This window comes from Ursus maritimus, unplaced genomic scaffold, assembly GCF_017311325.1.
Source record: "Ursus maritimus isolate PB19 unplaced genomic scaffold, ASM1731132v1 scaffold_26, whole genome shotgun sequence".
Classification (NCBI taxonomy): Eukaryota; Metazoa; Chordata; class Mammalia; order Carnivora; family Ursidae; genus Ursus; species Ursus maritimus.
In genome coordinates this window covers 20,115,121-20,245,575 of record NW_024425119.1, presented here as the reverse complement: position 1 = coordinate 20,245,575, position 130,455 = coordinate 20,115,121, and the positions used below count along the sequence as shown (strand labels likewise).

At 39.2% G+C, this 130,455-nt stretch overlaps 4 protein-coding genes across 4 annotated transcripts in view; 2 read left to right on the top strand and 2 right to left on the bottom strand.

Moving 5' to 3' along the window:
* Positions 1–15,155: 15,155 nt before the first annotated feature.
* On the top strand, positions 15,156–36,987 carry LDHB (lactate dehydrogenase B). The gene is made up of 8 exons (XM_008693114.2): positions 15,156–15,312; positions 18,205–18,339; positions 25,392–25,509; positions 26,742–26,915; positions 28,528–28,701; positions 32,282–32,399; positions 34,555–34,678; positions 36,619–36,987. Exons 2-8 carry the CDS (start codon positions 18,211–18,213, stop codon positions 36,784–36,786), a joined length of 1,005 nt encoding a protein of 334 aa, XP_008691336.1. The 5' UTR covers positions 15,156–15,312; positions 18,205–18,210; the 3' UTR covers positions 36,787–36,987.
* A 17,596-nt stretch (positions 36,988–54,583) lies between these two features.
* GYS2 (glycogen synthase 2) lies at positions 54,584–101,104 on the top strand. The gene is made up of 16 exons (XM_008693113.1): positions 54,584–54,704; positions 63,720–63,901; positions 67,432–67,623; positions 69,959–70,141; positions 76,039–76,183; positions 78,535–78,652; positions 78,836–78,956; positions 81,524–81,630; positions 82,490–82,549; positions 83,664–83,742; positions 84,523–84,636; positions 93,276–93,402; positions 96,245–96,340; positions 97,155–97,318; positions 98,656–98,736; positions 100,883–101,104. The coding sequence occupies exons 1-16, from the start codon at positions 54,584–54,586 to the stop codon at positions 101,102–101,104; spliced, it is 2,112 nt and encodes a 703-aa protein (XP_008691335.1).
* Positions 101,105–105,840: 4,736 nt separating this feature from the next.
* On the bottom strand, positions 105,841–113,348 carry SPX (spexin hormone). The gene is made up of 6 exons (XM_040641898.1): positions 113,343–113,348; positions 112,854–112,934; positions 112,612–112,669; positions 111,904–111,966; positions 110,833–110,916; positions 105,841–106,443 (listed from the first exon to the last, which is right to left on the bottom strand). Exons 1-6 carry the CDS (start codon positions 113,346–113,348, stop codon positions 106,385–106,387), a joined length of 351 nt encoding a protein of 116 aa, XP_040497832.1. The 3' UTR covers positions 105,841–106,384.
* Positions 113,349–120,972: 7,624 nt separating this feature from the next.
* Positions 120,973–130,455, bottom strand: part of GOLT1B (golgi transport 1B) — an 11,252-nt gene continuing 1,769 nt past the window's right edge. The window contains exons 2-5 of the mRNA XM_008693112.2: positions 126,411–126,502; positions 124,669–124,847; positions 123,435–123,516; positions 120,973–121,569 (exon numbers count right to left, since the gene is read on the bottom strand). Of these exons, the coding sequence (XP_008691334.1) occupies positions 121,531–121,569; positions 123,435–123,516; positions 124,669–124,847; positions 126,411–126,502 (392 nt within the window). The 3' untranslated portion in view covers positions 120,973–121,530. The remainder of the gene's footprint in view (positions 121,570–123,434; positions 123,517–124,668; positions 124,848–126,410; positions 126,503–130,455) is intronic.

Sequence of the window (130,455 nt, the reverse complement as noted above, 5' to 3'; positions counted from 1 at the left end):
TCTGAGATTTTTATATATCCAAGGAGTCATCTGTGGCCGATTCCATTTCTCATATTAAATATCTTCAGAATTTGCATTCCTTTCAGAATTGAGGTCTCCTCCAAAAAGCAAAATTTATAAGGCACTTTGAATCAAAGTGCGTAAGATTCACATCTTCCTTTTTCTTTTGTTGCTGTTTTTTGTGCAAACTTGCGACTGCAATACAGAAAGTGTGCCAGTCACAGCCCAACCGATGATAAAGTCTCACAAAGTAAACATACCTGTGTAGCCAAAACCTACATGTACAGTTTGAACATTATCAGAACCAGGGCTCCATCAAGACTCCTTTCTTTTACAACCCCGATCACCGCTACCCCGACTTCTAGCGCCAGAATCACATCTAATGTAAACATGCGTAAATCACGCAGCATACTTGCCATAGAAGCGTAAACACGAGCACGATAAACTTGACTAACTAGTGACTGCACTTCATCTCCATTTATTTATGTGATTCTCTCAACAACCTTAAGAGTTATGTCCTCTCATTTTCCTAATTTTTAGATAAGGGGAATTGGCTATTGCAGAGGAGATGACATTTTAAGCCCACACAGACAGTTAGTAGCAAAACTGATACTCATAATATGATGTCTCCTATTTCAAAGACCCAGTTCTTAATCACTAGGTTCTACCGAAAGAAACATACATTTCAGAAATCAATATAATCAATGAAATGATTATTCATTTTGGGGGTGTTTCGGAAGGGAAAAGAAAATTAAATTGATAATAAAGGTTGTGTCGTAAGTACAGGAAAGCAAAGAGGAAAGGAAAATTTTACCAAAGAAGGAAAAGTGTTGGTTCATTATACTGGAAGTCCATTACAGTCTTCTTTAATAAGGTATCTTTTACAATTAAACTATCTATTGTACTATTTTCTTTCTTCTGGTTTCATTTCAGGACAAATAGAATCATAGTAAACTTGAAGTGCTCAGACGTGATTCACTGGCTTAGCAAAGGCAGAACGTAAGAATCAATTAATTTAGGAAATGACCGTGCTCTTGACCTCTCTCAGATAATGCATTTGTCCATCTAACATACCTTCTCGTTTCTCTTTCCCTGTACGTGCACCATGTTAAGGGAAAAAAAATCCAATCTCTCATTAGAAATATGTAACTTTTTTCTCAAACTAACAAAAAGCAAACCAACAAAAAGTGCTTTTTAAAACAAAGCATTGAAAGAAACTAAACGTGGTCTAGGCAGGAAAGAAGTAAACTTTTGACCTAATTAATGTAGTACAATTTTCCCCTAGGATTACCTACTTACTCTTAAGTATTTGCTAACAGGCGGTTTATGCAGCCCACACATATCCAGACAAGGAGTAGTGGCCTGGGAAAGTTCCAGGCAGCTGAGAGGGCCTGTGGCTGGGTAAACACGACGGGGGTTCTGTGGAACCACAGAGCTGTACACCCTGAGCGCTTTTAAAGTCAGGCGTTCACCTGTGTTTGTGCAGAGGCTACAAGGTAAAAAAATCATACCATCTGTGTACCCGGGAAGCCCTAACCACCCAAGATGGAGCCACCGGAAATTTACCTCAGACGCTGCCGGCGGTTGCCCAACATTTGGAAACTGCTGGAGTAAGTGTCTGAGAGCTCTTCCAACTCTTCCAGAGTTACCTGCATTTTAAAAGCTTATCACTAAATCAGTATTTACATTTTGAGTAGGGTGTGTGTGTGTGTGTGTGTGTGTGTGAGAGAGAGAGAGAGAGAGAGAGAGAGAAATTTTCAAAGAAAGAAAGAGAACGACCCATTTGTAAACTTCTGATGAGGTACCTGGCCCGCCTTCCTTCCTCAGAAAAATGCACAGGTGCATAGCTACACCATTTTATGCAAAAATTCAGAGATTGCATGGGTCTCCTAAAAGGTTAGGAGGCCCTATATCAATGGGATACCATTTTAGGCAGTGTAAAAAGGAAACCAAAAACTTTTCAGGTAATAGGGAACATTAGGAAAGAGGATACTCCATTCAAATGCAGACACACAGCCTGAGCTCCTGAATTAGGTTAAGGAAAATGCTGTGTCTAAAATCATAATTGAGGGGCGCCTGGGTAGCTCAGTCGTTAAGCGTCTGTCTTCAGCTCAGGGCGTGATCCCGGTGTTCTGGGATCGAGCCCCACATCAGGCTCTTCCGCTATGAGCCTGCTTCATCCCCCCCCCACTCACCCTGCTTGTGTTCCCTCTCTTGCTGGCTATCTCTATCTCTGTCAAATGAATAAATAAAATCTTTAAAAAATAAATAAATAAATAAATAAAAAATAAAATCATAATTGAGCTACCTTGTACTTGGTGCTCAGACGACTCAAAGTCACTTGTTGGTCCCTAGCTTACCCTCTGCCATTTCATGTCTCAGTGTCTTTGCCCCGATTCATTCTTCTCCCTTCTCCTCTCCTAAGGTTGAGCTGAAGTTTTAATCAGCTCAATCTCAGGAGTGAGGACAGAGCTCCATTTTTCAGGAAGCCTTCCCCACACGCCTAAACCCTCTGCTCCCTGACTAGGCCAGAAGCCGCCAGTACCCCTGCTCATTAGCACTTCATTTCCTGACCTCTAGACTTGCAGCAATTTGAGCCCAGGAACTGGGAGTGATTTAACTTTGTGTCCTCGGGTCTCAACACAGTGGCTGGAACTCAGAAATGTTTTTGAATAAATGAGAAAGCATTTAAAGTTTAGACACCCTTGAACTTGTTTTCGGAAGAACTTGAAACAATATCACTGCCTTTGAACAGGCTTGTTTTAAAAGAGCATGCACCCATGAATAAATTATCCTGTCTCTCTCTCTCTCTCTCTCACACAGCAAGCGTACTTTGAAAAGGAATGGTGCAGCTCCTTCTGGGTCAGTGTCAGTTTGTCAGTTTGTGATAAGTGCATTTTTATACTAAACATTTCTCATTCCTTTCATTACGCTTTTCATTATTATTCCCTAAACAGATGTACAAGCGTGTGGTATAAAATTGTAAAAGCTACCAAAAGATACACAGTGAGAAGTAACTTTTCTCACCACCCCACCCTAGTCACTCAGTTCCCTCCCCAAAAGCAACCACCATCAGCAGGATTCATAGTCTAGGCGTATAAAAATAGTTTCCATTACATTTTAAGACATACATTCAAGAGAAAGAATTTGCTCGTGGCTAAAATATTCTCAATCTCTGACAGCTGCTGATAGGAAAGAACAGCACACTCTGGAGGCCCTTCGCAGGCAGGCTGATTCTGAGGTGACTGGAAAGTCTCCAGAATAATCTATCTAGGAGATAGCTGGAACTAGAGATCCAAGTCCCAGAGAGAGGTCTGGGCAGGAGATGAAGATCACAGATAAGGATTGTTGGATGTCACCGGAATGATGCTAATAGCCCGAGCAGCATGGGTAGAGGGCGGTGAGATTCTGACACCAAACTGAACCCTGGCAAGCACCAATATTAAGGACGGATGTGAGGAGAGCTAATAACCAAACTTAAGAAGGACCAGTCAAAGATTATCGTAGTCAGTTTGGGTTGCTATACGAGAACACCATAGACTGGGTATCTGATAAACCACAGAAACTTATTTCTCACAGTTTTGAAGGCTGGGAATCCAAGATCAAGACACCAGCAGATCCAGTTCTAGTGAGAGCCCACGTCCTGGTTCATAGGTGGCTGCCATCTTGTCTCTGTGTCCTCATGTGGCAGAAGGGGCAAGGAGCTCTCTGGGATTTTATTAAGAACACAGATCCCATTCATGAGGGGCTCCAGGCTCATGCTCTCCCAAGGGCCCCACCTCCAAATACCATCACACTGGGGATTAGGTTACAATATATGAATTTTGGAGGAACACAAACATTCAGTCCCTAGCAGTGATGAATTAATAAATGATTGATTTTAAAACCTCAAAGTAAGGGCAACTTTTGCACTGTGGACACTTTAAATTACGCTGATACACACTAGAAAAGCCAGGCCTGAAGGATACTGTAAAGACAGGGATTCAAGAAAGTGTTAATAGCACAGTGAGAGATACAAAAAAAAAAAAATTGTATCTATCAAATATTTATTGAATGGTCGCTGTGTGCCAGGAATGTGGGAATGTAACAATGAACAATACAGGTTCTTGTTCTATCCTTTTACAGACCCACATCTTGGTGCAACTGTAACCCTAAGAGAATGCCCTAAGATGACCTTTCTTCCTCGCGCTGGTGGAACATTCAAAGTGGAGACATCCATCTCAGGTTGCCCTGATATGTAAATCATCCACTTGAGCGTGGGACAATTTTGAGAGCCCTATAAACGTCTACTGCCAGACCTGCTCACAACCTGTGCCTAGAGAGCGAGGTCAGGAGTGCAGTAGGGGAAGCTTGCTAAAACACCTCAAAGATGAAGGCAGAGACACAGTTGAAGACAAAGATGAAGAGGAAGGAGAGAGGCGGATGAGAAAGAAGAGGGGAAAAAAAGCAGGAGCAGCGAGAGGGTCTGAGGCTTCCATGTTTTCATATAATTTTCATTCATTCATCTATTTAAAAGTAAAAATAGGGCACCTGGGTGGCTCATTCCATTAAGCGTCTGCCTTCCACTCAGTCAGGGTCCTTGGATCAAGTCCCACATGAGGCTCCTTGCTCAGTGGGGAGCCTGCTTCTCCCTCTCTGTCTGCTCTGCCTGCCAATCCCCCGGTGTGTGCTCTCTCTATCTCTGACAAATAAATAAATAAAATCTTAAATAAGTAAATAAATAAATTTTCCTTTAAAACAATTGCTAGATATGGGAAGAAGCAGGGAATTGTCACCTCTACGTAGTGGGAAAAATCAGTCAATACAAACAGAAGACAGAAATGACAGATGGTTGAACTTTACACACACACAAACACACCACACGTACATACATGCAGGAACATTCAAGAAGATGTAAAGGAAAATATGAATCCACTGGTTGAACTTGAAAAGCAGATTAGAAACTACAGAAGAAAATTTCGGAGAATTAGAAAACAATATAAAACTCTGCAAACTGAAGCATAGAGAAAATAAAAAAGCTGACTTGTGGGACTATGTCAAGCAGACTAGCACTGATGATTTCAGACCCTCCTGGCTTGATGCTTAGCACACCACTTAGCAGCTCTGTGGCCTTGGCCAGCTGATTTGACTTCTCTGTGCCTCAAATTCTCCAATTTACAAATAGGGAAAATCGTAACACGTGGATTAAAGTATTCTCATGAGAATTACACATGTTAATATATGTTGATATAAGTAAGGTACCAGAAACACACAGTAATGACTCAATGAATTTTAACAATTTTTATTAAATGCCAAACAAGTAAGAGGGAAAAAAATTGATTATGGTGAATTATTCCTCACTGATGATCTAAGATTTTCAATATTTGAAACTGCAAAGTATAATTTGCTAAAAGTAAAACAATTATTACAAATAATAAATAACTTACTTCTGAAAATGAATGGAATTTATTAGAATCATATTGTATACTAAAAAAATTTCACCTATAGATTTTCCTTCAGTTATGATGGGGTTACATCCTGATAAACTCCTTATAAATTTAAAATATCAAAAGTCAAAAATGCATTTGATACACCTAATCTACTGAACATCATAGCTTAGTCTCACCTTAAATGTGCTCAGAATGCTCAGGTTAGCTTATGGCTGCACAAAATCATCTAATACAAACTTATTTTATAAAAAAGTGTTGAATATCACATGTAGTTTATTGAAAGTAAAAACAGAATGGTTTTATGGGTGCAGAATGGTTCTTAAATGCATTGGTTGTTTACCCTTGTGATCGTAAGCCACTGCCCAGCGTCATGAGAGAGATCATGGCACACACCGCGAGCATGGGGAAAGCTCAATATTCAAAATTTGAAGTATGATTTCTACTGAATGCTTATCACGTTTGCATGATTGTAAAGTTGAAAAATTATAAGGCAAAATATGCTGAGTCAGTCTACCTTTTAAGATATGGAGGCAGAAGAGATGCATATTAAATTGTTAAGGGTGATTACCTGTAAGGAGGAGAAAGAGGGATGGGGAAACTGAGGACTTTTGCTTCCTAGTCTGTGTATTTCTATATATTTTCAATTCTTCCTAAAATCATAGACTATTTATAGAATAAAATTAAGGGAATTAAAATGAGATGACTGGACAATATGGTATTGATGGGGAATAGAAGTAGAAAAATGTTTACCTGTAGCCCAGACAGCTGACCGATAGCCTGCATAATTCTGGTAAGGATCAGCTACGTAACGGTTAATGCATTCTTTAAGGGTTTCGTGACTAGCCTGCATGTATCACTGATAGTTAATATCCAACTAAACGATAAGCACCAGATAAATCTTGCAAAAGTAGTTTTATGAATAGAAATAGAAATAGGAAGAAGACATTTATAATCTAATACTCCCTGTATGTGCCCTCCCCCTTGAGCACTAAGCAGATAACCACCAGTTTCCCACAACAAAAAGTGCAGCTCTTTCTGTCCACTGATCCTGTCCCCATGCTACCCAAATAAACTTACTAAGTTGCACCATACAATGTCTAAAGAATTCTTTCTTGACCATTCCGTTCTGACCCTGCAACAATATCATTTCATTAGCCAGAAATTGACTGAAGCTTTCTTCTGCCTCTGGCTTTACAAATGATTCTGTTGCTTCATTAGATTGTCACCTTTCTTCATTAAATACTATTAGGCAGTTGTCTTAAGGTCAATAGCATCAATACACTATTGAATATACTGTCAGGGTTATAATGGGCCATTTAAAACACCAGTATAGCATCTAGCACACAGCAAGTCTCAAGAAGTTATTAGTTCCCTGATGTCCCTCTCCCCAGTTGGTACGCATTTTCATTTAACGAACAACATCAAGGTTCTGGAATTTAGCAGTTGCTTTTGGCTCATCTCTCTGTTTTTCTGTAATTTTTCTTAATTAGTTTTTTTCATCATTGTTCCTTTCTTTAAAATTTATTTTATTATTATTGTTATTTTTTTAGTAACCTCAACCCCCAGCGTGGGGCTTGAACTCACAACCCCAAGATCAAGAGTGGCACGCTCTCCCAACTGAGCCAGCCAGCCGTCCCTCATTGTTATTCCTTTTGTTTTCTTCTTCTCCTATAAGCTAAGATCAGAGAAAACAAAATGAGATATTAAAAGGGGGCTTTTTTTTGTTTTGTTTTCAAATGCAGACAAGAAAGGTATTCCTTGTCATATTTTTGCTTAGGAAATACCAAAGAGCACTTGCAGTGAAGGATAAACACAGCCGCAGGGAAATGGCTTTCAGAAACCCCTTAACTGATTTCCAGCGCTGGTGATGGATGGTGGATAGAAACAAATTCTTTTGTGGCACACAAGAATACTGCAGGAAATTGCATATTAACCTGCCTTAAATAATGAGCAGGACATAATAACTAACAAATACACAAGTCCACAGCCAAAATGCCTGAGGCATATGTTCTTTGCAACATTTTCTACTCTAAAAGTGAAAGAAATTCCTGAGTCCATTGGCACTGCCTAAAAACCGACAGTGTTCAATATATTTTAAAATATTTATAATATTTAGTTTCTAGTTAGAAAAATTCTTTGCATATTGCACAAATTGTTCGATATAGATACATTTAAAAGAAGTGTATGTTTAAAGAAGTATCTATATACACACACATACATATATTTAAGATTTTATTTATTTATTCATGAGAGACAGAGAAAGAGAGGCAGAAGGAGAGGGAGAAGCAGGCTCCACGCAGAGCAGGGAGCCGGATGTGGGACTTGATCCCAGGACCCTGGGATCACAACCTGAGCCGAAGGCAGATACTTAACAGACTGAGACACCCAGGGGCCCAAGAATATACATATTAAAAAACATCAACAACAACAACAACATTCCAATGCATATAAAAACTGGTGAAACCTGAACAAGGTCCATAGTTTATATGTACTAGTACACTAATGTCAATTTCTTGGTTTTAATAGTGTACAGTGGCCAAGGTGTTATGATTGGAGGAAGCTTGAGTGATGGGTATACGTCAACTTTTCAAATAATTTTTGCAACTTTTTGTGAGTCTTAGTTTATTTCAAAATAAAAAGTTTTTTAAAATCCCTATACTTTCAGTATTTTGGTTTTGAAACCAAAAATGACACTGTGATTTAAAAATGGGCAAAAGAACCATATCAGTGAGGACCCCTTCTTTCTGTGGTCAGTGATTTCCTTACCTGAAAAAGTCCAGAAGAGCCTCAAACACCATCACCTGGTTTCTCTCTTACTTTCCTTCCACACAGTTCTTATTTCTCTTGGCTGGCTCTAGTTTCAGACAGGTTCTTCTCTCCAGAAGCTACAATGTATCCAGGGGAAGAAAGAGGGGAGAGAAGAACAGAAAACCCCTGACCGCACAAGTAAGGTGAATAGTTGCTGAGTAAAAAAACAGAACAAATAACTACTAGATGAGCAGATAATGGAAAGTATAAAAATAAAAAAAAAAAGCAAGTGTTCTATAAATATTTAAAAGGTATGAGGTATATATCTTTACCAATAATCAAAGTCATGTAAATTTAGAACAAAGTACCATTTTCATCTAATAAGCTGGCAAAAATAAAACATTAAGTAAGACAGACGTGGCTAGGGGAGCATAAAAGGGTATAGTTCTGGAAATTTGCTTATATGGCTTGGCCCAGTCATTTCCCCTTCAGAGATTCTAAGGAAGTAATAAAAAATACAGATGATGACTTCGTACAAGAAGATTTATGCATGGGGCGCCTGGGTGGCACAGTGGTTAAGCGTCTGCCTTCGGCTCAGGGCATGATCCCGGAGTTATGGGATCGAGCCCCACATCAGGCTCCTCTGCTATGAGCCTGCTTCTTCCTCTCCCACTCCCCCTGCTTGTGTTCCCCTCTCTCGCTGGCTGTCTCTATCTCTGTCGAATAAATAAATAAATCTTAAAAAAAAAAAAGAAGATTTATGCAATGTTATTTGTCCTAGTAAAAAGTATAATGTCTCAGAATATGGGAATGGTTAAATAAATCATATTTCTGAACGACTGAATATTTAGTAACCTTCCTGACTGCTTGTAATATGTTTTAAAAGGAAACAAACATGTATAAACCTGTCTTTTAAGAAAGATCCTCAAATTTTCAAATAGTTTGCTTATTAGCTGGGCAGAGAATTAACCCGCTGTGCCACAGTTTCTTCATCTGGAAAACAAGGATAATAAGGGTGCCTTATAGGCTTGAAATGATGGTTGAGTTAATACAAGTATTACAACAAATAATACAAAGACAAAACACAAAATAATACGATAAAATAAGCATCACATGTTATTACTCTTTCGTAACGGTGCGCGTACATGCTGTTGACGTGTTACGTGCTTGGCACTTAGTACAATAAGTGAAACGGTTTCTCTTTTTTTTTTAAAGATTTTATTTATTTATTTGAGAGGGAGAGAGAGAGCGTGAGCACGAGCAGGGGGAGGGGCGGAGGGAGAGGGAGAAGCAGACTCCCTACTGAGTGGGGAGCCCAGTTCAGGGCTCCACAGGCTCCTGGCATCATGACCTGAGCAGATACTTAACCAACTGAGCCACCCAGGGGCCAAAAACATTTTCTATGATATAAAACAGATTCCTGCGGCCCCTTGCTGCCTCAGTCGGTACAGCATGGGACTCTTGATCTCAGGGTTGTGAGTTCAAGCCCCATGTTGGGTATAGAGCCTACTTACAAATTAAAAAAAAAAAAGTCTCAGGGATAACACTTTCCTGGGCTTTAGGCTATATAACTCAAGAAGTCAGGAACATAAATGGTTGTTGCTCTGAGGATCCAGACTGGGCATGAGAGAAAAGGAGAGACTATTTTATTGTAAGCATTTTCATTCTATTTGATTCTTAATCTTTTATTTGCTAAAGATAAAAAGTAAGAATTTTGAGAGGCGCCTGGCTGGCTCAGGTGGTAGAGCATGCAACTCGGATCTCAGGGTTGTTAAGTTTGAGCTCCACATTGGTGTAGAGATCACTTAACAAAATATTAAAAAAAAAAAAAAAAGTATTTTGAAACGTGCAGGGCCAGAGCACAGAAGAACAGCTCATCTTCTTGAGTGTCTGTAAAATAAGAGAAGTAGTTGAAGCTACTAAAGAAAACCCTTGGCACCAGAAAGAACAAGAGGCCACAGTTCTAGGAATAGGAAATACCAATGGTCCTCAGAGGACCTCACAGATGAAGATCTTTGCAATGTCCTGAGGGTGTGGGGGATGGGCACTTCTGCTGCCAGAAGCAGTGCCCCGCCAACCTCAAAAACACCTCACCAAAAGGGATAGGAGAGTTCTGCTTTCTGATTGGCTCTGCTGGAGCTGGCCTGCCTGAAGTTCACCTTCAGACGAAAATTGTGAACTCTGATCTGCTATATTAGTAGTATGTGAACATTTTCTCCTCAATATCACCCAAAGAGGACTGATCCCTTACCAAGGTAAGGCTCATCCCCTCCAGTAGGAGAGAGCAAAAAGACATTTTTTTCCTCAGTGGGACATGCTAGTCCAAGAGTTATGCACTGCTGCTTTTCAGACACCCAGAGAAAATAGCCTCCGAGGATAAGAGAAACAAAAACCCATGCACAGGGACACCTGGGCTCAGTCAGTTGAACGAAGGACTCTTGGTTTCTGCTAAGGTCATGATCTCAGGGTCATGGGATGGAGCCCCGCTGGGGGATCCACACTCAGCAAGAGTCTGCTTGAGATTCTCTTCCTCTCCCTCTGTCCCCCCGCCCCCACGTGCTCTCTCTTTCTCTCTCTCATAAATAAAAAAATCTTTAAAAAAATCCATGTACATTCTTTGATCTGAGCTCAGGAATTTGTTACCAAGAACATTACTTCTAAACATCTATCTTTCAGGCACACTAGGGTCCCCATACCACTTAGCACAAACTAGTTCATATCCTCCTCACTCTACTGTGGGTCATTTCGAAACTCCTAGTGTAACTCAGGATATCATTAATCCCCTTTAAAAAGGAATAGCTAATATGTACACAGAGACGGTACTCTAAGTTACAATTATCCAGTAAACACCCAGACAATTAAATCTAAGTATTTTGCTTTCCAAGACATTAAATCTTCACTTCTTTCCCCCCAATAATTGGTGTCTCTCCTAGGCCTTGTTGTGTTGTTGTTGTTGTTACTGTTGTTGTAATTAAAGATACCTACCAACATCAGTCCTTCATTTATAAGCAAATACTGCTATTGTGGTTGCAACTTCAGTAACTACTCCTCCACCAGACCTCAGCTTCAAGGAAACTCAGCTGCCTGCAACATACATAAGAATTAGGAAATAAAGAACAATGGCAAAAAAGGGGGGGTGGTGTATGAATCTATGAACCAAAGGATCCCTCAAAAATCCTAACTCATAGAGTTTATTTGCTCATATTGTGCCCCACATTTCATATGTTTCTGGGAGAGACAAGAGTATCTTGTCAGATACTGTATTACCTGGAGATATAAAGATAAATAAGGAAGGAATTTACAGTTATAATAAGATTAGCTAGTCTGGTTTTATAACCACAGAACAACAAAAACAGAAAACGAATTAAAAGAATTCCCACGGGCACACAGCAGCAAGATCAAAACGAGTTCTGGTTCTATTGTTAACTCACAGAGTAATATGAGGTCAGGCACTCAAACTCTGGGTGTTCATTTGGAGTAGATTATGTCAGAGCTCCTATTCCATCCCAAAATTCCATGGATATAGTTTTAAAAGAGCTAATAATCTGATAACAGGAGATAATTTTTTTAAAGGCACAAGATGTAAAAAAAAAAAAAAGAAAGAAAGAATAAAAGAAGAAAAGAAAAAAGACAAGACAAAAAAAGACAAGACCAGACCAGACCAGCATTTTAGGGTAACTTATTCTAGAAGCAAAGCACCTACCCTTTGCGGGAAGTTTTATCACGGCACAGAAGTACTGTTCACAAAAACCTGCAGGTAGGAAAAGTGCAGAGAGAGCAATTGTATACTAATATGTTTACATTCTCTATCCTATCATTTTTATTAACGTGTTTATTATCTACGATATATGCTCTCCATTACAGGGCATCTTGTCCATCTCGATCCCTGAAACAGTGCCTGTCACGTATGTCTCAATAAATGTTTTTTGAAAGAAATAATCTTCTGTTTTGATGGTTTTTTGACTTTTCATTCAGTATTATAACCAAATTTCGGGGAACTATTTAGTTTTATCTCTAAATGAACTAGTTTAGCATTCACTGACTCTGTTATCCACACCACCAGGCAATTCTCCCCTTCTCTACAGTCGCTGACCAGGTGGCCCGCAAACGCTACTCATTCCTGACCTACTACCTAGAAATAGCATCAGATGCCACAGGTTAGGGGCTCCAACTCACAAGACTGCCCTCCCCCGCCTACTTCAGATGACAATCACAAGTCCAGGCTGCCACCTGCGCTTCTCACTGACAGGTTTAAATCAGAAGTTCCGAAGACCCCATTCTTGGGGTGGATTAATTTTGCTAGAGTGGCTCGCAGAACTCAGAGAAACACTTACAAGATTATCAGTTTATTATAAAGGATATTGTGAAAGATACAGATGAACAGCCAGATGAAGAGGTCCATAGGGCGAGACCTGAAAGGACCCAAAGCACAGGAACTTCTGTTCTTACTCAAGAGGTTTTGTAGAGCTTTGGTCTCCGATCTCCATCCCAGAGGTTGGTGGGTGAGCTGGAAGTTGTATCTCTAATCGCCTGGTCTTTTTGGAGACCAGCCCCAACCTGATGCTACTTTGGGACCTCTCACTAAATCACCTTATTAGCATAAACTCAGGAATGCCGGAAAGGGCTCGTTATGAATAGAAGATACTCCCACCATTTAGGAAATTATAAGGGTTTTAGGAATTCTGTGCTGAGAACCAGATGAAGACCTAATCTATCTCTTATTATACCATGCTGCCTATGCTTTATGCCTTAATTTCCCCCTTTCTTGGATTCCTAATTTTGCTTATTTTTCAATGAGTTGAGACATAGCTTCAAAACGATTTCTTAAAGAATGGAACGGTAAGGGGCACAGGGAAAGAAAAAGTTTTCTTCAACCCTGTTAGGGTCCCTGGCTAGGTCTGAAAAGTTAGAGGCAGATTAAGAGGAGAAAAGCACACAAATTTTACTAAACGTTTTACACACACATGGGAAGCTTCACAAGAGAATGAAGACCAGAAGAAGTAACCAGAGCAGGAAGGTTTGATACCTTTTAGACAAAGAAACAGTAAATTTGTGAAGAATTTGACAAGACAAAGAGGTTTGAGCTAAGGGTAGTAAATGGGGAAGAAGTAACTGGGAAGATAAAGGTTAGTTTAACAAAGTTGTTGAACCAGATTTCTTGGTCCAAATTTCCTATCTCCGGTGATAAGAATATCTCCCTCCTGGCACAGGGAAGTTACCTTTTACATGGGAGATTTATGTCTTTTAGGAAGAAGGGCAAGGATGGAGAGAGGTCAGAGTGACCTTCTTGCTTTCGCTGTTAAGTCAAACTTCTTTGGCTTAAGATATTCAATATGTCAAATTGCCATACGTTGGCGTAGCATGTCCTGAACCCTATCAGGGGAGTATATTGTCTGAATCACTGCATGTATAAAATTGGCTTTCACATGTAGCACTTCAAAAATAAGTTGCCAGGGTATACAATTCTCAAAAATATTTGAGACTGGCACTATGTACTGTCCTGGTATTAAGAGTTGCATACTGGAGAACTCACTTGGACCAATCAGATTAGTAACTGAGGAGGGAATGAAAATGAGAGTAGAGGAAAAAAATTGAGACCTCTTCTTATTTTTTTTGGTCCCTCATCCTCTCCTCCCAAAGACACACAGTAATAGGGATGGCAAGAAGGGGAGAAAATAGGGAAATGCTTAGAAGTCTATGGGACACCAGATTTTTTTGGAAAGTAGGTGAGGAAGAGGTCTTGCTAGGGTGATTCTTGCATCTTGCTTCAAACTTGGGTTCAAGGTGAATGTAATGCTTTTGAGATTATCCACCAAACTCTTCCTCTCTCCCTCAGCATTCGAGTTTCAATTTGCAACTGGACTGTATCTTCAGGGTCCCTCCAAGTCCCCAGGAACGGGTCACTATGATCCTGGAAAGTTTGAGGTTTCTCAATTCCTCTAGACACGCCCCTTTCTTAATGGCTTCTGTCTTTAAATTTTTATTGTACTTAACCCAAATCTCTATTACCACCTACCACACTGTATTCTAATTGAAAGTACTTGTTTCTTTTGAACTGGGAGCACCTCAGGGGGCAGAGCGTTATATTCATCTTTGTACCTTCACTGCCTGGCTGGCACAAAAATGAAATGAAAGCAGCAATTAGAGGATGAAGAATCATTGACATAAAAACAGACATAAAAAAACTTCCTTTCACATCCAAGGTGTTTGCTCTTCCTGAAAGTATTTTAATTAAAACAAACAAACACATACACAACCCAAGTGAAGCTGAATGTTCAAGATGCCTCCCACTGCTTAATCATTCATTCACCAACACTGTATTGTACTAGGCACTGGGCTGGGTGTTAAAAGCCCACGGATGAATGATAACTTTCAGCCTTGGAGTTGCTCAGAGACTGACAGAGAGAACGAACGCATCTTACCCCATTATCTCTCCTGGAGGGCAAAGCCTGTCCTTGAGAGCATACAGATTTGTAGACAAACTTCGGAAGGCAGGCACTAGGCCTCACTGATCTTGTGAGACAGCTAGTAGGAAATCAACGGGGGTTTGCTGAATTAAGGGGGCGGGGGACGGAATCACTGTACCAAATGAACTTTATAACCAAGGTGGTAAAAATTGAAAATTCGGTTTTATTTTTCAAAACATTCAGAAGCACCAGTACTATGCCAAGGTAACATGCCACCAACATCTTGGCTAAGAACATTGGTCCTCTAAGGTTGACCTGGAATGCAAAATAAAATTTATTTCTATTTGAACTAAATGTATCCAAACGAGAGAAAGAGAGTCCGAAACAGCCAAAGATGGTTAAGTTTTAGAAATAACGGGGCCTGTGTTGAAGTCTGTAAGCCCTGAGAGGCTGCAGAGCAGAGACCGCCTTTGCCATCAGAAGGTGACCTCCTCCGGTGGGGAGGGAGAGAGCGTGTGCACACTAGAGCTCTTGTCCTTGAAGGGGATTGAGCGAGCCGAGGGGAGGGGTAGGCGGCGATTGGGTTTCCAATCACAATAGAGGAAACTAAGAGGCTGCGGAGCGGGTGGGCCCCGCCTCCTCCTCTCTCCTTGCAGATCCTGCGCCGGAGGAGACGCACGCAGCTAACATTGTCTTCTTCGCGCGACTCTTACAGCCGCTTCTCTCTGGTAGGTTTCCGCCCAGGCCCCTGAATCCGGGTTCGCGGACACCCGGGTGGGACGTGCAGGGGAGTCTTTGCGTAGCGACACTGGGGAAAGGATCGAGGGACTTCTGCTTTCTGGGGCCTTTAGCCCCGAGCATCCGGACGCGGGCCTTGACTCACCGCTAGGGTTTGGGGCGGCAGGCCGTGCCCTCCGCTGGGGAACCGAAGGAGCGAAGGGGCTGCCACTGAGCCTCAGCCCTTGTCCTCACCGCCACAGAGCTCGCCTCCAGCCTATGCTGTATCAGGGGAGAGACTTGTTGCATTTGCAGCTAAAACCGGGGTTCTGCATGTCCTTGATGGGTTTATGGCGGCCGCATCACCCCCCCCCCCAGTCCCCAGTGCCTGCTGGCCGGACCCCGGACACGTGCTTGAGGAATTGAGGAACTAGGGGCGCGAGAGGGAACCAAGTACCATGTGAGGGCTGTCTGATCTCGAACCTGGGTTTTGGAATCTACTACCACCGTAATGGACAAGTGCCCCTGCTTCTGCGGGGCTGCGGGTAAAGGATGATCTGCAGGTTTGGCCCTGCACTCCAGTTTTCGCCCGGCTACGGATGCAGGCCTTCTTGGAGATAGAGGCCTGTACTTTTCTGGCCTCTTGATGCTTCGGGTGCTTTGTTTACTTGGCCAGCTTTGGATGTTGAGAGTAAGGAAGGTCTGGAATTTTCCCTAGAGACCTTCTCCTGGGAGATAGTGGTGGCTGCCCTCCCTTGTGACCTGCTGCTCTCGGCTGCCCGAGTTGGCAGAGAAAGATGGCCTGTGGGCGGCGAGCGGCCCAGCTGCAGTTAGGGGCCGAGGAGAGCGGGAGAGCTGGCACTTGGTTAGCGGAGGAATTAGATGGCAAACCTGGCTTTTTAAAAGGTTAAAAATCGAGAGGTACTCAGCAAAGAGGGTCTTTGTTCCTGAACTTCAGGCCCTGGTTCTTTGGCTCATTTCTAATGATTCACATCCGCAGGGAGGCGGGGGGTCTCCCTCCCTTCCCCCAGGAGGGGGCGCTGGACCGAAGGGGGCTGGAAAGGACCAAGAATCGGAGATTTGGCCTTGTTTTCCAGTCTTTTCGTCTGCAGCCACCACTCAGATCGTGGCACAGTCCCGCATATATAATAGAAAACATTTTCTTCTAATTTCTTCTGTTATGGAAAAAAAAATTTAAAGCACTTTTCTTCATCAGGATCTGAAAGAAAATATGTACTGGCCTGAGCCTTTACCTGTGGTTTCTGAAGTTTCCAAAATTACTTTAGAAGGTCCGTGCGAACCACTAATCTGTATATAGCGACCATTTCTGGATTTTTGTTTTCCACTGCTTACTGGATTCTATCTGTGAGGATCTTAAACCAGCTGGCGACTAGACTTCATGGAGAAAAAAATACGTAGTTTGTGTGTCTGCTCAGCAAGAGAAGGTGCAGCCTTTCAGTGCTGCTCAGAATGCAGGACGTGTGGGAATTTTCTTTGTCAGGCCGTTTGTGGGGGCAGACCAGGCTGCCGATTTTTTTTTTTTCTTTAGCGTTGGTGAGAAGACTGCAGATGTACTCTGCAAAGTAATCTCTAAATTTAGTTCTACAGATGGGGGAGGGCGCAGTATTTTTTGGTGGAAAAATAGCTATAGAACAAAACAGTTGGTACACAGTTGTGTCCAAATTCAAGTACTTTATTCCGATTTAAAGCTGTCCCAGCTCTTACTTAACATATACAGCTCCTAAACTAGTAAACTTCTGTTACTTAATCCACTGCAGATGAGAAAGAAAAAGTAGAGTAGAAAGCAGGGTACAGTTTGAAATAGGTACAGTGGCTGTGGATGGGACAGTCTAGCATAAAAAGTAAAGGGAAAACTAGAATAATAATGGTTGACAATTCTAAGTGATACTTGCATGGGAAGAAAGGGCCTAATTTTGACTTGTACCCTCTCTGTATTAGAAGACAGGGCAGTATGTTTTGTGTACTAAATTCCCATGGAATTGTGAAGGTTCTTTCACAATTTCAGTAATGTTTGCCATTTTAGTTATCCAGAAAATGCACCTGATTATCTGATGGCACAGATAAATATGGTGTTACGATATGGAATGGTTTCCAACAGGTTCTCTTTTCTTCCTTTTTTTTTTTTTTTTTTTTTTTTTTAATGGCTGGAAAGAAACTGATTCAAAGGCTGATATTCTCCTAATGTGACTCCCTGAAAGGAAAGTGTATTAAGTGCGTGCCCACCTTCCAGTTAGCTTCCAAGGGGCACTAAATGGAATTTAGAGTAATATTTCTGAAGATTTTGCTTCAACATTCATCACCATTTTCATGTCACTGTATTTATGAAGTATACATTGTATGTCCAGTACACTGTGACAGGTTTTAAGTCAGACTTAAAGTAGAAGAACCGGTTCTTATCTTCAAAGAGTGATAATGGTAACCATGAGTAGTAGAAATTATATTCATAACTGGCTATTAACTCTTTTAGACTGAGCTTAAATATGGATTAGTACAGGGCCCTGGTTTAGTTTGCATAGTTACATATAAGTTCTTGATGAGGGGAATGGAAACAGATGGGCTAATCTAAATGTAAATATTCATGTCTTTCAGCCAACAAATGAAGAGCCACAAGACAAAATTGTTATAACTTGTTAAATACAAGCACAGAATCCTAGGCTTAAGAACCCAAATTCTAATGCCTTCATGGAAGTTTTTGTTTTAATTAAATTCTCCATTAAGTGGGTTACATGGTTCTTTAAAATATATTTTGTGTTGGAGAATATCATTAGGCTCATTTTCAGCTGTGCTGTAGTTCAAAATTGCAACAGTAACATTTTGTGGATTATTCCCATTTGGGTTTTATATGTGGGTGTATGTATAATGTTTTGGTTCTTTTCTTACAGGGCACAATGGCAACTCTTAAGGAAAAACTGATTGCACCAGTTGCAGAAGAAGAGGCAGCCATCCCAAACAATAAGATCACTGTAGTGGGTGTTGGACAAGTTGGTATGGCGTGTGCCATCAGCATTCTGGGAAAGGTACATTTCAAGAGCACCAGACATGATAATTTCAGTTTATGTATACAGTCTCTTTAGGCACTTCAGAATTTTATCGTATCTTTAAAAGATTTTGCTTTCCTAAACAATTTTTTTTATTTTACTTTTTAAAAGATTTTATTTATTTATTTATTTATTAGAGAGCACGTGTGCGCGGTCAGGAGTAAGAGAGAGAGAAAGAGCATGCAAGCTGGGGGCAGGGGCAAGGGTAGAGGGAGAAGCAGAAGCAGACTCCCTGCTGAGCAGGGAGCCTAACACAGGGCTCGATCCCAGCACCCCGAGATCATGACCTGAGCCAAAGGCAGACGCTTAACCAATCGAGCTACCCAGGCACCCCGTTTCCTGAACAATTTTAAATAAATTATAGACATCATCACACTTCACCGTTTAAGTACATAAGCATGTATTTACTGAGAACACTCTTGCTATATGACCACAATAGAATTACTATAGTTGAGGAAGTTAACATTGATACAATACTATTATCTAATATATAATACTTAGAGTTAAAATTCTCCCAACTGTTTCATAGTTTCTTATATCTGTTTCCACCCCAATCCAAAATCATATCTTTTATATACTTGTGTGCCTTTCATTCTTCTTTAATCTGGAGCTGTTACTCAGCTTTCTTTGTCTCTCCCGTCATTGACATTTTTGTAGAGTGCAAGTCAGTTGATGTAGAATGTCCCTCAATTTATGTTGGTCTGATGTTTCCTTGTAATTAGGTTCAGGTTAAATGTTGGGGTGGGGTTATGACTAGGCAGTGGCATCACATCAGGGGACACGCAGCGTTCAACTTTTTCTTATTCCTGATAGTGCCCAAGACTCCCTGGGTTGAAGTGATGAGTGCAGGATTTCTCCACTGCAAAGGTCTCTTTACCCTCTGTAATTAATAAATAATCTGCACAAGGGCTCTGCAAGGTTGTGGAAATGACCTTCTAAGTCCTTCCGAGTACGTTTCCTAATCGGACATAAATTCTCGCATAATCAGCACAGTTCTCAGCTTCGGGAGATACAGTCCTGATGTCCTGCTGTTAGCACCTTCCACTCTGCAGACTTGTTCCCTGTATACCTCCACAGACTTCCGGCTTGCCTTCTGTATACACCCATGTAGGTCAGGCCGTAGCTTTTTTTAGTCTCCAAGGACTTTGGAGGAAAGAGGCCCTTTATTATTTACCTCACTGAATTGATTCCTTGATCTTTTTGAGGGCTGCCTTAAATGTAGGAACCCTGCCCCCCCCTAAAAAAAAAAATCGCTGCTTTGCCTTTGGTAGAGGACACTGCCCCTTTGTGCCGTATCTGAAGGCCGCCTGAATAACGCCTCACCAAGCATGTTTCTGTTAGCAGAGTTCAGATTCTCAAGGAACAGATTTTAAGTCCTTACTGAGAAGAAGCTATCAGAGAAATCAACTAAAATATGTAGTACACACTGATGGAAGTTTTACTCTTCCGCATTTTTTTTTCTAGCTAGGATCGACTAGGTGCTTATTTATAATAGCTGCTTCCCAAATCACAGGGAATTTAAGGAATCATAATTTAGTGCTCACGTTCATGCCAATGAAAATGAAAAATAAGCTTACTTTTTTTTTTAAACATTCATTGAACGTACACCACGGTGGAAGTGTTTTAATAAAAGCCTTCATTTTAAACAACAACCTCGGAGTGGGAAGTGTTCATATCCTATTTTCAGATGAGGTGGCTGAGGTGTAAAGAGATTAAGCAGCCTGCCCACAGTCACACAGCTGAAGTGGTAGAGCTGTGTTTTTGTTTTTTGTTTTTTAATTTTTTTTTTAAAGTAAACTCTACCCCCAGTGTGGGGCTCGAACTCTCCACCCCGAGATGAGCGTTGTGTGCTCTACCACCGGAGCCAGCAAGGCGCCCCAGTAGAGCTGTGTTCTGAACCCAGGCTCTGAACCCTTAACTATATTGGCTCCAGTTTCTTTTTATTCTAAACGGGTATTTAGGCAGTTAAAAACATCAAGGTATTAGTGAAATACTAGCTAAAGATATTTCTTTTCTCCTGCTAATCTCAGACATTTCAGGAAAGTACATCTGAGTTAGCATGATTCTATAAGGAGTTCCTCTATGGTTTTCACTGTTAACTTAAAATCGTTTTTGGTAAATAAACTTGTGGCTGTACTCATGTTATGTAATACTTTGGCCCAATTCAAGTGCTGGAGAGAAGAGACCCTGCTGCTAACGCAGTAGGAATCTTCCAATTTAGATGCCGGGAGGGAATGACTGCCTTGCTCAAAGACCATTTTACTAATTAAAAATATTTAAATCTTATTTTAATGGGTGAAGATTAAAGTGCTTCAAAATTATTATTAATATTTGGGGATTATAAACCCTGTTAGTTTCATAGAAGAAAGAAAATAACAGTGCCCTACTCTGCTGGGGGTTTATATATTACTCCACTTACTCCTTCCCAAAAGCTGGTGGGATATTGTCATCTATATTTTACTGTTGGAAAGAAACAGACTAGAAAGGTTAAGCCACTTGGTGAAGATCACACAGAGCTAGTAACAGTCTTGGAGCCCATCGCTGGACTGGTATGCTTTACAGGGAGTACACATTGCTTTCTCCCCAGGAAGTGAGCCGAGCTGGGGCATCAGAGAGGTTGAGGGGGACTGGACCTTCACCAGACATGAGAAAGCAGCTGAGGCCCCTAGTACAATGTCCCATCACTACAAAAACTCAATTTATCCTTCGCTTCTCTTGCCCACTCTCCCCAACCTCATTGCCTTCATATGAACCGTAGTAAGCTTTGATAAAAATGGTTGCTTCTGTGCTTAAACTTGCCAGTGGTTTCACAGGACACATAGACTGTATTTGTACATCAAAATCTGAGATGTCACGGATGTCTCCCTGCCTATCTCAGAGCAAGACGGTGCAGTGCACGACTCCAGGGGGCGCCATTCCCATAGTGCCAGCCCCATCTTTACCATCTCTGACTTTATTGTTCCCATCTGCCCTCCTTCAAAATACCTAGCTCATTTCTGCTTAAAACCCCCTTCCTTACATTTTCTTTCACCTGGGATGTTCTACCCTAGACCGTCAGAGTTGACCTCTTCCTCTTTCATATCATGCCTTTGTAGGCAGGCAGTCGCTGACCCTCCAAGTAAACGTCCTTCCCAGGAACTTTAACATCACCCTGCCTTGTGGTCTTTGTAGCGCTGCCGCTGTCAGAAATCATCTGAAATGGTTCACTTAATTCCTGTGCCCTTTCTGGGACATTCCATGAGAAAAGGGACTTTGCCAAATTTGTTCATTACTATGTACCTAATCAGTAGAATGTCTGGCACACTTAGTAATAAGTATGTGTTACATAAATAAATGCTTCTGCTATTTCTAATAATCTCTTACATTTTGTCAAATTTTGATCATAGCCTTTCCTTTCTCCTGGCTTCTATTGCCAAGTATGACTCCTGCCCTGCTACCCACCACAGGCTCTGCATTTTAGCTGTCAAGAGGGGGCTCATCACGTGGTCAGGGTTTGCAGAGCTTCCATGCAGGGTTATCATACCCCCTTGGGCCTCTGTGTCCAGCTGTCTTTGAGTCTCTGTCCTCACTTAGGTCAACTAGCCATGTTCTTGCAGTACAGGCACAGCCTAAGAAGTTTCTTTGGAGCAGTGTGACTACAGACCGATTGTGAAGTACTTTGTACAAGAATTGTCTTTGCACAAGAATTGACAGATTAATAAAATGGACTGAAAGCCCAGAAAAAGGCCCAAACGGTATTTAATAATACGATTGAAGTGGCATTCCGCACATCACTGAATAAAAGGCGCTTGTCCATTTAGTTCATTATTTGGAAAAAGTTATGCCTTTTCCTCCCACAAAATTTCATGCAGATGAAACACTTGAATATAACAATGCAACGATCAAATGCTAAGACGTCAGTGGCAGTAATTCATTGGCTAAGAAGGTCAGGAGGCAAATAGGGCCACCTCTGGTCCACATAGGACTTTAGATTAAAAGATATTTTTGTTGTGTTCAGCAGTGATGTTCTTGCCTTCTACCTGACCTTGTTCTTAAGCAGGAAGGACAGCAATTAAGTCTTGCTGTTTACAGCGTAAGTGGATTCACAGGCTTTACAATACAGGTATTCCCTGCTTTTCGAAAGTTCATGTTCTGCTACTTTGCTTTTACTGGAGACCCCTCATTAGTAGCTATTTTTGCTAACCAAAAGAAATCCCAAGAGTATTTTCCCTTTGACCTCAAAAGGGTAAAAAGCGAAAAGCAGCCAGAGTTTATTTTGTTGTAGAGGCAGCACACATCCCAAGCAGTGAGAGTGGCCCCACCAGACTCCTTCCGCAGGAAGTAACTGCGCACACTCGGCATCTGGGCATGAGGCTGCAGGAGCTTTGCACTGTGAGAGCATCTGGGCTTTACCTCAGTTTATTTTGTGTATCTGTTAGCAAGATGTGTCTTAAGGTATCGGAGAAGCCTAAGGGAGGGGCACGTGGGTGGCTCAGTCGGTTAAGCATCTGCCTTTGGCTCAGGTCATAACCCCGGGGTCCTGGAATTGAGCCCCGCATAGGGCTTCCTGCTCAGTGGGGAGCCTGCTTCTCCCTCTCCCGCTCCCCCTGCTTGTGCTCTCTCTGTCAGATAAATAAAATCTTAAAAAAAAAGTTAGTTTGCTTTCCTGTGATATCAGCAGTGAACATGTGGAATTTGAAATTAAAAACATAATACTATTTAAAAAAGAAAAAAGAAAAGCCTAAGAGAGGTTATTGGGATCTGAGCATTATCAGAAATTTCCTGTATAGATTAATGGTAATAGCCGCTTCTGCTTTATGCCATTTCTGCTTACAAAAGGTTTGGTGGGAACATTCTACTTTAGGATAGTGGGGGAAACCTGTGTAGGAATACAGAAGGAGATTTATTTCAGTCAAACAACGGTGCTGACACTTAGTCACACATCTTCTCTGTTGCCTGCCTCCACTCTTGGAGGGTATTCAGTCCTGCAGATGCAGCTAAATTCAGTGCTACAGTTATTTTTTTCAAGTGTTGGATCTCTTCCTTCCTTGCCAGCTGAGGGTGCACTTGTCAGCCAATTCTCCACACCCACTGGCTGAAACAAAAGACAGGATCTCAGATCCTGTGACATCCTTTTCCACTTCAGCCTGAAACTGTTTTGCCAGGCCGACTTTAGCTGCACACATGTTATGTGACTAAAATAAAAGTGATATTCCTAGTGCTGGGTACCTTGATGGAACATGATGGCTATTGCTAAGTTATAATGTACTAATTTAGGGTTTAAAAAACACAAGGTTTGTGTGATCTTGTCAGAGGCTGCAGAGGAACCAAACCATTTAAAAAGTATCGGAACATGTTTCTAAATAACACTTGTGAAACTTCATGCCAGTATTTGCTAGGTGTGGGAATGAGGAAACAGTTGCTAAGTAATCCCCAACTCCCAGAATGGTCATTGCAGAAGTTTGCAAGTCAGTCTGTTGCTTGGAAGAGCGAGCACATTTGGAGGCTCGAGTCTCAGGAACTCACAAGCAAGCCTATTGTAACTCACTTCTTGAGACCAGCAATCCGCTGGGATTCGAGGTCTGGACAGTGCTCATCCCTTGGCTCCTACAGGGAGCGGGATCTGCTTCGGCTGGCAAACTGAAGTGGGTCAGGTTTTCTTACTGGCTTCTCCCTCTGCTGGTCAGTGCCTTCCAGATACCTCCTGTTACACCCTAGGCTACTATACCTTTTCCTTCAAAGTGCCTTCTGAACCCAATTACCTACCCTTTCCCCATCAACCCTCCTCTCCTATGTAGCTGATCACACTGTCCTTAGGAGAGGTATCCTCATTTTTAAGTGGGTGTCAGTATTGATAATATCCTATTAAGCTAATTATTTTGCTGATAGCCCTAAAAACAGTAAAGGCAAGGACCTGAGTGATATTTCAATGAGAGGGGTAACTACTTTTTATAAATTTTGCAAATTATGGGTTTCCATAAGATAACAGAATTTGAAAGCTGAAAGGTTTGGATGCATCTAGTCTGACAGCCTACTCCCCACCCCTTATTTTTATGAGAAGAGTTCAAGTACTTGCTAAAGAGAGCACTGTACATGACTGATGAAGGGAGAACTCGAGGCTTTGTTTTATCTCCCTCTTCATGTAGGGATAAAGAGAACATACAAACATAAAACATGGTACATAATAAGACATTTTCTAGAATATGTAAAATTATTATTCTAGATCGAGATTAAATAATTGTTGATTTAGACTTCTATTTTGAATGAGTGGCAGAGGATGACAACTGCAGTAGAAAACAAGAGAGCTCGGAGACTTGGGTTGATCACAGGAGAATCTGCTAGTCCTGGACCCCACCATCCATAAGATACTCCTTCCTTTTCCCCCATCAAGACATGCGAATTGGTTCAGTCCAACCTGAGGACTTCAGGCTTCAGATGGGGCTTCAAATCCTACTATGTGCTCAAACTGTTGGCGGTTTAAACCCAATCTGCCCTCTGAGAAACCCTCCAAACTAGAGGTGATTTCAGGGATGGACGCTGCCCAAGGTTGATTCTGGGTGAATCTTCACCGCCACTCATTAATGGGAAGACTTGTATATCCTGAGACCACTGTTGAGCTGCTGGTTTCATGAGGAATCTTTGTCTACATACTCTTAAAGTGATTTGTGTCATGCTCATTGAATCCTAGTTGAATACTAGAAGGTGAAATTGAGCAAAATCAGTGTATTAAATATTAATAGTTCATTCAAGACTTTCTCATGCCGTTGCTTATAGAGCACACCTAACTCCATGGTAAAATTCTCAACGTTTTTAGACCCTTGGTGCTTAGCCATTTAAAGGGTCTGCGTTTTGGGGGTGCCTGGGTAGCTCAGTCGGTTGAGCATCTGACTCTTGGTCTCAGCTCGGGTCCTGATGTCAGGGTCATGAGTTCGAGCCCTGTCCTGGGCATGGAGACCACTTAAAAAAATAAATAAATAAAGGGTCTCTGTTGGTTATGAGCTGAGGTGCCCTAGAGTAATGTAGGGCACTAACCCCTGTTCTTGTATTTCTAGTCTCTGGCTGACGAACTTGCCCTTGTGGATGTTTTGGAAGATAAACTCAAAGGAGAAATGATGGATCTGCAACATGGGAGCTTATTTCTTCAGACACCTAAAATCGTGGCAGATAAAGGTAGTTACATTTCACGCCCAGAGTGATCTAATAATAGATGCCCCCGTTCTGATACAAAATTAGTCTTCAGTCCCGACGAGTCTGGGTTCACGGTTTTTCTTTCCTTCTGCCTCCAATTCATCCTTGAGGACAGACGCAAGTATTACCCCTATAAACTTCCCACATGACTTCCACACATTTGACACATAATATTTTAGGAAATTGTATCATAATGCTTTTACATGTGTCTGAGAGCAGGAGTGTTTTAGACCCCCAAAAATATTTGCACAGAGTAATTTGAGTGCTTTGAAGAAACGAAATAAGATTCATGTTCTAGCTGTCTCTGTTCTGGATGGGCCCATTTATGCTCTGATGCTACCAGCATAGCAGGCCTGTGTCTAAAGATAGCAATGTGGACCTCAGAATAATTACTACTACTACCGGCTGTTATTCATTGAATTATTCGCATTCTGGGTACTGCGAAATTTTTGAATGTCACATTTTACCCCATTTCACAATGAACCTATGAATTGTAGGTCTTCCCCGTAACACTGATAAAAGGTACGAATAACTATTCAAAAGTCACATAGCAGTACAGTTTACTGTGTGACTCACCCATAGCTATTGCGTCTGATGATCACGTCAGGTCATAATGTCTATATTTGGGAAGTGACACATTTCCTTGAGGAAAAAATATTCTTCAGAGAAACTCAATTGCTAAAAGTGAATAGGCTTCCTTAAAATATTGAGTATTAGAAATGAGTTTCTAGCCAAGAACAAACTTCTGTGCCTTCCTTCCCCTTCATGGATTGGATTAACATTACAAGCCTAGAAGGGTCCTCAAGTCCTTTTTTTTTAGTTGGAGGGGTGCCTGCTGGACTTTGGACTCACTGTCAAATTACTAGCAATCGAATATTCTAAAATCAATAGCGTTTTGAATTTATTAGCCAGAAACATAATTTAGGGCCTTCTTTATTTCCTTGGTCCATTCTCTGAGCCAGTTTTATGGTTGGATTATTTCTGTGTAACTCAAAAAGGAAGAAGCCATTTCTCTTGAGAAGAGTGTTGTACTTCAAAACCTTCTAACAGGGAATTCTTGGATACGTAGTTCTTACATAAGTAGTTCTTGTAGTATGTGATGCTTATGCAAGTTCTAGAAGCTTATGGATGTTTAGGTTTCTGGAGCATACCATAGATGATATATTTTGATGAAGAATTGTATTTAAAGTACCTTTTCCCCCCTCTCCTTCAAGATTACTCTGTGACTGCCAATTCAAAGATCGTGGTGGTGACTGCCGGAGTCCGCCAGCAGGAGGGAGAGAGCCGGCTCAATCTGGTGCAGAGGAATGTTAATGTCTTCAAATTCATTATTCCGCAGATAGTCAAGTACAGTCCTGATTGTATCATAATTGTGGTTTCCAACCCAGGTATTTTATTAACAAGAATTATCTTAAGGTTTGCTCCTGTGAAGTTAAATGCTTTGGGTGTCTGTTTTATTTTGTTGTTCGGCGTTTAAAGAATCCATTCTAGGATTTACTAGCTGAAGCAATTCTTGTGTCTTCTGTTATTGGCCGCAGAAGAGTGGTGTTTGCAAAACAAATGGCAGAGTCCCTGGGCCAAATGCTTAAAAGTGTGAGAAGAGTTATATATAAAAACAGTTGCAACTGTATGTTTCATCAGTTTGTTGTAGAGCCTACAAGCTTTTTTAATTTTCTAGGAAGATTATCCGGGGATGTGTAATGAAACATTTAAATGTGGCTTCAGTTTGTAAGAAACACTGTAGCACTTTTGATCTTCTGTTAGCCAAAAAGTGTATTCTAGGGGCGTTGAATTTGAGAATAGTTTAAAAGCCGTGAATCAGTCCGGTTTGAAAGATAGAAATAACTGTATCGAAGGACAGATAACATGCTAATGCCAAATACTATAACTGAAAAGTTGCTTTTTTTGCTAAATCGGCATTTGCAGAATAAACATTAAAGCTTCTGGTTAGAAAGAATTGTATTATTTAACCAAAACAGTCAGAATTCACACTCTGTTTCACACTTGCTTGTCTATAATTTGCCACCAAACAGACTGTTATTGGTGAGCATAGTGGATAATTGATAAACTGGTAGAACTGATTGTCTCTGACGCTTCACATAGAGGAAGATTGTGAGTAAGAACCAGGGGGATCCTTATAGTTTGGTTCCCTTATTGGAAGTCAGCAAAGACAGATTATTTTAGTAGTATTCTCTGCAATCCTGGATTGGGGGTTACGAAATAGCTCAGTCTTGTATATAAAACTTCTTGTAAATACATAGTGACAGATAGACTTGGAACAAGAGTGACAAATAGCTGGCACATAGGAAGTTGCCGTGTCCCATGCCTGAGACGCACGTCATTAGCTCATCATACAACTTTCCAGGTATAGCTTCAAAGTCTCAACTCTCCAGGGAGTCACACCCATGGAACCAAAGTTGCCAAGGAAGAGGTTTATGATACCCAGTCCAAAATGACCTTAAAATATCTTAACCAGCGTGGAGACTGCAAGATTAACCTCTCGCCTTTCTTGCGTGTGCATTTTCTCCTTTTGATGGGTTAGCCTGTAAGTGCTGTGATCCTGTCTAGACCAGCGAGTTTTACTCTTTAAAGTCTCAGGGCGTGCCACACCACAATGAAGGTTCTATCTTAGAGGTCCTTTCATTAACGTTTCATTAAATACTGCAAAATGTAAATCTCTTGTATTATCACAGTTGCTTACTGCACAGTATCTTGTGCCCAGGAACATTTATAGTAGTATGCCTCAGTAATTGAGTAACCCATGGCTTTGGGTTATGATGATAATCGTTACCATCATGGAACATTACAATCAGAAGGAACTTATGTGACAATCGGTTCTCCTTACCTCCATTATCTCTGAACGTTGAAAGTATTCACGTCTTTCCGGCTGCATCTCAGACTGGAAAAGTTGGGGAGGAAGAAGCTAGGACACAAGCTAATTGACATAGCAGTTGAAACCAGTTTTGATTTACTCACATATATTATTTCTGAACATTTTAGTGGATATTCTCACATATGTTACCTGGAAACTAAGTGGACTACCCAAGCACCGTGTGATTGGAAGTGGGTGTAATCTGGATTCTGCTAGATTTCGCTATCTTATGGCTGAAAAACTTGGCATTCATCCCAGCAGCTGCCACGGATGGATTTTGGGAGAACATGGCGACTCAAGTGGTAAAGGAAAAAAACCCCATAATATTCTAATTTGTATTTATGGTATTCTTGTCATTCTGAACTTTTTTAATTTTAATTTTATTTTTGTATTATTTTCACATATATTACAAATAAGCAATTTGGGGGAGAATACTTTGATAGTAGGTAAATATGTATATAGTCCTCATCAATTTTTTGCCTGCTAAGTTTAGTATCCATTGATAATTCTTGATTAAATAAATTATTACTATGATAGCTGTCAGACACAATACTCAGTCATTTCTTCTATATCTATTGTATTCTGCTGTAAAAGAGAGCTTTCTCTTCCCCATTGATGTGCTTATTTATATCAATATGCACTCAGATTTTTAATTTATTCCACAAATGTTCTTTTACCTATCTTTGTAATGCAGAAATTTTCCCGGATTTGGCAAGTAACAGGCTCTTCAGACTTGTTCCTGTGTCTTTTTGACATGTCCCAACATTTTTGAGCCCTTGTCTTTGGAACAATAAAGTTGTGCCATATTGGTGTTATACTTTCCATTTCCCTGCACTAGAAACACCTCTTTCTCCAGTGAGCCCCATTTCCTTCTAAGGGGAATGGTGTTTAGAAACCAAGATCTGGACATAGATGTGCTCGTGCTCCTGGTGTATCTCTGCTTCTAGGTCTTTCCAGGGCACATAGGTATTATGTCCATCATGTTTATTGAAGTGGGAATAAATTCGGGTAACAAAAGTTTTTTCATAACCATATCTGCTATTCTATAGTGTAAAATAAGTCTTGCTTTATATGAGATCGGATTTGGGGGCACCTGGCTGGCTCAGTTGGTAGGGCATCCGTCTGACTCTTGATCTCAGGGTTGTGAGTTAAAGCCCCATATTGGCCATGGAGCCTACTTAAGAAAAAAAAATAGATAAATAAAGTAAATGAAATCTGTTTGTTAATAAACCATTAGTAACTATAGATCATTTAAGTAGTAAGAGCCCATTTGGTAAATATCTTGAATTTCTTTAGGAATTTAAATGGAATTGTTGGACATAAATTAATCACCGTAAAAAGACCAACATTAAAGTTATACTGCACTTCTGTTGCTTTTATAACGCTTTGTTTTGAACCAGTTAAGGGGCCCTGGCTGGCTCAGTTGATGAACCATCCGACTCTTCATTTCCGCTCAGGTCATGATCTCAGGGTTATGGGATGGAGCCCCGGGTTGGGCTGTGTCCTCAGCAGGTAGCCTGCTTCTCCCTCTCCCTCTGCTCCACCCTCCCCACTTTCCCTCTCTAATAAATAAATAAAATCTTTTAAAAAGAAAAGAAACAGTTAAAACACCATTTATTCAAGTTAATGTCTCTCTTTTCATTTAAGTTAATATTTCTGTTCCACGTGCACCTGGCTGGCTCAGTCAGAAGAGCATGTACCTCTTGATCTTGTCCTGAGTTCAAGCCCCATGTTGGGTGTAGAGATTACTAAAAAAATAAACTTTAAAGAAATTTTTTAAAAAATAATATTTCTGTTCCAATTTTATGTAATAACATTTATGAACAATTCTGATTGTATCTTATAACTCTTAAGCTTATTTATTAAATTAAAATACACTGAATAGGGGCGCCTAGGTGGCTCAGTCGTTAAGCATCTGCCTTCTGCTCAGGGCGTGATCCCGGCGTTCTGGGATCGAGCCCCGCATCAGGCTCCTCCGCTGGAAGCCTGCTTCTTCCTCTCCCACTCCCCCTGCTTGTGTTCCCTCTCTCGCTGGCTATCTCTCTCTCTCTGTCAAATAAATAAATAAAATCTTAAAAAAAAAAATACACTGAATAGGCTAATGGTGTAAAACTCTTAATTATCCAGAACACTTCAATATTAGTGATAATCTTCATTTTACTAAATTCACATCTGCCCTATATGCAAGGAGGTATTTCTCCCTAAAAGGTTTAGATGCCAATATTCTTTTGAATTCAGTGAGAGTGTGTAATGTGATTTTAGTAGAGAGTTTGCTATGGTATAAGACTTTGGTCTTACAACCATTGCATTTGTCCTTTTTCATATAATGATGCAAATTTTTTTTTCAGGCACATTGTACCATATCATTCAAGAGTTCCTAATATCCAAGGATTTGTTTGAATTTGTGTCCTATATAAAAAACTATCACAATGTCTAGTGTATAGTGAAAGGTCAGTCAATGCTAGTGAATTACAGTTGTACAGTTATTAGAACCACAGATCTGAAGGCGATATTATGTGTCCTCTAATTTAAGGCTTGCATTATAATGAAAAAAGTGAGGCAAAGTAGGCATAGTGGCTAGTGGCTTGTTCAAGATCCTTAGCTAATTAGTGGCACAACTACAACCAGAATCATGTCTTCAGACTCCTGTCCAGTCGTCTGTTCACTCATTACTGTGTCATTTTTTTCCAAAACACCTTTTCCCCTATTTCCACATTGACCTGTATTGCATACATGAAATGAAAGAGAATTAAATCATGCTCAACCCTGGCATGATTATGTAGATTTCATAGTTTCATCAAAAGCCATGAGAGTACCCTAGTTTTCTCAACAATTAGCCTGAATTCTCAAAAGTTGTGGACTTACAAGGGAGTCTTACGTGGCCACAGCCAGCTTTGCCCATAGTAGCTGGTTTCAGCCGTACTAGACGTTACCCCATGCTTTTGCTCCTATTCTGAGTTTATGGTGCTCTCCTCCAAAGGTCCCTGAGGACCATACTAATTTTTCAAGGTCCAGTTCAAATGCCTATTTTTTGGTAGCCTTTTCTGACAGCTCTTTGCCCCTAATTTAAGTAGATTCTTAACTTATGTTTTATTATGCTTTCTCCATACCTCTGTGGTGGTTCATCCTATTGCTTGAGTTTCCTTTGCCTGTTTCTCCCAGCATATTCTGAACTCATCCACAGCACAGAACATGCCCTTACTCATTTCTGTATACCTGCATCTTCAATATATGCTTTTGGCTGGATTAGAAGGTGTTAAGAATAAGTAAGAATGTTCGGATGCATCAGTCCCTCCAAAAGATACGGTTGATGGTAGAGAGCACTTTGCTGTGCCTCTGGAGGCGTTCTTGGAAGGAAATGTTGGGTACAGTTAACACCAGAAAAATTCACTGTGGTTGTTACGTGGAGTTTGTTTTGAGAGCTAGACCAGACTTGGGGCATGAAAAGAGATAACTGGAGTATATTTGGACCTTACCCTGGAATATTTTTTTTTAAAATTCACTCCAGAAGAAAGGGTTTTATATAAGAAAAATAAGTAGGACTAAAGTTAAAAATTCTCAAATCAAAAGTTTAAGGTAGTCCTGAACTAGAAGCCCTTGTGATTTCACGAACCTAGAGGGAGGCAAGGAATTTTCATATTCTCCGTAAATACGACACAGCAATTCCGTTTTGCTCCAAAATGGTTGACAGTTAAAATGTCAGCTCTGTGGCTGTTGGAAAGCACATGTCCCCCTTCAGGGGAAAGTAGACTTGGGTCAGTTGTCTTTGGAGCAACTCCAGCAGGTATTCAGTAACTAGCCTCAGAGGTGAAATCGGAACTAAGAATAAGATTTTTAAAAATAGTGTCAGAAATATATGACATGTTTATCTTTTTTCTCCAGTGGCTGTGTGGAGTGGAGTGAACGTGGCAGGCGTTTCTCTTCAGGAATTGAATCCAGAAATGGGAACAGACAATGACAGTGAAAATTGGAAGGAAGTGCATAAGATGGTGGTGGAAAGGTAAGTGGAAGGGGGCTTAAGGTGATTAATTTTATCGAGATAAAATTGTCAACAATTTCCATGACTGCCTGCTCAGGTAAGCTCTTAATATAGTAAACATGTGGGACTCCTGGGTGGCTCAGTCCGTTATGTGTCTGCCTTCGGTTCAGGTCATGATCTCAGGGTCCTGGGATCGAGCCCCACATTGGGTTCCCTGCTTAGTGGGGAGTCTGCCTCTCCCTCTCCTCAGACTCATGCTCTCTCTCATTCTCTCTCACTCTCTCCCAAATAAATAAATAAAATATTTAAAAAAAATTTAAAAAAATATTTAAAAAAAAAAGCTGTTCTCTTCTGAAGCTGACAAGACTAACTCTACTGGTCAAACGTACCATGTAAGTCCCCCGTAGGGAAAGCAGATGTTTTTCTGGAGAAGTCCTGTTGTATAGGGAACAGGAGCAAAACATGGAATTAACAAGTGAGAAGGGCTTTCAAATTGCCTCTTATCCATAAATAAGGTTAGAAGCTGGACACTTTTTTAGTCTCATAATTACCTAAAATGAGTACCTGCTGATTGATTGCTAAAAGTGTCACAGCTATGCTGTTTTTACCTTTCCACACCCAACTAAAGATGTCACCCTCTTTTTTCTCTTTTCCTGTTCACTCTTTACTGACCATTCTTTTTTTTTTTTTTTTAAAGATTTTATTTATTTATGTGACAGAGAGACAGCCAGTGTGAGAGGGAACACAGCAGGGGGAGTGGGAGAGGAAGAAGCAGGCTCATAGCGGAGGAGCCTGATGTGGGGCTCGATCCCATAACGCCAGGATCACGCCCTGAGCCGAAGGCAGACGCTTTAACGACTGCGCTACCCAGGCGCCCCTTTACTGACCATTCTATCCTGTGTCCTTCATGCTTATTTAAATAAGGTGTCATTGTGGAATAAAGAGTATGGGCTTGAATTTAAGTCATGACACTGGCACTTATAGAAGCCGTTTAACTTTTAAGTAGAATCTCAGTTTTGTCCCCTCTAAAGTCATATAGTAATAGAATTATTATAAAAATTGAGTAAAAACACAGACAACACTGGTGAGCAGTCGGTAAACATCAGCTGCTATTTTTTGCAGAGAATTGTTTGAAGACTTTCTCAAACATGGAATTGTTTTGCTTAGTTTAAATGTAATGTGTTTTTTTTTTTTCCTGGAATTTGGCTTGTGCATGGAGGAAAAGATTGTTTAAAAATGTGAAAGGGTCCTTAGCATTTCATTAACTTAATCTCTTTATTTTACAAATGAGAAAACTAGGACTCAGTCAGGTAATGCAATTTGTCCAAGGTCTTCTAGCTAGTGATTGCATTAAATCCCAATTTCCTAAATTCTCATTTTGGTTACTCCTGCTACCTCTTAGGGACCATGGCCTTTGTGGGTTTCAAGGTGTAAAATTTATGTTCAGAAAATTGCCAGGCCAAGGTATGGTCTTCCCTCTGCTGTTACGCTAGTTGGTCACCATATTTTAGGTGACAGGGGTTAAGTGGGACCTCAAAATCAAGGTATATTTTGTCCTTAGAATGTGAACGTCCTTTTATTTTCATTGTTTCCTGATTTCATTAATAACTTCGTAAATATTCATGTTAATGAATATGAAGATGGGTTGGAAAAAAGTATATTTTTACCACTGTGACTTTATAATATTCATGCATATAGTAAGCTATTTTGTTTTAAGTTTTACTTATTTATTTTAGAAAGAGAGAATGAGCATGGGAAGGGGCAGAGGGAGAGAGAGAAACTCCAGCAGACTTCTTATTGAGCTCCGAGTCCAAAGCAGGGCTCTATCTGAAGACCCTGAGATCATGACCTGACCTGAAACCAAGAGTTGGACGCTTAACCTACTGCACCACCCAGAGGCCCCTCAGTAATCATTTTAAATTTATCACAGCATTCATATAGAGCCTGCTGGGTAGTGTTTCCAATTGTAAATGTTTTACATATATGTTAACTCATTTAACAAACTTATAGATACCATTGCTATCCTCATTTTACAAAAGAGGACACTGAGATAAGAAAGTCTTGCTGAAGATTACACAGTTTAACAAGAGAGCAGAAGTCAAACCCAAAGAGTCCAGTTTCAGTAACTATTGAGTCTGATTTCAGTGATCTCTCTTATGACTTTTTTCTTTCTTAGTGCCTACGAAGTCATCAAGCTAAAAGGATATACTAACTGGGCTATTGGATTAAGTGTGGCTGATCTCATTGAATCCATGTTGAAAAATCTATCCAGGATTCATCCAGTGTCAACAATGGTGAAGGTAAGATAAACCGTTAAAAATATAATTTCTAGTATTCTATTCTGTGAATAGATTTAAAGAAGGACAAGATGGTCTCAGTCTACTTTTTTTTCTGAATCTCAAAGTTCTGTGGAAACTTCTCCTTCTTCTCCCTTGTATGCTGTGGCAAATGAAATATTAACTGAGTCTTTTTTGACACAGTTTCAAAGTATATATTTGTATAAGTCTAATAGTTTTATTTCAAGTTGGGATATTAATCTCTAGATTGTCTTTGATGCAGTACTTGATAACCTTAGTAAATTTAGTTCAATTTAAAAGCTATGAGACAGGGGCACCTGGGTGGGTCAGTCAGTTAAGTGTCTGCCTTCAGCTCAGGTTATGATCTTGAGGTCCTGGGATCAAGTCCCATTCGGGCTCCCTGCTCAGCTCCCTGTCCCCCCCCCCCCCCCCCGCTCATGAGCATGCTCTCTTGCAAATAAAATCTTTAAAAGAAAAAGCTATGAAACAAGTAGAAATTCTTTTTTTTTCCAATAAAATTAAGATTGTATTAAAACATTGTATAAGGTAACTGATTTTCCATAAGTCAATGGCAGCGGTGAAAATGTAAGGGGAAAATGGAGTAGATTAAAAGAAACATGCAAAAGAGAAAGATACAGAAGTATTTGGTGGTAAAATGTGGTGTCAGGTGTTTTTGGTTTCATTATTTTAAATACTATAATGGGACGCCTGGGTGGCTTAGTCAAGTGTCTGCCTTTAGCTCAGGTCATGATCCTAGGACCCTGGCATCAAGCCCCATGTCCAGGTCTCTGCTCAGCGGGGAGCCTGTTTCTCCCTCTCCTTCCTGCTGCTCTGCCTGCTTGTGCTCTCTCTCTCTCTCTCTCAAATAAATGAATAAAATCTTAAAAAAAAAATACTATAGCAAAAAATAAGTATGGCAAAAATTGGATAACTGCTCAGTCTTGGAGTGCATATTTAGAATTTATTTATCTCTACTTTGGTTTATGTACAAAAATTTTGGAATTGAAAGTTTAAAAAATAGGGGTGCCTGGCTTGCTCAGGCAGAAGAATATGTGACTCTTGATCTCAGGGTCCTGAGCTCAAGCCCCACATTTGTTATAGAGATTACTAAAAATAAATATACTTTTTAAAAAAAGTTTGAAAAATATATTAAAGTAACTTGTTTAATATAATTAAATAACCCAATTAGTTGTATGGTTAAGGTGACCCTGTGAATAAATTAATTACTTTATAGAAACTGGTAAAGTGTTTTGGAAATTATACTATTTTTTAGCAACTCTTGGATGTTACAGAAATCTTGCCTTTAGTGGCTTCCAACTACTTATTCTGGACTTGTTGGACAACCACCACCTGAAAATCCCTCCTAAACTAAAGAATTTTTTGAAATTTAGTATTTCATGAAAAGCAGCCCCTTAAAAAACGCATTGGAATGCAATTTAATTTGGAGACTTAGTTTTATTTAAGTATATCTAAGCGGGGAGAGTTGTATAAATAAGTTCAGTAAAAAACTTACTACTTTCTTATAAATTTCTAGTTTGTCATAATGTATATTTGTATATTCTGTGTATAAAATCAAATTCAGAATATAAGTATTTGGGAAATATGGGCCTGTAAGTGTTGAAAATTAAAGAATGAGTTTGTGCTTACTATATTTCCTACATGTCTTTCTGTTTAAACATGGGTTCTGTGATCATTCTTATCTATGATTTCATTTCTTTTTTTTTTTAAGATTTTATTTATTTGAGAGAAATCACTAGCTGGAGGGGGTGGGGAGGAGCAGAGAGAAAAGCAGGCTCCCCGCTAAGCAAGGAGCCCGAGTCGGGGCTTGATCTCAGGACCCTGGGATCATGACCTGAGCCAAAGGTAGACTCTTAACCGACTGAGCCACCCAGGCGCCCCTATGATTTCATTTCTTAAACTAATTGTTTCTCTTGTTCTGTCAGGGGATGTATGGCATTGAGAATGAAGTCTTCCTGAGCCTTCCGTGTATCCTGAATGCTCGGGGCTTGACCAGTGTGATCAACCAGAAGCTGAAGGATGATGAGGTTGCCCAGCTCAAGAAAAGTGCAGATACCTTGTGGGACATCCAGAAAGACCTAAAAGATCTCTGACTTCTGGCTTCTAGGCTGTAGAAATTTAAAACTACAGTGTGATTAACTGTGAGCCTTTAGTTTTTCATCCATATACATGGATCACAGTTTGCTTTTATCTTCCTAAATATGTGAATCTGGGCTCACAGAATCAAAGCCCATGCTTGGCATAATGCTTGCAATATGAGCCATTGAACAAATAAAACTAACTATTGTAGTGTGCTTCTATTTCTGGGACTCTTCCTTTAGTGTCTTCTCAAAGATTTCAGTCATTGTTTCAAATAATTCTGCCCCCTTGTAAAATGCCCTGAATTCTATGTTCCGTTTTCTATATTTGTCCCCCAAATAGCACAAATATTCTTTGTCACGACATATGCCATGATTTTGTTATTGCTGTTCTGAGAATATGATTACCCTTTTATTTTTAAAGACGTAATTTTTTTAGAGCAATTTTAGGTTTACAACCCAATTGAAAGGAAGGTACAGTGATTCCCCATACACCGCTTGCCCCCACACCTGATGGTTTCAATGTCAGCCACCAGATGGTACATTTGTTAAAATCCATGAAACAACATTATCATCCAAAGTCCATAGTTTATGTCAGGGTTCACTCTTGGTGATATACATTCCATGGCTTTGAACAACTATATAGTCACGTGTTTCCCTCATTCTAATGTACAGAGTAGTTCACTCCCTTAAAAATTCCGTGGTTTCCGTTTTGAGGCTGCAACTGAAGATAGAACTGGAGGCGATGGATGGCATTTACAAGGAAGTCCATTTTAATTCTTGAAAAGGAAGAACCTCTAAAACAGGTTTTCTGCAATTGGAATTAACACTGTTGGAGTTAGTTCCTCTTTATAATGAAGAAAAATAAAAGTTGGGGCTGAATTATCCAGATCCAGGTTACTGGGACACAGCATAATGTGGGAGTTAAGAGGGAAAGTTAAGGCAGACTCCCTTTAACAAAGAGTTTCCAACTTACATATAATATTTAAGAGTCAGTTTAGGTAGGGTTGAAAGTATGGGAATTGTCAGATAACCCCGGGTCTCAGTGCAGGTTCAATCACTGATTAACTGATGGGGGGCAAGTTACCTACTTGGCCATTCCCAAGCCTCAGATTCCTTACCTATGGAGCAGGGGTAACAATGGTACCTCTTCGATGAGTGATGTGTAAATTAAATGAGAAAACAAAACTCTTAGCACAGGCTTAGTCGTAATAGTAACAGATAGTGCTTACCGTTTCAGGTTTTACATACTATTAGCTCATTTAAATCACTCTATCTTAAGAGGTTGTGTTTGTCAACCTTGACGCTATTGGCGTTTGGGGCTGAAGGATCCTGGACTCCTGTGTGTGGTAAGACGCCAGCAGCATCCCTAGCATGGACCCTTAGATGCCGAAAACACACCCCTCCCCCTAGTTGTATCAAACCTCTGCAGACATGCCAAATGTCCCTCCGCGGAGCAAAATCACTGCTCTGAAAGTAAGGAAACTGAAACAGGTACATAGAGGTCGCACAGCTACGAAGTAGTGGAGTTGAGGTTCAACCCGGATATTGCAGCTTCTTAATCCCTCCCTAATCTTCACAGTGTGCTACATTGCAGAAAATGTTAGTTACTGTTAGAGGTTTGTATCTAGGGTTTATAGAGTACCAATATCATTCTTTAATGTTCCGGCATGTTATGCTATGAAGGCATTATTCTGTACTAGAGTAAGGGAGACGAAGACAGGTGTCACCGTACCTTTCTCAGTCCATTTCCAAATTGACTCAGTCTTGGTATAATGATCACGTCTAGATGTAAGCAGGGAGGTTTTAGAAGGTGGGGGAGAGACCAAGTATTCCCTATTCCCTAAACTGAGGAGTTACTTTGAGGCCAGAACGCGAGGGAGGTGACTCCATAGTTCAAAATTTTATTCAGGGTAACTGACGGGGGCAAGAGGAGGAGGATGCATGGCAGCTGCATAGCTATTCTCTGCAAAAGCCAGACCTTGGTCCTCTGACTACAGAGCAAGGGGATATACTGAAGAGCATTGTAGTGAGATCAAAGGGTTCACATGCACCTAATTGACAGCTGACCTTTAATTAGATCTTGGGCACCACCTGTGCTTCAGGAAGAGGAAAGACTTTGTTATTTCTAACAGATTCGTGGGAAACCAAAACAAGCCTCCCCCATTCTGGACTTGGCGGGCATTTCTGAGGTATATATATCAATCTCTAAGGGGCCTGGAATGTGTAGCTCCAAGAGAGGTCATTGAGGAAACATGAACAAAATGGAGGGCCAAAGATGGAGTCAGTATTGCCAGCATTCCTGCAAAGGTTAGTCATTGTTTCAATTTCTATATGAAGGCTGAATTTACAGTAAGCCAGTAGTTTCCAAGCTTGGACTTCAGGGACCAATTGAAAAGTTTTTAAACTTCATGGGGCACCTGGGTGGCTCAGTCGGTGGAGCCTGTGACTCTTGATCTGGGGGTTCCAGCCCCACATTGGGGGTAGAGTTTACTTTGTCAAGGATGGGGAATAAAAACGTGCTGGGTGAGGTAGGGGGTCTCAACTAAGTTCACCAACTGTTTATGTTGCCAAATAAGGATGTGGAGAAAAAAAATAACTGTATTCTTACTATTGTACAGACAACTACACATTTTAATGCCAAGAGAATGGAAAGATTATAATCTCAAATTTGTCAACTGTCATGGATCAAGAGCAGAAAAGCAAAACTGTTGGGATCCAGAGCCAAGAGCTGGAAGAAGTCTGGGTCCTTGGTTTTCATGGAGGTGTTACACTAGCTCTTCATTGCTCTTACATTAGAAGGACATAGACTCCTAGCACTGTTCCTTTGGCTGTCTCTCCTGGCCAGCCAAAGCTCATTCTCAGTGACACACGCTGTAAGACTTTACTGGGAACAATCAACCATAGGCAAATTATCTGTTAGCAAATAACCTTTTGTCTAGTTGAGATAGACACGAATAATAATAATAAGCCAAAGTGCTGTAAAATCAAGAAAAAAACTGAGCCCCCCCATATTCAATGGGGGCACCTTAGTTATTTTCTTGTTCTCTGAGGAAACATGGAAAATGAAACTGTTAACATTCTCTGGGAATAGAGTAACACCCCAGTAGTTAATACACGAATTCAGATAGTCCATAGGTCAATATCCTAAATGCAAATACAATGGAGTTTGGGACTGACACAGTGTACTCAAAAAGGAAATGTTATCCCATATAATTTCAACATAGGAAGTACCCTCATTCCAAGCTCTTTTGCACAGGAGAAACCGAGACCCAAGTACTAATCTGATTTGCCCCAATGCAACCGAATTACTTTGTGGATCTATTGGTTAGTACTCCTTCGAGCTGGTTAAAACAAAACAAAAAGGAAGGAGAATGTGTTGGTCCACCTCACTGAAAAGCCTAGAAGTAGAACTGACATTAAGCAGGACTATGTTGAGAATAGAAAAAAATGTCACCAGGATTGTCAAGCTTTCTCTAACTCTCTGTTTAATTCTTGTCTCTTCTGTATATTTAGATTCTCAGGTTCTGTGATGAATTGTCTACAGCAACTCCAATCTCAGATGCTCTTGTATTCAGCCCTAGTAGAGAACTGCACCCACTGTTTTCCTAGAAACTCCAGAAAAATATCTCATTTCATATTATTGTATCTTACTGCATTTCATTTATGAAATGCACATCCCTGAACCTACCTCCTAGGCCTGGGAGGTACGGTGCTTCATAGACTAATGACTTCGTTTTTCTAGAGCCAAAGCCCACTAATTGAGAGAAGTGGAGGGGATGGGTCCCAGCAGAAATTTAAGTTCTGATTACCATATTTCCACTGGGGGAAATATGTGCTAGGTGAAAAAATAAATGTCTTCCAATCTTGACACACAATTTCTAATCCTTTCCATGACCCCATTTTGTTGCCTGGTATTACTGTCGCCCAGTAGCTATGTAATAAATGCTTTCAGTTTTATCTGGATTCTGCCTTAGTGAAGGTTTTTTTAGGTCAAATGCAGACCTTCTGAGGGGAAAGCCACTACATTTTCCACTCTAGAATCTGGTTCGGTTTGGTTCCTGTTTTTGAAACTTGAACATAGAAACATTAGTCATTACTTTAGAAAACTGAGAGATCAAAGGAAAGTAGGAATCCTGTATCTAGTTTTAGAGCAAACAGATCTATGTGAACAAATTAAGCCGAGAATTAACACAGGGGAAGTCATAATACACTAAATTAGCCAACAAGCAGATGTTTATTGAGTGTTTGTTTGGTATCGATAACTCTTCTAGTTGCTGTGGAACGTCAGAAGACATCGTCCATGTCTTCCGGAAAATCAGACCTTTAAAAGAGCAGTATTACGACAGATGTATGTTGAGTACCGGACACAGAACTATGCTGTGTCCAAACGTTACACTTGCAGAGTCACAGCCCTTCTCCAAATCCCTGTGATCAGAATGTCAGATTCTTTACTTTAAAATGTAGTGAATAAAGATAAAAATTAGATTAAATGTAGAAGATGACTTTATAAATTATAAAACTGGGACGCCTGGCTGGCTTATTTGGAGAAGCATGTGATGCTTGATTTCGGGGTTGTGAGTTCGAGCCCCAGCTTGGGTGTAGAGATTACTTAAATAAATAAACTTAAAAATAAATTATAAAACCTTACACAGGTACATTATTATCATAATACAACAGTACAGAGGTAAAATCCCAAGTGCCATGACAGTTCTGAACGTAAATCTTTGTGGCCTGAAAGACACCTTGTGGGGTTGATTCAGAAAAGAAGACTGAGATGAGTAGAAAAAATTATGAATAACCCAACAGCATGATTGAAAAAAAAAATGTTGAACATGCCTCACACCCTAAAGCAGAACAATTTTTAAGTGAATCAAAAATTTAAATGCAAAAAGAAAAAATACGTAAGTTGTAAAAAAAATACGGTACATTCCTTTATTACCCTGAACTTGGAAGGATCTTTTTAAGTCTCCAAATCCGGAGTCATTAAAGAAAAGACTGGTTCAATTCAACCACAGGAATAAAAGAACTGCCTGCCTGGAAAAACAGCATAAGCGAAGTCAAAAAGTAACAATAAACTAGAAGGAAAATATCAACTCACAATACAGGCAGAGGGTGACTCTCCCTATAAGGACTTCTTAGAAATTGAATTTTTAAATGCCATAGAAAAATAATCAAAGGGATATAAATAGACATCTCACTTAAAAGGAAGCACATTATTATGAAATATTTGAAAAAATTCTCAACTTCTTTCATAAGAAGCACAAGCTGAAAGTATACTGACATACAATTTTTCACCTAATAGAAGAAATCCAGGTGTTTGGTAATACACGCTAACCCCATGCCTGTGGGAGAAATGGAACTGGTACATTGGTGCACGGAGCATGACTTGATATAACCCTTATGGTGGGCAACTGAGCAAATTATCAAAATTTAAAAGCAAAGGCCTTTCATTTAGAAGTTGCATTTTGGGGAATGAATTCAAGATACTAGCATAAGAATGACATGATGTCTATTTTAGCTTAACCGGGCAGCATTGTGTATATTAAGTAACTATGAAAAAGCCAATTATCTTTAGAGCTAATGGGTGGTAGCTGGGGAAGAGGCAGTGGTGAGAAGCTGGGCATGACAAAGGGAGCATTTTAGGATATTATTTTTATACTTTATGGCTTTCGAAGCAGGTGAACGTATTGTTTATTAAAATTTTAAAAATAAAAAATGTTAAACGTTGCTTTCAATAAAAAAATAAAGCCGTAATGACCAAAAAAGGGAAAAATTGCTTTCAATGTAAAAAATAATAGCAAGAACATTAAAATCTTCAGAAATCCTGATGAATTAATTTTGTCTTTTTTCTTTTTTGAGAGAGAGAGAGTGTATGCACGCACACACATGTGTGGAGGAGTGGGGGTTGGGGGTAGAGGGGCAGAGAGAGAAACTAAAGCAGGCTCCTAGCTCGATCTCATGGGGCTCGATCTCATGACCCTAAGATCATGACCTGAGCCAAAATCAAGTTGGATGCTTAACCGACTGAGCCCCCAGGCACCCCTAATCCTGTCTTTCTGTTTCACTTTTTTCTCAGCCTCTGAAATGTGGAAAAATAATGAATAGAACTTAATATTTTATGGACCATTTTTTGCAGACATTCTAAATGTTCTAGTAACAATTTTTTTTTTTTTAATGTTCTCACTTACATCACAAAGTAAAGCAACCCATGCCAATCAGGTCATTAGATTGTAAGAGCTATTCACTGTTGTTTACAGAAGTAGATTTCATAAAGCTTTCTCAAGATCTCATTATTTTCTCTTGAGAAAGTTTTAGATTCTATTAAATGTTACACTATATAAGATATTTTCATTGTGTAACACATAATAAGCATTATTATAAGAAGTAAATTCTGTGTGCCTTTTCAAACCCATGGAACAGGTTGTTTCTGAATATACACTGAGTAATCTGAATCTACCATTGAGATGTGTGTTTCCTTATTTCTAGATTATTGACTTGAAACCCATAGGAACTAATGATGAAAGTATCACCATTCTTTTTAAATATCTGTGTTACTTCTTTTTTTTTTTTTTAAGATTTTATTTATTTATTTGACAGAGAGACAGCCAGCGAGAGAGGGAACACAAGCAGGGGGAGTGGGAGAGGAAGAAGCAGGCTCCCAGCAGAGGAGCCTGATGCAGGGCTCGATCCCAGAACGCCGGGATCACTCCCTGAGCCCAAGGCAGACACTTAACGACTGAGCCACCCAGGCGCCCCTCTGTGTTACTTCTTGCTTAGGTAATAGAAGACAGACTTTACAAAGTTAAAACCAATAGATTTAACTGGCTGATACAGAGGAAAAACAAATTCTTACAATCCCTAGAAGACAGATTTAATTTAACTTATTTTAAAACAACCAAGAAATTGAATTACTGGGGATCAGAGAACAGACATAGGTGATGAGATCATTCTGAATCTGGTTTGGGATGAAACCATTTCTCTAAGAAATAGAGAAAACCCTGAAGTTTTGAAGGTTTAAATGACATGGAATTTTCTCCCAAGGGGAAAAAGATCAGACAGTGATGACAACACTTCTCAGGTTATCTCTTGTTTGTTCTAGTGACATGGTATTTGCTCGCATTACAAAACACTCACGGTTGCCGGGCAAGTCCTCTTAGCAATGAGGAACTAGAAGGGCCTGGAAATTGTGACTCCACCTGACACAAGGCAGCTGGTGCTTTCAATTCATGCGAAACTTAAATAGTCTTTCTAATCAGCTACATAATTCTAAGAACAATGCACAGGATATTTTTAACGATGACAAAAATAACACATATATATTAGCCAAGGGCTTTGCAAGGAGACATCATGAGCTCACTTAAGATTTGAAGATTTATTACACTTTGTTTCTATGCCTAATAATGGTGTAGGGGGATGGGAGAGAAAAGTATGCTAACACAATGCTTGACACAGCAGGCTTTTCATGAAAATTAGTTCAACTGCATGTTAATGGAACATACTTTTACATTAAAAGACCTATTTTATACTTAAATATTATATTTATGAAAGATTCATAAGAACACATTTTTTCTGTATGTTATTTTTGAACACATTGTAAGCTCAGTAATATATTTACATCTTATTTTATTTATTTATTTTTTTAGAGGCGGGGGTAGAAGGAGAGGGAGAGAGACTCTTAAGCAGGCTACACGCCCAGGGCAGAGCCCGACTCAGGGCTGAATCTCACAACCCTGAGATTATGACCTGAGCCAAAATCAAGAGTTGGACGCTTAATTGACTGAGCCACCCAGGCGCCCCTATTTACGCCTCATTTTAAAATTAAATGTCACTTAAACACTTTCCTCCATGCCTCAACCCATTTATTTTTTATTTTATTTTACTTTTTTTAAAAGATTTTATTTATTTATTTTGACAGAGAGACAGCCGGCGAGAGAGGGAACACAAGTAGGGGGAGTGGGAGAGGAAGAAACAGGCTCCTAGCGGAGAAGCCTGATGTGGGGCTGGATCCCAGAATGCAGGGATCACGCCCTGAGCCAAAGGCAGATGCTTAACGACTGTGCCACCCAGGCACCCCTCAACCCATTTAATAAATAGTAGGGTCATTTGAATTTTAATAATAAAAGTATATTTAGACACATAAAACCCTTTTATTTTTATTTTTTTTTAAAGGCTTTATTTGAGAGAGAGAGATCACACACAAGCGAGCCAGGTGGGGGAGGGGCAGAGGGAGAGAGAAAGAGAATCTGAAGCAAACCCCACACTCAGCCCAGAGCCCTACAGGGGTCAATGCCACAGCCAGGAGATCATAACCTGAGTGGAAACCAAGAGTTGGAAGCTTAACTGACTTAGCCACTCAGGCACCCCTGACACATAAAACCCTTTTAAAGATAAAAGTAAGGGTGCCTGGGTGGCTCAGTAGGTTAAGCATCTGCTTTTGGCTCAGTTCATGATCCCAGAGTCACTGATCGAGCCCCAAATCGGACTCCCTGCTCCGTGGAGAGTCTGCTTCTCCTTCTGTCCCTCATCCCCTCGCTCTCTCTCCCCTTGCTATTTTTGTTAACCCGGCATCAGAATTGTGCTATCTTCTTGTTATTGTATGTATTATGGTAAACCATTCGAAATATTGTATAAAAAATGTATATCATAAGTAAATAAAGCCTCATAAAAGCCCACAGCAAGCAAAACCTCCAGACATAACATTATGCTAGAGACTAGGAATCAAAGATGAAAACAAGACAATTCCATCTTGTTGAGAAGAAATAGAAGCGAACAGAAAATTGTTATAAAATGCAGTATGACAAATGCAGCCAGAGAACACGCACAACGAATTAAAGAGCGTGAGGAGGAGTAGCTACCGTAGCCTAGGAACTTGGAGCCTAAGAAAACATTGGTCTAGTGACACCTAGAGGATAAGAGAAGAGTTGGCCAAGTGCAGAATGAGCAGCCGACAGACTATGCCTGTTAGGGGGGACAGTATCAACACAGGAAGAGAAGCAGGTCACAGCACTGTGTGGCGGCTTTGAAATGCAGCCTGGCGTCGCTGGAGCGTCGGATTCCTGATTCTGAGTGTTGGATGATGAGACAGGAGCCAGTGGCAGGAGCCAACTTGCAACAGGGATATTCACTAGAGGAAGTTGTAGTGGTGCAATCACCGAGCATCTCGAAATCTTCAGAGAATGCTAACAATATTTAGGCTATTTGGATAGTTATGATCTTTCAGGGCTTTTGGATTTAAGAATAATGTACTCATTAAACTGTCTAAAAAAGATATTTACGGAGATAAATATATTTTATAAAAGATAAAAAATCTCTCCCCTCCTTTCCTCAATTCCTTAACCTGAGAACTGACCGCCATGATGCTAATATGTATGGAGATGCTTGACGCAGAAATGAAATCCACCGTTTCCAGAAGGAGGGATTTTCCCTGGGAAGGCAGAGCTCCTGGTCCTGAAAAGTGCTTTCAACTTTCTTTCATGGTAGGGCTGGGTTAGAAGGCCTTGGATGTGTCTCCACATTGTTCATCCCTTCCTCTTTTTATCCTTCACTTAATCGTTTCCAAATCTTCTGTCTTTTTCCTAGAAGAAACCCTCAGTATCTTTGCAGTTGCGACATTTCAACATTTTACTCATGCTTGATGACTGAAACTTGCCTAATCTTGCTTTTAAGTGCCTAAATATGAAGAGTTCTGCCTGTGCTTCCAGAAACAGATATGCATTCATGAATCTAGTCATTAATGCTGATTGAGCGTTTATGTACCAGGCGCTGTGACAGGCTCTCAACAAAGAATGGGAGGCAATACACATGAAGCCTAGTGGTAAGAGAGACAGGAATCAAATAATCACACAACTAGATACATATAATTACAAACTGCATTAAGAATTATGAAGGAACATTGCAGGATACTCACAAGAACTTTTAACAGAGGAAACTGCCCTATTCCGGGAACCACAGAAACTTCCTTTGGGAACAGTTACATTGGATCTGATGGTGAAAGATAGGCAGAGCATTCCAGGAAGAGAGCACAGCATGTACAAAGGCTATGAGGTGGAAAGAGTCATGGCCTATTCAAGAACTGAAAGAAAGCCAGTGTGGTTGGTGCTCAGAGGAAAAAAAAGAGAGAGAGAGAGAGTTATAAAAGAAAGAAAAAAGAAAGAAAAAGAAAGTTGCAGAAGTACATTTTACTATATTCTGCAAAATCCTGTAAACCACATTTAGGATCTGAATACTTAGCCTAAGAATTTGGAGGCAATTGGGTGTTTTGAGTGTGAGTGACTTGATCAGATTTGTATTTTCAAAAAGGCTATAGTTTTCAAGTGGCAAGAGTGGATCCTGGAAACCATTACATGAGATGATTGTAACTTAGCTTCGGTGGTGGTGATGGAGAAGTAGAGGAACGGGAAAAGTCTGGAGATATTTGCAAGCTGCACCGATAACACTCAGAGCAACAAGCAGTGGTTAGGCTACAGTGGTCGGAGTGGTTCTAGAGCTGGGCTGCCTGATGTGAATCATGGCTCTGACACTTGTTGGCTCTGTGACTTTAAACTAGTTCATTAACCTTAGCCTTGATTTTTCATTTCTCTAAAATGGGCAAACATATTGGTACTTCCCACCCAGGATTGTCATGAGAACAAAATACTTAAAAGACATAAAGAATTTAGCACATTGGCTGACACCTGCAAGTTCTCTAGGAATGTTTGATGGTATCAAACACCAGGGATGGGGGTGTAGATGGAGAAGAGGAGGAGTCAAGGAGGACTCTCAGAAATGGCATCTATTGCCTTCAAACCTGGCTGAAACCGGTTTAGAATGAATCATTCAGGGGCATGAAATTGTTAAGCTCTAAGCTAGTAACAATCTACAAAAAATGACCGTGCTTTTGCCCAATGGGAGAATCCTTTTTTTTTTTTTTTTAAGTCAGACCCCAACGAGGAAATTACTTTTTTCAAGTAATTAAAACAAAAGAACATCATTTTTGCCAAGGAATGTTGAACACCAAAAGAGTAAAATCACAAGCAGCTGCCCAGATATCACAGAGCGCACATATTAAAATTACGTAAGAAACTGTCCCTTGGGCAATAAAGAATTAGTAGCAACCTCATTAGAAAGCTATGGAGACCCCCTCATTCATCCATGATTTCAGGAGCTATTTCCGGAGTGCCTATAATATGTCAGGTGATTCACCAGGCGCAGAGATAGAGAAATGACCACGACACACAGACAGGGTTCCTGTCTGCCTATCGTGTGGGGGACCGATGGTAAACAAAACTTAGGAGATTCTTTAAAATAAAACTGTATCTGAAATTAACAAATGCAAGAAAAGAAGTAGAATTGATAAAGTAAAAAAAAGACAAAATTAAGAAAATTTACTGAACACGAGAAAGACTATTTCAGAGGTCAAATACTGTATTAAATACTAAGAATAATGTCGTTAAAGTCAGGAAAACATTATAGATGCTTGTCATTGTTATTTGGCAATGTTTGGTATATTCTAGCTATTGTAACCAAACAAAAATGTAATGAGTTATAAATACTGGGAAAGAATTACTACTTTTAGATGATTGCCTACCTAAAAATTAAAACACTATTAAAAACCTATCAGGGTTAAGAGGCTAAAATGGCAGATAAAAGATAACTATATAAACAGTGGCTTATTTTATACTAGAAAAATTCAAAATGGAAGTGAAAAAATCTTATTCACTTACATAACACTAATGATAAAGTCTTTAAAATACGTATGAATAAATTAAATAAGAAAAGTAAAATAAAAGTAAAATCTCACATAAAAACTATAAAATTACTATTATAAATTATAATAAAATAACTTTATGCTGTAAAACATGCCAATGGAAAGGCTTGAACACAGACATACTTTGTATTCCTGGGTGGAAAAACAACATCATAACAATATCTGTCCTTCCCAATATTAAATTACTTGAACTCCAAGCAGAATCAGAATGAACTGATGCTTTTATTTTTGCTTTGGTGGAGTGAAAGGCTTGAGGGGAGGGCAGCTGTTTTGGTGGTGGTGGATTTACCCTAGCGCAATGGAATTAGATGAGACATTTAAAGTAGAATAGGGACACGGTCCTAGTTTCCTATTAAGATGATCACTTTAGCTGCTGCATGGAAAATGGATTGTGTGTGTTTGCGGCAAGAGGAAGAGCCAGGGTAATGTGGGGAGCGTAGTTAGGAGGAGTAAGAAGGCTAAGGCAGTTGACAGGTTATAAATGGACCATGGTGGCTATAGAGGCAGCAGAGAGAAATGGGCTCTTGAGATGTAGTGATCCCCAGTAGAGTGTTATCATGAGACGGTCTGCCAAGGAACATTAAGGAAAGCATCAGTAAAACTCGGGCATCTCAAAAGAAGATGCAGAAATGATGAGAAGACCTTTCTCTCAGCTACAACTAGCTAAGGGCTTTCAGCCTTCCTTGCAAAGAAGAATCTAGGAATTACTAATGGAATTATCTTTTTTTTTTTTTTTTTGCTGTGTAGATTATGCTTCAGTGAAATGTTTAAAACTTATTCATATTATGGGGTGCTTGGGTGGCTCAACTGGTTGGGTGTCAGACTTTTGATTTCATCTCAGGTTATGATCTCAGGGTCGTGGGATCCAGCTCCGAGTCAGGCTCCATGCTCAGGGTGGAGACTGTTTGAGATTCTCTCTCCCTCTTCCTCTGCCCTCCCCCATTCCGCATGCTCTCTCTCTCTCTCTCAATAAATAAATAAATAAATAAATAAATAAATAAATAAAATCTTTAAAAAATTGTTCATATTATTACTGGCATTCCTTGGGAGCCACGTCAGTGTTACAAGAACAACTCGTTTTCTCGTCAAAGTGCAAGGGGAATTGCCAACTACCTAAAGTAATACTTCTCTTCCAAGTGGAGCACTTGAGAAATAACCCTAAATTGGTCTTGTGAAAGATATGATTTTTTAAAAACTTTTAATGTGAATATAATCTAATCTTAAATCTTGCAATCTGGTTTTCCCACAGAATTGTGTTTATAATAGGGCTAGGTGATATCTAGGACTATCATGACTTTTCCTTTTGTTCGGACACCATCCCATCCAGGATTTGTGTTTACTGAGAAGAACCGTTTATGCCTTCTGCACACAAAAATGGAGATTTATGAGGTTGATAGGGCAAAATAGAAAAATACATGATCTCAAGGAGACATCTGATGAACATTAATGGTAACCCGACAAACATTGATTTAATGCAATGGCCCTTCTACCATTAGAGTTTCTTTCATTATATTAAAAAAAACAAGTAAATATTACTAAATCAACTATTTCCTTGCCAGCATTTTGGAAGGAAAATTGTTTAACCCCACCACATACATTATTTGACTTGTTATCCTTGTCGTATTTGGCAATTTACATATATATGTCTGATAAGCTTCTGCACAGTATACCTGTGTATAGTATAATATAAAATCACTATATAAAAATAGTTGGCAATATTTTACATCCTGAATGTGATGGAGAATATCAGAAAAGTAAGCCTGTACTTGATAGTCTAACCTCTACACCAGTGTCCCTACATCTAAGGAGAGGTTGGAGGAAAGGGGGTTTAATGACAGCCAGTTAATGGTCTTCTGAGTTGAGACCCAGTCAGGAGGCAGGTTAGCAGCTTGAGCTGAGCTGCCATTAGTCGCCCTCATGCGTCCACACTGTAGTCTTGGCATTTTGAGCAACAGGATTTGGAAGACACTGTAGGAGGGACATGCATACATTTTCTTCTCTAACCCTTATAACATCCTCACAAGGTAAATATTATCACCCTATTACAGGCCAGCAAATAGTCCAATTCTCACGGAGACGAGCCCAACCCCAAAGCCCTTATTTTTAACAGTTTCACTATGCTACCTCTTTAAACAACCTCCTGGTAAACATATAGCATTTGGCTTCTGCTCTTGGCAGCTTTCACTCTCATCTTCACACACCTTTGCTCCAGATTCTAATTTTTTAACCGATTTTTTAAAAAGATTTTTTATTTATTTACTTGTGAGAGAGCGCACATGCAGGGGGGAGGGGCAGAGGGAGAGGGAGAAGCAGACCCTCCGCTGAGCAGGGAACCTGATGCCGGACAGGATAGCAGGACCCTGGGATCATAACCTGAGCCAAAGGCAGATGCTTAGCTGACTGAGCCACTCAGGTGCCCCTTAACTGATTTAAAAAAAATGGTCATATTGATTTTATTGAACATTTAATGGGAAAATGGAGGATGGGTGTACATTGACAAAAACATCACAAAATGTGATTGAACTTCTCAGGGTGACTAACTCTTTCCAGAGAGATAGCTCTGCCTTCTCTCTTGCTCAAAATCTTGTTCTTTCACCTCTTTATTCATAGGGGCTAAAGCTACTTTTCTGAATCTCTTCATCTTTTATACTCTATTCAGTGAAAGAAGAGTTTAAAATAAAACCAGAGAAGAGGGTCCAGTAAAGCAAAAGGTCTATTCCAAAAACAAGTCCTGGGTATCTGGGGAAGACCCCATTTACGCTGTCTCTGGAATAATCTCAACTGTCGAGGTCAAAAATCCCTCTCATTGTCTTCGACATGATGGGTGGAAATTTCCAGTTAGATACAAGGTTAATTTAAGGATAATTATTTCCTCCTTCTTTGGCCACTTCCTGATCATCACTCCAAATGTACACAGAAAAAAAAATTAAATCAAAAGTTCAGATTCCTGTGTTTCTAGAGTTGTGACAGCATAAATGAGTGAAGTAGCCCCAAGAGGCTAAGGTGACTATGGTGGCAGCGAAAAGGACAGATCTCCCCAGCTCCAACAGATTGTTGCCGTGAAGGTAGGAAAATAGGATTTAGATTTTGTTTTTAAGAAAAAATAGAGATTCACAATTTTATGTGAGATCTGCCTTTTTGAGAAATAATTGTACCTTTTGTGCAGTATTGTACGTACTAAGTAAAACCCAGGGCACCATATCGTAGTCTTAACCATAAAAGTTGAACTTTCTGGAGCAATCGACCCTACCCTTTCAGGTCAGTCTACCCTACCCACTCTGCACCCCCGCTTCGTGAGATCTTACTACTCCCGAGGCGTCGGTTACCAGCCACATCCCAGACTTCTCATCTGAGTTTCTGAGCAGGCAGAAATATCTACCTTTCTGCATCTGGCTGGTATGCCAAACTCACCATGTCTAAAATTGAAGTCATTATCTAATCTCTCAAATAAATCCATCCTTCCCTCCATATTTCTTATTTTAGCACACTACGTGACCATCTGCCTTGTTTGGTAAGTACCGAACTCATCTTGCTTTTCCACACCCCATCAATTCCAAGTTGTGCCAATTGTTACACATATCTCACGACCCACTTCTCTCTAATCTCACTGCTCTTTCTCTAGTGCAAGTTGTTACCATCTTTCGCACAGAGTATATTGGAGCCATTTTCACTGAGGTGGGGATCTATAGCCATCGTACAAGTAGGACAATGTATGTCAAACCTCAGGCACATTCAGCCACTGAGATACTCAGACTGCGTAAAGACCAAATGTAGGACATTGCGTTTCCTAGTTCCTTCTCATCTGGGGCATCCTCTCTCATTACATGGATTCTCGCAAGCTATTTAAATTGTTCTGTCTTGTTCTATTTTCTCTTTGTCTAGCAGATATAATTGCCTTTTCGGAAGTTGAATGTTCATGTGACGTACATCCAAACCCTGCAAACACATCTTTAGTCTTGGCCGTTGCAAGTAATGCCGCAATGAACACAGGAATGCGGATGTCTTTTTGAGTTAGTGCTTTCATTTCCTTCAGCTAAATACCCAGGAGCAGAATTGCTGGGTTACTTTGTAGTACTATTTTTAAATTTTGGAGAACCTCCATGCTGTTTTCCATAGTGGCTACACCAGTTTGCCTTCCCACCAACAAACAAGGGGCTAGGATTCCCTTTTCCTGCAGATCTTCAAGGTTGCCTCTTACTCATCCTTTGTGTCTCAATTCAAATACCATTTTCTCGGAATGATCTTCCCAGCACTCCCCAGCTAAGGCACACATTCCACTGAATGGCACTCTTACTTCGCCGCTTTTCTTCTTTGGAAACAGCAGCACCTGAAATAATATAGTTTGTTTACATGATGAATGTCTTCCACATGAAGGCAAGGACTTGTTTACTGTTTCTTAAAATACCTTCCATTTCCAGAAGCAGCAGCACATAGTAAGTGTTCCGTAAATACAGTAACCGACTCCTTCTGGATATGCAGGTGCAGGCTAATCAAGCCTTCAATATCCGAAAGACTTAGAAGAAGATGACGCACTGTCAAAGCAAATGTGTAGTTTTCTAAATGTATCTAGTGACCTCTGCTGGCATACTTACCGAGGAACCCAAATACAAGCCTTCATTTTTTCCCCAATCGTCCTCTCACCTCGTTTTCACTGAATGATAAAATGTTAGTGTGAGTGTGAAATCAGGGCTTTAGAGAGTCCTTCTCCCATCTTGGAGAAACTTCACCTGCCTTTCTGTCTGAATGACTGCTCTTTTTCTACTCACAGCTCATCAATTTGTGTTTTTAGCACAAATCTTGGAGGAGAATATTCAGGAATATGGAAATCAGAGAATTTTTCTTATTCCTCTCCAAATCTTATTGCAGAAATCACTGTCTTTCTCTCTTTCTCATTCTCTCTCTCTCTCTCTCTCTCTCTCACACACACACACACACACACACACGAAAGAAGATTCACCTTCATAACATGGATAGATGAAGATATATTCCATGTACATATTTCATATGGTTCCACTTATTTCACCCTTCTTGACTCAAGGAGCAATTTTGAAAATGGCATTCACTATTAAAAAGAATTGGTAAAGGATGTCCTCATGTTAGGAATTATAGGATCAAAAGAGTGAATAAGTCTACTATGAGGGGTCATTAGGAGATGATGTGTTGTTGAGAATGCTGGTACTTGAGGCAAAAACCCCAAATAAGAACTGAGGACCAGGAATTTCAAAAAGTCAGAGTAATGAGAGTGGGAGTGAGTGAAACAATCATCAGGTGATCTGATTAAACTTTTGAAAACAGTTTTTTATGTTTTAATTATCACTGATCAGTCAAAATTACATTCTTTGTATGTTACACCCAAAGACACACTGGGATTTATACTTTTTCATAAGGAAATTTTTAAGAAAAGTAATTAAGAGGAGAGGAACCAAGATCTATGCCTAGCATCAAAATTTAGATGACAAATATAGACTACAGTAACTAGGAATAATTTTTTTAATGCTTTAGAAACAGGAATCAAAAGCATACTTAGGAAATCTAAAGGGATTTAAAGCATAGAAACGGTCCCAGCGAATTCTTCGCGTTATCTAAAGTGGTCTGCAAACTTAATAAGGGGAATTGCTAATCTTGGATCACTTTGGAAGTGATGAAATAAACATTGATGACTGTATGAGTCTAGGAGTTTGGTCAAAAGGACAAGGGCTAAAGGTCTGGATTTGTGTCATGCTCAGCCTACGAGGATTCCACCATCCAAAGGGGTGCTTGCCTAAACTCCGAACCCGAGGATTTTACGTGTGATTGTGTTGGTCGGGTCGGTACTGATTGGAGATACTGTCCTCACTGGACCTGCCCAGAAAGACTGTAAAGAGGAGCTGAAATTCTTCCTTAACCTGAGAGTCCTCTGGGAAGGAAGCACGTGAGATCTCATTGGACTGGTTTATACCTATGAGAAGTTCCCCAAGCCTGAGATCTTCCACCCTGAACCTGTGCAGCTCTCAGCACACTGCTCCTGGGATCATAGTGTATTGAAAAAAGGATTCAAAAAAGTTTCAGAGGACTGGAAAAAGAATGCTCCGAGGCCGATCTCTATCAGTGACATCCCTGAGCGGGCTTCCTCAGTGGGAAGTTGAAGAACTTCCCATAGAGGATTTACTGCTCTTTGAAGTTGCTTGGGAAGTAACCAATAAAGGTTTGTACTGCCATGGAAGGTGGCTATTCGCCAGATTGCTGAAGACTGTAGATTAGGATTTCACGGTGACTCCAGGGAGAATGAATCGATAGGGAGTAAGGAAAGTATTGAAACTGAATATAAGTTTTGGTTACATTTAACCTTGTATATTTCAACAGGCAACAATGACTTAGATGGGGCTGTGTGTTGAAGGGAGAGAACATTGAAAATATTAGTCATTGGCAGGAATGTGCTTGTAAGCTAAAATTTGAAATGCAGGTTGTGAAAAAACAGGAATAAAAAGCTAATAATTCCTTTTCTGGTTTTATGATTTCTCTCAGCAAAAAAGCATAACCATAGGTACTTGAAGGAGAACCATATGCGATCAGGACCAATGAAAACTTTTAATGCCATGCACTGTTAAAGATTATGTGAAATACTTAATAATATTGCTAATAATTTGCAAGTAACTTGGAATTAAAATTTTAACTTTGTAGCTGTTCAGAAGGCATTATGTTGAGCTCCTATTAAGAATAAGAGTATTTCAAACTGAGAGGAATTATATTTGAATCTATTCTGATGTTCACCTTATGCTAAGTGTTCAGACTTCTCATGTGTATACATTCATAAAATTCATAAAATCTTTTTTATAAAATTCATAAAATCTTAAAATCAAAAGCAAAAATCAATCCTGCTTATATAGAAATGCTGGAATGAATGTGAGAGAACAAAGCCGTCTTCTTCTCTGTAGTTTAGTGAAGTGGAAGCAAAGAGAGCAGAAACCTTATTATGAAGTGTTTTATGAAGAGCTGTTTCTAATGTGCTTTTTCTAGGGTTTTTAAATATGCCCAAAGTTCCTGGGAATAGAGTCATCTTTATTATCCATAAATCCCAGACTATGACTTGAAAGAAGGTTTTTATCTACAGAGTAGGCAGGAACTCAAGGATATAGCTTGTTGGTAGAAAAATTGGAAGGATTCTTCAGGACCAGGAATCAGTTCAGAGGACCCCGTATGAGTTCTAGCACCTGAACAGAGTCCTTCTCCTTCCTTCTTTCCTCCTTTTCTTTCCACTTAGCAAACATTGATGGAGCTTTGGCTCCTGGTGTTAGGAACACACTGGCGAGCACTGTTATCCCATGGAGCTTGCTTACATACAGGTGCTATGCAGGCTGATCTCAGGGCCTAGAATGGTGGCTGGTGCACAGAAAATGCTCAATGGATTTTTTTCTTTGGAATGAAGGAATGAATACATTTTGTTTTTAGCCCTCGCTGCCTTTGAAACCTATTTTCTTTCATTTCCCATACAAAGGAATGGAAAATTTTTTTTGGTGGAGAGGGAACCACAATGTGATTTACTAAGTTTAGAAATTTTCATATAAATGGACAATTGCTGTGTTCATCCCTGACAATACATTGATACTATATATATAGTGTCTTTTTTAAAATTTTAAAAATTTTTTAAAAATTTACTTTGAACTTTTACTTCCCTGCAGTTCATGGCAGTGATAGGAAGCACCTTAGAATCCAGCTCTTCTATTTCAAAGATGAAATGGATGCCTAGGGCATTAAATGATCAAGCAAATGGAAGGGTTGGAACTAGCATTTAGGTCTTCTTCAAGGTCACTTCTCTTTTTTACTACCATGCTAGAATTAAAAATTAAAATCATTGCCTAAGGAACTGTCCTATAGATGAAAGAACAAAGGACTTGCAATCAAAGGCCATAAATTTCTAAGACTTCGAAAAGCATTCTTTAAACTAGCTGAATATCAAGTTTCTTCACAAATGAAATTAATGTACTATGATCCAGCTATCTTATGATATTTTGTGGCAAGCGAGGAAATCTATCCATATCCAAGAAAACAAAAGATTTCTGACAGGAAAAAAAAATCCCTTTCTGCTGGAATTTTGCCTGTGAAAAATAGATATGTGTAAAATATAACGAATGAGAGAGTCACAGTTAAATTACTGGATATTAATTCTCAGACTTCAACATAACACCTTCTACTTGTTCATATTACCCTTGGCATTTACTGCTTTTATTCATTTATCCATTTATTATTGCTATTAATTTATTATTCAATAAAAATTCATCAAGTGTTTATTAGGTGTCAGGCAATGGGATATCAAGAAGATAGAGCTTAACAATATGGAATTGATTCTCAGTCTTCCAGAATTTACAAGCTTGCAGGTAGACTTTGAATGTGCAATTATAATCAAATGTGATGACAATAAGAATAAGAGAACAAGGGGCTCTAAGACTATACATTGAGAACCCATAAGAGACTCTTAACCATAGGAAATAAACTGAAGGTTGCTGGAGGGGAGAGGGGTGGAAGGATGGGGTAACTGGGTGATGGGCATTAGGAGGGCACGGGATGTCATGAGCACTGGGTGTTATATGCAACTGACGAATCACTAAACTCTACCTCTGAAACTAATAATACACTGTATGTTGATTAATTGAATTAAAAAAAAAAGAGACTGTACGTTGGGGGCGGGGGAGAGGAGGTTTCTACCTAAATCAGGGGTTAGGCAAAAACACCTCTGTAAGGAAGAGACATTTGAGCTGACAGCTGGAGGATGACTAGCCACTGGGTAAGGATAAAGAGGAGGGATAAGGAGGGGACAGTGTTCTTTGTGAGGGAGCACTGTTTGCCAAGATGTAGAGGTGAGAGGGTGTACTCTGTTCAAAGATCTGAGGGAAACTCAGAGAGGGGAAAGGAATGGAGGGTTCGAGCAGATGGGAGGGACGAGCAGGGGGGAGTTTGGGAAGTTTATGGTTAATGATGGGAAGTTCTAAATAGTGGGAAGTGTTATGCGGTCAGATGTGTTTTTGAAAAAGCACTATTACTAGTTGGGCAAGAGTATAGCAGGAAGGTAACAGACAAGTTAGAGACTGTGGCATGGCCTAAGATGGAGAGTTTTGCCCAAATGTTAGAAACAAAAAGGTTCACTTTTTCCTTTGTTCGGGCCTCACTACCATCATTCCTTCTGCACAGACCTGCCCAAATCACGGTAGACTATGGACCAGTTATTATGTTCAGGATATCTAAGATTATTAAAAAGATTTTGATGAATACTGTCACAAGTAATGATAGTTATTTAATACATGTGAAGAATTCTGAAATGTAGTCGCTAAATGAATGCTTCTTTTAAAAAATTTATTAAAAACAGGGGCACCTGGGTGGCTCAGTTAGTTAAGCATCCAACTCTTGATTTCAGCTCAGGTCATGATCTCAGTGTGGTGAGATCTAGCCCCACATCAGGCTGAGCCCTGGACCTGGAATCTTCTTGGTGTTCTCTCTCTCCTTCTCCCTCTGCCCCTCCCCTCACCACATATGCTCTCACCTGCTCTGTCTCTCTCTCTAAAAAATAAATAAATAAAATAAAATAAATTATTAAAAACAATTCATTGTAGCCCAAAGCCAGCATGTAATATAATACATACAGTGCTTCTACTTTCTCCCTCCTCAAACCGGACACCATAGCTCTGGGTCACATGGTGAGAACGGCATACGGAAGAACTCCAAAAACTACAGTCAGAATGGTGTGGTAGAAACTGATTATAACTGCGAGGCTGCTATTCAGAGGTAGGATTCTGAAGTGGGACCTTGATAAAAGTGGGCTTTGAAGAGTTTGTAAACCTTTAAAATTGTATCTGAAAATGGTATGTGTAAGTCCTCTTTTGGAGACGAGGGCTGAATGCTTTCATCAGATTTCCAAAAGCCTTCATGACTGATGTGAGAACCACTGCTCTTGAGTTCCCTAAACCCCGGGTTCCTTTTCGCTAACCAGAAGTGCCAAGAGCCAAAATAAAAAAGCTATTTCCGCTAAGTATTGTTTTCCAAATGGCTTTTCTCTAGGACAGAATAGAAAGGATTCTACCTTCCCCAAGACCTAAAGATACTGATCTTCCTGTGATACTGTTCCTCTCCTTCCTCTGTCCCTCCCACCCACCATGCTCCAAATTCCATCAGTATGTTGCTCCAGACAGTTACGGTCTTGCTGTCTACAGCCTGTGGACTCTCGAGTCAGACTTCTTGGATTGGAATCCCAACTCCATCATTACCTGTGTGATACTGGATCGGTCTCACAGACTCTCTGTGCCTCAGTTTCCCTATTTAGAAATAAAGACAATAATAGCTACTACCTATAATGGTGTTGTGAAAACTAAAAGAAATACCAACCGTAAATCACTTAGAACAGGGCCTGGCATTTAGTAAACGCTCTGTAGGTGTTAGCTTATTATTATTTCTTCATAAAATGTATTCATCAAAGGAGGAAGTTGGATCATTCCTTTTCATACTGCCTTTCACTTTCAGCAATTCCATGATTCTGTTTTTAAATGCAAAAGCAGAGAGGGGAAAAAAGATATGGATCAGGGTTACAGCAAGTAGGGGTGAGGTTCCTTTGCGTGGTGTGTTACACGGTGGCCACGTTAGTGGCACCCCGAGCCTCACCACGTGAAACACAATCCATGCAAAAACCATGCTTGGCACACACGTAGCTTCAAGATGAGCCCCAGTCTCACTTCCTCTTCATCCAGATTACCGTGTCTGAGCCCCTCTCATCTAGAACATTTGGAGTTACCATTGTGGTACAATCCGGGTGAAGGGTGGCTACAGGCTTGCTCTAAGCATATCGTCTCTTATTGCCCAAGACTGCAGACGCTTTATTTTGAGCCAAAGACCCAGCAAAGCTTTGGACACATAAACATTTGTTGACCATGGTTGTCAGTAACATTTCCTCTTTCCTATCAGCTTTGCAGCCTCAGAGAATGATGTCTTAACTGTAGAATGACTACCTCTGTTCTGCAGTTGTATCTTGAGACCGGAGGGCAGATTAGTGGCTCTGTATACTGAAGTCCTATAACTTCCCAATTCTGTAATGTTTAAGCATTTAAAACATAGTGAAGATTTTCCCAGTTTATATATAAAATACCGTAGATCCTTGAACAACACAATTTTGGAAACACAGGGGTCCACTTATACGCAGATGTTTTCAATAAATACAGTACTGTAAATATATTTTCTCTACCTTATGATTTTTTGAATAACATTTTCCTTTCCTAGCTTGTTTTGTTGTAAGAAGACAGTATAAAATACATAGAGCATACAAATATGTGTTAATTGCTTATGTTATCAGTGAGGTTTCAGGTCAACAGTAGGCTATTAGCAGTGAAGTTTTGGGGGACCCAAAAGTTGTATTTAGATTTTTGACTGCATGAGGGGTTGGCATCTCTAACCACCACATTGTTCAAGGGTCAACTGTATATCCTTATTGTATATAATATATATATATATATATATATATAGTGTAATAATATACAACATGTTATATGTGTGTGTATAAATTGTGCCTTATTTTGCCTGGTGTCCACATTCCATATCGCTTTGGAATCCCGATTTTAGCAATATCAGCAGTGTTCCTTGAAGAAAACTCGGGGTTTTAGCAATCTCCATGGCATGTGCCATGGGACTCATCTTTTCTTTCTTATGAAAGGCCTGATACTTTGCCCTCACACGAAAGATAGCTCCCATGTTGTTTCAGGAAAATATAGATCAATAAAATACAAAGTACATGTTTGAAAGTGAAGGGTAAGTCCAAATTCAATGACCTACACCGGTAAAACAACAATTCATTAAAAATATGTGTTCAGGAATCTCTGGCTTATACTCCAAATTTGAAAATAGGAATGACCCTATTTCTATGCCACCACAATCACCTATAATTAGCATGCAAGGAGAGGAGTTTTGGGTAAATGTGGTATCTGGACAAAGTAAAAGTTAAGGGAAAGTAGTTGGCATGCAAATATGCGGAGGGCAGAGAGAAGCTAAAGTGGAGCTTGAGCTTGAAGCAGTGGTAAGATGACCTCTCCACAGAAAGGCTGTACATGACGAAGTCTAGGGGAGAATGATTCATTTATCATTAGGTCTCAACCAATATAGAATTGACTATTTTTTTTAATTTTATGTTTTTAGTCTTAATACACTGAAAGAGCATATCCATTTATTTATGAACATTCTAAGGCTACTTGGTGACTATTTCTATCCAAGTTGAAGGCCTCAAATGGGAAAAAGAAGCAGCAAATTAACTAACAGTGCTTCATTTTGCATTTCAATTCCCACATCTAATCATTCCTTTTTTTTTTTTTTGAGTAAAGAATTTCTCATCTCCTTTTTGTCCTTTAGCAAATAAAAATGTGTTTGCATTTGCCCTAGTGTATTTGAATTTGAAACACATAGTCTAACAAACAAGGATGTCCTAAGATCTCTGGGCAAAATACATAGCTGCAAATAAAATAGTTTTAAGAATAGAAATGTGAATAAGGCAAAAATCAATGTGAGCCATCAGAACCCGATAACAGAGCCCTTTGATAAGATGAAGGTGAAGGAAATAAGTCTACAGAAGAAATTATTTGAAAATTTTGCCTTTTTATGGATAGTGAGTGTGAATAAAGCTTATATATATTTAAAAGTGTTGCTAAGATGTGACTCATACACTTTAAAGAAAAAATTTTTGGTTGTTCTTGCAAATTTTTTCTCTAAATTTGTTTTCTCAACAAATGGTTTTGACAGTTCATAACATTTTCTGGAATTTGGGGAAATATTTAGGCATACTAGATGTTGGCATCAATTTTTGTAGCCTCAGATTCATTGTTGATTGGGTGTCTGTTCTTGTCCTTTCTGGAAGTCTCTATGTGCTGGGTTTACAGATCATCTTCATGTGTCCCATGCTATTCTCATCACCTGCCATCTGAGTTGTAATTGAATGTCCTTATTGTTCTTTGCTCAAGTGACAGTTTAAAGTTTCTCTAGATTTTCTACCATCACAAAGTCTTTTCTTAGAGATGAAGTTCTTAAAGACAATAAATTTATGTAGGCTCATGTGAAAATTGTTTGCATGTAATAATTACATGTTGGGAGTTATATTAGCTCTACTCTTTTATGAATTAATGAATCCTGTTGGTATTTATATCACAGTGCCAACATTTGCATTTTGTGTCTCATCTCTCAAAAGACAACTTACCTACAAGTATATTTTGAGTGGTTCAGGCTTAAAGAAAAATTTGCAGATGGCAAATTCTACCTTTTGGCCATAGATTGTGACTATTGATAAGATTTATCATTTCAGGGGCGCCTGGGTGGCACAGCGGTTAAGCGTCTGCCTTCGGCTCAGGGCGTGATCCCAGCGTTACGGGATCGAGCCCCACATCAGGCTCCTCCGCTATGAGCCTGCTTCTTCCTCTACCACTCCCCCTGCTGTGTTCCCTCTCTCGCTGGCTGTCTCTATCTCTGTTAAATAAATAAATAAAATCTTAAAAAAAAAAGAAAAGATTTATCATTTCAAGTCTAAATTATTGAAACAATTTAAGAGATGCAATTGCTATAGGATGCTATATCCTGATGAATTGAAATAACTTATGAGAAACTGAAGTGAAAATAAGAACCTTTTTCTAAAATACACAAGTAATAAAATCACTCTAGGAAATAGAGCTGAAGAATGGTGCCTGGATTTGTGTTAGCTCTGGGATTTCACACGGCATTTCTTAAGTTTTTGCCTCACCTATAGCTCATAGACAGAGTATTACTCAAGAAATTGATTCAGACTACTTTCATATTCTCATATAGGATGATTGTTTAGAGCCAGCACAAGATATCCTGCCTAAGTTTACTGAAAGTCTTCTTCCACTTGGTCCTCCCCATTCCTCCTGCCTGGTTGCTGTACCTCACACCTTTCCTTTTGAATGCCTATTACACTGCCATTGCCTGCTGTGCTCTCAGCTTAGGGCCTTGCCTCTAACTCTTCTCTTTGCCCAAAAAGTTCTTCTCTATGATAGCTGCTTCCCTGATTTCTTCACCCTTTTAAGTACTTACTCAAATACTACCTTTTCAATGAGCACTAGTCTTTTTTTTTTTTTTAAGATTTTATTTATTTATTTGAGAGAGACACAGACAGAGAGAGAGCATGAGCAGGGAGGAGAGGGAGAAGCTGGGTCCCCGCTGACCTGGGAGCCTGACATGGGTCTCGATCCCAGGACCCTGGATCATGGCCTGAGCCCAAGGCAGACACTTAATCGACTGAGCCACCCAGGCACCCAGAGCCCTAGCCTTTGACACTACTGCTACAACCTGCCCTTTGCCCCCAAGCTAAGTAATATTTTATCCCCGCTGAACAGATGGGCTAATTGAGCCTTAGACAGGTTGAGTTAACTAGTTCAATTTGAGTTCCCAATTTTTCACCATTATAATGTTTCCATAAACATCCCAATACACCTATCTTTTGGCACTTATTTCCCCGAACAATTTTCTAGATGCAGACATGCTGACTCAAAAATGTGCATATATTCCAAGAGTGTACATATTTTTTGGCTCTGTTTTAATAGTCATGGCAGCAATGCCAGAGGGGACAATGAAAGAGCACATGAAAATTTGTATGTAAGTCATTGGGCTTGACATGAGGATTGGGCCACGCATCCCCCTCAAAATCTATCACCTCTTTTCTCTTGTCAAAAGGTACCTTGTTGGGTACATTCCAAGGTAAGTGGCTCTTAAGCTTGAAAGACTTACTCATAATTTCAGCAGTGGCAGTTACTTGGACATACCCTAGACTCCTCTTGGAACAGAGTAGGAAAAAAAGTAAAAAGTAACTACAGTTGCTGGGGGTGTGTGTCCTGACAATGGCTGTTGGAACCAACTTTGACACTTCAGTGTAGATAGAGCTTTAAGCCAAGTTCTGCTTTATTCTCCATCATCTCTTCAGATTTCCTTGAAATGTTTGAATTTCTCAGCTGCTGCCAACCTACTGCTCCATGAAATGCATCCAGAAAAGGCTTTAAAATACGCATGCTTTGAACCAAGTGGTAACTATTTGTTAGTGTCTTTTAAAAATTTTCTTTCAGAAAGTTAAATAAACCCTTGTGCTTGATAAATCCTAAATGCTACCTTAAAAATGAGAACTCGTTTCCATGCCTTCATCACTTACAAGGAAATACTAACCTGAATGATAAATGGAACCTTTTCTTTTTAACAGTTGGTGGCATCTATACTGTGATTCAGACGAAGGCCAAAACCACAGCAGATGAATGGGGAGACAATTATTTTCTGATTGGCCCATATTTTGAGCATAATTTGAAGACTCAGGTGGAACAGTGTGAACCTGTAAATGATGCTGTTAGAAGAGCAATGGACTCAATGAATAAACATGGCTGCCAGGTAAGGGACACTGACTGACACTTCACTCAGCAAGACTAGGAACCTGTTATGGGAGAACAGACCACCATTTACATGAACTCACAAGAAGCTATGTACTTAGGGAAGAGAAAGATGATGAATTTGACTGTAAATAGGTTACATTTGAGGCACCTTCTGAAAACCATTGAGAAATGTCTAATAGGATAATAGGTTTGGAGCTCAGCAGAAGATAGAGGATAGAGATGTTTTGGGGACAGTCATTTGTGTTTAAACTGTAGTTGACACTATGGGTGTTGATAACAGTGTTAAGCAGAAGTTTATAGACTAAGAGCAAATGTTTTGAGCCAAATCTTTGGGAATGTCAACACGTTAGAACATCTACATTAAGAAAACCCTCGGAGGTTGCACAAGTACAAACACAGCTGGTAATGTACAACCAAGGGTGTGCAAATCCTAATCCTCAGAACCTGCGACTACGCTAGTTTATATAACAGAAGGATTTTGTAGATTTGGATCATGAGGTGGGGAGATTAGCCTGGATTATCTGGGTGGGCCCAACGTAATCACAGGGGTCTTTATAAAAGAGAGGCAGTAGCATTAGAATCAAAAGAATATGTGCCAATGGAAGCAGAAGTTGGTCTGATGAGCTTGGAAGATGGAGGAAGAGGCCACAAGCCAAGGAATGCAGGTAACCTCTGGAAGCTGGAAAAGACCAGGAAACAGATTCCCCTAGAGCCTACAGATGGACTGCAACTCTGCCAACATGTTGATTTTAACCCCAAAGACCCATTTCAGATTACTGACTCCCAAACCTGAAAGATCATAAATTTATGTTGTTTTAAGCCACTAGGTTTGTGGCTTAATCTGTTGCCATCACAACAGCAATAGGTCAAAACAAGGAAGGAGAGAGTTTCAAGTAGGAAGGAGGGATTACGTCAATGGAAGATTTAACCAATGTCAGTTGGGTTTAGCAATATTCAGGTCATTCGTGGTAATCTTGCTAAATACAGGCTCAAGGGAGAAGAGGGTTAAATCAGATTGCAGTGGGTTGAGGAATGAGTGAATGGTGAAGAAAAGGGTACAGAAGTTGTGGCAATAAGATTTTTCTATGAAGATAAAGGATAATTAGGTATGATTATGTGACCGACTGAATTAACGGTTGAATTGATGGACAGTTGTGTCTGAAGTGGTAGGAAAGGAAGCAAAGCCAGAGGCAATGATGTAGGAAGAAATGGCGGCCTCCAGAAACTGGAGGTCTTGATGGGGAAAAAAGGACTATATATGCTGGGAGAAACAGTGAGAGAAGTGGAGGTACAGATGTTGTAGTCAAGTAATAGAATGCTCAGGCTGAATATTTCAGAGAAGGAACAATTTGGGTTTTGACAAGGATAACAACGTAGCCATGAGCTTGTGCAGCTGGAATGCCATGGACATGAAGTTCTTTGAAGTCAATAAAGTCAGAAAACTATGAAGTTAAGTGTGTAGGATAAAAACAGAGTTTGAAGTTGTCCAGAATAAAGTGGAAAAGTAGCCAGATGATTAATAGGACAAGGAAAGGCAGTATATTTGGATAACATGAATTTCGAAGCTGTCTTTATACACAAATAATAAGTTTCAGTGTGATTTTAAAAGATCTAAACTTCCTTCATACTGACCCCAGGAATATAGTTTCTGGGGGGGAAAAGATGAGAAGCCTTCATTGAGATGTCCATGTAAGTAGCAGTGTCTACAAGGTCTATGCAAAGCTTAAGATGCAGAAGATTTAAATGAAGGGAACTTGAGGTCCCAGAGGGCACCAGGGCAATCTGTCACAGTGAGTGAAGCATAGAGAACCTAGGAAAGTGAGAGAGGGATGCATGTTGTACTGTTGGGATGAAAGAGTGAGACATGGGAAGGGGTTTGCCTTAAAGCTCTCATGAAAGACGAGGGAGGTGAAAAGCATAATGGTTTGACTGGTCTCAAGGTTCTAAATGGATTTCTGATGTAAGGATATTTCCATGTCACAGCCAAGAACTTACTGGAAGCCAAAACACGCCATCTTACATTCTCTAGTGTCAACACTTCTCTATGATCTCAGCTCAGTGTATCATATGTCATATATTATGCAGACAGTAACTATTCATTGAATGAATTCATAAATCAATGAATGTCCTAAAGAGAAAACAATTGAAAAGGAAAACTCAGTCTGAAAAGGGAAGAGTGCCATGATACATACTAATTACAATGGAAACAACTGACAGATAATGGGGGTTTTTCAGTGTTGAGCAAGGGCTGGATGGGAGAGATATCACCATGTATTTCTGAATCCTGTGGAAGAGAATGATGATCAAATGGGTTTCCAAGCTCCCCAAATTCAGCTTTGGGTAGAGTCACAGGGCCAATAACTTAACAATGTGGACAGGTTCGGTTTACTAGAGAGGCCTGGATACCAACGAGAGGCTCTCAGCTTTTGCCAACCTCCAAGAAGGGCTTGAAGTGATTTATGGAGTTGCATACACGTATTTGGAGAATACACCTAAAATAAAAGTCAAGACAAAAGAATGAGTAAATTACTATAGAAAAATAAAAGCCAAAAAAAAAAGTTGAAACTTGGATATACAGGTGATTATATAATTACAATTGGGAAAAAATGATATAGGTAATACATTAAAACTTGTACATGATAAAACAGGAATAAAAGAATTCGATTTGAAGAACGTAACAGGATTAGACTTTGAGCTGCTAGATTAAAGAGATAAAGTATCTTGGGCAATATATTTAGTTAAGACACCTGGCAGCAACCATGTTGAGAAATACTTCGTGTCACTTTTTTTTTTTTTGATAGGAGGAATGAGAGAAATCATACACATTTGTTTATAGAAACAAATTTTTCTAGCGTGAAATATTATAGTAAGTCCTGTTGCATAAAGTAAAATAAGTGACACTGTAGATATTATATCCAACTACAAATTAAAGATACAAAGCAGTTTATCTTACAAGTCTATCATAAAAACATAGATGATGATACTAAATCCTAAAACCGTGAGCTCAAGGTCACAGGAAGGGAATGAGAAACAGAAGGACAAAGATTGGGGAATCTGGGTGGCTCAGTAGGCTAAGTGTCTGCCTTTGGCTCAGGTCATGATCCCAGGGTCCTGGGACCGAGTCCTGCGTCAGGCTCCCTGCTCAGCCAGGAGCCTGCTTCTCTCTCTCCCTCTACCCCTCCCTGCCCCCGCCTATGCGCACTCTCTCTCACTCTTTCATGCTCTCTCTCTCAAATAAATAAATAAAAATCTTTAAAAAAAGGACAGAGATTACATGATATAGATACTTCATTTTTATGACCAAATTTAATGAAGGATAAGAACTTGGAGGTTTAGATAAATGGAGGCAAACCCATTCCATGTTCAGGCTCAAATATCAGATGCTTTGTGTTACCACTAGTTTCCTCTATAGCTTGCATAGTGTGCTGTTGAGATCTAAATACAGTTTATATACCCTAAGCACAGATGCCGTTTTCTCCCTTGCATTGCCTGGTATTACTGCAAAGCTCTGTGTTCTTTATGTGGCAGGTGCACTTTGGAAGATGGCTGATAGAGGGGAGTCCTTACGTGGTGCTTTTTGACATAGGCTATTCGGCTTGGAACCTGGACCGGTGGAAGGGTGACCTCTGGGAAGCGTGCAGTGTCGGCATCCCTTATCATGACCGAGAAGCCAACGACATGCTAATATTCGGATCTTTAACTGCCTGGTTCTTAAAAGAGGTACAGCTTATTGTATAGTCCTACAACAGAGGAGAAGCATAACTGTGCTCTGTGCTCAGCCATGATCCCATGATTTTTAGATCACGCTAAATGAGGTGATGCCATCACGATTGTCCTAACACATTTCAAAAGAATCTGAGAAAATGTTCAGCCTTCCTCTAACTAAATACTAGCCTTTGGAACAGCTTATTATTAATATATACCTCATGTCAGATTTAAATAGAATGATGTGTATCAAAGCACCAATTATATTGCCTGCTACATAGATGATAATATATATACAAGCAAAAAACAGTATACATCATGCACTATGGACCTAAATTCTAGACTTATGAGAGTAGAAAATAGCTTGAAGTATTGGGTTTTGTTTACGTGTGAGTGCTTGGGCAACTGCAGTGGCTTTTAGGTATTTTCATTATTTTCTAAAGGCTGAAGTGATCTCAGCAGTTGCTAAGGATCTGTAGCAGTGAAATACCCCCCTCCAAAAAACCAACCCCCCCAAACCTCAAAGGCCCCAAGAGCATTAGATATCAACCCTTGTGAAACGAGCCAAGCCCGCGCTCTCTTAAGTTCTCAAAGGAGGATTTCTTTGCATTCCTTGCATTACCTCAAAATGATTATGCCTAACTTAAAAACCAGACGGTGAAGGAAGAGCGTCCTTAGCAACGTGGGCGTGTCGTCTAAGGACAAATCTCAGAACCGTATGTCGGCAGCGCATCCCCTTAACCAGCCTTTCTTACTGATGAAGTCGTATTCCAATAGCCACAAAAAGCTGCCTTGAAGTGAAGGGGAAGGTGAAGGGGCAGTTGCATTGCTTTGTGTTGGCGACAGAATTAGAACAGGGCGAGGGTGCTGACGAGATCTGGCCTCTAGACAATCAGCAGTCTTGTTTTAGCATCAGTTGGTGGAACCAACTCTTCCTCTGCAAAATGCCTCCTTGAGCCAGGGCCCTCAGAGCTGAGGCCAGCCCATGTGTGTGTGTGTGTGTGTGTGCGCGCGTGCGCGCGCTCTTATCCTTTCTGTTAAAAGGAACACCAGAGAGGAGAGAAGCAAGAAAGTGAAAACCCCAGTGTTCTCTAAAGTAAAGCTATTACAGAAACACACATTTTCTTTGATTCAAAGGGTAAATAGAAACATTAACAATCCAAGGTGCCGGGGCAAGCCGTGTTTCTGCAGTCACCTCTTGGCTGCCACCGATCTGTGCACCTGTTAATTACCATGAGGAATCTTTTGAAGAGCAAGTACTTCGAACTACAAAGGTCCTAACCTAAGTCAGTAGTATTTCCATGGACCACCAGCAGCAGCATCGCCTGCACACTTGTAAGACATGCAAACTCTTGTCCCCAGCCCAGAATCAGATTACCTGGCGATGGGACCTGGATGTCTGCCCTTGACCAGCCTTAGGTGCTGCTGATGTCCTCCAAGTGTGAGAACTGCCTTCTTGGGTGAACTCTAGAATTCCCAGTCCTATGCTTAGTTTCCTTGAATGCACGTGTTTTGCATGATCAATTCTACTCCCCCATTGAGGAAACAGGCAGTCAAAAGGGGAGTGGAATATAAATATTAAATTTCTGTAGGGGTGAAACAAGGTAACTTTAAGGCAAGGAAACTGACGCCCTGCCTAGTTTTATTTACTTATTTATTTATTTATTAATAATAATTTTTTATTATGTTATGTTAGTCACCATACAGTATATCCTTAGTTTTTGATGTAGTGTTCCATGATTCATTATTTGCACATAACACTAGTTTTAGAACTAGACCAGGATTAGACCCAGGTCCTCAGTGTGTTACTAAATTAGGATTTGCTTCCGAGCAAGTTATTCACCTCCTTCTGCCCAGTTCCATATTCTTAAAATAATATGTTAGTTAATGTGCTTTTGGCTTCAAAGAACAGGAGATCCAAATAAGACTGACTTAAAACATGAAGCCATGTATCGTTTATTTCAAAAGAAGCTTGTAAATGGGTAGTCCCCGTTGATTCAGCTGCTCAGTGATATCTTCAAGGATATTATTGCTATTATTCATTCATACATCTGATGAATATTTATGGAGTGCCTACTGTGCATTTGTTCTATGAGGCCCCTCTGTAGATACAAAAATAAATCTGATCCATTCCTGAAAGGGAGTATAATGCCATAAAAATATCTGGGCTTTATGAACGTGCAGCTAAACCCTATAAAACAATTCTGCTTGCTAAATCCCCATACTTCATGCTTAGCACTCTTTAAATTTTGCTAAAATTTATAGGCACGATAACTTTCCTTAAAGCTGCGGGCAGTGATCAAGATCGAGCTTTACCAACAACTGTTCTAATGCTTCTTTTCTGACGTAGGTGACAGATAATGCAGATGGGAAGCATGTCATTGCCCAATTCCATGAATGGCAGGCGGGAACTGGACTGATCCTTTCTCGAGCTCGGAAACTTCCCATCGCTACCATATTTACCACTCACGCCACACTGCTTGGGAGGTATCTCTGTGCGGCAAACATCGATTTCTACAACCATCTTGATAAGGTAAATAGTCCTCCCACCTTCCCCCCTCACCACCTTTCTTTTCTTATCCTTGAAGCTGAAGGATGAGAAGTATTGATCTTTACATTTCATCTGCCAGCCAGATGTCAGAAATGCCCTTTTAACTAATCAATATTCCTAACAAAGCCTCCCCTGACGTGACAGAGAGTTGCCGCAGTTTAACTTTGTCAGAGTGCAATAGAGCGTAGTGGTGACAGGCCGGATGCGTGTCTACTTTGGAACAAAGGATCCAAGATCCAAAGAGGCATAGTGGGTGCAAGGGGGTTGGACTCTTGTGTGTCTTGAAGCTGAGGAGACACTGTGAGGACGCTGGGTCCACACGCAGCCCTGAGTGGCAGCTGCAGACCGAGGCTTCTAGGCATGCAACTTGCGCTACGGGGCTTCCTCCCTCTTTCAAGCGAACAAATGGTCAGATTTCTCCCGTAACTCTGAAAGGTGTGGGTGGAGTCGGGGTGGGGGTTGAGTAAGTCAGCTATTTAAAACAGGAATGTGGGTCCTTGGTGACCGAACAGTTGGGTTTCCTTATCTGAGAAGACTGCCCAACTCTATATCCAAAGTCATTCAGTTTTGACTTTTTCTTTTATTTGCTGACAGTTAAATCAGATTAATAAAAGTGTATCTTTTATATCATCATGTCAGCAGTATCAACAAAGCATTTGAGTACCAGAAAGTCAGTGTTTTACAGTTTGGTATCTAGATTGCCAATCAAATCAACTTAGCATTTTAGGGTTCCATTTACTGTCAGGAAAATTAGGAAGTTGGAAAGTTGATTTCTAAAGACTTTTCCAGTTTAAAAAGTTTTAGGATTCTAGAAACAGAATATGTGTGTGAGTGTGTGTGTGTGTGTGTGTGTGTGTAATACATGCACACTTAGATAATGATAGTGGAAAGCTGTCCTACTATCCTGAAGACCCTTTGAGTGCAGGAAAGTTATATCTGACAAACTTAAACATTTGCAAAGCAGTGTGTGGTCCTAAAGAGAGCTTTCCTCTAAAACGCTCAGCCTACCCTCAAGGTCAAATTGTAAACATAAGATGTACCTTTAAAATAAAGTTACCGAGGGGGGCGTCTGGGTGGCACAGCGGTTGGGCGTCTGCCTTTGGCTCAGGGCGTGATCCCGGCATTATGGGATCGAGCCCCACATCAGGCTCTTCCACTATGAGCCTGCTTCTTCCTCCCCCACTTCCCCTGCTTGTGTCCCCTTTCTCGCTGGCTATCTCTATCTCTGTCAAATAAGTAAATAAATCTTAAAAAAAAAACCTAGGCAAATAATTTAAAAAAAATAAATAAAATAAAGTTAACGAGGAATTTAGAAAACAGATCAAAGAAATTTCCTAACGGTATATGATAATGGTATACTACTAAGATCACTGGGCAAACCAGTGATCTGTGATAGGCTCAGCAACCTTGTTTCCCAGAAAAGAGCAGACTTTGATTTTTGTGAAAGAGAAAATACTGGGGAGGCACATCAAATATTTTACTTCAGAATACCTAAGACCATTATATAGTAACAATGAATAAAAACAAATAAAATTCATCAGATATTATTCGTTGTTTTTAAGTAGCAAAGGATTATAGTGTATAGTTACATATTACAATCTTATCCTTTGGATAAAAGGTCAGTATTTATATCATGATCTCTTCAAAATGTATCTCCCCAGCTTAAAAAGCTCTTCACTGGTTAAAATATGTGAGCTTCGTCAGCCCCAGCCCGTCTTTCTAGTAAAATATCCTGCCCAGCAGAGTGACTAGTAGATCACAAATAGTTAGGAACTAGATTTTGAGTGAAACTCATCATCATTTTTCACAGAAAAGGCCCATGTAATAATTTTCTACAGCAGATCCCCTCCCCACCCCATGCTCACAGCAGGTTTAGAATCTGGATGTTATGTAATAACAAGTTATATGCATGAAAAGTTTTTAAAAGTTCAACATTAGAAATGAGTCATAATTTAGTCTTTGATGCAAGACCCGGAATCAGTTGCTAATGGAGGGGTATTGTGGGGGTAACACTCTGGCTACTGTGGGGTAAGGCTCTGGCTCCGGCAAATAAACATGGGGGAAGAACAGGAACAAGAATAAAAGTACCCAACTTTTATAAAAACAGAAAGAGCAGAACTATTTTACTCAGATACTAATTGTCAACTGAAAATGTGTTTTGTTAATAGTCAATTCACAGGACTTTGATGTTGGTTTAAGTTTTTAGTTAAATTTGTTAACTAAAATAGCATTTCAACCACTTTCAACCAGCGTATGAAATCTTCTGAGACTCTCCAAGAAGATATTTTTTTAAAGATTTTATTTATTTATTTATTTATTTATTTATTTGAGAGAGAGTGTGTGAGAGTGCGAGCAGGGGGAGGGGCAGAGGGGAAGCCGAGTCCCTGATGAGCAAGGAGCCCAATGAGGATCTCAAACCAGGGCTCCACTTGGGACTCCACACAGGGCTCGATCCCACAACCCTGAGATCCTGACCTGAGCTGAAACCGAGTTGGACCCTTGACGGACTGAGCCACTCAGGCACCCTTCCCAGAAGATATTTCCAAATTCATTCTATGGGTCCAGCCATTGATTGATTTTCCCCTCAACTATAACGGCTACATAAATACTGCTTAAAAAAAGCCAAAAAGGTCATTGATTTTCCTATGCTTTGGCCTCTCTTTCCTTGATAGCCTCAGGATTTCCTGGATGCAAATGTAAGAACAGCAGTATAAAAAACTGTGGAAAAAAACATAGACAATCACTTGATGGATTTTAACTCTTTTGTCTGACCAAGTTTTGAGCTCATCGCCTTCAGTCATAGGGCAATCCTCCCTGTCACTGGATTGTGCTTTACTGACTCATATATACTTTGCCTCATTTTGTTGTTCTTTTATACACATTGTGCTGAATTCAACAAAAAGTAATGAGATACATGAAAATATAAGAAAGTAAGATCCATTGTCAAAATAACCAGGGCCAAATATGTCCTAGATGTTGGAATTACTGGACAGAAATTTTATAGTTTTTTTTTTAAAGATTTTATTTATTCATTTGAGAGAGAGCGAGAGCATGCGCACAAACGGGGGGAAGGGGCAGAGGGAGAGGAGGAAGCAGACTCCCCACTGAGCAGGGTGCTGGATGGGGCTCAATCCCAGGACCCTGGGATCGTGACCTGAGCCGAAGGCAGATGGTTAACCGATGAGCCACCCAGGAACCCCCCAGACAGAGATTTTAACAGACTATCATACACATGTGGGAAAGTGGAAAACCTGTATAAACACTTAGGGTTGCTGTAAACCACAGATGTGGCCATGCATTCGGTAGGCCTGGGAGGTAAGGGGCCCCACGGGACCAGGAAGAGGCACAAGCCTGTCTTCATGGAGACCTTTCACGGGTTCTCCAGGCCTCTGCTGTCCTCCCCTTAAATATCTGCACACTTAATTTCCCCCTTTTAGAAATCCCTTTTTCTTATTTCTAAATGTCCAGATGTTGAATGCTGTCCCATATATGAAATTTTATTACTTTCTGTAAAAACAACAATAGTAGTAACGATAACTAAAGTTACTGTGCCAGGCACTTTCCTAAATGTGTTATCTCATTTAATCTTCATAAAAGTTCAGTAACATAGGAAACATTTCATACTTTTTCCAGAGTTAGCTTTCCTAACCATAGGTTGTCTTTACCATATGTTTAAACAAACCCTTTCAGTGCTTTCCATTGTATACAGGACAACAGCTAACTTCCTAGCCTTGTCTATCATCTTATTATCTTATTCCAATGCTACAGTCACATCAGGAAATCAGATGCTGTGTGACTTAATATACGTGTTCTTTAGGGCAGCCAATTTTTCAGTCCACATAATCTTTCCCCAAATTAAACTTTCATGTCCCAGTCCAAATGCCATTTTATTCATCCAATCAGTTTGGAAGTACAAAGATTAACAAGTCATGGTCTTTGCCCTTGAAAATCTTATGCTCTGGAGGTGATACTGACCATACGAACACTTGCATAGTATGAGATACGTTTCCCTATTCTCAGCCAGAGTGGATCAGTCCCACTCTGATCCTACACCTTCCTCAGGCACTTACTCATTTCTGCCTAACTTTAACCTGTTTTCTCACTAATTTATAAGCTCTTTGAAGGCCATAGAAACAACAAATCATTCAACAAATGTTGGTTGAATGAGAGATTTGCTTGAATAAATGAGACCAGCCAAATAGAGCTTTGAGGAAAACTTCAGCTGATCCAAGGATGTCATATCGAGTTCTGCTTCAAACATTTTCAGAGAAATACTACAAATCTTACAGTCAAGAAAGAATGCTCTAGGACTTTCTTTGTTGTAATCTTTAGAATCATCGATGAGTCTTTTTCAGTGCTTTCTTCTATATAGCACAGTAATTACTGGGACTGACTTGTTGGTCAAGCTGGAGTCTAAAGGATATAAAAGCAGGAGAGTGCACAAGCTTGGCATCAGAATAATTTGGGATCAGTTCAGGGCTCTGCTAAGACACTCAATAAGAATGTGATCTTGGGCAGATGTGCTAACCTCTACAAGCTTCAATTTTCCCCTCCATGAATTGAAGACAAAATACAAGCCTCAGTGGTTTATGAGGATTAAATATGATCTGTGCTTAGAAGAGAACCCAATGCATAGTGTTGAGCTTCTAATAATCTTTATTATGGAGAGCACCCTGCTAATGTAATACCAGAAACTTTACGTACTTTTCTCCTTAAACACTGCTAGCTTCATCTGCAGCTATGTGAGACAACGTTCAGCAACTAAGTAAAATGGCAAAAGCCCACAACTGTTTAATTGTTTGGTGCTTGGCATGTTGGTTTTTAAAGTTTTGTGTTTAAGTTAAGATACTCAGAATAATGGATGATTGCATAATCTAACACACTGTCCAATGAAAGTAACTGTATACCCCCTTGAAATTATACAGTTGTGAGAGTTATACAGCCCTGGAAAAGCATTTGTCTCTTCTCTTTGTTGGATATCTTTTCAGTGAATTAATGGTGAGCGTGAATTTCGGTATTGAGCGTAATGTCAGCTTTGTTTCTTTGTTTTTGTTTTTTGTTTTTTGTTTTTTTTTAGCTTTGTTTCTTTGTTAATGGGGAAAGGAAATAGCTCAATATTTATAAGATGTAAGGGAGGTAAATATAATTAAAATACCAAAAAATTAAGAATTCTAGGTAATTATAGCAAAGTAGAAATATTTACTTAAGGGATCAAATAGCAGTTTAGAAGCAGAAATGAAGTGAAAAATACTTTTTAAAGCATGAGTAGCTGTGCATTTTAGTAATAGGTTTAGTAAAAAGCTATCATCACTTTTTTGTGATTGTAAGACTTTACACAGCATTGAGGAAAAACAATATGAATAATATGTGATTTTGTTTTGCTTGTGTAGAAGGATCAGTACAGATGATCCTTGAACAACATGGGTTTGAACTTCGTGGGTCCATTTATACACGGATTTTTTCGATAAATACAGTATAGTGCTGTAAATGTGTTTTCTCTTTATGATTTTCTTACTAGCATTTTCTTTTCTCTAACTTACTTTATTGTAAAAATACAGTATATAATGCACATACAATATGTGTGTTAATCAACTGTTTTTGTCATTGGTAAGGCTTCTGGTCAACAGTTGGCTATTAGTAGTTAAGTGTTGGGGGGTGTCACAAGTTAAATGCGGATTTCTGACACAGAGGGTCGGTGCCCGTAGCCCCCATGTTGATCAAAGGTCAATTGTATGAGCAAATGTATGTCAAATGTATATGTCTTTTTTCTTTTTCTTGTTCTTTTTCTTGTTCTTTCCTTTTCTTTCTTTCCTTCTTTCTTTCTTTCTTTCTTTCTTTCTTTCTTTCTTTCTTTCTTTCTTTCTTTCTTTCTTTCACAGTTTAACATAGACAAAGAGGCTGGGGAAAGGCAGATTTACCACCGGTACTGCATGGAGCGGGCCTCTGTCCATTGTGCTCATGTGTTCACCACAGTATCCGAAATAACAGCAATAGAAGCCGAGCATATGCTGAAGAGGAAGCCTGGTAATTATCTCTGAGTTTGTCACCTACCTTCCAGTCCTAAATGATGTTAGAGTCTAAAACTTTTGTTTGAAACAAAAAAGCATAAAATAATAGAGGAAAAATTCCATTCACTATTACCATGCAAATCTTTACATATATTTTAATTCTCAATGTCAGTAGTTCTGTGGTAACACCAACCCTAAGCTATACCCAGAACACAGTAGCGTTCAACCTGTGCTTGTTGAATAAACGAGCTAGGCTAGAAATGGGCCTACGCCCTGGGGTTGTCACAGTGACCGGGTGTGTGTAAGCAAGTTAACTTTCCTATTTTAAGGAAACGAAAGTTCAGAAAATACCAGGAATTTGTGTGAAACTATCCTAGTCCTACATCTTGTGACATTACCTCTTTGGTCCTGGTTAGTAGAAATCTATTGTTTTACCCCTCCCAAGACCTTGAAAACTTTCCTGGGGACTATCCCCAGACCCATCCAGAGGTTGCAATGCCAAGAGGCACGTTCATAAAACATGACCGTATCACCTGGCTACAGCTGATTGGTCCAGAGGTAGATAGCCCGCATAAACCAGCCAATCAGAATGCTCCCACAGGAGGGAGTCTAAACAGATGAGTCTGTAGGGATGCACTCTTGACGGATAGGTGTGTCAGCTTTGCAGCTGTTGGCAGTGTCCATTTTTCTTTCATGTTACATGGGATGCAAAGAAGGCTAAACTAGGGGCGTCTGGGTGGCTCAGTCCTTAAGTTGCCTACTCTTGATTTCACCTCAGGTCATGATCTCAGGTTTAAGATCTCCCAGTGGGGTTCCCTGCTTAGCAGGGAGTCTGCTTGAAATTCTCTCTCTCCCTCTGTCCCTCCCCAACTCTCTCTCTCACACACACACATTCTCTCTCTCAAATTTAAAAAAAATTTTTTTTTAAGGTTTTATTTATTTATTTGACAGAGAGAGAGGCAGCGAGAGAGGGAACATAAGAAGGGGGATGGGAGAGGGAGAAGCAGGCTTCCCACTGAGTGGGGAGCCTCATGCGGGGCTCTATCCCAGAATGCTGGGATCATGACCTGAGCCGAAGGTAGACACCCAAAGACTGAGCCACCCGGGTGCCCCTAAAAAATTTTTAAAAAAGAAGGCTAAACTACAATGAAGTACAATGAAAAACAGGTACAGATTGAGAGAACTCTAGATTCTCCATAGTGATTTAAACTAACGGTTTAAACTAATTCCTGAAGCCCAGCGAAACCTTTGCCATGAGACACTCTAGCATCCCTTGAATAAACTCTTCATTAGTATAGGTAAGTCAGTGTAAGTACCTACTTACCCGTGTTAGCACTGGGTCTGTTATTTGCTACCAAGCAGTGTTAATGAATATATCCTCTTTCTTTAATCCCTGTGATCTTGTCTCTAGTTGTCTTCCTTCTGGATACTAGCTGAATGTCTGGAGGAGGTATTTCAAGGTGCTAGGTGATTAAAATTATGAGAACTTGACCATGAAGTCTGGGTGGATTTTGTGGAACCATTTCAAAAGGTAGCTTGTTAACTGTAAAATATCCTTCAAAATGATGGCGTCCTTATAATTTTAGCTCAAATCTCCATTGCAAAAATGTCCATTGCCATGTGTTAAATTTTTTTGACATAGCTTCTTTTTAAAAATTTCATTTGTTTTCGCAGCAACCCATGTATTCAAGTTACTAGGTAGTTTCCATCTTGTACCCTGAGGAGTCTTGATCTTTCTTGTCACAGACTAATTTTTCTGGAAAACCAAATATGTCTTCCCGCTTGGGTAAAATCTTCTGGGAATTAGAAATAAAGGACTGCCTTTCCAGTTTTCCAAATAGACAGAACATTTCCCACGCGCTTGGCCAAATAAGATGCTTGGAGGTAGTTTCGTGCACAACATGGATAGAGACAGAACATGTGGAGGCCAACTGCATTGCTTCTACTCTTACTGACACTTGGTTCTCGGACACTTTCCTTAACAACTCTGGGCCTCAGTTTCCACCTCTGAAAATGCAGATAAGAACACCTCTTCCACTGCTTCTTGCGAGGATTAAATGAATTACACTGCAAAGCTTTTAGAGCATTCAGAGCAATAGTAAGCCATCAATAATGAAAGCTATAATAATCATTCTTAGTGCTTTTAACTAGATGTTTCATTGTACTAGTTAATGTTATTTTGGGCACACACCCTCAATTTCCTATTTCAAGAATTTATTGTGATGTCTTATGAATTTTTGGTTCTATGATAGAAACTAGAAATGTTAAAGGTCATCTAATTTTATATATTTAAACACACTATTTTTCTACAATGGTACCCTCTCTCAAAAGGAGATTTTTGTAATGATTTTGTTTTTGATTTTCCAGATGTAGTTACTCCAAATGGCTTGAACGTTAAGAAATTTTCAGCGGTGCATGAGTTTCAAAATCTACATGCCATGTACAAGGCCAGGATCCAAGATTTTGTTCGAGGTCATTTCTATGGGTATGCTTTTCTTTATTAAAAAAAAAAAAAGACATGTGTTTTAGGGACCTATGGCATAGAGAAAACAAAATTGTTATAGTAAATGTTTATCTTTCCCAGCCCCCTTTGAACTTTAACAGAATTCATTTGTACATTTTGTTGCTGTTGCCTTATTTCATTTGAAACTGTTTTGTTTTGTTTTAGTCATCTGGACTTTGATCTTGAAAAGACTTTGTTCCTTTTCATTGCTGGGAGATACGAGTTTTCGAACAAAGGAGCGGACATCTTCCTAGAAGCCTTATCCAGGCTAAATTTTCTGCTGAGGGTAAGAACGCTGTAGAACACCATGCAATACTTTTATAGGAGGACTTCCTTCTGTGGGAAGTAAAGAACTTTCTGGCTTCTTAGAAGTTTCCAACAGATAGATGATTGTGAAAACTTAAAATGACAACCTTATTCTAAAAATGGCTCCAGCCTTTCAATTTACATATTGGGATCACCACTTTGTTCACTTGTGTATCTATCTATGTTACCTGGTATTTTTTTAAGAGAGCCACAAACCTGTGGTGTTCTGTTTTAAGATGACATCACAACATTCCTTTCCCTGTCCCAAGAGTTGATCAATTGAGAGATAAATATGAGGAAATCAAGCAAATGGAGAACAAGATTCGCCATTTTTAAAATCCATAAAAACTGAGGGACACCTGGGTGGCTCAGTCGGTTAAGGTTCTGCCTTTGGCTCAGGTTATGATCCTGGACTCCTGGGACAGAGCCCTGCATGGAGCTCCACATCAGGCTCCCTGCTCAGTAGGGAGTCTGCTTCTCCCTCTGCCCTTTACCTCACGTCACCTCACCACGCTCTCTCCTTCCCTCTCTCTCTCTCTCCAATAAATAAATAAAATCTAAAAAATGAAACAAAAATAATGAAACCGTTAAAGACTGTAATAGAAGATGTGGCTTGGTATATGGCACCCATAGGCTTCCTGATACTGAACCTTCTATTAGACCTAGCTAGCTCATCACATGGCTGTGCTCCTCCAACCAAAGAAGGCCTTCAGAGGAACCTGTACCATACAGCTGGCAACCAAGCAGTTGCTCTCTCTACGACGGGGAAGACGCACATGAAAGCTATTCCTCTCCCTACTCACCAGCCGTGCCTCCTCCCTGAGATTAAGAGTCTTGAACTATGAAACCAGGAGATGTCCCACCGCATGGAAAGAAGGAGGGGAAAGGAGGTTCCCGCTTCCATGTGGAATCAGTTCTTGCTCAGGAGGGTGGGACTTACTATAGGTTCCCAATTAAGCCAGCGATAAAACCTGTGCCAATAGAAGCCGCTATACAAAATGGTACCACGTAATAGCTAGTGATTAAAGTTATTGGCTTATACTCTAATCCTATCATGTAAAAATATAGGATAAATAACAGTAAGCCTAGGAGACCAGTGTAGAATGTCAATCTTCCTGAGATACCAAGACGACCTAAACTTTCCTGAGCTTGTACTGTTCTCCAGTTAATTTTTTTTCCTTGGACATAGATTTATTTTTGCCTTAGAGCAGGCATCGCACCACGTATACTGAAAGATTTACTGATACCACTTAATAAGGCAATAATACATCAATAAAAACCCAACTCTATAAAATAGGACTGAAGACCACATAGATTATTCTAGAATAGGCTGGAATAATCTTATTCCATATTTCCTGGTATGTCTCTATTCAACAAACTTTATAGATGGACTCAGAGTTATATCAAACGTATATCCTGTTTAGGGACATTATTAATCAACTTCTCTACACATTTATTAAATATTCACTGAATTTTTAAGTATGAAGAAGAAGCCAATTGCTATTCTAGACATCAAAGATAATTATAATACTTGGAAATTTTTTTTTAAAAATTCTTTTTCATATAGCATATTTATTCTTTCATAGCACATTGACTACTCCTGGAGTGAGTTTCCTATTCTCTGACTACCATAGATTATTTTAATAGACTGTCAGACCTTTGAGGGGGCCACAAAGTATATGGTGCCCACACTTAGGAGATAGTCATTTCCAGAATATGTGAAAGTTCATATGGTCACGGTTTTAAGTGAGTTTATGCTTTCATTCTCACAGTGGTTTGGATATATCATTTCCTTCTGAACGTTCTAGGGAAGAGGAAAAGAAAACAGAGTATAGGATCAAAAAACACAAGTTTGAATCTTAGCTTTGCCAATAATCTGTTATAGGAGCTCAGACAATTGAAACACCCATGCCACCCTTTCAGTTAGTAAAATGAAGAGAGGGATATCTGTTGTGCACAGGTGTTATGGGGCTTGGATTAAATTAAGCATTGAAAGCATCCGGCACAGTGCCTGCCGCACCGGAGCACGCACTTGATCCTACACTTTAGGACTAAAAAAACAAAATGCAGCATTCTAACAAGAGATTTAACAGAAAAGTGTAATTCATCTATTTATGCAAATCAATGTGAAGAAACTAGAAGAAAATAGAGTAAAACAAAACTAAATCCCCATTGATTTTCCAATGTGAAGTTTTAAAGAGCTAATTGTGGCCTTGCAACATTAGCTCACCATCATGTGACTTTTTTTAACCCCAGAAAAGCACTGTAATATCACTAGCAATTGCCATATATTTTAGCTGCTTAAGGAAAATATTTTATGTATGAATTTTCAAATTGTTAATCAACAGATCTCAACTGAAAGCAAGATTTAAATTTTTCTGAGTTAAGCTGCAGGAAGGTGGGTTTAATTTCTCTGTGAATCATAAATAAGTATTTCTTTTATCTGAAGATAATTTAAAACACGATTTTTTAAATTTAAGGTTCATCTGTTGATGTTTTCTTTTACCTTTCGTAGCTGACTTGTTGTGTTTCCTAATCTTTCATAAGGTGCATAAAAGTGACGTCACAGTGGTGGTGTTTTTCATCATGCCTGCCAAGACAAATAATTTCAATGTGGAAACGCTGAAAGGCCAGGCAGTGCGGAAACAGCTATGGTAATCTCGTGTCTTGTGAATGTTCTCAATAAGTGTCAAGAGATTTTTTTAACATGCACAATTCTGATATATCTCCTTAAACTGTTTTTTCTTTAAGATTATTATAGCACAAGGGGCACCTGGGTGGCTCAGTCAGTTGAGCTTCTGCCTTCGGCTCAGGTCATGATCCTGGGGTTCTGGGATCAGTCCTCCACGTTGGGTCCCCTGTTCAGCAGGCAGTCTGCTTCTCCTTCTCTCTCTGCCCTCCCCTCTGTGCCTGCTCGCTTTCTCTCTCTCAAATGAATAAATAAAAAATCTTTTAAAAAAACATTATTATAGCATAAATGCTACCGGGTTCTCTTCTCATAGGCTACTATGTCAGATTACGTAGTGCCTATCAAACTGTGTTACTATAAAAACTTTGGAATGAGTCACCGTGGAAGGATAAAACCTCCATGGAAATCTTTAAAAATGGGTTGAATTTGTTTTTAATTTTATTGTGAAAATTTAAAAATGAATGCCAGAGTAAAGAGGTTAGTATAATGACCCCCTCCATGCCCATAGCCCAGCTTCAACAATCAACAATGAATTCGCCATCTTGTTATATCTATGCTTCCATCCACTGCTCCACCCTGCCCTCCACCCTTGCCTGAAAATCATCAAGCAAAAAAATGTTAAGTTCTGTGGGCCGCTAGGGGTGTTCTGCTGCCTCAGCTCTGGAAGGCTTGAACTAAATTGGCAACTAGGAAAAACAGAAGAGGTTCCACAAAAGAGATCTGTAATTGCAAAGGATACATTGACAAAACATCAGCATGGCCATGGCAAACAAAGATTTTAAATTGTGACACTGTTTAAATTATAAATCTTTCAATTCATACAGGGACATAGCACATTCTGTGAAGGAAAAATTTGGGAAGAAACTCTATGATGCATTGTTAAGGTAGGAGCTGGGAGCACTTAACACTTCAAATATTTTAGGGCTTTGCTATTCAAATTTAACAACTTATACACTATCATGAATTTCTTTTGTTTCAAAGATAAAGGAATTAGTAATCTTTGAATATGTATTATATCATGGGGACAGGTTTTGTTTTATCCTTCATCTGATGAATGAATGAATCCTGTTTAGGGACATTATTAATCAACTTCTCTACACATTTATTAAATATTCACTGAATTTTTAAGTATGAAGAAGAAGCCAATTGCTATTCTAGACATCAAAGATAATTATAATACTTGGAAAAATTTTTTTAAAAATTCTTAAACAGGTTGTACAAATTCTTAAATTCTTAAATTCTTAAAAATTCTTAAACAGGTTGTACAAATGAGAACATATTCACGTAAGCAAATAGGTTCTAATTCAATGGGACTGTCATTAAGAGTTAAAATGTCAAAGTGAAACTGAGGGAGATTTCGTGAGATTTTTAAGTCAAAATATATATTGACTTTATATATTAAATACATATATTTGCTTATATATTAAATTAAAATATTTATTAACATTAAGTAATGTTAAGTAACCTATATTTACTTAATGAATAATAAACATTTACAAATATAATAAAATAAATGAAATATATAAATGTATAAAATAAAATCTAAATAAATCAAATCAAAATGTATTATAAAAATAATAATAGATATATAAAATATATGGATTTTGTTAGAATATGAAGCGAAAGCTGTGTTGCCTCCTGGCTGATGGTGGCAAGCATACATCATTTCCTTTTACCAGTAAAAATACCAAATTATAGATGGACAGTTATGGCCACTTGTGAACATAGTACCCAAGACTAGGAAAAATATAATGAAAGTGTCCTCCTGATGGTCAACATTAATGCTTTAAAAGTGAATTCAACTTTCTTTTATGCTATCAAAATTGTTCTTTTATCAAACTTCTTCATGCTTTAGGAATTTGTCTATGAGCATCATCAGGAAACCATGTTTGCTTTATATTTATTTTTAAAGTGCTTAGAACACTGTCTGACACAAGGGAGGCATTGAATTAGTGCCAGTTATTTTTATTTTTATTATTAACATTGTTTTCCCCACAGAGGAGAAATTCCTGACATGGACAATATTTTGGATCGAGATGATATAACAATTATGAAAAGAGCCATCTTTTCAACTCAGGTAATAAAGAAAAGAGTGCCCAACACTTCCCAAGATTGTTAAAATCAATTTAGATCAATATTTTAATTTATTGGAATGGGCCAGTTTGGGAAATGTATAAACCTGAGAGCTAGAAAAGACTTTCTTATGCAACTACCTAAGTGACAACTTGCTTATTTTCTTTTTGAGTGCTTTTCAGGGCTCTTTAAAAAATTTTGATGGAACTTATCTTGTATCCACTTAAAAAATTTCTTTGGAAACAATATGTCCATTTGAGAAATTGTGTATATTCCAAAGACAACAAAATCGTCCCTAAAATTTTTGAAAAACATAGCATTTTGAGTCATAATCGAGAAACAGTGAATGTTTCTCAGTTGAGTGGACTTATTGCAAAAATGGAAGACAGGCATGCACCGACATCTTGTCACAACTGTGAGGCGTCAGGCACCATCAGGGGACAGCCCTGCAAGATGGATCCAGAAGAGGAGCTCATTGTGAGTCTCAATTTCAGGACACCTTCATTCCAAATAAGTCCCAAGAGCGGTCGAGAAGTCTAGGCCTTTCACGTAGTGGTTGCAGGTGAGAAACACAAGTATCACGTGTTCATAATACCCGAAGGAAGTTCTTCAAGCCATTATCCTCCCTTGAAACCCACACAAAGTTAGTCATCATCATTAGTGTCATCTCAGAAGACGGAAGGCATAAAGGTTGGATGACATGTTGCCAATGACCTATTGTTGAAATTAGTCACGCTTATTAATTCTTTCCGCAATTGACATTTTCTTTCCTTTATGACTTCAGCGACAGTCTCTGCCTCCTGTGACCACTCACAACATGATTGATGACTCCACTGATCCCATCCTCAGCACCATTAGACGGATCGGACTTTTCAACAGCCGCACGGACAGAGTCAAGGTAGAACTAATTGTTTACGTAAGGCACTTCAACGTGACATAGAATATACTTTTTCGGAGTTTATTAGAAGCCTCCCATATTTGTTTTGACATCTTTCAGAACTATTTCAAATGATATTTCTAAAAAAAATTAATTCTGTTTCCTGTCTTGCGTAATTAAAATATAATGACTAAGTATCATTCTTTTTTTTTTTTAAAGATTTTATTTATTTATTTGACAGGGAGAGAGACAGCCAGTGAAAGAGGGAACACAGGCAGGGGGAATGGGAGAGGAAGAAGCAGGCTCCCAGCGGAGGAGCCTGATGTCGGGCTGGATCCCAGGACTCTGGGATCACGCCCTGAGCCGAAGGCAGACGCTTAACAACTGAGCCACCCAGGCGCCCCTATTTAAGTATCATTCTTAACATCGTACAATATTATCAGTAAGAATAGGGACATTGCCTAATTTTTAATGATACAAACATATTCTAAGAATTGCTTTAATTAGTGAATCTCTGAGATGAAAATGAATTGTCTTTGATTCTTCCTGATAAAGTTCAACTTTAAGAGGATAATACGAGAAGCTACCAGTTTCAGAGAATTTGGCTAATGATATTTTTATAGAATTTCCTAAGACCAATTCATTCTTTTGACGCTTGAGTTTCTAAATGATTAAGCACGGTGTGAGTAGTGTGAATAAGACCAGGTTTCTGCCACGGTGGAGCGTAGCCTCTCTAATGGGTCCTGAGGGGAGTACTATGTTCAGGCACAGTGGTAGGTGTGGGACACCACGGTGAACATGTAAACAGACAGTTCCTTATCTCTACTCAACCCCATTCAACAGTATTCAAGATCAGGTGGTCACAAGCTTTTACCAATCTTTTCAAAGGGTCCACTTTTTTCTTTCTTTCACCTTTAGCAGATGACCTGAGAATTCAATGTATAAACTCCTTTATAATATAGATTTTGACCTATTCTTACTTTTTTTTCCTTGGGGTTCTGAGCATTGCTCTTGGGCCTCATTCCCTCCGCCATTCTTGGGAAACTTATCCTGTTAAACCTCCCTTGTATTGCAGGTTTACTAGCTCCTTCCCTTGCTGTCTACAAATATTTCTTAAATTTTCTCACATTACAAAGCAAAGAAACTTTGCCTTAACCTGGTCTTCTCTTGATGTTTTTAGATGTTTTGGTCTTTTCTATTCTTCTCTGCAAAATCTCTTGAAAAAAAAATAGTCTATTTGTAAATTCATTCCTCCTCTTGCATTCAGCCTTTGATATACGCGTGAGTGGATGTGGTGGAAGGAGACAAGTTATGGACCTCCTGCCACAGGATAGGAGAGAGATGATAAGGAGCCCTTACAAAGGCCATGCCGGAAGTGCTGAAGAGGACGGAATAGTGGAAGAGGTGGTTGCATATAGAAAAGATCATACTTCATAGCCAATGGTCATTGGGAGGGAAAAAGAGGGAGAAGGCAAGGATGATAGCCTCTGGCTTCAGTATTTAGTCAATACTTTCTAAAACCTAAGGAAAGGCTTTATCAGAGTTGGCTTCAGGATTGCATCAAGAATCGAGTTCAGGTCGTGGTAGAACGAGTTTGAGTTACATGTGAGCTATTCAAGTTGAGATGTTTCATGGGTACTTAGAAAATATAGGGCTATCATGAAGGGAGCCATCAGTGGAGGGGCAGCAGGGGATACCAAGGAATGACGACCCTGCCATGCTGGAAGACCAGGCTGAATGAGCAGAGAAAAAGTGTTGACCCAAGAAAACCTCAAGATTTAAGAGGAGATTAGAAGAGGAAAAGTCAGTGAAAGAAATGAGCAAGAATTAGAAGAGAAAAATATCTCAGAAATCAAGGTAGGAGAAATTTCCATGATAGTAGATAGCAACCGCTCATAGTACGGAATTAAATGATACAAGCTGTTGATACAATGTCCCATGTGGTGTTATCCCATCCATTTTAAACATGTCCTACACACACACATGCATGAGTGCGTACATAGACACACACATATGTGTATATTTCCCTGTGCCATAGAGTTATGGGTGACTTTTATGTTCTCATTTGTGTTTCTGCATTTTCAAAACTTTTACCCCCAGCACACATCCCGTAATAGGCAGGCTACAAATTTTCCCCTGGAAATGCAGGGACGTATCTCCCAGGTGCACCATCCTTTACATTTTTCAGCACTGTTGGATCTGCAGGAACTTACCTCACTCCAGGGTGCGTCAGCACTAATTTGATCTCATTTTCATGTAGTTTAGACTGGTCCTTCTCAACTTTTTTTTCTCTTGGAAAGGAAATAGTGATGGAAAGAAAGCCTATTATTTTCCTGTAGCTTTGTGTTTTACAGAACTTAGTCACACTTATATTTAAATCTGCAGCTCTTCCTCTGAGGATCTGTCGGGTGCCTGGCACATGATATGTACAATAAATATAGACGGAAAGGGAGGCATGGAGCCATGACTGTGGTTTATGCTTCCTTTGTTCTTGGAAAGACTGAGTCAGGAAGGTCCCTTGAAATTGGGAGCTCTGAACAAACTATGCTCTGCTGATCTCTGTGTGTGTATGTGAGGTATGGTTAACAGTGAAGCCATTTCTCAGGAATGGACAAGTACACTATTTCCTAAGTATGTTAAACACTTTATCCCTCTGTGTCTTTGCTGATGTTATTCTCTCTTTCTGAAGTGCCCTTATCTCAGCCATTCTAACAGCTCCTTTGAGATCCAACCTAGAAGTCATCTCCTCCTTGTGTTTGTCGTTAACACACATTCATCTACTCCAGACGGAGTAATCACTTTATCTGCATTCTCAAGATGCTTTATATCACTAAAATACAGGAATCATCACACTGAGTTATTTGGAGTTCTAAAATATCTATGTCCATTCCTCCAGTGAGATTGTGAGTTCTTTGAGACAGTGATTGTGTCTCATATAAATTTTCTCAGTTTTCATTCTCTGAGAAGCAGACACCAAAACAGGATTAGATGTGAAAACACTTATGGCTGAAAATGCCTGTGAAGGATAGAGATTGAAAGCAGAAGCAGGCAGGGAGGGGTAATCAGACACGGTGGAAAGAGGGGGAAGGAAGGATGAGGAGGGAAGACCCACAGACTGCAGCCCAGTTCTAAACACCTCTCAACCTTTCTTTCTTTCTTTCTTTCTTTCTTTCTTTCTTTCTTTCTTTCTTTCTTTCTTTCTTTTTCTTTCTTTCACAAAAAGGAAAGTCAAAGGTCATTAACAAAAACTAGAATTAATAAAAATTAACAAGTGCATGAAAAATAGACACACCTAGCAGCACTATGTAGTGATTCATACAGGGAAAAAGCAGACCACTAACTTGGCTGGTCAGCTAGGGGAAGGAAACGCACGCACACACACACACACATGCACACATACACACACACAGAAGCACGTGCACTCCTGTGTGCACCAAAAAAAAAAAAGGTTTCCAACAGTACAATCAATCTATAGCTAACACAGATTCCAAATTATTTTCTAATACTTCCTTTCTTAATACAAAAGATGCCTGTGTGTGTGTGTGTGTGTGTGTGTATTGTGGTTTACTGTGACTTATTTTAAATATATTAGCATTACCACATACATCATTTCCCTATATCTAAGCCTTCCCTTTATGTTTTACTTTCATGTGGTTCGTTCACCTACCAAACAGTTTCACATTGGTAGGCACACGGATCCCTTATTCTATGAGCAATTGCATGCAACAATTTTAATAGGGATTCCTGTTAGTCGGAGTAGGGATTTTCCAAACAAAAGTTGCCCATTTAAAGAGCCCCTGGTTGTGCAGAAACGAGTGGGCACTAGTACCCATCTCTGCCAGGTCTACAGGCTAGAGCAGCTGCTGCAGTTGCTCCAGAGGGGAGGCAGTCGGGGCTGTCAATCAAGATCCCTTGTTTGCCTTTAAATCTCTGCCACTTAATCAATTTGCAAATATACTTAATCTACCTCAGTCTTCTCATCTGTAAAATGGGTAAAAGAGGCCCACACTCACAGAATTGTTGTGAGGCTTAAATAAGTGATTGATGCCACAGTAGGTGGCACGTGGTGAGTGCACGAGAACTGTCAGCTTTTACCCGTACTTAGCCCGGTAAGTAGCATAGCACGGGTGCTCGGTAACTTTTAGAAGAGAGGTGTAACAGGATTTGATGAGAGCAGAAAATGGAGGATTTATCTCTGCCTGGAGAATTTGATAATGTTTTATAAAAGGATGACATGTTAGCTAGATCTTGACTGACGAGCAGGAGTTTATCGTGCGGACAACAGTTCCTCATGCAGAGAGCTGGGAGAAGTAGATAAAAAGGCACAGAGATATAAAAGCACATGTCTTCTGTAGAGTGAATGGAGAAGGGAGTTTGTCTCATACAAATTATGTTTATATAGATCAACTCATGAATAGTGTGAGACTTTCATTGGTTATTATCATAAAGCAAACACGGCACAAGACATAAAAGAATAGCCCCTTCATAACAAGACACGCTCCAAGCACTGAGATAATTTTTGGCCAACTCAGAATTAGGTGTTTTATTTATGACTAGTATCCTTTAAACGCTTAACACTGACTCAGGCCCTGCGCTAATGGGAGTACTCATTTGATCACCTGCATATTTACAGAACTCTATCGAGTGGTTCTTAACTCTCAGAGTGGATTGACAAGCTCTTTATATGAATGTGACCACTTGACTCAGGAAACGTTGCAGATTATTCTGAAGTTGAATTTATCATCAGTTCTGCCTCGGCAGTGCGTGTAGTGAGAAAAAGCTACAGTGCAGACTCCGGGTCTTGACCTGGTGCCAGCACTCTGTGAAAGTAAATCAGCTCCCCGGGATCTTAATTCCCTCACGGGATAGATGTGGTTAGACAACGTTTTGGTTTTTATTTGTTTTTTTCCCTACTGATCCAGGGTCTGCTGTGAGCCAGGTGCTTTGCTGGGGCCTTTTGTATACAGGATCTCATTTAATCCTCCTGGTAATCTTGGGCTGACCTCTAACATCCTTTCCTCCGCCCTGGGCCTCTGTCTTTGGCTGTTCAGGGCCCAGAGCAGCTGTTTTCGTATTTTAGTTATGCTGTCATTCTGTTTGGCTGGAAACAAAACAAATGAGCCATGATATTTTCATGTTCCAAAATGGGCTTTGGAGAGTACAGATTTTCCCAGGCTTGGAAATGCCAAAGCAGGCACAATGAGATTTGAATCCTGTTTGCTGATATCTGCCAGGAATACACTGGGCTGCTGATTTCATGATTGTCTGGACACAGGATCTGTGTCTTCGTCTCTTTTCCTCGTGTGGTACTTTACACATGATAAGAACTCAAATCATGTTTTATGGAGGAAAATATTTGATCTATTTTTACTTTGCGATTTGTAAATCTTATGGTTGAATGAACTACCATTTTTAGGTACTAGTTATGGATATTTTACCTTTGATTTCTTAAGTTTAACCTAGCTCCCATTTGTGGGTCTCCTGAGCTATAACTAATGTATATAATTTATTTATAGTGTTTATAATTAATTTCTAAAATTAGAGTTATGAGAATGTTATGATGTTATTAGGATTAAATGAAGTATTATATGAGAACATTATAATATATAAAGTATCATACAACTGTTGTCATTGTTATATATCTGAATTAGGGTTTTTCTTCAAAGTAATCTCTTTGGAAAAATATACACTTATTCTTTTATTATATTATATATAATATAAATAATATATATGTATATATTATATATTAAGATATATAATGTATATAATGTATACAGTATAAATATATATGTATCATATATTTTGTATGTTATGTATATATATGATATATATTATATATATGCGTACAATATAAATGCTATATTATATATAGTATACACATTATATATGTGTGTGTGTGTATATATATATATATATATATATATAATCCCAATGCTTTTAAATCAGATTTTATTTATTTTTAACAACTACTTAACTATGGGGAGAGACTGACACATTGCCTAATAATGGTTCAAGAAAAACTTTAATAAATAGGAAAAATTGGAGACTTCGTTCATCCAGGTGACCCGTTAAGTAGCTGTTCTAGTCACAGTGTTCCAATAACAGCCATTCTCTCTCTTGTCTCTGCCTTTGCATAACATTACAGGCAGTGTAGTCCCAGTACCGGCTCATACCAGCGCACGAGAGCCAGTTGCTAAATTCTCAGAAGTTTTGTGAGCCAGTTAAAAATAACTATTTTTAAAGCTAAATTATATCAACTTAAAATATAAATCAATCATATTAAAATGAAAGGTAATGCTCAAAACTCATCACACCCTAATCCTTTACTACATTTTACGATCATCTATGCACTTGAAGTTATTTACGGCTGTTGTACCCACGTGGTGGAAATATTCTGTGATGGTGTGTTATTGCCTTTCCCATCTCCAGTTCAGGGACATCACATTGGTAGCTTGAAACCGACTGTAGCGGGAGTATCTAGAGAGTGAAAATAGGTGAACACTATACATCATGGCTTGATTAATTGTGTATCGATTGTCTAGACTTAAGAAGATGGTGGAGAAATATTAACAATGCAAATTAAACTTAAAAGGGTTGTGTCTAGAGTCATTACACAAAATTGTGAACAGCACAATAACACAAGTAACTATTTTGCTGATATTCAAAGGCTAACATCCAACTCAGGAAAGAAGTCACTCATGTCACATCACTGATGAACCTATGAAATCCTGCCATATATCTCTGAATGGATCAACATTCACGTCATAACTACATTCAGTCCTCAGTTGAAACCATAAGTTGGTTCTGAAAACAAGATTTTAGCAAAAGTCAACAAAAGCATTTGGGAGCATTTAACCATCTAGAGTTTATAATAAGGAGAGTACTACATATATTTTAATAGACTTCATTCTTTAGAAAAGTTTTAAGTTCACAGGAAAGTTGAGCAGAAAGTACAGAGAGTTCCCACATACCCCTGCCCACACACATGTACAGCCTCCCCCACTGTCCACATATAGTACCAGGATCTTATATTTGTTACTGGTGAACCTACATTGACACATTATTATGCATCAAGATGTATAGTTCACATTAAGTTACACTGTTGGCGTTTTACCTTCTGTGACTTTTGATAAATGTATAATGACATGTACATATCCATCATTACAAAATCATACAGAATAGTTCCACTGCTCTAAAATACTTCTGTGCTCTGCCTGTTCAACCCTGCCCCCATCCAAGCACTGATCGTTTTTCTGTCTCTATAGTTCTGCCTTTTCCAGAATATCATATAGTTGGAATCATATAGTGTGTGGCCTTTCAGATTGGATTTTTTCATTTAGTAATGTATATTTAATTTTTTTCCATGTCTTTTCATGCCTTGATAGCTCATTTCTTCTTAGCATTGAATAATATTCTGTTGTCTGGACAGTTTATTTATTTACTCACCTAGTAAGGGTTATTTTGATTGCTCCCAAGTTTTATCAATTATGAATAAAGCTGATACAAACATCTGTGTGCAGGTTTTTGTGTATACATTTTTTGTTATTTGGAAATTATATGCTATACATTCTTTATGTCAATAAAATGTACGGTAAACTTATGTACAAATATATACTCATATTTTGGTTTTTCATTCTTAAACATTTACCAGAACACAATTGCTTAAAGGCCGTGGTAAATACTTTGGCTTTTACTCTGAGTGAAATGGGAAGCCACTGAAGGATTTGGAATTTTTAAATGTTCACTCTAGTTGTGCTGAATAGAGACCTTGCAGCATAGAAGCAGGGAGATAGGAGGTGATTACCTCCAGGTAAGAGAGGATGGTGACTTAAGTAAAGGCTTCTAGTCTGATCTAATCTAGATGAGATTCCTAGTGCATCTCTGTCCCTTAGTTCCATTTCCCTAGGCTAACTTGCGTCTGGCACAGCGGAGGGCAGCCTATTACACAGCTGCCCTCTTTCCTGCTCCAGGTAGGAGCAAATTGAGAAATAAGACAGCAGTCAGCCATTAGAAAACTTTATTGTTGAAATGCCTGGTTGGCTCAGTTGGTAGACCACGTGACTCTTTTTTTTTTTTTAAGATTTGTTTATTTATTAGAGAGAGAGTGCGCACGCACGAGCAGGGGGAGCAGCAGGCAGAGGGAGAAGCAGGCTCCCTACTGAGCAGGGAGCCCCATGTGGGGCTCAATCCCAGGACCCTGGGATCATGACCTGAGCCAAAGGCAGACCCTTAACCAACTGAGCCACCCAGGTGCCTCAAGCATGTGACTCTTGACCTCAGGGTTGTGAGTTTGAGCCCCACATTGGGTGTAGAAATTACTTAAAAAATAAGATCTTTAAAAAGATACCTTTATTGTCAATATAGTCTGGGTTGAAGGATGTAGCTTAGCATGAGAACAAAAATGGTCATATTAACTCCCTTTCCTCCAACGTAGGCCTTGGAATCTGAGAGAAAGTTAGTCCACAGAATAGATACTTACACAGAATGGGGACAGAGAGAAAAGCACTCAAGCTTATTTCTTTCTCTTTTTTTTTTGTCTTCTCTCTCTCCCTGAATCTAGAACACAAGGATTCTATAGCATTAAGATACCGAACTATGGGAGATTTTTTGCTTTAATTTCTTCTTTTCTTTTTTTTCTCATTAGAATTTTCCTTTTGTAGGTGATTTTGCACCCAGAGTTTCTATCCTCCACCAGCCCCTTATTACCCATGGATTATGAAGAGTTTGTCCGAGGTTGTCATCTTGGAGTATTTCCATCATACTATGAACCGTGGGGTTATACTCCGGGTATGTGGCATGTATAGATTGTGGAATGTTTCAAAACTTATTGATCTATTATTTTATGCACATGGATATAATATTCAAAGCTGATATGTAATTTCTACTAGGTTAAATTATAATAATATGCTGTATTACAAAGAATAAGAATGTGTTATGAAGATTACATATTATTGAGTTGGGACTCTACCAGTCCCAACTATTCATATAAAGGAGAAATTGAGTGCAAGTAGGTTTAAGATGAGAAACAATGGTCCAGCAAAAGTGTTCTCTAAAACTTATTTCAGAATGTTTTTTTAAAATTAATGGGTGTATTTAATTTTTAATGGGTACCACGGTCACATAGCTAAAGAAACAAACAGTATAAGAAGGTGTACAATGAAAAGTGTTCCTCACACCCTTGTCACCCAAAAAAGAGGTACTTTCAAGATAAAATGTCAATTTGGTAATAGGTATTGTGACCCTGACATCATTTCATTCAGACTTTCCACCTCTTCATCTGCCTTTTTTTTTTCCTTCCCGATGGTAGATTCCCAGATGCACTACCTATTTTTCTTTTTTGTCCCCTATGATCATGTTTGTCATTGGTATCAAGAGCAATCAATTTGCATTTGGACTTGGATGCCTAATTAAAAAGGAAACAAATACTTTAAATAAATGCCAATGGAAAGAATATAACACTGACTTTTCCATCTCATATTAGTAATTTGAGATTTTCCTTTTTATTTAAATATAATTTCATTTATAATTTTAAAAGAAAAGGTTCAGAAAACCTTTTTATGCATAATTAATAAATTTTGCTTTCTGATCTCAATGTCGTTATTGCCCAACCAAGGGGTGGCAGCAGTCAAGGTTAGGGAGATCATGGCTGAATTATGAAGAGGAAGAATTTTTCTAATCTTTGTATTCTGATTCCAGAATTTCAATATAGAATTGAAAATTCTATATAAGTAGGATCTCTACATAAGGAGCAACATGAAATCGCACATCTTTTGACATAAGGTCCTATTCTATCATTCTAGGTCCCACCAAGAATAATTTGCCAGCAGCTGTAAAAATATTAAAACTTCTGGGGAAAATAAATAAAATATTATCTCCACTTGAAACATGACACAGAAAAGCTATTGATCCAACTCTTCCAGCTATCTCTTTTGTAGTTCTAAAAATTGTTATGGGTATCAGTTGTCACTTTTATAAAGATGGTGTCTTCTTACTTATGAAATACCCACATATTATCTTAAACTGTTTGTAACAGGGTATCTATTTTTTACGATACATAAAATGAATATTTTACTGATGAACTTAACATTTTATTATTGACTTTTGTTCCCATTATTTCTAGTAAGTAACATAATTTATTATCAAGGAAGTTTCAAAAATAGAGAAGCACAAAACCAAAGCCTGAGTGACTGAAGGATGTGGGAAATCCTTTGTGTTGGGTAAAGAGAATGTTCTATAACTTACAGAAGACTTTCCACCAAATGTCATTTTATAGGACAAAGATACACTTAACCCAAAATGATAGAGGAGATACATCTAGTGTTTTAAGATAAAGACCAGCAAAAGTATTATAAAAGATAAGTGGATGGAAAAAAAAGTTTGAGAATGAGTCATTCTCTGCTTTGAAGGAAGTTGGCTACTCCTCACCTAACCTGTAGTTACAGCAATAACAAGACCCCTGGTGGTATAAGTTTGGTGTTAGCATATTAGATAATTCTAAATTTTTTAGAATCACTTTTTATTTGGTACTAAGTTTAACACACTCCGGAAAGTATTCATTTAAGTCTGTGTTTTGAGAAAATCCAATGAATATAAGTACTTATTCCATTAAATTCATTCAATGAACATTTGTGGAGGTTATGAGTACCTGGTATTTCATTACCTGTCTGTTAATGAGTATTTAATAAAAATAAGTTCTGCGAACTTCCATGGAATTGTAGGCAAAATTCTTTATGCATGTATGAGTAAGAATTTTTCTGGGGAGGAGTTCCAGGTTTTCATCAGATTCTCGTATGGGTCAAGAATCCCTGTCCCATTTTCTCCTCCACCACCTCCTCCAAAAACTAGGAGACCACATCTGTCTAGAGATAAACCACAAGGCAATACTTGCAGAGCAGAAGAAAAGGCTACTGTCTAAACTGCATTACTTCTTGATTAGTGGAGAAATCTTTCTTTTAACCCATCCCCACTAGCCAACCAAGATTAATTCCATAATCAAATATAAATTCCTTGTTAAAAATGCAGACATCCTTGAGGGGTAATACTTCTTAAAAGAAACATATCCACTATTTTATGAAAAACAGGTTTTGACTAGAAGGGGAGAGAAGACTGGGGAGGGTACGGGTACAATGGACACTTGGGGAAGTGGAGAGATTTGTGTCAAGAGAGATTAATACAATGGGAGGAGTTGCTCATGTCCCAAACCCACAAACTCACCACATACTTAGAGACACAGCTTAGAATGGAGCAAAAAAATGAAACCAGCTGGAATGAGAGGCAGTGTAGAGTAGCAGTTCCAAACAGGAGCCCTGGAGCTGGGCACTTGGCTTCAATCACAACTCTATCCCATTTCCTGGCTTTGTGACATTGGGCAAATTATTTAACCTCTCTGTGCCTCAATTTCTTCATCTATATGATAGAGATAATGACAGTCTCACTTCATTGTTGTTGAGAAGATTAAATGGTTGTTGAAAAGATTAAATGAGTTAATACTTGTAAAGATCTTAGTACTGTGCCTGATACAAAAGAAACATCGCTATTACTAGGCAGACTTGGGCTTTCCCCCCGCTCTGTGCATAAAAGGGTATAGGAGCTGGTCTGAAGCCAAGCCTTTGTCTATTTCCCCTGGCAGCTGAATGCACTGTGATGGGTATCCCCAGTGTGACAACCAACCTTTCCGGCTTTGGCTGTTTCATGCAGGAGCACGTGGCTGATCCTACTGCTTACGGTGAGGTTTTTCATCATCCGCCCGATGCAGGGAGAAGTGACCTCTAACCAAACAAAGCACGGGGTCTTTAGGGAGCCTAACTCTAAAGCTATCCTGATGACTAATGTTTATACTTCTTGTTTAATTAAAAGTAGATATAATTATGTGGTTCATAGAAAAGATAAAAATGCTATTAATATTAAATATATTGATGTTACAGTAACTATGGCCTTAGAGTACATAGATTGGTCAGCACCATTATTTTACAGGTCTGTGCCAAGTTTGCAAAATTCACTTAAATTGTTTAAGATGACGGAAGAATTTGCATACCACCATCTCTGTGTCCGTGTTGCCTAGCAGCAAGAAAAGTGAGATGGGATGGATTGTCTGCCTACACGTTGCCAATTTCCTGGCCTTCTATGGTCTCCTTGTCACGGTTCTCTTTCCTCAGGCTAGAGCTGTGGTTCTCAGCCAGGGGTGCACAGTGGGAACATTAGGGAGCCTAAAAATCACGGATCCCCAGGTCTCGCCCCAGAGATTGTGGTTAGTGAGCAGTTCCGGGGAGAATCACTGACCCAGGGCATCCTTCTACTGCCAATTTTTTTTTTAGCAAGAGCCACGGTGTTGCCTGTATGTTGGCAACAGTTGTAAACCATTAGGAGGAGATCACAGAAGAAAAACAGCCTTGGAAAGGAAAAGAAAAAACAGAGGCAGTAGGGGAGTCAGGGAGTAGTTAATGCGTGTGGTAGTCTGTAATTGAACCTAAGGAATGGGAGAGGAAACATTCTAAGGTCAGCCCTATGTTTACCCGTGCTTTGTTTTTTGTGCTCCTCAGGTATTTACATTGTTGACAGGCGGTTCCGTTCTCCAGATGATTCCTGCAATCAGCTGACTCAGTTTCTCTATGGATTTTGCAAACAGTCACGCCGCCAAAGAATTATTCAGAGAAACCGAACTGAGAGGCTCTCCGATCTTCTGGATTGGAGATACTTGGGCAGAGTAAGTAAAGTTTGGGATCAAGAGAACTACTTTAAAAATCCCACTAGAGTGGGGCACCTGGGTGACTCAGTCGGTTGGGCATCTGACTGTTGATCTTGGGGTCATGAGTTCAAGCCCTGCTTTGGGATCTGTGCTGGGTGTGGAGCCTACTTAAAAAAAAAAAAGAAAGAAAATCCCCCTGGACTATAAAAATATAGTTTCTAGTCATCATCTGCGAAGTCAACTCTGTAATGTAACTGTTAAAATCTCAAGCATTGTTTTCATGTACTTTTTTACTTAATATGACCTGCCAAAGTCCTAACTCCAAATCTTTATATTTAGTTTGAGCTTATAACAGCAAGTCTGTCAGGATCTAGCTGGGATCTTGCTCGTTATTCTATAGTCAATACTTAACTTGACGCATTTCAGGTATTGGTTCATGAATATGAGGAAAACATCTAAAGAAACATTTCTATTTTATTTGACCCTAAGCAATAATGTGACCATATTCCTTAAGTATGGTGAGAGTGGGAATAATATTGTTTTCAAATGACAAGTACAGGAAATGCCTCCTTTCAATCATGCAATAGGTTTGTAAATACCCAGATGTCTATCTATCTTAGCACTGGATGATTTAATAAAAAATAAATTGACTTTGCCTTCACATCGTGTATCTGCTTAGATGCCAGTAAACTCTCCCTGACAAATGATAGCTGCTGCCATTTGCCGAGTGCCTCCCCACACAACACCAGTGCTCATCACAACCATGGGTGATTCATCGTACTGTATGCATTTTACAATGGAAGCAGAATGATAAGGCCCTTAGAAGTTACGTTTCTTTTTTAAAAAAGATTTTATTTATTTATTTGAGAGAGAGAGAGAGAGAGAACCAAGCAGGGGGAGGGGCAGAGGGAGAAGCAGATTCTGGGGACTCAACGATCATGACCTGAGCCAAAGGCAGACGCCCAACTGACTGAGCCACTCAGGCACCCCAGAAGTTCTGTTTCTTATCTAAGGTCTCAAGCAGGATTTAGGTCCAATTTGTCTGATTACTCAGGTACCACCTTTTCCCCGTGTCATACTGCTTGTCTGTAGCATGAAGCCAGTGTTTTAGGACACAATTCAGAGTTTTCAGTAAGTCCACTATGGCTTTTCCCTTCAACTTTTTGTAGCTCTTTACTTAGTAACTGGAAAATAATAAAACTATAAACTATCATTTTTTTCCTGATTCTTAAATTTAGGGTGAATAGGTTCTGCCACTTTAAAAATGTTTTATTAACTAGGAGGAAAAGATTTTATATAACTTGGTTCTTGAGATATATAATTTTTTTAACCATGAGCTGGTTTTTCTATCATAGTATTATCAACACGCCAGGTACCTGACGTTAAGCAGAGCTTTTCCAGATAAATTCCATATGGAGCCTACATCACCACCCACGGTAAGTATTTTATGTATTGTGTATGTATTTTGAAAGCTAAATTTCTTGTGTATGGTAAGTCCTACCAACTCCTTTTAATTTAGAATTAGTTAAGGACAGAAACTTTTACACTTTTTCATAATGTTGCCTTAAAGCAAGGAATAGAGGAACTGACAAATCAGACCAAGTCAAAGCCCTTGATTCCTTATGTAGAGGATGAGCCGACAGCCAGGTAATTCTTATCATTGGAGAAGCACTTCCACATTAAAACTCTGCCTGCCTTAGTGCTTGAAACCACTGTGTTAGACACCCATTCTTTTGAGTTATTGAAAAATGAACTGGCCTCCTTTAACAGCAGGTGAATTTGCTATCCAAGGAAATGTTTAAATATTGGGTGACTACTTGACAAGAGTAACATAGAGTGAATTCAGGAACCACGGGAAGAATTGGACTAGATGAGTATTTATGTACCAGTCAGCAGTGCCCAGCAGGGAGTCTTCTTCTGAAGCTGTCTTCGCCGTTTATATTCATGAGATGAGCATAGGCTACTTGTCATCACATTCACTTAGAAGGATATAAGGTAGGAAACACAGCTGGAAGTAGGACAGTATCAGACAATTCTCTTCAGTGGGATTAGTTCTTACAGCAGTCTACACAGCAGTCCAAAGCCACACTTCTTTGCCCCTCTGCCCACCAGGCGAAAGTTTAGGTGCAAAAAGATGAGACCCTTATCGGTAGGTATGAGATCTATCCTAGCTTAGTAGTTTCATGCCCCACAGGAGCCAAGATCTCATGTCAACCTCCACAGATCAGCTTCCGTGGCCTCCACGAGAAATATATGCAAGTATGAGAGTCCTCCAATTCAGGGATTCCCCAAAGCTGTAGCTCCTCATTGAGTATTTATAAATCTCTGAGTTCAGATGTAATTTGCCAGTCAGGAGTCCCTTTTACCGTAATCAATTCTGCACAACGTATACTCCATTTATATCAAGTGTCAAGAGAAACAGATCTCCAAAGTTAGCCCAAGGTAAAATTTGCTCATGCAGAAGTGACAGGGTTTTGAAAACCCTTCAAAATACAAATTCCAACTTTCATATTCAGAATTTTAACAGGATTAATTGCTTGACTTGTTTAGAGGCAGTCCCTCAACTTGATAATAATTCAGCTATATTCATCCATTTATTCAACTGATTCAATTAATATATATTGAGCTCCTACTATGAGCCAGGTCCTAAGCGCATGAATCAGCTCCTTTTCTTTTTCTTTTTCTTTATTGCTTTCGGGCAAGATATTTGAACCTTGAAGTGATTGTATAAGTATGATATGATAATAACGAACACAAGTAGTTGAAATGCAGAGTGACAAGTGCTGTAACTATTTTATACAGTTGTCCTCCCCAGTCAAACGTGTGCTCTCTTGAAGGGCAAGAATCAGTTTTTCTTCTTTGTTTCCTCGGTGGCATTATGGTGACTGACCCATAGTTATACTTCGCACTCATTGATCAAATGAGTCATCTCAGTGAATCTTAGGTACAAGGGCATTTTGGCTAAAACCTAGGGACATTTGCTCATGTACTGAAATAAAAGTAACTGGTGGAATTGCAGGGTCAACTAAGTGGCCTGGCTTCCAGGATTCTTTCTAGTGGTGGCTGTCCATGGCATGTCCAGGATGCCCATGTTCTATAATTTTGCTGAGTAAATCTGCAAAGTGACATAGGGACTGACAGTATCAGCAATGTAACATGACAGTTGATATTAAAGGCTAGGGAACGATCACAGCCCTGGTACAAATCTTTGCTCTACCACTTACATGCTGTATGACCTTGGGCAAGTCATCTGGCCTAACCCTCAATTTTCTTCTATAAATGGGAAGAACACATTTATTGGTGTTGTTACAAGGATTAAAAAAGATTATATATACACATATGTACATACATATGGCACCTGGCACATTGCAGTGCATAAGAAAAGAGAGCTATTTATTTAATGAATCTCTCTTGAGCTTGGTGGTACCAGATTCAAAAGGAATCAAAGGTAATAATAGCCCCTGAACAGACCACAAAAAATATCCAACTACGTTTTGTATCAAATGCCCATGCAAAGTGTGTACATCATTGAGAAATCAAGAAGTCGTTATAATGTTTGTGACTTATTTTTGTCTTTGGCAGACAGAAGGATTTAAATACCCCAGGCCTTCCTCAGTTCCACCTTCCCCTTCAGGGTCTCAGGTCTCTAGTCCTCAAAGCAGTGATGTGGAAGATGAAGAAGAGGATGAGCGGTACAATGAGGAAGAGGAGGCTGAAAGGGATCGGTTAAATATCAAGTCGCCATTTTCTCCGGGCCGTGTTCCTCGTGGGAAGAAAAAGCTGCATGGTGAATACAAGAACTGAATTCTACACTTGTCAAACAGAGTTAATGTAGTAAGAACAGAGTAAGAATGATTAAAGAAATGAAAATGCTACAATTTTCATTTTCTTCTTCTAAGTGTTACAATGGGATTTATTCTCTGCCTACGAAGGGGAGATTAAGTGAATGGCAATTTGGTAATTTCTAATAAAATCCAAGTTATATTCCCCTACTCCTTTTCCCCAGTAAATTTAAGCACGAGGAAGAATGTTCATTAAAGGAGGAAGACCAGACATGTTTTTAAAATGTTAATTTAAGCAATAAGAATTTTCATTAGCTAGTGTTTATTTTTAAATTATTATCACCATAATCTTGTGCTCAGTAGTTATACAGCTACCATATCTACCAAACAAGCCTCCCATTTTCCCTGCAAAGGATCCTGATCTGAGCCCTGAAAGCACACTACGTACATATTTTACATAATTCTGTCTTTAGTGATTATGTTCATGTTTCATATGAATCAGAACCATGAATTTCTATCTAGCTTTGCACACAATCAAAATCCATAAGAAAAAAAGCTATCTTAAATCCAGATCCTGATACATATTAACACGTGTTTACAAGGTCACTTCTCAACTTAGTGATGGGAAGATATTACCATCTGAGCTATACCATCTGACTGTAACAATTTTTCTATTCTTTAAAAGGAAAGCTTTTTAGAAAACTTGATCAATCTTCTATAAATGATAAATTGTTAAATCCAAATGATAGCATATGACTATTTAATTTAATATCAATATCAATGTATTAAGCTTTCATTGATGTCTTATTTACGATTCTTTAGACATTTAAATAAGATAACCTGTATAAAACACCTGCTATGAAATAGTGTCTTATAAAGGATTATATTTGAAGCTGTCTTTTAAAAAATTAGCAAAAAAAAAAAAATAGAGTCTACCTAATTATAATAAGGACAGTGTCTCTAACACACCCATGATGTGCTAAGAGACATTGTTGAATGATTGTGGTTTAACATATTTATGTTTTAAATGTAATGAAATCTAAACAGGCAAAAAACAAAACAAAAAACACACCTTCACTCTTGGATTGTTTTTTTTCCACAACTTGAGTATTGCTACACTTAGATCACAGCCAATACCTTGGTTGGCATATCAGTTGGCCTCGGTCTGCTGAGGTTTTTAAAAACTTTTAGTCTGGGGTGTCTGGCTGGCTCAGTTGGTGGAGCATGTGACTCTTGATCTTGGGGTTGTGAGTTCGAGCCTCACGTTGGGTGTGGAGATTACTTCAAAGTAAGATCTTTAAAAAAAGAAAAAGTTTTAGCCGGCTCAGTGCCGGATTGTTGATGCAACAAGGGAAGAGTAACAATGACCATGTGTGACATGGTTCCAGACTAGTGGAAAATCTTAATCCATCTCTCCTACTGCCTGTCCCATTGTTAACAAAACGTAGATGAAAGTGGATATAAGCCACAAATCAGGCCACGGTGGAAGATGGTTGCAAACTCACCTCATTTAGAGGTTCAGGAAAAAGGGAAATAAATTACCTAAAACCTAATCCTTGAAAAATGCCCGTGGATGCCAATTAACCCAAACATCTGTGGAGCTGTTTGGGAAAGTCTGCACAGGAAATCAGAAATATGAGATAGATTTGTATTATAATATAAATACTCACTTGCTAAAGTGTCAGAAAGATCTCATGATAGAAAGGGGTTTCAATGTTACGATAAGCATGAAAATATATTCCTAGTAAAGTAGCACAATGTGTGTATTCAGATGATACCCTTGGTTGGTAACTGGTTGGTTCACTGTTATGGAAAACATGACATTTCCTCAGTAAAATGGCTTTTTAAGAAATATAAATATTTATTTATTTATTTATTTATTTATTTATTTATTTAAGTATTCTCTATACCAAACGTGGGGCTCAAACTCATGACCCTGGGATCAAGGGCTGCATGCTCCTCTGATTAAGCCAGCCAGGAGCCCCAGTAAAATAGCTACTTAATATAACACTTTAAAATCCAAGTGCTTTTTTTGAATGAAAGAATAGTTCTCTGATTAGAAACGAGTACAAACGATAGAGCAGATGGAAATTCACCTGGCTTTGAGTGGCATGTTTCTACCCTGCACTCGCTCCTGCATTCAGACAGCTGCTGCCGCTGGACTCCATCCCCTTGCTCCAGTCCTTTGTTCGTCCTTCCCCAAGGCTGACAAAGCCGGGTGAGGAGCAACAGATAGGATCGTTAGTAGATGACTGTTTCTAGCACAGTGCCTTGTACACAGTAGCTGCACAAATGAACGGTCTCATTGGGAGAAATAGAGGTACAAAAAATCGATGTTTTTAAAGAACGTATGTATGCATAAGTTGGAGTACAGGAACTATAGAAAATAGTCAATGTGTGCCTGACCAGCCGACAGAAGACTTTTTCTATGCACTGTCCCACCCTGCCTTCCCTGTAAGAGTTAGGGTGAACAGAGCTGGTTTTCCATGTACTAATGAGAATATAAAATGTTACAAGTGCTCTGCTAATAGTTTCCCAGGGGCACAAGGAAGACTCAGGAGAGGGACAGGTCGAGGGTACTTGGGGAGGTCCAAAGGGTGAGGATACACTTCTGTGAGGTCACGTGGGGGATACAAGTGCCAGCTTCACATGCTGGTTATAAGGATCAGATCATACTAGAAATAAACTCGTACTAAAGGAATTCATAGTGCAGTAGGAGGGGACCAACAGGTTACATTCCCAACTTCCTTTTCTCCTGAGGCTGAAGCAAACAATGTAACTCAAGGTTCATAGGATACAGATTTTTATTTCTTGTAACCAGATAAAGGGGAAATGCCAGTTGGAGGCTGATTTTAACAGGCCAGGGCCTCTGCCTTTCTCTCCTCTCTTGGGATCGTAATGGTGCTGTCAGGGGAGAGGAGGCATCCACTGGGGAAACCCAGCGAAACAAAGAGTAATTGAGAGCCCAAGCTGGAAGCCCAAGATAGCCACAGGGGAGGAAGGATTCCTGCCCAAAGGGGGGAAGAGCAGCAGGAGCTGTGCTCAAAGGGGTTGCAAGTCCCGCCTGAGGTAGTGATAGTCAATTACCTGGGTGTGTCATGAGGGCGGTATTTCCCAGTTTTAAAATACAAGCCAGACAATGTAAACATCTTTTGTTCATTTCAATTTTGAAAAAGATAGAAATAAAGAGAATTACAAAGATGTCCCAAGAGAGACAGAATGTTATAGCAGCTGGGTGCAGGGGACTGTATGCACTACTATGGTTTTTTTGTTTAAGTTTTTTTTTTTTTTTTTGAAAGAGAGAGATGAGTGGGGGGAGGGAGGGGCAGAGGGAGAGGAAGAAGCAGACTTCCTGAGGAGCAGGGAGCCTGATGTGGGGCTGGATCCCAGGACCCTGGGATCATGACCCGAGCCAAAGGCAGGTGATTAATTGACTGAGCCACCCAGGCGCCCTGCAATTACTATGTTAATCAGCACATCTGATTGACGGCAGAACAGCATTCAAGGAATTCAAGCAGCTATAATACTTGGTATTATATACAATATAATATTCTAATATGATACTGTATTATTTTAATAGTTATTGGTCACTTAGAAAGTTTTAATTAATTAATTAATTAATTTAAAGATTTTATTTATTTATTAGACAGAGATAGAGACAGCCAGTGAGAGAGGGAACACAAGCAGGGGAGTGGGAGAGGAAGAAGCAGGCTCAAAGCGGAGGAGCCTGACGTGGGGCTCAATCCCACAACGCCGGGATCACGCCCTGAGCCGAAGGCAGACGCCTAACCGCTGTGCCACCCAGGCACCCCGGAAAGTTTTTAAAAACTCTTGTTTTAGTGTGAAAGACTTGAGATTGTTCTATTTAGTTGTGGGAAGAATTATTTCATGTGTTGGGGTTTTAAAATAGTCTTGGAATACGCATATTTAAATAGCCGGTATGTACCCCTCTATGTCAGAGAAGTAAAATCTCAATAAACTGGACATATGCTATCTAGAAAATCACTTAAAGTCAAATCATAATAAATGACAGGTGCCTATTATGATACCACATAATTTTTAATGCTAGCATATTATTTTGGAAAGAGATCAACGTTACAATTACTTGAATATAGTTTCATTATTCAATTACAAGATACAGACAAATCTTATAAGCAGGGTTTGACTTCAGAACACAGTGAAATTGTAATTCCCAGATACAGATACATTCACATAAAGATATCCTTTAGTTACTGAATAATGGCTACATACTGATGACAGTAAGAATTAACAATACTTTCCACTTATGACATTTATCAATAATAACTTTCAACTAATTAGGTCCAAAAAATGAACATGTTGATCATACTGTAATTCCAAACAAATAGGTTAATATGCTCACTGTGGATGTGTGTGTGTGTGTGTGTATTTTTTCAGATAGTTTTGAAAGTTTTGAGAAGGAGCAGATGAGGCATATCGCCGTGTAATGATGTCATCAGGGTGCCTTTATGTAACGTTTTAATGTAAAATAAAGCCTAGAGCTCTAGCCAGTTAGAGTAAGTACAGTGTTTGAGTCTGTTTAGCTGTGGAACATGAGTTATCTCTGAAAAACTGGTTTGTTCCTTCTGTACAAGGTAAACAGGAGCAGAGTGTGTCTCCATTGCTTATTTCCCAGTAACTCCCTGAATTCAGGGAGATCCCCAAAGAGCACAAAAGGGAGCTCCCCACTATGGAACCTTCTACCAGCCTCACAGTCCCCCAACCCCGCCCCCCCCAGCAACTACAATGAAGTGTTCTTATCATAGGGCTGCTTCCCAGTCACCTCCTTCCCTCTTCCTTTCTTAACAATTTAGGTCTCCCAAGGTGAACTACTAAGAGGACACACTCTTCTCTTTCCCATCATGCCATGCTTCTCCCCTCACCCCTCATGGAGATGGGAAAAGGGCAGAAAAGGAGAGGGAGATTTGCTGCTGAGTGCATGACAATGCAAGGGGTAAAGGAATGAAAAAGTCAACAACTAGGACTCACCAGATCAAGATGGATACTTGTAACAAATAGAAAGCACACTCTAAAGAGTCTCCAGCATTATAATTATGAATGGGAGTAAGACACAAGGTGACCTAAACAGGGCCTGAAGCAATGAAAGAAGGCCATGCTGTCCCCAGCTAAGAACCGTACATTACCTTTGCTTCTGGAAAGAATAAAATTGGTTATGCATGTTCCTAATACTGCAGTGGAAGCAAAAAGGGTCCAAGGGCTTTATTTACATGGTTCATGTTTTCAACAAGAATGCAACTGTTTTTGAATGTAATTTGGTCTGTTTTCACCAGTTTAGTAGACTGTCTTCTAGGACTCTGGTTTGATCAAAGTTTTCTTCTCCAACTGTAAGAAAAAAAAAGTACATAAAATAGACACACTTCTCTGTGGTTTAAAAGGTGAAAAGATAAGATGAAGAGAACTTCAAGAAATAAACATTTCGTTTTCTAAAGTATGTTAACTCCTGCACTTTGCTACTGAGAATCCAAACAAGTGTGCTTTGATTGATTTGGTTTAAAAATCTTCCTCCTCATGTCAAGACACATAGGGGAACTCACATTTCACATCTGACTCTCCGGAATGAATGAAGCTATAATGTGGTATGTTTGGTAGAAATCTGAAAAGGCCACGTCTTGCTCTAAGTGTGTCTCATCATATTTTACCTACCCACCATTAGAACCATTCAATTGCATCAAGGTACCGCCTCCATGTTTCCTGTTAACAGTGCATGTTACTTGGGAAAGATGACACGGGAACACTTTTGCACATATTCTCTTATTAGCTGAGCTAGACTAGGCCTGGGGAGGAAGTGAGACAAAAGGGAGGGACACTTGTTAGCTGGATGGTGTTGGAAAACTTTAGAGCATGAGGTATCACTTCCAGGGCAGAGGGGCTAAGGAGTCAGATGATAGCAGATTCCTGGGACTGTAACAATGGGTACAAGAGCTAAAACCCACCATAGGTAGGGAAAGGGAGTCGCCGGAGGAAAACGCCTCTCCTAACTTTCTCACAGACTATCCTCAGATAAAACCACATTCCTTCAGTTAGTTACAATATAATTTGAATGTCTGAGTTACATTTTAACCTGAATTGCTAGCACATTAGAATATGACAGGTGATGGGCTGCTCTTTAAAGGATAAAAAAACTCAATAAGAAGGACATCCTTGTACATTGGTCACTAAAATAAAAACTCACTATATAAAAGAAGAGCCTACCAAATAATACTTAGGGACTTTAGAATGAAAATATTAAAGGTGGCGAGTAATGAATATATCATATGGAAATTCAAAACTTTTCTATCAATTTAAACTAGTAAGATTCTGTTTCCTTATTTCATCGTCAGAAACAAGCTACTCTGGAAACTTTGATGATTAAAAAATTACATTTATTTTCTAAAAAAAGACTTGAAATTGGGACCTATAATCACACACTCTTCCCTAAAGTTTCTTTTTTTTTAATTTAAATTTTAGTTAACATATAGTGCAATATTGGTTTTGTGGAGCCTTCCCTAAAGTTGCTAATGAAAATCCTTCTTCTCCTCTTTAAAATTAGCTCCTCCCTTTCCATTCTAGCTCACCGTTCCTTTTTTCTTTTTTTTTTTTTTTCTGGCTCCACACATCTTCCCAGCAACCAAATCTAAAACTTCTCTTTCAATCTATCTTCGCCACTGCTCTCCTCCTACTGATTTCAACAATCAGTAAGTGTGCCAAATATCAAATTTAGAAAAGATCACCTTGGCTGTAGCATCCTCTACCCATTATCAGCTATTTCTCACCTTCTCATTGCAAGAGTTCTGAGAGCCATGCTGGCTAGTACTCGCTTTCTTCTTGTCCCAAATTCCCTCTCAACAAGGTTTCAGAAGGGGATGGCAGTAGCAAGTAGCATCCCTGAGCAGGAGCTGAGCGGAAACCTTGTGAACTGCTGTTCAATCACCCCTCGTAGCCAACATGATCTTCCCTTCCCATTGATTTCTGTTCTCTCACTAACCATTCTGCAACATGTGCTGCTTTAGTCTGGGTAGGCTGCTTTTCTGGTTCTCCTCTTACATTGCTGCTTTCTCTTTGAAATGTCCCTTCACTGATAGGACTTTCCTCCTTGTCCCTTCATCTCTAGGCATTGTCTAAGGCAAATCCTTTATTATCTGCCTTTCTCCTGCTATATCTGAGGCCTAGAAGAGATTTCCATTTTCGTGATTTCAGCCTTTATTACCAGGCTCTGAATGTCCTGTTGTTCCCAAGTCTGACCAATCATCAGAATCGTTTGGGGGAATTTCTCAAGGATACAGATTCTGAGGCCTCATTTGACTTTTACAGAATCAGAATCTCTGGGTCCGAGGCTGAGGAATCCGTATTTTGAGTAAGCTCTCCAGTTAACCCCGATGGAACCAGCCCATAGATGGATAGTTGAGAGCCACTGACTTCCACACTTTTACTCGCTGGACCATCCCTGTCATCTCAAACTGAATCTCAACTATACCTGCGGAAATGTTCATTCCTCATCCTTTCAAACTCTCACACACTCCACTTCAAGAATGTGCCCGACTCTGGATTCCCCTTTATCCCTTCAGTGAATAGCTACCACATGTTATTTATTCTTCCTTCTAGGGTCTGTCAGAGTAGAGCCTCCCCATCGATTCCCACTGACTGACTGCACCTCACTCCTCACTCCTGTGGTTCCCTGTCACGTTCCTTGGCTTCTCCTTCTTGCCCTCTTCCCCCCTGGACACAATGCATTTGAGAGCTGGCATGGCATAATGAAGAGAGCCGTAGAGTCACACGGACCAGAGTTAAAATCCCAACATCGCTTCTTACTAACGGAATGCCCTGAGGAAAGTAAATACACCTCACGAAGGTTCAGTATTCTGAGCTAGAAAGATTCACATTCATATCTGACACACAGCAGACCTTCCTATATTGTAGCTATTGTTACTCTCTGTGCCATGATCAGACCCATCCTCCTTCACCATGTCATCGCTCTGCTGCCAATCCAGAGGGCATCTTACTGATTCTCAGGCAAAGAGTAAATTACCTTCATTCTTCATCCCAGTTCCAGTAGGTAGCTGCTATGTAATAGCGGGCAAGCTACTTAATCTTCCTGTGCTTCTATTTCCTCGCCTGGAGTGTGGATAACAATGTGCTTACCTCCCAGGGTCACTATGAGGGTTAAATGTATTATTGCATATCACACGCTGAGAACAACGCCTGGCCCCCTGCATTATAGTGAGCCCGCAACAACTATTAGCTCCAGGTAGTAGCAACAGTAGCAGGCAATCATCGTCCTAGCTCTGACATAACCACTCCTCCTGCGTTCTGCTATTCCACTGACTGCTCACCTCTCTCTCTCTCTCTTTTTTTTTAAGATTTTATTTATTTATCTGAGAGAAAGAGAGTGCGTGGGCGCACACATGAGTTGGGGAAGGGGCAGAGGGAGAAGCAGACTCCCCCCCCCCCAGCAGGGAGCCCCACCCAGGGCTCGATCCCAGGACCCCAAGATCATGACCTGAGCCCAAGGCAGACACTTAACTGCCTGGGCCACCCAGGTGCCCCTCACCCTATCTCTTTGCTACAAAGGTCGTTCTCATTCCTGCTTCCCTTTAATCTTTCTTTTCTGCCTGCCACAGCAGCCGGCACCTAGCAGGCATAAGTGCATATTTGCTGAATTAAGTATTAATAATTCCCTCTACCCACCCACAGCAGCCCCGGCCTTGCTCTGAATTCAGAGGACCCCCCAATCCCACTCTCTTGCATTTGCTTCTCATCAGTATCTTTTTCACAAGAAAACCATAAGCTTGAAGCCAGAAAGTACCTTTTGCTCTCTTCTCCCTGCATGGCCCATCCAATACTAGGCACAGAGGATATACATGTCTTCTCCATTAGCATAAGTGTCAGAGCATTAGGCCAGCAGCAACCTGTGCTTTGACCACCAGACCACTTGCTGTATATTTTTAAAATATTTAAACATTTACATCATGTCACAATATGGCATCATTACAATTTTTGAGAGGGAAAATTCTAGGTCTATTTATTATGCTTTGATGACTTCTATTGTTAATAGTAATTAAAATTATGTACCTTGGTTTCAATTGGCTCTCATAACAATCCTGAACATGGGTATCATTATTCCATTTTACCAATAATGATACTAAGACTCAGGGTCATCCAGCTAGTAAAGAAGCAGAACCAGGATTTGAACCATGTCTGTTATATACTCCAAAGCACTGGCTTATCTATTACCAAGATGCCTCAGTTCAACTTGTGGTTTCAAATGCTACATGGACAGAGTGTCTGTATTTGAAAAGTACACCTAATCTTTGTATAGGAGAAGCTGTATAATGAAAATTACACAGGCTTAGAATCAGAACTGGCCTATATCTATTAGAATATACAATATATTATTGCTATATATGTGAATAAAAATATTTCATTTTCAGCAATTTCATTTGGTTCAGTCATTTGGTTCTAAGTGAAATAAGGTTACAATAGGCTCTGGATTATGAAATTAATATGAAATTCCCCAGGGTCATCAAGGAAATGTTTTTGTTCCTGGGGACTTGCTTTAATGAGAAATGTACTAGTGTTTGCATAATAAACATATCTGAGTTTCTGGAGCTGAGGGCAACTGTTAATTATACTTAAAGATCTGAATAAAGGCAACTTTGTTGTATTCAACACAGAATTGCAAACGTAATCAAAGCTTCCCTGTCCTGCAGCTGAAAGAGGTCACTATACTTGTACCTTCTTGTGGTTTCTGCAAGGAAGCCAAGAGCAGAGCTGCTGCCTCCAGAAGGGTTAGTAGTTGGGGATTTGGGCTGCGTCTTTCTGGAGAAACAAAAGTATATACAGATTCTATTAGCATTTAAATATTCTTATTCTGATATGCTATAAATAGAAAAACCTTTATGAAATAGATTTTTGATCCCTTAGCAAAGTCCCGCCCCCCTTACACAGAAGACTGATTTTTAGGAATTGAAACATGTTACACTTCCCGCGGATGTTACTTATTTTGGTTATATTGTATATTACAGGTATGAAAGAGAATTTAAACTATGTACTACAGAGAATTTCACGAAAGGAGGGTGGATTAAGGTAAAGAACCCTGAATAATTTCACCCTTCAGAGCTTAAAATGGAATGTCTGGGCAGGAACATTCAGATGTAATGGATATTGCTGGGAGCCTGGGCTACTTCCCCTCTCATTTCGTCCAAAGCTGTTTGAAATAATCTACATTCTTGGCCACGCGTAAGGCACTTAACAGTCCCTGGCCCTATTCTTAATGGCCCCTACCTATCAACAATTTCTGGTTTTAAACTGCTTTATAGCCCTTTCTAGTAATGTAATGGGGACGTACATTTGAAGTTTCCAGGTAAATCACTGCTTTAATAACAACAGAAACATTAAGAGGAAACCGTTTAAGTGTCTTGGCATAAACCGGGAGGTACATTTCAGTGGCAGTTGCATCGTTCTCGCTCCCCCTCCTTTACTCCTGGAGGGTGAACCCCCAGGCCTGGCCTGTCCCTGGATAACTCCCCCGGGACCTCTGCACAGAGCGCGGCCAGAGGGCGGTCCGAACAGCCGAGATCACGTTCGGTTTCGGGAGCCTCAGCGCCAGCTTCAGCCGCCCAGTAGTGCAAGGAGCCGCGGCTGCCAGCTTAAGCTCGGCCCTGGCTGGCTCTCTCTCAGGGCGGCCCCGGAGCTGCATCCCTCCCGGCGGGGAGCCGCTGTCGTGGGGCGCGGGGCGGAGCGCGCCCTGCCCGCTGGGTCCTGCTGTGAGTCGCCGCACCGGTCTCCCCTTCCTCGCTCACTCACCCGGCGGCGGCCGGTCGGAGAGGTCCTTCTTCCGGCTCTGGTCCGAGATGAAGCGACGCCCCTCTGCAAAGAAGAGACGCAGGGCTCAGCGCCCGCCGGGTGCTCAGCAAGCGCGGTTAACCTGTGCTCCGCTCCGCGAGTCCCCAGGCGGGAGGGGTGGGGCGGCGGCGGCGGCCGGGGTCCGGGCTGGACTGCCAGTTTTCCCGCACTGGGCGTGCAACCTCCGGCTGGACCAAGCGTCCTGCCCGCGCACTGCCCGCGCCTAGCCGCGCCCTGCCGCGCGCCCTGTCCCCGCGCCTGCGGAGTCCTGCTCGCGCGCTGCCTGCACCTGCTGCACCCTGCCCGCGCCCTGCCCGCGCCCTGCCCGTGCCCTGCCCGTGCCCTGCCCGCTGCAGCGAATGGGTTTTGGAGCAGTGGTCCGGTTCAAGGGTCCTTGCGGTGTTTCCCGGGCTACTCTGGAGTCTTCCAGTACGGCAAGAGCCAGCAATGCTCCAGTTCAGAATGGAAAGGTTCTAATAATCTGAGAGTCTTTCTCTTCCATTGCCAACCCCCCCCGCCCCTTTTCTTTGACGGCGACCAGGCTGACCTCGATTATTTAAGGGAACACACTCGATATTATTCTTTCCCCACACATCTATCCCATAGATTCATGCACCCCGAAGGATCCTCCTTTATTGCTGTAGGAAGAGCAAAGTATTTGGAACATACGTGCACCCTTCAGATACAGCATAGATTGAGGAGTCCAGTTCCTTCGCTCAAAGAGACCCTACAACCCAGAGAGAAGAGAAAAGCAGTAAGACATTGTAGCCCAGTCCTATGTTAGAAAAAAGAAAGGAAGAGAGGGAGGGAGGGAGAAGAAAGAGAAGAAACAAAAGGAAGGAAGGTAGGAAGGAAGGGAAAGGAAGGAAAAGAAAGAAAATCCAGGAGCCCCAGTTTTTGCGTTTGATTACCTGTGGCGCACTGCTGGAATTTCCTAAGAAAGAAAACACTAGAAAAAGAGCCAAGGTTGTTGCCACCAGCCTTCTGAGTCCCTACAAGAAAAGACCAAAGAAAGTAATTTCTGTGCCTATAGGATCTTCTATTTCTGTAAGACCTGGACAATTTATGAACTTCTTAATTTTCGATGTGCTTTGTTTTAATAATACTCAGTATGTGGGAGAGGGGGGATTCCTGAGGCTACCTTCTGGTTAACCCAGGAGAGTTCTCTTTTAAAAAAATATTTAGAAATATGTTACTTTCATTACTTCACCCAAATGAGTGATTTTTTGTAACAAAATCAAATGATTCTGATATTTTAAGGCATATAAAATGCTTATTAAAGAATAGGTAAAATAGGTAAAAAGGAAGATATAGGTAAAATAGATTAAAAAATAGGTAAAAAGCTCTAAAGCTTTTTATAAACAGCTTAAAAGTCTCGAGTAAATAAAACTTTTACTTACCTTCATGTTCAGCTCCTTTTCAGAACCTGCGATAACTAACTTTACCTGTCAGTTTTCTAATCTTGTTCTGAGAGTGGGGCTTTTAAATCTTAGTGTCAAGAACCCCTCCTGATCTTCAGTAGAGTTAGGGAGTCCATAGGGACTTCTTGTCAGTATTCAAGATTGAGAGGATCTGACAATTTTTCCAGGGAGATTCATTTGCAGGAAGTAAAGAAATGATTGATGAGTGGACATCATTTATTTAGATACTGACCACATCAGCCAGAAGATATTCTGAATATATCAGCATTTATTTATTTATTTATTTATTGCCTTTCCCACTAGTCTCACAAAGGATTTATTATTAGTAACAGAGAAAATGATTAACAAGCCCAGGCTGAATCAAAAGTAAACGAATAAAGTAAGCCAACTTGTCTTGGGTAGCTATCAAGCTCTCACTGATTACTAAACATGACACCTTTGGGTAGAAATAAAAAGGTTAGGGAATCTCAGTGGAATTCGACATCACTCCTTCACTTCTGTATCCATTTAATTATTTTACAAACATTTATTGAATGCCTACTGCGTATCAGATATTTCCTTCTAGTTCAAGGGACACAGCCATTCATTAAAAAGACACCGTCTCTGTTGTGATCAAGCTTATCTTCTAGTTAGGGGAGAAATTCTGTAAACTAGTCAAAAGGTAAATAAGGTAATTTTAAAATGTTTTAAATGCTTTATAAAATAAAAATAAGCAAGGTGATGTGATAAGTGGTGGGTTACTTTAGGGAAGGCAGCAATTGAGGGGGTTCTGGAAAGACCAGGTAGAGTTAGACATGAGATGAATCAGAGTGAGAATTAGTGTAACAGGCAGAAGAAAGAAAAACTAATCTTGGGATGGCAAAGAGCTTGGCTTGTTTGAGGAATAGGGAGACCAATGAGGCCAAGCTGAGTGGTCATGGGGTGATAAGGGAGAATACTTTGAAATGAGGTCAGAGGGGAAGAAATGGTTCATATGGAAACATGGTCATAAGCAAAAGATGATGATGGCTTAGACTTGGGTGGGACTTGCAGGGAATTGAGAGCTGTAAATGAATTTGGGATGCATGTTGGAAGTAGACAATTTAGAACATGTGGATAAATAGGATATGATTGTATAAGAAAAACAAATCAAGGATGAGTCTTGGGTTTCTGGCTTAAACACCGGGTATGATAAAGCCATTTACTGAAATTGGAGACTTTGTAAGGAGCCAGTTTAGAAAGGGGAATTCAATTTGAGAATATTAAAATTAAAATGTACGTTAAGGATCTAAGTTGAAGTGTGAAGTAGGCATTGGAAATGCAAAACTCTACAGAGCTCAGCAAAGAGGCCACCAGTCTACAGATCTTTTTCTAAAGGCAGAAATGGTCAAATTTAAGAATTGTAAGAATTTTAAGGCGGGAAAAGGGTTGGGATTGGACGAGAACACTTAGAGAGTGAATGGAGTTAAAGAAGAGAAGCAGGGACAGAGCTGTGAAAACAGACATGCAGAGATGAGCAGAGTGAGGGCCAGCAAAGCAAGCTGAGGCGAAGTGATCAGAAAGAAAAGAGAAATTCCCGGAAACCAGGAGGCCGTGGAGGCCAACAGAATATCCAACGATGCTGAGAGGTCATGGTAGATGAACACCAGGGAGTGTGCCCTGGATTTGGAAATATGATGGTTTCTGAGCACATAAGCTAGATTGGAGTGGGTTGAAAGTGAATAGGATCTGAGGAAATAAAGACAAGTATGGACAGCATTTTTAAGTTAGCTTCACTACATTTCATTAAAAGGGGGAAAGGAAAAAAATTTTTTTTAAAGAGTAGATGCTTGAGTGTGGTGGAAGTGTGTTATTATTTTTTGGCCTTTCGGTAATATCTGAACCCTTTCATTTTTAGGGAATTCCTAACATTCCCTAAATTATGAATTATAGCATTATGAATCTTGATGGGAGGCAGAGCCTTCCTTCTATTGCAGAAGGTGAAAATGTCACTCATTTTCCCAGCCTCCCTATCAGGTAGGATGTGGGCATGTGACACAGGCTTCGCCAGTCAGACCCACTCGGATGGGAAATCTGGAGCTAGGATGGAGGAAAGTGGGAATCAGGAGAGACGTTTTCTGGTGCAGCAGCGGTTGTAGTAGGCTTGAGTTTGCGTGGCAACACTGCCTGGAGTGCTCATGTCAGATTCCAGGATGGGGACGTCCCACCACCTGCAGTGTCCTGCTCAAATCAGGTCTGTTGGTTTCTGCTGATGACAACTAACAAACCATTTGCAGAACACATAAGCTGATGGAGATGACCAGAGGAAGGAGACACTGATGCTGCTGAAGAGAAGGTAACTGCAAAAAGGAATGTGTAGAAGGCAAGAGGAAAAGGATACAAAGTATGTCAATATTCAGGTGAAACAGTTACATATATAGGCGGATACTGAACAGGGACCTGAGTACCCACCATAGGCTAAGGTACCGTAGATAAGAAAGATAATTCCTTTCCTCCAAAAGTTAGAGTAGTGCTCCTCAGGGATTAATATGTATATGAATCACCTGAGAGCCTTGTAAAGATGCAGATTCCGATTAGTACAGGTAGGGTGAGATCTGAAGTTCTGCATTTCTTTTCTTCTTTGTTTTTAAGATTTCATTTATTTGAGACAGCTAGAGCATGAGTGGGTGGGAGGGGCAGAAAGAGAGGGAGAAGCAGGCTCCCCACTGAGCAGGAAGCCTGACAGGAGGACTCATTCCCAGGACCCCGGGATCATGACCTGAGCCTAAGGTAGGCACTTAACCAACTGGGACACTGAAATTCTGCATTTCTAATAAACTCCCAGGTGACGCAGATGGATGTTACTCCCCTGATCCTAGAACAGTTTCAGGAGTAAAGCTTTAGAGGCTATAAGTGGTAAAAATGAAACTTTGGAGTCTGTGTGGCTGGGGGAATAGTTTGCCATAGAAATAGCAAGGAGTATGGGAAGAGAACAGATAAATTTGATTCGGGATTGAAGTTTGAGGGGCTGATGATATCTGTCTGCAAATACTTGTGTAAGGAGTTTGGGATTTGGGCTCTTGATATTTAGACTTGCCAGCCTGTGAAGACATGAGGTTTGGTTAGTAAATGAGAATGGAATACAGAAAGTTGTCTGTAGGGAGAAAGTCGTGGAATATTTACTCCCTTTAAAGTATAAGTCAAGCAAGAAGGAGCCGAAACGTTACTGCAGTGTTCCCCACAATGTTAGAGGAAGGGAAAGAATAAAAACCAAGGACTAGTAGGTTAACACCAAAACTGGATAAAATCTTAATATTTCTTTAAATACCAGACTTCAGGGTTTTAGGATTTAATTTCAAGGGATTATAGCAACTTCCAAAAAAAAGGGCAATAAAAGAAATAACATTATACATGTGTTTGTTTCAAATGAACTCGTAAGTGAAACCCAATTGCTAGGTCACCTAACAAACAAGTAAAATGCCTATTTCCCTCTCCATGTCAAAACCACATAAAACATTTTAGAAAGAGGGACAGGAAAATGAATCACCGATAAAACCGTGTTTCGAATTTACAATTTTAAGGAAAAAAGTATGATGTGGTTTGTTTATAAAAGTTTAGCTGATGAATTCACAAGCAGATGCTTTACGTCAAAGCTGCCATTTTCAGTATAATACACACAAGTGAGGAGAACGGTTTTGACATATTATCAATATTGTAGTCTTATCAAAAGCAACACGCTAGAACGCGTTTGTCTAAAATGGCATTGCCTCCTAATACGATTTTATTAAATCACAACATTTTAGGACTTATACAAGCCCAACCTTAGAGATGGGCTAGGAAAAGTTATTTGATAAAAGCCCCTGACGGATAAAACCACTGAATTTTGTTCTGCTGACATTATGACCAGGCAATGGGCACTGGACAAATTAAGATAAACCTTTTTATAAAGGCATATTCAATGGAGCCCATTTTGCCTGTATCACTGATGTAATCTGAATTCTTCCAGTTGATGGATGGTGCCCAGGTCCACTCATACAATAATGGTCACTGTTTCAATTGTATTTTAACAAGGTTAGTGATTATTGTGTTCACATAGAAAATACTCCTATCTTGGGTAGTTACCTCGAAATATGGCTGTTATGATAATAAAAGATCCAAATTACTTCTTTGATGACTGAATAGAGGATTTTAGTTTAATATGAATGAGGTCATTATTCATTCTCCTACTTTGGCTTCATTCTATGCCAGGGCCCGTCTGCCCCATAGGCCAGCTGTCTCACAAACAGAAGTCACTTCCTCAAAGGGCTACCACTCAGATCCAGGGGCAGAGAAGGCCTGCTCTCCAAAATAAAACTCCCCACTCATTGGTCAGCGTCTACTGTCTTCCTTTCACTTAAGGCTTTGAACCTTGAGAATCTCTTTTCTGTAATCAAATAATACAAACAAGTGGAAAGTTCTATGAGAGGACAAGGATGACCCAGCTATTTTGCTAGTGGGTCAAAAAAGATATGACAGAGGCGAACTTCTGATTAGGTCTTGAGAGCTAGTAGAGGTTGTTGTGCCAGTCGTTGGATTTGGGGCATTCTACTACTGTGTCCTACCTCCTCCCACATGGGGTACAGGTAGCAGAAGGGGAGAGGTTGGAACCTTTCAGCACAGAGGACAAGCTTAGAAAGATATATGTTAAAAAGATTTAAGACTTCTGGTTTACCAGAAAATAGTCAAGACCTCCAGTTCAAGTATTGGATTCAACAAATACTTATTGGGTACTGTAAGTGACAGACATGGCCAGTGATTTTTAGCCTTACCAAAATTTATAATCAAAACACTGAAGTCGGTTTTCACAAATACTTATTGTATTATTCTTTTCATTATTATTATTATTAATTTTTTTATTATGTCGTTAGCCAATTCTTTTCATTTTGAGAAAAAATATTTAAACATTTCTCCAGTATTTCTTATTTCTAAATTCACTGCCCACTTTTTAACCTGAATTCCATTTCTATTTACAATTATATATCTATATATATTTTTTAAGATTTTATTTATTTATTTGACAGAGATAGAGACAGCCAGCGAGAGAGGGAACACAAGCAGGGGGAGTGGGAGAGGAAGAAGCAGGCTCATAGCGGAGGAGCCTGATGTGGGGCTCGATCCCATAACGCCGGGATCACGCCCTGAGCCGAAGGCAGACACTTAACCGCTGTGCCACCCAGGCGCCCCTATTTATGATTATATTTAAACAATTTGGAAATGGAAAATGTGATGACCATTTAAAAAAAAAAAAAGAAAACTGCGTATAAGGCTAATTTAAAAAAATGAGGTGAGCTATTGTGCAATGCTAAACTAATTTTTAGAATTTCATTATAAAGATGCATTTGACCACGGTTAAGGACTGAGTATGTATCTTCCCCAAATTCATATGTTGAAACCCTAACCACCAATATGAGGGGTATTTGGAGGTGGGGCTTTGGGGACGCAATCAGGTTTAGATGAGGTATTGAAGATGAACTCCCCACCCCCCACCCCATGATGGGATTGGTGTCCTTATAAAACGAAGAGACTGAAGCTCTCTCTGCCATATGAGGATGCAGCAAGAAGGCAGTTGTCTGCAAGCCACAAAGAGGGTCCTCACCAATAATTGAATCTACCCTCACCTTCTTTTTGGACTTCCCAGCATCCACAACTGTGAGAAATAAGTGTCTGTTTAAGCCGCCCAGCCTACAGAACTTGTTATAGCAGCCCGAGCTAAGACAACCACCAATTAATAGAAAAGTACCCTTTTATTGAGAGGTAAGACAAGTGTATTTACAATATTCAATTGTTAGATCATATAATCTGACTGTGAGACTTTTTAAAGCAGCAGTATTCCAGAAATTACAATTTATAAGGGGAAAAGAAAAACATTGCAAGTATGTTTCTGTTACAGAAAATTCATTTGAACAATGCCAGGTACACTTAAGGCTATGTAGTATTAGAACTTTTCCTCCATCGTTACAGCAATAATCAAAGTATTTTTGTCACAAAGACAGAAGGCTAATTTTGGAAAGGAAGAAACAATATAATGTACAGTGCTTTCTGTCAGAAGACTAATATGTTTAAAAATAGAGCCTCATCAGTGGTTCTGAGAAGAAATATACAATGCTGCCAAGTAGTCCCGAACTCACATTTGAAATTAACTGTGGACTCTGAAAACTGCTCCAGCCTCTCAATCTTACTAAGGACTGGGAGATTATCAAATCCTTTACACAACTTCTAATAACGCTTCTGAAGTAAGATTTTGAAAAAGAGATCTGTTACAGTGCAAAGAACATTTTGATAGAAATTCATGTCTACAAAGGAGTTAAATAATACAGATGTTCCTTACATTAACAGATACAGTTCTTGTTCTAAAAAGATAGAATTATCTAGCCACTGAAAATAATATGGATCAGTCAAAAATATGTATAAGAGTCCTACAGGGTAACTTGTATAAGTTGACCCCCAAAATATGTATATATTTGACACTCTCCAAATGAGGATATTACTTTTTTGAAGAACATTAGACACAACACTAGGTCTCTTATTATTCCATGAACTATTGAGGTAGGAGTCTCATTTTTGTCAACATCATCTAGTTTCACAGATTATGTCATAAGTCAAATGCCAGTACCAAAAGACAGTAATCCACAATACCGAACCATTAAACTATATACCAAGTCTTTCCTTCTTTAGACAAGCAAGGATGGAGTTCTCTGTGCATCGAGATTTAACTAAAAATAACATAAGCTGTGATATATTTTGTAGACATGTTTGTAAATAAAAATCACAAATTTCAGTTATGATTTTGTGCGTTAAAAAGCTCTGCAACTGTTAAAAAAAAGGTAAACAGTGCAATCATTAGTGGTAAAATAAATAGTACTATGGCTGTTGAAATGTGTTCTTACATCTACCAGAAAAGATGCCACCTCGGAAAACACTAATGAAGAAATGGCCACTATTTCTTCCTGCCAGTCAAGCATCAATGGTAGAAAAAAAAAACACATTTTTTTAGTGTCATGCCAGTCAAGCATCAATGGTAGAAAAAAAAAACACATTTTTTTAGTGTCATGTTAAGAAACTATAGCCCATTTAATTACAGTAAACTACCTTTAGCATGTGAATTCTGATATTTTCTCCATGAACTCAAGACGAAGAGTGATCTTATGAAGCATTCATCATGCATATTGATTTTTATGTTAGGAAAAAGCTAAAAAAAAAGGAAAACTCAGCTTTATATGAAAAGCCCTTGACATATATAAGTTTAACCTTGTTACATCTTGAAGTAAACGTTATCAAGTTATTTAATTTATGAAAAGCAAAATGATAAAATCACTACTCAAATAAAAAAAATAAAACAAAAAAGAAAGAAAAACTACACCATGACGGAAAAATCCATTTGGTTTGCATTGCTTGGTATCGTAAATAAGACTACTCAATGAAACACGGCATGTAACAGACTACTTCATGGTTTTTGTTAGATGCTTACATGTAACGAAGGACACAGATAATTAAGTCAGATTCTCAAGAAGTATGAGTAGTTCTGGAGTGTTTAGTTATAATGAATGACCCTTGCGTATTCTGACAGTGAATATCTAGTTCAGATTTTCATCTGGCTTTAAAATATTAAGAATCAGAAGAACCACAAATGTTTTATTTTAACCATATGTTTACAAAAAAAAAAGTGATTCATACATCAAAACTGGGTTTTCCTTGGTTTTAATACATTAAATGACATAATCCAATCTAACTCATGCATCACTTTCAGACACACAGTGCAACTGGAAATACTTTTGCCATTCCAGTGGATATTTCTAAAAAGCAAATGCCTACGGGTCCTCCTGTGCCTTCAAAATAAGAAGAAAAGAAACAGGCCCCACAGTTCTCCAAGGATGGCTGTGTTTCGCACATTGAGGATAAACAATAAAAATTGCCTTCAAGAGTTTCAATAAGTATTGTAACATAGATTCATCTCCTTTAGTTTGCTTGCTGACTTCTTAGATCACTTGATTAGAAGCCTGTTCTCATTGCCTCTTTGTTAACTGCTATTGGTACTTTGTAGACTATACGTTTTAAACTTCTGTAAAGAACATTACAAGCTATTTCATGTAATTTAATTTTGTGCTGAATATTCTTCAAAGGATTTTATAAATAATACAATATTTTAAATGAGTCTTCAATTCACTTGTTGTTATACCATATTGTTGCTTTCTCCAACTTTATCTACAAACTGCAAGGAGAAGAAAAACAGGTAATTAAGAGAAAGCCCATGGCATTATAAACACATTATATCAATATTTTAAACGTTGATTTAAAAACCCAGCTTTATAAGATTTGTGGATATTTAAGGTGTGACTGACAATGGTTAATTCAGTACTACTCACCACAATCTCCTGACACGTAAATGTGTATAAAAAATTTTCTTTGCTAAGGTTGTTTTTGCATGACATGTTATGCATATGACTTTAAGGGTGCAACACGAGAAATGCAACACAATGAATAAAACAATTGGATAAAATGAAGTTAACACTGCTAGCTTAACAAAAAAATAAAAAAAATAAAAAGCTGAAATGTCAGCCATTCATGCATTAATGAACCCAATAAGATATTTCAACTGACCATTACTGAGGATCTCTTCAGGGCCTATGTAGTCTTTGAACAAACAGATTTAACTCCATTAAGTTCAATAATTAACAACAGCTATTGACTAAAAATACTTTAAATGTGTATTCTGGACTTCAGACTGAAAGTGGCAATGACATTAAAAATAGATGTAATGAGGCAAGCATAAATTTATAGTTACTGAATATAAATTTTAACACACGTTAATGTAAGTGGTTATTTACTTTGGCTACTCCACCCCAAATGTAAAGCAACTGGGCCTTCTTCAGCATTCCAGATGGTGATGCAAATATTGAAACAAAATAATTAGTGGAGATATTAAAAGTTATGTAACCCAGGTGGTCATAACACTACCAAAATCTAGCAATCATTTAACCCTTCCTTTCATTTCACTATTCACATTTTTACTGAACCATTTATTACAATGAAGTAATAATAATAGGAAACATAATTTACAGCATTGGGTGTCCATTTATGCAAATACTGAAGAATCCTTAAATTAAGGACGTGAATAATGATTACAACTGTGTAACTAGAAGTTTCGGTAAATTCAAAAGCCATTCTAAGTAAAAACATTAACTACAGTATGAGTTTGGAGATTAATGTAAATGAAATCTGGACATACCTCCTATAAGCCCACATCCCAACATTTTATATTATTATAAATAGGTGATTGGTGCGTCACTGTTTTGAAAGTTCCATAGATTCATTAGGATTTTAAGATAAACTTAGGTGGAGAGAAAGCACAACATTCCCTCTCTAAGGGGAACTTCAAATATTTAGAATTCTGACTGTAAAATTGACTTGAGGTTGGAAATGAGATTTTTGTCTTACAGCAAAACCCATTCTTCAGTGGGTAAGACATCCTTTAGCTCTCTGAGAAACCCATAAGTGCTATGGATCATCTCTCTAGAAACATCTACAAACGTCTGTAAACAACTTTAGGAAGTTGATGGCCCATCTTGGAAGAACAGATCTTATGAGATCATTCAAATTGTGGAGAGAGGTGGGAACAGAATTTTATCATCTGACTTCCAGTATAATTGTGCTTGATTTAATTGTCTTAACGCATGCTATTTGGCGATACAGTCTAAGAAAGAAAATATTTATTAGAAATAATGATGTCCTTTTTACCTAATGGCTTCTAAAATTAGAAATCATATAAAAGTTAATTGAAAAGTGCCTTGAACTCTCAAAGAGAAAGGTAGCATAGCATATCAATCAGAGTTAATTTAAAAAAAAAATCAAGAATATTAAAAATGGATATAGTGAAACAAAATTTCAGGTTTTTTACAGTTAGCAATGATTATTTTCTCTGGTATTCATGATAACTATGATCTACAACCATGATGTAACAATTTATGTCATAATAAAAAACTTATCAATTAATCAAGTATCAATTACTTGTATTTCTAGAAGTAAAGAGCATCAAAGATGGTTTAAACATTTTATTTTTAATACATGATAACTTACTGATCTAATTCCAGGTAAATTCAAGAGAGATCCAAGGACTGGCACTCTTCTAATAAAGCCAATGACCACAGGAAAGAAACCCCTAGGAAGAAGGAGAAAAAGTATTCTCAGAACTTACAGATTTATTACAAAAATCAATTGCTAACCAAGTAAAAAGAAAGGATCCAGTTAAAATTCTGAATGTCTTAGAGACTTCAAATTTCAAATGTTACGTTCAGTGGTAATGTTTCTTACCTCTCCGGGATTTGATCTCATTCTTAATTATACTCCCATAGTGTTTTGCTTATACACCTGTAACACATTACTACTATATCCTGCTGGTATCTTTATAGTCTATTTCCCGTATCAGAAATGAGAGATTCTCTACAGCAGATTTGACACTTAATTTAGTTTTATGTCTCCTGTGCATAATACAGTGTTTGGCAGATAGAAGACAAAGGATATACATTTCTTGAATAATTAAACCAACCTTATTTAAAGGTATTTTCTCACAGAAAATACTATTGTTTATTCACTTAGTAACTAGCATTTGTAAAATAGTGACTGTTCAAAATCTATCATAGCGTATTCAGTACAAAATTTTCTTTTTTTTCCTTTTTCTTTTCTTTTTTTTTTAAAGATTTTATTTATTTGACAGAGATAGAGACAGCCAGTGAGAGAGGGAACACAAGCAGGGGGAGTGGGAGAGGAAGAAGCAGGCTCATAGCGGAGGAGCCTGATGTGGGGCTCGATACCGTAACGCCGGGATCACGCCCTGAGCCGAAGGTAGACGCTTAACCGCTGTGCCACCCAGGCGCCCCTCAGTACAAAATTTTCTAATATGTGTATGTACTAAAAGAACTGTCATCAAGTGGCAGTAACTATGCAGTATCTATGGTTCTATGTATTAAAATGTTGTATGTATATACATATTACTGTTTAGTTGCTAAAAATAGTGAAGTGCCTTAAATAGAAAGACAGTGCCTTAAAATCCCAATAAAACCAATTTTATTGAGTTGAAAGTATAAGATAATGAACCTACTGGCAGTCACCTACATTTAATAAACATTTTTATAGTTGACTGAATTATCTAATAAGAGATTCAATAAAAGATTCAATGCAAACAAAAATCCATTTGAGAAAATTATGATCTTTGTACTCATGCTGATGCAAATATCTGGGTTTTTGTAATAATTACTTATTTGACATACTGGTATATTGAAAGAGAAAAAGTAAAATAAAATAATTGCCTTACCTGAACAAGAGAAAGAATCCATAAATTTCAAAGATCATGCCTATCAAAGGCCAACCAATAAGGACTACAAATACTCCACCCAGGAAAAATCCTGTAGCTTTCATTTTATGTTTTTGGAAGAAGAATCTGAATGTTCTTTCTAAACCAATGACAAAAGCCAAGCCGGCCACAAATAAAACCTAGAAGAGAAAGAAAATGTGAGATAGAAGAAGTAGTTAAACACACTGTATAAATTTGAAAAGCAAGGTCAAAGCTAAATATAATAAAAAGCAGCACATCTGGCTCTTTGTAGGGGCAACTGGCTGGAGGAAACTATGATGCATGCCAAAAGGCAGAATCAAGGAGTGGGCTAAGCATGCGAAAGCTGGAGTTGGATTCCACGCTTCTCATCCTCTTCTTTCTTGATTAAATGGAGAAAAAGAGAACCAACGAAAGATGAGATGTTACTAATGGGCATGTGCATATGCAGTGGTCCTCCCAGGTAAGCGAGATGGAGAGGGCTTTAGTTAAGCAGAGGAGTGACTGGGCAAAAGAGGAAGGCTGCCCATAAACATGTCACCCGGAAGTACTCCTGGTTGTGCACACTTCGCCACGGGCTACAGGAGTTCCTATGGGTGGGAGGAATACTGACATGGCCAAGCAATAGAAGAAACCACACAAAGCCAGGAAGAGGATTCTAGTCTTACTAATCCCAGAATATCTGGTGGCAGCAGAAATAAAAATAAAGCCGTATGTTCTCAAATATACATATATTTTGTATGTTTTCAGATAGTGAGCAAGAAATGGTCATCTATTAAAAGCTTGCTTTTCCCCCAGGTTTTAGTTCCAATACTTGCCTTTCTTCATAACTCTCTTTAATGAAAGATTTTTCACACAAGTATTGATTGAGCCTAATGGTTAAGCTTCATATTCTCAGACAGCAATGCTATTTATATTAATTAAAATACCAATTTTGAATAGTTTTGTTAACCTTTATATTTTCTAATTTCCAATTAAAAGCCTATGGTTGTACAGACTTCAAAGATATTTAGTATTATTCAGTAACTTTGTTATCTTCTTAAAGGGTTATGATTTATTTCTAGAACTCTTGCACAACCTTCACACATGGACAACAAAGTACACATTCCAAATAAACAATTCACGCACCTTTCTCAGCAAGTCGACTGCTAATATACAGATGTATTAAGAGGTTTAAATGGTTTTTAAAAATCTGTTTATCTTATGCTACTGAACCAAATGTTTCAAGTCACATGTCAAACATATTAACAAATTTAACAAGACATGGGGTCTACCAAGTCATCTATTTTGAACTCCTATCTAAAGGTAGCCTTGATTCAATCTATTGTATATTACATATCAAACACTCAACAGAGTAGTCATTCAAAAACCTCTTTAAGTGTTTACCTTTTATTTAAACAGACTTTTTTTTTTTTTTTTAAAGATTTTATTTATATGACAGAGAGAGAGCACAAGCAGGGGGAGGAGCAGGCAGAGTGAGAGGGAGTAGCACGTTCTATCCCAGGAACCTGAGATCTTGACCTGAGCAGAAGGCAGGTGCTAATAGACTGAGCCACCCAAACGCCCTAAACAGGTTTTATTTCTGATATAAACAGAGAAGATAATAGGAATCTTTACATGAGTAACAATGAATTATCTCCCCCCAAATTTAATAGCAGGCAATAATTCATTTGTAATTAAAGTTACCTTATGAATTTAGTTAAAATATATGTTGAAAAACTCACATTTCCAATAGCCAGTAGTGCTTTGTCAAAAAAAAGAATCATTCCAAAGAACAGGAAAAACACTCCAAATCCTGTTAATCCCATTCCAATTTCTGCAATAAAAGTTATATAGTTAAGGATAGAGAAAAATAAAAGTTACATTAAGATCCTGATAAGCTAAGTAAGAAAATTTTTCAGTTTTTCTTTTGGCTGATATAAGAAAATAGGTCCCCAACATTGCAGGTTAACTTTATGACATTCGTTAAGATCCATAATAGATTAAACTAACATCAGCAAATAACTTCAAAATTTAAAATCTAAATGGAAATCTCTAACCCTTATATGAGAGATAGCACTTCTCATAAACATACACATGATAGAGAAAGATAATCAGGATTCTAAATATTTGATTATATATTTTTTGCCTCCCAAGAACCCTTCTGGCATCAGACATAAATATATGGGTTTTCTTTTACTATTTATCTCCTTTCATATTCTAGGACTATTATTTATACGCACAATATTTACAGTTACTTCCTTCACCTCTTAAATTCATTCCTTAACCCAGTGCAAATACTACCATAGGTCAGCACAATATACTTCACTCCGTGATACACTGCTTCTCACAAGGGCAATATCTGGAGAATCACATCATTGACTCTTCAAAAGTTAATTTTCAGGAGGTCAGGCACCACTTTTAACTTCTTGATGATACAGATTTATCTTCTATAATTTATCTAAACCATGAATCCATTCACACACTTAGTGTATAAGGCTTAGTATCAGCTCTCCAAAAGTTTCAAAGAACAGTTTTACTTAATATTAATATGCTGGGGTTTTACTCTTTTCATTCAAAAACAAAGGACTGTTGATCAACTCCTAAATGCCAGCATCTCTTCTAGGTACTGAGTGCATGGTGAACAAAGTGTAAGCATTGAAGTTTAAGTTCATCCTTACATAAAACTAACAATTTCATTACCTTTATGTTCTCTTGGTCTTATCTTTTTACTTTGAGGATTCTTAATTTTCTAAGATTACAGTTGTCCTTTTCTGGTAATGCTAAAAGCATAAGCCACTAAGTCACCTCTTTGATCATTTTAGTTTTGCTTTCAGGAAATACTTACCAATCCTTATTTTACCCAGACATATACTATCTGCATGAAATAATGAAACAGAGCAGAAACCACCATATTTTTGGAAACCCAATTTTATTTATTTTTTTTTTATTTATTTTTTTTTTTTTATTAATAATGATTTTTTATTATATTATGTTAGTCACCATACAGTACATCCCCGGTTTTCGATGTAAGGCTCGATGATTCATTAGTTGTGTATAACACCCAGTGCACCATGCAATATGTGCCCTCCTTACTACCCATCACCGGTCTATCCCATTCCCCCACCCCCCTCCCCTCTGTAGCCCTCAGTTTGTTTCTCATAGTCCATAGTCTCTCATTGGAAACCCAATTTTAAATACACTATTAATGATTTCTGATCTGTTACTTAACTTTTTGGCCTTGGCACCAAAAAGCCAAAGTCTAGGTCACAGCTACTTAAAAAAATTTTTGAGCCTTGTAAAACGTTCTGATGAATTGAAAACTTCTTTCATATATTTTTCTACACCCCCCCACCTCCTCAATTTACAGTCAACTACTGTCTTTCATTCCAACTACCTTTTTTTCCCCAAAGACAGTCTAAAAGAATTCAGGTACTGGTATATAAATATACTGATAAGTGTATTCCACAGACACAGAATCCTATGAAAATGAGAGGCTAATGCTTTCATGCTTAAATCCGTTAAGAAAATTGACCAAAATAACTGTTTAGCCGTCAGACATAATCTCCTAGAAGAAAATATGGGCAAAACGAGCAAAATTCCATTGTATGACTGTTTAGTAGTTAGGATTTAGTCACTGGCAGTGAGTGATTTGAATAGGACTAATTTCTACCTTTTCATAAATTATCCTAATGATTACATAAAAATTTTGAGACTTTTTTTCAAGATTTTATTTATTGGAGGAGGGAGGCAGTGTAGGTAGGAGGAGGGGCAGAGGCAGAGGGAGAGGCAAAGAATCTGAAGCAGGCTCTGAGCTGAGTGGGGAGCCCAATGTAGGGCTCGATCTCATGACCCTGAGATCATGACCTGAGCCGAAATCAAGAGTTGGATGCTTAAGGGACTGGGCCACCCAGGTGTCCCCCAAATTTTGAGATGTTTGTTCATCAGAAAGGAAATTATATGGAAGCACACCTACTATGTACTGAGAATTTGCCATTATGGGGTGCTTTACATACCTTAAATAACTTAGTTCTTCCCATACTACTCCCAGGTAGGTGTGATTACATCGTTTTAGAGATGGAGGAAATTGAGGTTTAAAGAAACAACTTTGTTTGCCTAGAGTCACACTTCTGGTTAAGCATTTGAACTTAGTACCTGTGCTTAACTATTATATCATACTGCTTCCTACAAGATTTTTTTTCCCCCAGGTTAAATATGTTTGATTAAATGAAACTCATGGGGCACTGGAGCATCCTGAACTTCTGGGGGGAAGCATCTTTAGGTGACTCAAGTTTAATAGGATTAGTTTGTTATCTAACAACTAAGTAGGTGTTAGTAGAAGTATTAAAAATTGACTGCAGTGAAAAAAGACGGTATCTGGATATGGTTTCACATTCACTGAAATGTTTATACAAATATGTTGTAATTCCTTTAACAAACTGTGAGGTGAAAAGTAGCACCAGCCCCATATTTCAGACTTGGAGATTTGTAACTTATCCTTGCTCACAGAATCAGCAAATGTATGTGTGTGTGTGTGGGGGGGGCGCACAGGCTGTTGGGCAGGAAGAGTGGTGGTTGTGGGGAGTCAGGCTAGAATTCAAACTCAGTTTTTGGACTCCGCAGCTTACAAACGTAAAATGGGCACCAAAACACTTGTACTGTTTCATCCAGTGTAAGCCCAGGAGGAGACAGTTGCCTGTAACATATCTGCCAGAACTGGCACTGGGATGATGTTGCCAAGTATTTCTCGGTCTAAATGGGCCAGAAGTCTCCCACTGGCCTCACTGTGCCCTTTCTCATCTCCCGAATGCCCATCTTTCCTGTGCCTATGCATTCATAAGCCCTCTGGTTAAGAAAGCCCTAAACAGAGCTGCCTGCTCACCACCAGAATCATACCCAGTAAAATAAATTTATCTTTCTCTGATGCAACTATCAAACCTGCATTCCTCTTGCATACATATGTGAGTTTTTTTTCTTTTAAAGAACAATCTGATAAAAGCAGTTTAATAAAATTTGTCTAAAATGAAAAAAACTTTTTGTGGAAATTTTACAAGGAAAGATGCTTAATCCAATAGCAATCACTGTTAGCATTTTGATATCTTGTTGAAAATTTTAATATTAGCTTTCTCTTTCCTACTATGCATTTTAAAAAATAGAAAATTTCATAATAAAGAATTCAACTGAATATCAACCAAGTTGAACAACTCAACTGAACATTATGGTAGAATTTCAGGCAACGTGACATAATGAAGTAAAGATCTAGAGCATGGGAACTACCCAACTCTGTACCCCTCAATAAATCTTGTGTTTTTATGGAGAACAGGTGGGGCCAGTGCTATTATAGAACCCCTTAAAAGAATCATGAATTGCTTTTTATTCTGTTCAGTGCTTGGTCACCCTCTCCCAGAATCAGAATCCCAGAATAATCTTGGCAAATCACTTGAATGATGGCCAATTTCTGCAGTTAAACACACACACACACACACACACACACACACACCACACACACACACACCATTTGAAATCCAAAGAACTTTTGGTTCACTAACAATTTTGTATTTCAATCCACTGTCCTACCAAAAACAAATGGCAAATGAGCAACGAAGAATATAATTTCATCTTCTTCATCAATTTAATGAAGGAGAATGCTCCCTGTTCTGCCCATATTCTAACCCAATCTCCTTGTTCAAGATTGTGGAAGAATGTAAATCAGGCACCTGTCCCTATAAGAAGTCTTCAATAGAAGAAAATCTCTATGCAGAGGATTTATAGTTCATACTTTTTTTTTTT

Excerpts from the sequence above, each read along its gene's own strand:
- LDHB (XM_008693114.2), top strand. The coding sequence starts at position 18,211 with ATGGCAACTCTTAAGGAAAAACTGATTGCACCAGTTGCAGAAGAAGAG. Across the intron at positions 18,340-25,391 it reads CCATCAGCATTCTGGGAAAG|TCTCTGGCTGACGAACTTGC; the intron begins GTACATTTCAAG and ends TTGTATTTCTAG. Across the intron at positions 34,679-36,618 it reads CAGTGTCAACAATGGTGAAG|GGGATGTATGGCATTGAGAA; the intron begins GTAAGATAAACC and ends TTGTTCTGTCAG.
- GYS2 (XM_008693113.1), top strand. The coding sequence starts at position 54,584 with ATGCTCCGAGGCCGATCTCTATCAGTGACATCCCTGAGCGGGCTTCCT. Across the intron at positions 54,705-63,719 it reads TTGGGAAGTAACCAATAAAG|TTGGTGGCATCTATACTGTG; the intron begins GTTTGTACTGCC and ends TCTTTTTAACAG. Across the intron at positions 78,957-81,523 it reads GGCTAAATTTTCTGCTGAGG|GTGCATAAAAGTGACGTCAC; the intron begins GTAAGAACGCTG and ends ATCTTTCATAAG.
- SPX (XM_040641898.1), bottom strand. Across the intron at positions 111,967-112,611 it reads GCTGTATCTGAAGGGTGCAC|AGGGGCGTCGCTTCATCTCG; the intron begins GTATGTTCCAAA and ends TCTTCTTTGCAG. Across the intron at positions 110,917-111,903 it reads CTCCGACCGGCCGCCGCCGG|AAAGACGCAGCCCAAATCCC; the intron begins GTGAGTGAGCGA and ends TTGTTTCTCCAG.